Source organism: Rhipicephalus sanguineus, chromosome 4 (genome assembly GCF_013339695.2).
Source record: "Rhipicephalus sanguineus isolate Rsan-2018 chromosome 4, BIME_Rsan_1.4, whole genome shotgun sequence".
In the NCBI taxonomy this organism is placed as follows: Eukaryota; Metazoa; Arthropoda; class Arachnida; order Ixodida; family Ixodidae; genus Rhipicephalus; species Rhipicephalus sanguineus.
In genome coordinates, this window is record NC_051179.1 from 131,251,615 (window position 1) to 131,389,208 (window position 137,594).

The 137,594-nt window shown below is 49.1% G+C and overlaps 1 protein-coding gene, 43 non-coding genes and 1 pseudogene across 44 annotated transcripts; 2 read left to right on the forward strand and 43 right to left on the reverse strand.

Moving 5' to 3' along the window:
• Nucleotides 1-3,816: 3,816 nt before the first annotated feature.
• Trnaa-ugc (transfer RNA alanine (anticodon UGC)) lies at nt 3,817-3,888 on the reverse strand. The gene has a single exon. It is a non-coding gene; the product is annotated as a tRNA-Ala (tRNA).
• Nucleotides 3,889-4,164: 276 nt separating this feature from the next.
• Trnaa-ugc (transfer RNA alanine (anticodon UGC)) lies at nt 4,165-4,236 on the reverse strand. The gene has a single exon. It is a non-coding gene; the product is annotated as a tRNA-Ala (tRNA).
• A 5,418-nt stretch (nt 4,237-9,654) lies between these two features.
• Nucleotides 9,655-9,726, reverse strand: Trnaa-cgc (transfer RNA alanine (anticodon CGC)). The gene has a single exon. It is a non-coding gene; the product is annotated as a tRNA-Ala (tRNA).
• A 276-nt stretch (nt 9,727-10,002) lies between these two features.
• Trnaa-cgc (transfer RNA alanine (anticodon CGC)) lies at nt 10,003-10,074 on the reverse strand. The gene has a single exon. It is a non-coding gene; the product is annotated as a tRNA-Ala (tRNA).
• A 276-nt stretch (nt 10,075-10,350) lies between these two features.
• Nucleotides 10,351-10,422, reverse strand: Trnaa-cgc (transfer RNA alanine (anticodon CGC)). Its single transcript has one exon. It is a non-coding gene; the product is annotated as a tRNA-Ala (tRNA).
• A 276-nt stretch (nt 10,423-10,698) lies between these two features.
• Nucleotides 10,699-10,770, reverse strand: Trnaa-cgc (transfer RNA alanine (anticodon CGC)). Its single transcript has one exon. It is a non-coding gene; the product is annotated as a tRNA-Ala (tRNA).
• A 279-nt stretch (nt 10,771-11,049) lies between these two features.
• Nucleotides 11,050-11,121, reverse strand: Trnaa-cgc (transfer RNA alanine (anticodon CGC)). Its single transcript has one exon. It is a non-coding gene; the product is annotated as a tRNA-Ala (tRNA).
• Nucleotides 11,122-11,397: 276 nt separating this feature from the next.
• On the reverse strand, nt 11,398-11,469 carry Trnaa-cgc (transfer RNA alanine (anticodon CGC)). Its single transcript has one exon. It is a non-coding gene; the product is annotated as a tRNA-Ala (tRNA).
• A 274-nt stretch (nt 11,470-11,743) lies between these two features.
• On the reverse strand, nt 11,744-11,815 carry Trnaa-cgc (transfer RNA alanine (anticodon CGC)). The gene has a single exon. It is a non-coding gene; the product is annotated as a tRNA-Ala (tRNA).
• A 276-nt stretch (nt 11,816-12,091) lies between these two features.
• Trnaa-cgc (transfer RNA alanine (anticodon CGC)) lies at nt 12,092-12,163 on the reverse strand. Its single transcript has one exon. It is a non-coding gene; the product is annotated as a tRNA-Ala (tRNA).
• Nucleotides 12,164-12,439: 276 nt separating this feature from the next.
• Trnaa-cgc (transfer RNA alanine (anticodon CGC)) lies at nt 12,440-12,511 on the reverse strand. Its single transcript has one exon. It is a non-coding gene; the product is annotated as a tRNA-Ala (tRNA).
• Nucleotides 12,512-12,787: 276 nt separating this feature from the next.
• On the reverse strand, nt 12,788-12,859 carry Trnaa-cgc (transfer RNA alanine (anticodon CGC)). Its single transcript has one exon. It is a non-coding gene; the product is annotated as a tRNA-Ala (tRNA).
• Nucleotides 12,860-13,133: 274 nt separating this feature from the next.
• On the reverse strand, nt 13,134-13,205 carry Trnaa-cgc (transfer RNA alanine (anticodon CGC)). The gene has a single exon. It is a non-coding gene; the product is annotated as a tRNA-Ala (tRNA).
• Nucleotides 13,206-13,479: 274 nt separating this feature from the next.
• On the reverse strand, nt 13,480-13,551 carry Trnaa-cgc (transfer RNA alanine (anticodon CGC)). Its single transcript has one exon. It is a non-coding gene; the product is annotated as a tRNA-Ala (tRNA).
• A 274-nt stretch (nt 13,552-13,825) lies between these two features.
• Trnaa-cgc (transfer RNA alanine (anticodon CGC)) lies at nt 13,826-13,897 on the reverse strand. Its single transcript has one exon. It is a non-coding gene; the product is annotated as a tRNA-Ala (tRNA).
• A 274-nt stretch (nt 13,898-14,171) lies between these two features.
• Trnaa-cgc (transfer RNA alanine (anticodon CGC)) lies at nt 14,172-14,243 on the reverse strand. The gene has a single exon. It is a non-coding gene; the product is annotated as a tRNA-Ala (tRNA).
• Nucleotides 14,244-14,517: 274 nt separating this feature from the next.
• Trnaa-cgc (transfer RNA alanine (anticodon CGC)) lies at nt 14,518-14,589 on the reverse strand. Its single transcript has one exon. It is a non-coding gene; the product is annotated as a tRNA-Ala (tRNA).
• Nucleotides 14,590-14,863: 274 nt separating this feature from the next.
• On the reverse strand, nt 14,864-14,935 carry Trnaa-cgc (transfer RNA alanine (anticodon CGC)). The gene has a single exon. It is a non-coding gene; the product is annotated as a tRNA-Ala (tRNA).
• Nucleotides 14,936-15,209: 274 nt separating this feature from the next.
• Trnaa-cgc (transfer RNA alanine (anticodon CGC)) lies at nt 15,210-15,281 on the reverse strand. Its single transcript has one exon. It is a non-coding gene; the product is annotated as a tRNA-Ala (tRNA).
• Nucleotides 15,282-15,555: 274 nt separating this feature from the next.
• On the reverse strand, nt 15,556-15,627 carry Trnaa-cgc (transfer RNA alanine (anticodon CGC)). The gene has a single exon. It is a non-coding gene; the product is annotated as a tRNA-Ala (tRNA).
• Nucleotides 15,628-15,900: 273 nt separating this feature from the next.
• On the reverse strand, nt 15,901-15,972 carry Trnaa-cgc (transfer RNA alanine (anticodon CGC)). Its single transcript has one exon. It is a non-coding gene; the product is annotated as a tRNA-Ala (tRNA).
• Nucleotides 15,973-16,246: 274 nt separating this feature from the next.
• Nucleotides 16,247-16,318, reverse strand: Trnaa-cgc (transfer RNA alanine (anticodon CGC)). Its single transcript has one exon. It is a non-coding gene; the product is annotated as a tRNA-Ala (tRNA).
• Nucleotides 16,319-16,592: 274 nt separating this feature from the next.
• Trnaa-cgc (transfer RNA alanine (anticodon CGC)) lies at nt 16,593-16,664 on the reverse strand. The gene has a single exon. It is a non-coding gene; the product is annotated as a tRNA-Ala (tRNA).
• A 276-nt stretch (nt 16,665-16,940) lies between these two features.
• Trnaa-cgc (transfer RNA alanine (anticodon CGC)) lies at nt 16,941-17,012 on the reverse strand. The gene has a single exon. It is a non-coding gene; the product is annotated as a tRNA-Ala (tRNA).
• Nucleotides 17,013-17,286: 274 nt separating this feature from the next.
• Nucleotides 17,287-17,358, reverse strand: Trnaa-cgc (transfer RNA alanine (anticodon CGC)). The gene has a single exon. It is a non-coding gene; the product is annotated as a tRNA-Ala (tRNA).
• Nucleotides 17,359-17,634: 276 nt separating this feature from the next.
• On the reverse strand, nt 17,635-17,706 carry Trnaa-cgc (transfer RNA alanine (anticodon CGC)). The gene has a single exon. It is a non-coding gene; the product is annotated as a tRNA-Ala (tRNA).
• A 5,605-nt stretch (nt 17,707-23,311) lies between these two features.
• Trnaa-ugc (transfer RNA alanine (anticodon UGC)) lies at nt 23,312-23,383 on the reverse strand. The gene has a single exon. It is a non-coding gene; the product is annotated as a tRNA-Ala (tRNA).
• A 5,274-nt stretch (nt 23,384-28,657) lies between these two features.
• Trnaa-cgc (transfer RNA alanine (anticodon CGC)) lies at nt 28,658-28,729 on the reverse strand. The gene has a single exon. It is a non-coding gene; the product is annotated as a tRNA-Ala (tRNA).
• A 4,970-nt stretch (nt 28,730-33,699) lies between these two features.
• Trnam-cau (transfer RNA methionine (anticodon CAU)) lies at nt 33,700-33,772 on the reverse strand. Its single transcript has one exon. It is a non-coding gene; the product is annotated as a tRNA-Met (tRNA).
• Nucleotides 33,773-33,938: 166 nt separating this feature from the next.
• Nucleotides 33,939-34,011, reverse strand: Trnam-cau (transfer RNA methionine (anticodon CAU)). The gene has a single exon. It is a non-coding gene; the product is annotated as a tRNA-Met (tRNA).
• A 414-nt stretch (nt 34,012-34,425) lies between these two features.
• On the reverse strand, nt 34,426-34,498 carry Trnam-cau (transfer RNA methionine (anticodon CAU)). The gene has a single exon. It is a non-coding gene; the product is annotated as a tRNA-Met (tRNA).
• An 8,156-nt stretch (nt 34,499-42,654) lies between these two features.
• Trnaa-ugc (transfer RNA alanine (anticodon UGC)) lies at nt 42,655-42,726 on the reverse strand. Its single transcript has one exon. It is a non-coding gene; the product is annotated as a tRNA-Ala (tRNA).
• Nucleotides 42,727-42,999: 273 nt separating this feature from the next.
• Trnaa-ugc (transfer RNA alanine (anticodon UGC)) lies at nt 43,000-43,071 on the reverse strand. Its single transcript has one exon. It is a non-coding gene; the product is annotated as a tRNA-Ala (tRNA).
• A 274-nt stretch (nt 43,072-43,345) lies between these two features.
• On the reverse strand, nt 43,346-43,417 carry Trnaa-ugc (transfer RNA alanine (anticodon UGC)). Its single transcript has one exon. It is a non-coding gene; the product is annotated as a tRNA-Ala (tRNA).
• Nucleotides 43,418-43,694: 277 nt separating this feature from the next.
• On the reverse strand, nt 43,695-43,766 carry Trnaa-ugc (transfer RNA alanine (anticodon UGC)). Its single transcript has one exon. It is a non-coding gene; the product is annotated as a tRNA-Ala (tRNA).
• A 5,097-nt stretch (nt 43,767-48,863) lies between these two features.
• On the reverse strand, nt 48,864-48,935 carry Trnaa-ugc (transfer RNA alanine (anticodon UGC)). Its single transcript has one exon. It is a non-coding gene; the product is annotated as a tRNA-Ala (tRNA).
• Nucleotides 48,936-49,211: 276 nt separating this feature from the next.
• Nucleotides 49,212-49,283, reverse strand: Trnaa-cgc (transfer RNA alanine (anticodon CGC)). Its single transcript has one exon. It is a non-coding gene; the product is annotated as a tRNA-Ala (tRNA).
• A 276-nt stretch (nt 49,284-49,559) lies between these two features.
• On the reverse strand, nt 49,560-49,630 carry Trnaa-cgc (transfer RNA alanine (anticodon CGC)). Its single transcript has one exon. It is a non-coding gene; the product is annotated as a tRNA-Ala (tRNA).
• Nucleotides 49,631-54,550: 4,920 nt separating this feature from the next.
• Nucleotides 54,551-54,633, reverse strand: Trnas-uga (transfer RNA serine (anticodon UGA)). The gene has a single exon. It is a non-coding gene; the product is annotated as a tRNA-Ser (tRNA).
• Nucleotides 54,634-54,699: 66 nt separating this feature from the next.
• Nucleotides 54,700-54,782, reverse strand: Trnap-ugg (transfer RNA proline (anticodon UGG)). Its single transcript has one exon. It is a non-coding gene; the product is annotated as a tRNA-Pro (tRNA).
• A 65-nt stretch (nt 54,783-54,847) lies between these two features.
• Nucleotides 54,848-54,928, reverse strand: Trnas-uga (transfer RNA serine (anticodon UGA)). Its single transcript has one exon. It is a non-coding gene; the product is annotated as a tRNA-Ser (tRNA).
• Nucleotides 54,929-54,994: 66 nt separating this feature from the next.
• Nucleotides 54,995-55,076, reverse strand: Trnas-uga (transfer RNA serine (anticodon UGA)). The gene has a single exon. It is a non-coding gene; the product is annotated as a tRNA-Ser (tRNA).
• A 66-nt stretch (nt 55,077-55,142) lies between these two features.
• On the reverse strand, nt 55,143-55,224 carry Trnas-uga (transfer RNA serine (anticodon UGA)). The gene has a single exon. It is a non-coding gene; the product is annotated as a tRNA-Ser (tRNA).
• Nucleotides 55,225-71,179: 15,955 nt separating this feature from the next.
• On the forward strand, nt 71,180-89,023 carry LOC119391600 (neprilysin-11). The gene is made up of 4 exons (XM_037659272.1): nt 71,180-71,566; nt 81,611-81,934; nt 84,492-86,132; nt 88,964-89,023. The coding sequence occupies exons 1-4, from the start codon at nt 71,180-71,182 to the stop codon at nt 89,021-89,023; spliced, it is 2,412 nt and encodes an 803-aa protein (XP_037515200.1).
• A 5,801-nt stretch (nt 89,024-94,824) lies between these two features.
• Nucleotides 94,825-97,830, forward strand: LOC119391601 (uncharacterized protein K02A2.6-like; annotated as a pseudogene).
• The last annotated feature ends 39,764 nt before the right edge of the window (nt 97,831-137,594 follow it).

A 137,594-nucleotide genomic window follows, 5' to 3' on the forward strand; every position in this document is an offset into this window, starting at 1 on the left:
TCGAAGCTACGCAAATAAGAAAGCTGTTTTAACCCAATATATACGAGATAAAACAAAGCCAGATATTATTCTTATCCAGGAGTCGCACGGTCTCGCCAAATTGGCAGGGTACCGTGCAATTGGATACGCCACTGGAGAGACTACTACCCTTACAACCCTAGTCCGCAGAGACCACACTGTTATACAACACGACACTAAAATTAGACACATCGATAACATCCTAATTGAACTCATCCCACATCGCAAAACACATGCTAGCCTCTTCATTCTTAACATATATAGTAATCCTACACACAGAAAACACAGGTTTCGCACACTCTTTAAGCGCGCTCTCAACATCGCCGGTTCCAATTCCATTATAATAGCCGGTGACTTTAATGCACCATACACAGCTTGGGGTTATTCTTATGCTCACCCAAAAGGTCGAGATCTCTGGCTCGACTCCCAAAACGAGGGCTTAACTCTCATCACGGATCCAAGCGTGCCCACCCGGGTAGGCACCAGTTCTAGCAAGGACACTACGCCAGATCTCACATTCGTCAAACATGCACCCACAACGACATGGCGCAACACACTGGAGGATCTAGGTAGCGACCATTACATCATTGATATCCACATGAAGGGAGGCCCTCGCAAACCGGTAGGAAAGCAGCACAAGCTAGTCGACTGGGCTATGTTCCGCAAGTCACGAGAAAATAAGGTCACATCTATCAAGGACATTGTACATTGGACAAACTGCTTAAGACAGGACATTGACCAGGCTGCACAAATAGTACCCCCAGAGGCGCACCTCTAGGAGGTTGATAGCCGACTTCTCCATATGTGGGAAGCCAAACAGTCCCTCCAGAAGAGGTGGAAAACCCAAAAATTAAACAGAAACCTTCGAAAACGTATAGCGCTCCTAAACAGAGAGATCGAAACATACGCCAAGGAATTAAGCCAGCAGCACTGGCATGAAACTTGCAACACCATGGACAATCAAATACGTTTCGGCAAAACATGGCAGCTTCTCCGCCATTTATTAGACCCTGAGAACAACAAAACTGTCCACCGTCAAAATATCCACAAGCTTATCCATGATTACACAGGCACGGAGGAGGAGCTCCTGCGAAAGGTAGCAACCACACACATTTCCCAAGCCCCTCCTCAACTACACCCGGATTACACTGGTCAGACAAATGCAACTCTTGACGAAGAATTTTCCGAAGCAGACATTCTTGCAGTACTACACCGCCTTAACACCAAATCCGCTCCTGGTCTTGATTCCATTACGAACAAGACATTACGTAACCTCGACGATGAATCCATTACTCATCTTACGGATTACATTAACACATGCTGGACCACAGGACGTTTGCCCCCACAATGGAAAGCTGCCGAGATGATTCTTATCCCCAAACCGGGGAAGCCACTAAACATTACCAACCTTAGACCCATCTCTTTAACTTCCTCTTTGGGCAAACTCATGGAACACGCCTTCATAGCCAGACTAACAGGTTACCTTGAGGACAATGACATTCTCCCGTACACTATGTTAGGCTTCCGAAGGCACCTTTCATGCCAGGACACCATGCTCCAACTAAAGCACCAAATCATAGACCCCACGGACCGCTCAACCAAAGCTATACTAGGTTTAGACCTTAAGAAAACATTTGATAACGTTACACACGCTACAATACTCCAACAGGTTAACGCCTTAAATCTGGGAACTCGGACGTATAACTACATTCGCGACTTCCTCACGAACCGACAAGCCGTAGTTATAGTGGGCCCACTTACATCATCTGAGATATCCATAGGAAGCGCGGGAACTCCACAGGGCTCGGTGATATCTCCTATATTATTCAACCTAGCTCTTCTCGGATTGCCCTCACAGCTGTCAATGATTCCCGGGCTTCATCAAAGCATCTATGCCGATGATATTACGCTCTGGATACGTAACGGCAGCGACGGCTCTATAGAAGAACGACTACAAGAAGCGGTAAACGTAGTAGAACGATATCTCCACGGGACAGGGCTCTCTTGTTCGGCGGAGAAGACCGAACTCCTACTATACCGCCCCACACTCAAAGGCAGACCCCGAAAACAGTATAGTCCTACATGCTCATATGCAGACATTACACTGAAAACGGCGGACGGACGTATCGTACCGACAGTCGATAAAATACGGGTTTTGGGACTTCTTATTGAAAGCAAAGGCACAAATGGTGAGACAATCCGTAAATTAGAAGCTAAAGTCGCGCAAACGATGCGACTCATTAAACGAATCACTAACAAACAGTAGGGCATGAAAGAAGGAAGTATTCTTCGGCTTATCCACTCATTCGTGCTCAGCCATATTACCTATGTCGCTGCCTACCGCCGATGGTTCGCGGCAGAAAAAGCCAAACTCAACGGGCTCATTAGACGAGTTTACAAACAGGCGCTAGGGCTTCGGCAGAGTACCAGCACGGAACTCCTCCTTCAACTAGGCTTTCATAACACCCTTGAAGAAATAATTGAAGCGCAACAGATCTCGCAGTACGAGCGCTTGAGCAATACCAAAGCCGGCCGCCACATTCTCGACAGTCTTGGCATTTCTTATCACACACAACACGGTAACAAACACGACATACCACGCGATATCCGTACTAAAGTCATAATACCACCATTGCCAAAGAACATGCATCCTGAACACAACAATGGCAGAAGAATCAGTAGAGCCAGAGCTATGCTCCAAAGTTTCGGCCGCAATGAGGAGGCCGTGTTTGTCGATGCAGCGCGCTATCGAGACGGTCGCCGTTTTGCTGTTGCGGTTGTAGACCATACGCACACATGCATGACCAGTGCTTCGATCAACACAAGGCACGTAGAAACAGCGGAGGAGGTAGCTATCGCGCTGGCCATAGCTCACACCGATGCCCAATATATTATCAGTGACTCACAAACGGCAGTTAGAAATTTTGCAAATGGTAGGATCTCTCCAGTGGCATTGCAAGTCCGTATACTAAAGGCAAAACCCGCTCTGACGAACAAAATGCACACATCCTCTGGTTTCCCGCCCACACACCCGTCGACCGCACGGAGGTCAATCTTAACGAGGTGGCGCACAACGTGGCTCGAGGTCTCACGTTCCGAGCTGCGTCTGCGCTTGACACTACCCAAAGGACTCCCTTGTGAACGAATGGGAGTGGGGGGATAGACTAACCAAATTCAGCGATATTACCCAACACTATAAAATTCAGCGACGGGAATACCCCCCGCCCCACCCCAAACTTAGCCGGGCCAAGTCCGTTCAATGGCGGCAATTACAAACAGGCACATACACTAATCCCGCAATTATGAAGCACATTTACCCTGATTTGTATACAAACAACTCATGCAAGTATTGCACCAATAGGGCCACACTAGCGCATATTCTCTGGGAGTGTCCAGAACTAATTCGCAAAACTAGGGACGCGGCCTCCAATGAGGACCTTCGGGTGCGTTGGCGGGCCGCGCTGCTCAGCTCAAGACTAGACAATCAACTCTGGGCGATCCAGCAGGCGAAGGAAGCTACTGAGAGACACGGTCTCTCGGCCGACTCCTAGGCGGGAACCCAGCCCGGAAACCTGCAGGAACTTATTAAAGTTATTCACTCACTCATTCAATCCAATTATTTGGGCATCGCGGCTTTATGCTCTTTGCCTTATAACGGAAATGCGCCAATTTATTCCTTAACAAAATTGCGACGATGTCTGAACAGAACTGCGATCTTACAGGCGCAGTGCCGTGTCATCGTACCATCATATCGACAGAACACTAGCACAAAATAAAGCAAAAAAAGGACGATCGTCCTGGAGGTGCCGGGGTTTCAACCCGGGACTTCTCACATGCAAAGCGAGCGCTCTACCACTGAGCTACACCCCCGCCACGACAGGTAAGTTTAATACCGCGTTCTTTCCTGCTCATTTGGCTTTATTAATAATAATAAAATATGTAATTGCTTCTCATTCAATCCAATTATTTGTGCATCGCGGCTTTATGCTCTTTGACTTATCACGGAAATGCGCCAATTTATTCCATTAACAAAATGGCGACCATGTCTGAACAGAACTGCGATCTTACACGCGCAGTGCCGAGTCATCGTACCATCATATCGACAGAACACTAGCACAAAATAAAGCAAAAAAAGGACGACCGTCCTGGAGGTGCCGGGGATTGAACCCGGGACTTCTCACATGCAAAGCGAGCGCTCTACCACTGAGCTACACCTTTTTTTTTCTTTATTGCCTGTAATCAGCAGTACATGAGAGCATCAACATAAACAACATATGTACACAACTAAGTGGAATGCTTATCCATTACAAATAAAGAATGAACTGCCACCTGTCAAATCGGAACAGGGGTTGTTTAGAATTCCTTAAGATTGGCCAGGGGTTCTATTCTGGCCAGCCATGGTGGCGGACACTCTTGTGCAGCCATCACATCAAGAAAACGAGTTATTTGTTCTCGAAAATACACATGGACTGGTCTTCTATCGGGATCGCAATATAAGCCGGCCATGCGCGAGCGCCATATACAGTAGAGGCCAGTTACCATTATCTGATCGAAAGGTGTTCCGTCCTCATCTCCTATCGGCAAATATCTGATGCCGTGGGGGTCAAATGGAAATTCTTTCTTTACTGTTCGCTGTAAAATGTCCCAAAAATACACTCCCTCCCAGCAGTGCAAGAATACGTGGTCTATTGTCTCAGGTTGTTTGCATATGATACATTGCGATCCCCATGGCATGTAAAAGCCCCTTTCTTCTAAAAAGGTTGCAACTGAAAGTGTACCTGTGTGCAGTTTGAAAAAGAAACTTTTGATACCTGGCGACATCTGCATTCTTTTGACACGTTTGAGAACATTCTGACCTGGACCTCGACTGTATATCGCCCTGTACAGCGGCGGGGGAAAAAGGCTGTCCAATACATCATTGCGCAGCTTTTTCCTTGTGACCGTAAACAGGTATTCTTTCGAATAACGTACAGCAAGGAAACGAACACTGAATACAATTTCTCGGTAAAAACCGAACACTGCCGCCGGCACACTTTGAGAACATACAATTAATTCTGGCAAAAAATGCGCGAGCCTAACTTTACAGACTGTTTGCAGAAATGGGTCCTCGTTGTCGCGGAAGAATAGGAACCGTCCAACTAGTTGCCTCACAAACAGGTGGGCCAGCCCTAACCCTCCATCTTTCACCCTTCTGAACAAATTGTTGCGACTACATCTCTCCCATCCGGAACCCCACACAAACACGGCAAACACTCTGTGCAATTTCTGCACATTCACCCTATTACAGAAAATGAATTGCATAACATACCATAGCCTAGCAACGAAAAACAAGTTGCAGATAGTAGCCCTGGCAAATACTGAAAAGTGCTTAGCTTTCCAAGCTTCAGCCTTCTCTTTAGCAGTTCTATGCTCGTCCTGCCAGTATTCGTCACTTTGTTTGTAAGCTTGAAGCGGTGCGCCTAAGTACCTTGCTGGCACTGTCGACCACTTGACATTGGAAATATAGCAGGGGTTTCAGGCCATTCCCCATGCCAAATACCGAGGCACTTGCTCCAGTTCACTCTGCTGCCAGTGATTTCACCGAAGTTTTTAACAACATTTATCGTTTGCAAAACACTCTGCTTGTCTTTACAACACACGGCTACGTCATCAGCATAGGCCAGGAGTTTGACTTCTGTCGCTTGCATTGTAAATCCTTGAATACATTTGTTCTCAATCACTGCCAAACATAGACACTCTAGATAAATACAGAACAAAAGTGGGCTGGCTGGGCAGCCCTGACGCACAGAACGTTGTATGCTGATGGGGGCCCCCAGTGACTTGTTAATTATGAGCTTAGTGGTGCCGTTCCGGTACGCCATGGCTATCCCGTCAGCAATTATGGACCCGACGTTTATATGCTCAAGAATGGCTCTTAGAATAATATGAGCAACACAATCAAAGGCCTTCTCCAAATCAAGTTGGAGAATTGCGACTCGCTCCCTCAACGCGTCACAGCATTCCAGAATCGATCTCATTATGTGTATGTTGGTGTTGATGGTACGTCCTTTGATGCCGCATGTTTGGTGCCTGCCTACTATGGTTTTCATTACTGATTGTAACCTGTCTGCGATTATCTTCATGAATATTTTGTAATCGCTGTTCGTAAGCGATATTGGTCTGTACGACGTAACATGTTTCAGTTTCGCAGGCTGATCTGACTTGGGGATGAGCACGGTGTGCGCTTCCCCGAAAGAATAAGGCAGTGCGTTTACTTCATACGCTTTGTTAAACACGTCCGCGAGCAAGGGCGCTAACTCTGACTTAAACTGTTTATAAAAGGCAGCACTTAAGCCATCTGGACCGGGCGACATTCCTATTTTTAAGTTGTCGATTGCTTTTTCAACTTCGTGGACTGATATCGGTGCCTCTAGCCTGTTCTTCGTATCATCGTTGAGTTGCGGCATACGTCCCAAAAAGGCAGATCTAAAAGCGTCTACGTCAACAGTTCTCGATGCATAAAGTTGTTGGAAGTGCTCGAAAAACACATGTGCTATACCGTCACAGTCAGTTATTTCGTGACAATCTATTTCTATTGCGTCTACATGGTTGCGCGCGCATGCGACTTTTCCAGCCCGAGCGCGCGTTTAGTTGGCGCATCATCTGCTGTCAGTGCCTCGGCCCTAGCGCGAATAATCGCTCCCCGATATCGCTCTTCATCGCAGAGCTCCAATTTCGCTTTAATGCTGCGCAAGTCATCTTTGTAAACGCCCGGTTGGCTGCTTTCTAAAGCCGTTAATTTTTCCAATACCGTCCTTAGTTCTTTCTCTTTAGCTCTTTCTTCCTGCCTTATTTTACATGATCGTTCGATGGCGGCTAACTTAACTCGCTGTTTGAAATGTTCCCACCTTTCAGCGATTTGCACCTTGTTGTTATTTTCTACTTCTTTCAAGTGTTCCTGCAAGTTGCTTAGAAAAAGCTCGTCCTTTAACAATTTGGAATTCATTTTCCACATCTCCCACGTGAAGGTGTTGCGTTTTCTTTTGTGTCCGATACATGTCTTTACCAAACAATGATCTGTAAATGAAAGAGGCGTCACTGCGTAGCTGCGGCACAGGGGTATCACGTCTAGAGACACGTACTGTCGGCCGCAAAAGTTTGCGGGATCTGCAGCGCGTGGCGGAGCGACGGAAAACTGCATTGCTGCGTCACCTACCGTGATGCGGCGGGTGTTGAGGCTATCGGCCTCGGCGATTAGCGACGGCACGTTTAGACAACGTGCCGTTGCCGGATCTAATCTCGGAGGCTGCGGGCGATAGCCTCAACACCCGCCGCATCACGGTAGGTGACGCAGCAATGCAGTTTTCCATCGCTCGGCCACGCGCTGCACATCCCGCAAACTTTTGCGGCCGACAGTACATCCTGTCCAGACGAGCGTGACTATTGCCCTGGAAGTGCGTGTATTGAACATCGCGTGTTCCGACTAGGCATTCAGCCACGTCGTCTAAGTCACACTCTGCCAATAATTCATTGAGTGCATGGCAGCTTTTATCATTTGTTCTCCTGCCTGTTCTGTCTCGACCTCTGAGTACACAGTTAAAATCTCCTAAAATAATAACTTTTCTCTGTATGCAGATGTGCGTTTTTAGGGAGGAAAAAAACTGAGTGCGTTCATCACAACTGTTCGGTGCATATACACACAAAACTCGCCACATAACATTACAAACAGTAAAGTCAATGTACACTAGTCTGCCCGAAGGACACGAATAATAATTTTCGATAAATAGCCCGGGCATTTTCCTCATAAATAAAATAACGCCCGCTGATGTTCCTTTAGCGTGGCTCACTACCGCGTAGTACATCGACGTAAACCTTAGCAACATGCCACGGGTCTCCTCCTCCCCTTCGACCTTTGTCTCCTGCACGGCTAAAACATCGAGGTCTTGGTCCACCATCATCCTGTACACTTGACTTTGTTTACGCTTGGCGGCCAGACCTCTCACGTTTAGCGTGCCTAAGCTAAGCGTCGGGTAGGTTGCCATTGCTAGAACGGGACAGAGAAAGAGAGGCCCGGAGCTCGGTGCTCACCACCACATCTAGCCTGTGGCTAGACGTCTCCAGGACCATCCGTTGGTCTGGCGTGGTCCGTGGTCTGTTGTGGCTTGTCGCCGCCCTTTCTATCTCGCGGGATGTTTGGGCGGGGCCTGATGCTGGTCCTTCTCGTCACAGTTGTCTTTGCAGGCGGCCCGTCGGCGTGGCTCTCAGTAGTTTTCTCGTCGGTAGTGTCCAACGGTCTTTTGGAAGAAGCGTGGCCACTTGTATCCATATCGTCGCTGCTCTGGGACGGGTTCCCTCCCTCTGGTCCGTGCGTGGCATCATCGACTAAAGGGCGGTTTTCCCTTTCTTCTGCATGACTCAGTGTCGCCCGGTCTTTCTTTTCGGAGGTTACAGGTTCACCTTCCGCACCTCCCTCTGTCTTCGACGTCTCCGCCACGTCGCTGGCGGTCTCCTGGACCCCAGCCCCCTTGGCGGCGTCCTCGGCTTCAGCAGCATCCATCCTCAACTCCATGTGTATTTCACTCGCTGGTGGCCCCACGGCTGCGGCGTAGGTGCGTACGCACTGGTCTTCAGAGTGCCCAAAGATTCGGCATCGCGAACATCGCGGCACCTTGCACTCGCGCCGGACGTGGCCGTCTCCCTTGCACCGTAGGCACTGCATAGGCCGTCCGGGAGCCACAACAAGGGCCAGTTCACCTGCAACTCGGATTTGGTGCGGCAGGTCGTCGACTTTCAATCCGCTTTTCAGTTTCAAGAGTACCGTCCGTGACGTCGAATCCTTGTCACCGACGCCTCTGACGCGCCAACGTTCTCGCGTCACTTCAATGACTTTGCCGAAGGCTGCCAGCGCTGTCTTTACATCTTCGTCCGCCACCCAATACAGGAGCCAATGAAGGCGGAGACGTACCTGCTGGTCTTGAGGGTCGACGACGAAGCAGCGACGCCCTTTCACGTTGAGCTCCTTGAATGCCAGCAATTTCTTTACCGCGTCGTCGCTCGAAAAGGTGACCGCCCACACGTGGTTGATCTGGTATGCCCCAAGGGCCACGACCTCCGGCAACAATCCAGTCGCGTCGAGCGCGTCGCGGAAATCTTCGACCCTGTAGGGCCTTGCTCGCACGTCGCCATGCAAAAACACAGTGTTCTTTACGACATGTCACTTCGGCAAAGGTGGCAAAATAAACTGATAATTCGCTTCCTCGTTATCATCGATAAGCCTGTTACCGCGGCTTGGTACCGCAAAAGCTGCTCCGTCGGAGCCCATGATTCACCCGTCCGAACAGCTCGGCTGCCGGAAGTAGAATGCCACTGAGCTACACCCCCGCCACGACAGGTAAGTTTAATAACGCGTTATTTCCTGCTCATTTGTCTTTATTAACAATAATAAAATATGTAATTGCTTCTCATTCAATCCAATTATTTGGGCATCGCGGCTTTATGCTCTTTGCCTTATCACGGAAATGCGCCAATTTATTCCATTAACAAAATTGCGACGATGTCTGAACAGAACTGCGATCTTACACGCGCAGTGCCGAGTCATCGTACAATCATATCGACAGAACACTAGCACAAAATAAAGCAAACAAAGGACGATCGTCCTGGAGGTGCCGGGGTTTGAACCCGGGACTTCTCACATGCGAAGCGAGCGCTCTACCACTGAGCTGCACTCCCGCCACGACAGGTAAGTTTAATAACGCGTTATTTCCTGCTCATTTGTCTTTATTAACAATAATAAAATATGTAATTGCTTCTCATTCAATCCAATTATTTGGGCATCGCGGCTTTATGCTCTTTGCCTTATCACGGAAATGCGCCAATTTATTCCATTAACAAAATTGCGACGATGTCTGAACAGAACTGCGATCTTACACGCGCAGTGCCGAGTCATCGTACAATCATATCGACAGAACACTAGCACAAAATAAAGCAAACAAAGGACGATCGTCCTGGAGGTGCCGGGGTTTGAACCCGGGACTTCTCACATGCGAAGCGAGCGCTCTACCACTGAGCTGCACTCCCGCCACGACAGGTAAGTTTAATAACGCGTTCGTTCCTGCTCATTTGTCTTTATTAACAATAATAAAATACGTAATTGCTTCTCATTCAATCCAATTATTTGGGCATCGCGGCTTTATGCTCTTTGCCTTATCACGGAAATGCGCCAATTTATTGCATTAACAAAATGGCGACGATGTCTGAACAGAACTGCGATCTTACACGCGCAGTGCCGAGTCATCGTACAATCATATCGAGAGAACACTAGCACAAAATAAAGCAAACAAAGGACGATCGTCCTGGAGGTGCCGGGGTTTGAACCCGGGACTTCTCACATGCGAAGTGAGCGCTCTTCCACTGAGCTACACCCCCGACACGACAGGTAAGTGTAATAACGCGTTCTTTCCTGCTCATTTGTCTTTACTAATAATAATAAAATATGTAATTGCTTCTCATTCAATCCAATTATTTGGGCATCGCGGCTTTATGCTCTTTGAGTTATCACGGAAATGCGCCAATTTATTCCATTAACAAAATGGCGACGATGTCTGAACAGAACTGCGATCTTACCCGCGCAGTGCCGAGTCATTGTACCATCATATCGACAGAACACTAGCACAAAATAAAGCAAACAAAGGACGATCGTCCTGGAGGTGCCGGGGTTTGAACCCGGGACTTCTCACATGCGAAGCGAGCGCTCTTCCACTGAGCTACACCCCCGCCACGACAGGTAAGTTTAATAACGCGTTCTTTCCTGCTCATTTGTCTTTATTAACAATAATAAAATATGTAATTTTTGCTTCTCATTCAATCCAATTATTTGGGCATCGCGGCTTTATGCTCTTTGAGTTATCACGGAAATGCGCCAATTTATTCCATTAACAAAATGGCGACGATGTCTGAACAGAACTGCGATCTTACCCGCGCAGTGCCGAGTCATTGTACCATCATATCGACAGAACACTAGCACAAAATAAAGCAAACAAAGGACGATCGTCCTGGAGGTGCCGGGGTTTGAACCCGGGACTTCTCACATGCGAAGCGAGCGCTCTTCCACTGAGCTACACCCCCGCCACGACAGGTAAGTTTAATAACGCGTTCTTTCCTGCTCATTTGTCTTTATTAACAATAATAAAATACGTAATTGCTTCTCATTCAATCCAATTATTTGGGCATCGCGGCTTTATGCTCTTTGCCTTATCACGGAAATGCGCCAATTTATTGCATTAACAAAATGGCGACGATGTCTGAACAGAACTGCGATCTTACACGCGCAGTGCCGAGTCATCGTACAATCATATCGACAGAACACTAGCACAAAATAAAGCAAACAAAGGACGATCGTCCTGGAGGTGCCGGGGTTTGAACCCGGGACTTCTCACATGCGAAGCGAGCGCTCTACCACTGAGCTACACCCCCGACACGACAGGTAAGTGTAATAACGCGTTCTTTCCTGCTCATTTGTCTTTACTAATAATAATAAAATATGTAATTGCTTGTCATTCAATCCAATTATTTGGGCATCGCGGCTTTATGCTCTTTGCCTTATCACGGAAATGCGCCAATTTATTCCATTAACAAAATTGCGACGATGTCTGAACAGAACTGCGATCTTACACGCGCAGTGCCGAGTCATCGTACCATCATCGACAAAACACTAGCACAAAATAAAGCAAGAAAAGGACGATCGTCCTGGAAGTGCCGGGGTTTGAACCCGGGAATTCTCACATGCGAAGCGAGCGCTCTACCACTGAGCTACACCCCCGCCACGACAGGTAAGTTTAATAGCGCGTTCTTTCCTTCTCATTTGTCTTTATTAATAATAATAAAATATGTAATTGCTTCTCATTCAATCCAATTATTTGGGCATCGCGGCTTTATGCTCTTTGCCTTATCACGGAAATGCGCCAATTTATTCCATTAACAAAATTGCGACGATGTCTGAACAGAACTGCGATCTTACACGCGCAGTGCCGAGTCATCGTACAATCATATCGACAGAACACTAGCACAAAATAAAGCAAACAAAGGACGATCGTCCTGGAGGTGCCGGGGTTCGAACCCGGGACTTCTCACATGCGAAGCGAGCGCTCTACCACTGAGCTACACCCCCGACACGACAGGTAAGTGTAATAACGCGTTCTTTCCTGCTCATTTGTCTTTACTAATAATAATAAAATATGTAATTGCTTCTCATTCAATCCAATTATTTGGGCATCGCGGCTTTATGCTCTTTGAGTTATCACGGAAATGCGCCAATTTATTCCATTAACAAAATGGCGACGATGTCTGAACAGAACTGCGATCTTACCCGCGCAGTGCCGAGTCATTGTACCATCATATCGACAGAACACTAGCACAAAATAAAGCAAACAAAGGACGATCGTCCTGGAGGTGCCGGGGTTTGAACCCGGGACTTCTCACATGCGAAGCGAGCGCTCTTCCACTGAGCTACACCCCCGACACGACAGGTAAGTGTAATAACGCGTTCTTTCCTGCTCATTTGTCTTTACTAATGATAATAAAATATGTAATTGCTTCTCATTCAATCAAATTATTTGGGCATCGCGGCTTTATGCTCTTTGAGTTATCACGGAAATGCGCCAATTTATTCCATTAACAAAATGGCGACGATGTCTGAACAGAACTGCGATCTTACCCGCGCAGTGCCGAGTCATTGTACCATCATATCGACAGAACACTAGCACAAAATAAAGCAAACAAAGGACGATCGTCCTGGAGGTGCCGGGGTTTGAACCCGGGACTTCTCACATGCGAAGCGAGCGCTCTTCCACTGAGCTACACCCCCGCCACGACAGGTAAGTTTAATAACGCGTTCTTTCCTGCTCATTTGTCTTTATTAACAATAATAAAATACGTAATTGCTTCTCATTCAATCCAATTATTTGGGCATCGCGGCTTTATGCTCTTTGCCTTATCACGGAAATGCGCCAATTTATTGCATTAACAAAATGGCGACGATGTCTGAACAGAACTGCGATCTTACACGCGCAGTGCCGAGTCATCGTACCATCATCGACAAAACACTAGCACAAAATAAAGCAAGAAAAGGACGATCGTCCTGGAAGTGCCGGGATTTGAACCCGGGAATTCTCACATGCGAAGCGAGCGCTCTACCACTGAGCTACACCCCCGACACGACAGGTAAGTGTAATAACGCGTTCTTTCCTGCTCATTTGTCTTTATTAACAATAATAAAATATGTAATTGCTTCTCATTCAATCCAATTATTTGGGCATCGCGGCTTTATGCTCTTTGCCTTATCACGGAAATGCGCCAATTTATTGCATTAACAAAATGGCGACGATGTCTGAACAGAACTGCGATCTTACACACGCAGTGCCGAGTCATCGTACCATCATCGACAAAACACTAGCACAAAATAAAGCAAGAAAAGGACGATCGTCCTGGAAGTGCCGGGGTTTGAACCCGGGAATTCTCACATGCGAAGCGAGCGCTCTACCACTGAGCTACACCCCCGACACGACAGGTGAGTGTAATAACGCGTTCTTTCCTGCTCATTTGTCTTTACTAATAATAATAAAATATGTAATTGCTTCTCATTCAATCCAATTATTTGGGCATCGCGGCTTTATGCTCTTTGCCTTATCACGGAAATGCGCCAATTTATTGCATTAACAAAATGGCGACGATGTCTGAACAGAACTGCGATCTTACACGCGCAGTGCCGAGTCATCGTAGCATCATCGACAAAACACTAGCACAAAATAAAGCAAGAAAAGGACGATCGTCCTGGAAGTGCCGGGGTTTGAACCCGGGAATTCTCACATGCGAAGCGAGCGCTCTACCACTGAGCTACACCCCCGACACGACAGGTAAGTGTAATAACGCGTTCTTTCCTGCTCATTTGTCTTTATTAACAATAATAAAATATGTAATTGCTTCTCATTCAATCCAATTATTTGGGCATCGCGGCTTTATGCTCTTTGCCTTATCACGGAAATGCGCCAATTTATTGCATTAACAAAATGGCGACGATGTCTGAACAGAACTGCGATCTTACACGCGCAGTGCCGAGTCATCGTACCATCATCGACAAAACACTAGCACAAAATAAAGCAAGAAAAGGACGATCGTCCTGGAAGTGCCGGGGTTTGAACCCGGGAATTCTCACATGCGAAAAGAGCGCTCTACCACTGAGCTACACCCCCGACACGACAGGTAAGTGTAATAACGCGTTCTTTCCTGCTCATTTGTCTTTATTAACAATAATAAAATATGTAATTGCTTCTCATTCAATCCAATTATTTGGGCATCGCGGCTTTATGCTCTTTGCCTTATCACGGAAATGCGCCAATTTATTCCATTAACAAAATGGCGACGATGTCTGAACAGAACTGCGATCTTACACGCGCAGTGCCGAGTCATCGTACCATCATCGACAAAACACTAGCACAAAATAAAGCAAGAAAAGGACGATCGTCCTGGAAGTGCCGGGGTTTGAACCCGGGAATTCTCACATGCGAAGCGAGCGCTCTACCACTGAGCTACACCCCCGACACGACAGGTAAGTGTAATAACGCGTTCTTTCCTGCTCATTTGTCTTTACTAATAATAATAAAATATGTAATTGCTTCTCATTCAATCCAATTATTTGGGCATCGCGGCTTTATGCTCTTTGCCTTATCACGGAAATGCGCCAATTTATTCCATTAACAAAATTGCGACGATGTCTGAACAGAACTGCGATCTTACACGCGCAGTGCCGAGTCATCGTACCATCATCGACAAAACACTAGCACAAAATAAAGCAAGAAAAGGACGATCGTCCTGGAAGTGCCGGGGTTTGAACCCGGGAATTCTCACATGCGAAGCGAGCGCTCTACCACTGAGCTACACCCCCGCCACGACAGGTAAGTTTAATAGCGCGTTCTTTCCTTCTCATTTGTCTTTATTAATAATAATAAAATATGTAATTGCTTCTCATTCAATCCAATTATTTGGGCATCGCGGCTTTATGCTCTTTGCCTTATCACGGAAATGCGCCAATTTATTCCATTAACAAAATTGCGACGATGTCTGAACAGAACTGCGATCTTACACGCGCAGTGCCGAGTCATCGTACCATCATCGACAAAACACTAGCACAAAATAAAGCAAGAAAAGGACGATCGTCCTGGAAGTGCCGGGGTTTGAACCCGGGAATTCTCACATGCGAAGCGAGCGCTCTACCACTGAGCTACACCCCCGCCACGACAGGTAAGTTTAATAACGCGTTCTTTCCTGCTCATTTGTCTTTATTAATAATAATAAAATATGTAATTGCTTCTCATTCAATCCAATTATTTGGGCATCGCGGCTTTATGCTCTTTGCCTTATCACGGAAATGCGCCAATTTATTCCATTAACAAAATGGCGACGATGTCTGAACAGAACTGCGATCTTACACGCGCAGTGCCGAGTCATCGTACCATCATCGACAAAACACTAGCACAAAATAAAGCAAGAAAAGGACGATCGTCCTGGAGGTGCCGGGGTTTGAACCCGGGAATTCTCACATGCGAAGCGAGCGCTCTACCACTGAGCTACACCCCCGACACGACAGGTAAGTTTAATAACGCGTTCTTTCCTGCTCATTTGTCTTTATTAATAATAATAAAATATGTAATTGCTTCTCATTCAATCCAATTATTTGGGCATCGCGGCTTTATGCTCTTTGCCTTATCACGGAAATGCGCCAATTTATTGCATTAACAAAATGGCGACGATGTCTGAACAGAACTGCGATCTTACACGCGCAGTGCCGAGTCATCGTACATCATCGACAAAACACTAGCACAAAATAAAGCAAGAAAAGGACGATCGTCCTGGAAGTGCCGGGGTTTGAACCCGGGAATTCTCACATGCGAAGCGAGCGCTCTACCACTGAGCTACACCCCCGACACGACAGGTAAGTGTAATAACGCGTTCTTTCCTGCTCATTTGTCTTTATTAACAATAATAAAATATGTAATTGCTTCTCATTCAATCCAATTATTTGGGCATCGCGGCTTTATGCTCTTTGCCTTATCACGGAAATGCGCCAATTTATTCCATTAACAAAATTGCGACGATGTCTGAACAGAACTGCGATCTTACACGCGCAGTGCCGAGTCATCGTACCATCATCGACAAAACACTAGCACAAAATAAAGCAAGAAAAGGACGATCGTCCTGGAAGTGCCGGGGTTTGAACCCGGGAATTCTCACATGCGAAGCGAGCGCTCTACCACTGAGCTACACCCCCGACACGACAGGTAAGTGTAATAACGCGTTCTTTCCTGCTCATTTGTCTTTATTAACAATAATAAAATATGTAATTGCTTCTCATTCAATCCAATTATTTGGGCATCGCGGCTTTATGCTCTTTGCCTTATCACGGAAATGCGCCAATTTATTCCATTAACAAAATTGCGACGATGTCTGAACAGAACTGCGATCTTACACGCGCAGTGCCGAGTCATCGTACCATCATCGACAAAACACTAGCACAAAATAAAGCAAGAAAAGGACGATCGTCCTGGAAGTGCCGGGGTTTGAACCCGGGACTTCTCACATGCGAAGCGAGCGCTCTACCACTGAGCTACACCCCCGACACGACAGGTAAGTGTAATAACGCGTTCTTTCTTGCTCATTTGTCTTTATTAACAATAATAAAATATGTAATTGCTTCTCATTCAATCCAATTATTTGGGCATCGCGGCTTTATGCTCTTTGCCTTATCACGGAAATGCGCCAATTTATTCCATTAACAAAATGGCGACGATGTCTGAACAGAACTGCGATCTTACACGCGCAGTGCTGAGTCATCGTACCATCATATCGACAAAACACTAGCACAAAATAAAGCAAGAAAAGGACGATCGTCCTGGAAGTGCCGGGGTTTGAACCCGGGAATTCTCACATGCGAAGCGAGCGCTCTACCACTGAGCTACACCCCCGCCACGACAGGTAAGTTTAATAGCGCGTTCTTTCCTTCTCATTTGTCTTTATTAATAATAATAATATATGTAATTGCTTTTCATTCAATCCAATTATTTGGGCATCGCGACTTTATGCTCTTTGCCTTATCACGGAAATGCGCCAATTTATTCCATTAACAAAATTGCGACGATGTCTGAACAGAACTGCGATCTTACACGCGCAGTGCCGAGTCATCGTACCATCATCGACAAAACACTAGCACAAAATAAAGCAAAAAAAGAACGATCGTCCTGGAGGTGCCGGGGTTTGAACCGGGGACTTCTCACATGCGAAGCGAGCGCTCTACCACTGAGCTACACCACCGACACGACAGGTAAGTGTAATAACGCGTTCTTTCCTGCTCATTTGTCTTTACTAATAATAATAAAATATGTAATTGCTTCTCATTCAATCCAATTATTTGGGCATCGCGGCTTTATGCTCTTTGAGTTATCACGGAAATGCGCCAATTTATTCCATTAACAAAATGGCGACGATGTCTGAACAGAACTGCGATCTTACCCGCGCAGTGCCGAGTCATTGTACCATCATATCGACAAAACGCTAGCACAAAATAAAGCAAAAAAAGGACGATCATCCTGGAGGTGCCGGGGTTTGAACCCGGGACTTCTCACATGCGAAGCGAGCGCTCTACCACTGAGCTACACCCCCGACATTTTTTTTTCTTTATTACCTGGCTTTGGTACAAAAACATTACACAGACAACACTGCTTTGAAACTACACTATGTACACTCTACATGAGGTGACAGATATCAACCAGCAACGTGCTGGTAGTTACAAGTGGCTCTAATCTTGAGAGCCAGTCGGGTGGTTCCTGTGCCGCTTTATGAATCTCCAGGAACCAGTGCACACACTCTCTGAAATGAGCTCGGGCAGGCCGCGCATCCTTGTCGAAATGCTGACCTGCCATTCTGGAACGCCACAAAGAGTGAAGGCCCAGGAGCATGATCGCGTCAAATGGTACGCCATCTTCGTTCTTTACTCTCAAAAACCTAATGCCCTATGGGTCCAAAGGAAGATCTTTCTGAATAGCTCTCTGTAGCACATCCCAAAAAATAAACACCCTCCCAACAATGTAAAAAGGCATGATCTATGGTTTCTGGCAGCTTACAAATAATACAATGCGTACCCCAAGGCAGAAAGCATCCCCTTTTCTCCAAAAATGTTTTAACAGGCAATGTTTCGGTATGCAATTTAAAGAAAAAAGTTTTGGTTCCCGGCATCACATGCATTTTCTTAACCCTCTTTAAGACATCGCTATCTGGGCCTCCACTGTACAATAACCGGTACAGGGGCACTGGAAAAACTACATCACACAATGCAAAATAAAGTTCCTTTTGTTTGACATGAGAAAGGTACTCTCGCGAAAACCGTACACAGAGGAATCTTACACTGGACACAATTTCCTTAAAATAACCTCCGATCCCTCCCACACAATCTTCGGTTGACACAACATAATAGGGGAGTGCTCTACCCAGTCGCAATTGACATAGTGTGCGCAGAAACGGATCTGTCACATCCCTAAAAAACAAAAATCGGTTAACTAGCTGGCGCAAGAAAAGGTGGCCCAGTCCGAGCCCCCCGTCTTTTACCCGTCGAAACAAGTTCGTACGACTGCATCGTTCCCATCCAGAAGCCCAGACAAATATAGCAAATATTCCGTGGAACTTCTGCACATTTGTCCGGGAACAATGCAACACCTGCATGACGTACCAGAGCTTGCCGATAAAGAACAGGTTGCAAACGGTGGCTCTGGCAAAGATCGACAAGGCGGCCCCTTTCCACTTCTCCGCTTTCTCCTGTGTTTCTTTAGCCTGCCCTTTCCAATACTGATCGCTGTCGCGATAACAGTCGAGCGGAACGCCCAAGTACTTGCCTGGGGTCGTCACCCAAGGCACGTTAGCAAAGTGGTCCGGCTTCGATGGCCACGATCCATGCCAGAGCCCGAGGCTCTTGGACCAGTTCACGCCACTCCCCGTAGCCTTGCTGAATTCACGCACTGTTTAGACGGCCTGCGCTATACTCTTCCGATCCCTTGTGAAAATAGCAATGTCATCTGCATATGCTAACAGCTTCAGTTCGACTGCTTGCAACTGGAAACCAAGGATGCTATTGTTATTAATTATTTTCATGTACAGAGTTTCTATATAATTACAAAATAACAGAGGGCTTAGGGGGCAACCCTGACGAACCGAACGCTGCACGTTAATGCGGGCCCCCAGACTCTTATTTACAATCAACCTCGTCGTGCAGTTTCGGTACGCCAGGGCCACTCCCTCACATATAACAGAACCAAGGTTAACATGATTTAAAACAGCAAACAAAATTCTGTGATCAACAAAGTCGAAAGCTTTTTCAAGGTCAATCTGTAAAATAGCGACCCGATCATCAGAGTAATCACAGCACTCGAGAATGCTTTGCGCTTTGTGAATATTCAGAACAATGGATCGCCCTTTAATACCACATGTTTGGTGGGGCCCGACGTTGTCCTGTATCGCAGTCTGCAACCTGCGAGCCAATACTTTCATGTAGATTTTGTACTCTACATTTGTTAGGGCTATGGGTCGATATGCTGATACAGATCTTAGTTTATATACATCCTCGGTTTTAGGTACGAGAACGGTATGGGATGACCTGTATGATGGAGGCAACGTATTTAATTTATATGCTTCATTAAATATTACTGTCAGGATAGGGCTAATGTCATGTTTGAATACTTTATAAAACGCGGCAGTGAATCCGTCCGGTCCAGGCTACTTTCCAGGGTTTAGCTTGTCTATGGCATCCTCAATTTCAGTAACTGTTATTTCACGCTCCAAACTCTCTTTTCTTTCGTCGTCCAGACGGGGTAATACGGGCAGAAATTCATCCTTGAAATGTTGAAAGTCGATGTCGTGCATTGCAAACAGCTTCCGATAATGTTCAGTAAATACTCTCGTGATACCCTCTGTGTCCGTTTATACGGTACCGCCCCATTCTATCTCGCGTACGTGGTTCTTTTCGGCACGTGCTTTTTCCAAGCCTAAGGCCCGTTTCGATGGCATTTCGCCTGCAGCGGTGTCCTCTGCCCTTGCCCTCACAAGCGCACCCCGATAACGCTGTTCGTCCAGCTGCTCTATATTTTGTTTTATTTTTCTTATGTCTTCTGTCCATTTGCCGGGGGCTCGGCATTCATGCTTTAGTAGCTTATCAAGAAGCTCTTTCATTTCCGTTTCTTTCTTTCTCTGGTCGTACCGAATGCGCGTTGCCCTGTCAATTGCTTTTAATTTTATAGTTTCTTTACACAGCACCCACTGTTGCCAAATATGGAGACTTTTGCTTGGTTCTAATTTGCCAATTTCCTCGATTACACTTGAATTAAATTCTTCTTCCTCCAGCAGCTTCCTATTTAATTTCCATGTTTCCCACGAGAAAGAGTTGGTTCGCTTATTATTTCCGATAGAGCATTCCACTAAGCAGTTGTCTGAAAACGACACCGGGAGAACAGCATAACTAGTACATGCCGGCAGGATGTCAACGGATACATCAATGCGGTCAAGTCTCGCATAACTAGGCCCTTCGAAACGCGTGTACTTAATCGCACTCGTATATTGAAGACATTCTGCGACATCCTCAAGATCCCAGTTCTCGACACTCTGCATATGGACATCAGTGCTCCTTTCTCTGAAGCCCCGCGTGCTCCTCTTATCGCGTGCGCTGAGTACACAGTTAAAGTCGCCCAACAATATTGTCTGCCTTTCTGCACATAGTTGTTGTTCAAGGCCGTGAAGAAACAGGACCCTTTCTTCTACCTTGTTGGGCGCGTACACACACACGATACGCCACTCGACATTGTTCAAAGAAACATCGAGAGCCACACACCGACCCTTCGGATAGGAAAAATGTCCGCTCACTTGGAGCATCGGCAACTTCTTCACAAAAAGTACGCAGCCAGCCGACGTGCCCAATGCGCGGCTGACTACAACAAAAAACCTAGACGTGAAACGCCGCACCATGCTGCCGGTCTCTTCTTCGCCATCAACTTTCGTTTCCTGCACCGCCAGCACATCTATGTCGCGTTCCGTTAAAAGTCGATAAAGCTGGCTTTGCTTCCTTTTTCCTGCCAGTCCTCTCACATTTATGGTGGCAACTTTTAACGGACATGCAGGAGCCATTTTAACGAAACGAAAAAGAGACCAGCAGCACTGTGCTTACCTCTCACGTCTAGCGCGTGGCTAGACGATGCCATCGCCGGCGGTGCCGTCCGGCGCCGGTACATGAACTTGCCCGACTGGCTCGGCGTTGCCGCCTCGCTTGTCGGACGGGACGTTTGGGCGCGGTCGCAGAGACGACCGCCGTACTTGGGTTGTCCTTGCCGGGGGTTCCTCGATGCCAGGCGCCCTCGGCTGGGTGCCGTCGTTGCTGGTCTGGGGGTGCGGGCGCTTCGACGCCGCGGCGGCATTGGTAGGCGTCCGGACGCCCCCCTTCTCTGCCTGTGGCTCGCTGCGGCTTTTGTGCTCGCCGCAGGTGGTTCCTGGCGAGCTCTCCGTCTCCTTCCCAGCCGTATCGCTCGACCTTTCCAAATCACCCGTCGCCCCTTGGTGCGTCGGTTCGGTAAGCCTGTGGTGGTCGGCTCCAGCAGACGCAGTCAGCGCCTGTTTTTTCGGCTCGTTGCCCTTCGAGGCAGAGAGGCAGACGAGTCCCCTGCCACTTCTTTTTCCTCCCGGCCATCCCATTTCGGGGCCTCACCACCGGAAAGAAACAACGTGTCCTTTGGCCCCGCCCGCTTTCCGGTCTCATCGGTTCCCCTGGCTGCCTCCTCAGCCTCGGCTACGTGCATGAGCTCCTCGTGTTCCTCCGCCCTAGGCAGTCCGGTCGCCGACGCGTAGGTACGGACACAGTCTGCGTCAGCATGTCCTTGGCGCCGGCACTTCGAACACCGAGGCACCCTGCAGTCACGGCGTACGTGCCCCTTTCATGGCAGCGCAGGCACTGCATTGCTCGCCCGGGAACCACCACGAGGGCCAACTCGCCGGCGACACGAACCTGGTGGGGCAGGTCGTCAACCTTGAGACCAGGCTTCAATTTGAGTAGCACGCTCCTCGTGGTTGAGCCCTTTTCTCGCATGCCTTGGACACGCCAACGCTCGCGCGTCACTTCGGTTACGTTCACGAACGCCGCGAAAGCTGTCCGAATGTCTTCGTCTAGCACGCCGTAGAGCAGCCAGTGCAGGCGAAGTTAGACCTTTGGTCTTCGGGGTCGAAAATGACACACCGACGCCCTTACACCTTCAACTCCTTCATGGCGGCGAGTTTCTTTGTGGCTTCTCCGGTGTTCAGGGTGACCGCCCAGATATGGTTAATCTGGTACGCCCCCAGCGCCAGCACGTCGGGGAGCACACCAGCAGTGACAAGGGCGTCTCGGAAGTCTTCGACCCTGTAGGGCCTCTCACGCACGTCTCCGTGCAAGAACAAGGTGTTGTTAACAACACGACCGGTGGGCAAAGTAGGCAGTACAATCTCGTAATCCTTATCGTCGTCGACGGTGATCCTGTTACCGCGGCCGGAACGGGCCGCTATCGCCGCTCCATCGGAGCCGTTCATTGTTCGTCCGTTCGCTGGCGCGGCCGGAAGTAGAATAAGAGCTACACCCCCGACAGACACGCAAGTTTAATAACGCGTTCTTTCCTGCTCATTTGTCTTTATTAATAATAATAAAATATGTAATTGCTTCTCATTCAGTCCAATTATTTGGGCATCGCGGCTTTATCCTCTTTGACTTATCACGGAAATGGGCCAATTTATTCCATTAACAAAATGGCGACGATGTCTGAACAGAACTGCGATCTTACACGCGCAGTGCCGAGTCATCGTACCATCATATCGACAGAACACTAGCACAAAATAAAGCAAAAAAAGGACAATCGTCCTGGAGGTGCCGGGATTTGAACCCGGGAATTCTCACATGCAAAGCGAGCGCTCTACCACTAGCTACACCGCCGCCACGACAGGTAAGTTTAATAACGCGTTCTTTCCTGCTCATTTGTCTTTATTAATAATAATAAAATATGTAATTGCTTCTGATTCAATCCAATTATTTGGGCATCGCGGCTTTATGCTCTTTGCCTTATCACGGAAATGCGCCAACTTATTCCATTAACAAAATTGCGACTATGTCTGAACAGAACTGCGATCTTACACGCGCAGTGCCGAGTCATCGTACAATCATATCGACAGAACACTAGCACAAAATAAAACAAAAAAAGGACGATCGTCCTGGAGGTGCCGGGGTTTGAACCCGGGACTTCTCACATGCAAAGCGAGCGCTCTACCACTGAGCTACACCCCCGCTTTTTTATTACCTGTCTTAGGTACACAACATATAGTACAATCAACACTTGTCATAAAAGGAACCAATGTACAAAGTGCATACGGCGACTTTGTTGTCAACCAGCGTCAGGCTGGTGTCGTCATATTAAAATTCAGGTAAAGTCACCAGCGGCTCTAGTCTTGAGAGCCACTCGGGTGGTTCCGGTGCCGCTTTATGTATTTCTAGAAACCAATGCATGCTCTCTCTGAAATACGCTCGTGCAGGCCGCGCATCTTTGTCAAAGTGGTAGCCTGCCATTCGCGATCTCCACAAAGAGTGGAGGCCCAGGAGCATAATTGCGTCGAACGGAACGCCGTCTTCATTCTTTACGCAGAAAAACCGGATGCCATACGGGTGCAGCGGTAATTCTTTTTTGACTGTTCTCTGTAATACGTCCCAAAAATAAACCCCCTCCCAACAATGTAAAAAGACGTGATCTATGGTTTCCGACGACTTACAGATTAAACAATGCGTACCCCAAGGCAAAAAACATCCCTTTCCCTCCAAAAAAAATTTTAACTGGTAATGTTCCCGAATGCAGTGTAAAGAAAAATGTTTTGGTTCCCGGCTGTACATGCATTTTTTGACCCTCTTTAAAACATTGCTGCCTGGGCCTCCACTGTACAATGATCGGTACAGCGGCACTGGAAAAACAACATCACATAATGCAAAATAAAGTTCTTTCCTTTTGACATGAGAAAGGTACTCTCGTGAAAAGCGTACACTAAGGAATCTTACACTGGGCACAATTTCCTTATAATAACCCCCGATCCCTCCTATACAATCTTCGGTTGACACAACGTATTTGGGGAGTGCTCTACACAGTCGCAATTGACATAGTGTGAGCAGGAACGGATCTGTTACATCCCTAAAAAACAAACCGGTTAACTAGCTGGCGCAAGAAGAGGTGGCCCAGTCGGAGCCCCCCGTCTTTTACGTCTTTTACCCGTCGAAATAGGTTCGTACGACTGCATCGTTCCCATCCAGAAGCCCAGACAAATATCGCAAATATTCTGTGGAACTTCTGCACATTTGTCCGGGAACAATGCAACACCTGCATGACATACCAGAGCTTGCTGATAAAGAACAGGTTGGAAACGGTGGCTCTGGCAAAGATCGATAATGTGGCTCCTTTCCACTTTTCCGCTTTCTCCTGTGTGTCTTTAGCCTGCCCTTTCCAATACTGATCGCTGTCGCGATAGCAGTCGAGTGGAACGCCCAAGTACTTGCCTGGGGTCGTCGCCCAAGGCACGTTAGCAAAGTGGTCTGGCTTAATTGGCCACGATCCATGCCAGAGCCCGAGGCACTTAGACCAGTTAACCCCACTTCCTGTAATTTGGCTGAATTTGCGCACAGTATCGACTGTCTGAATTACGCTGCGTTCGTCTCTTGTATAAATAGCTACAGCGTCTGCATACGCAAGGAGCTTTACTTGGGCTGACAATAACAGAAAACCATTGATTCTACTGTTAGTGCTTATACTCAAGCGCAGTGTTTCAATATAAATGCAAAATAACAAGGGGCTGAGGGGGCAACCCTGACGTACCGAACGTTGCACGCTAATGGGGGCCCCCAGACTCTTATTTACAATCAATCTAGTCGTGCACTTTTCGTACGCCAGGGCAACACCCTCGCAGATAACGGAACCTATGTTGATATGGTTCAAAACGGCAAACAAAATCCTATGGTCCACACAATCAAAAGCTTTTTCAAAATCAATCTGCAGGATGGCAACCCGTTCCAATGAATAATCACAACACTCGAGAATGCTGCGCGCTTTATGAATGTTTGTGACAATAGATCGCCCTTTGATTCCGCATGTTCGATGAGGCCCGACTATTTCCTGAATCACGGTATGTAGTCTTCGAGCTAACACCTTCATGTAGATTTTATACTCGACGCTCGTCAGTGCTATTGGTCTATAGGCTGAAACAAGTTTCTGTTTTTCCGGGTCCTCAGATTTTGGTATGAGTACAGTGTGCGATGACCTATATGACGGAGGAAGTGTATTTAATCTGTACGCTTCATTAAAGATAACCGACAAGATAGGGCTAATTTCATTCTTAAACTCTTTATAAAAGGCGGCGGTAAATCCATCAGGTCCAGGTGATTTGCCGGGGTTTAACTTGTCGATAGCTTCCTCGACTTCGGTTTCTGTTATCGTCCGTTCCAAACTTTCCTTCCTTTCGTCATCCAAGCGGGGCATAGCAGGCAGATACTCGCTTTTGAATTGATCTAAGTAGACGTCATGCAATGCGAATAGCGCCCGATAATGCTCCGTAAAAGCCCTTTTTATGCCGTCTGTGTCTTTTGTTAAGGTACCACCCCATTCTATTCCCTGTATGTGGTTCCTTTCGGCTCGTGCTTTTTCCAAGCCAAGCGCGTGTTTCGTTGGCGCTTCTCCTGCAGCTGTGTCCTCTGCCCTTGCCCTCACAAGCGCACCCCGATAACGCTGCTCATCCAGTTGCTCCATATTTTGCTTTACTTTTCTAATATCTTCGATCCACTTTCCTGGGGCTCGGCATTCCTGCTTGAGTAGCTTATCGAGAAGCGCTTTTAACTCAGCCTCTTTTCTTTTCTTGTCATATCGAATACGCGTAGCCCTATCAATTGCTTTTATTTTTAAAGTTTCTTTACCCAGTTCCCACTGTTGCCAAATGTGCAGGTTTTTGCTGGGGTCTAGTTTGCCAATTTCCTCCCTAACTGTCAAATTAAAAAGTTCGTCTTGGAGAAGCTTATTATTGAGTTTCCATAAATCCCACGAGAAGGATTTACTTCGCTTTGAACATGCTATAGAGCACTGAACAGTGATCAGAAAAAGACACCGGTACTACTTCGTAACTGGTACATTCCGGAAGGATGTCGACAGATACGTAAATACGGTCGAGTCTTGCGTGGCTTGTACCTTCGAATCGAGTGTACTTTACGGCACTCTTACTTTGGAAAGTATCTGCAACATCCTCCAGATCCCAGTTTTCAACAATCCGCGTCAGGGTTTCAGTGCTCCTATCCCTAAATGCACGAGTGCTCGTCTTATCGTGCGCACTGAGGACACAGTTGAAATCACCAAGCATGATTAGCTGCCTTCCTGAACACAGCCGTTCTTCTATGCCTTGAAAAAACAAGGCCCTCTCTTCCATCTTATTGGGCGCGTATACGCAAACAATACGCCATGCGGTGTTGTAAATCGAGCAGTCGAGAAAGACACACCGGCCCGACGCACACGAATAATGGGCGTTCACCTGAAGCCCCGGCAACTTCTTAACAAAAAGTAAGCATCCGGCCGATGTGCCCACTGCATGACTGACTACGACAAAAAATCTAGACGTGAAACGTTGCACCATGCTGCCGGTCTCTTCTTCTCCATCGACTTTCGTTTCCTGGACTGCCAGAACGTCTATCTCTCGTTCTGTTACAAGTCGGTAAAGCTGGCTTTGTTTTTTTTTTGCCTGCCAGTCCTCTAACATTTATCGTCGCGACTTTTAACGGGCAGACAGGCGCCATTTTAACGAAATGAAAAGAGACCAACAGCATGGTGCCTACCTCTCGCGTCCAGCACGTGGCTAGACGATGCCATCGCCGGCGCTACCATCCGGCGCCGGTACGTGGACTTGCCCTACGGGCTCCGCGTTGCTGCAACGCTTCTCGGAAGACCCGTTCGGGCGTGGTCGCAGAGACGACCGCCGTACTTGGGCTGACTTTGCCGGGGGTTCCTCTACGCCGGGCGTCGGCGGTTGGGTTCCGTCGCTGCTGGTCACGGGGAGGGGACGCTTCGACGCGGCGGCGGCATTGATAGGCGTGTGGACGCCACTCTTCTCCGGCTGTGGCTCCTTCGAGGTCTTAAAGTCGCCGACCTTGGCAGCTGGTTGACTGTCCGTAGCCTTCCCAGTCGTCTCGGTTGACCCAGCCGAGTCTACCGTCGCCCGTTGCTGTGCTGGAACGACACCTTTGCCGGTGTGGCCTCCCGACGACGCTGCAGGCAGGACCTGTAATGACGGCTCGTTGCCCGTTGACCGACACGAGTCACCAGCACTTAGTTGGACCCCAGGACAGTCCGCTTTCGGGGCGTCACTGCCGGAAGTCGCCGTCGTATCCTGTGACCCCGCCCGCTTTCCTGCCTCCTCGGTTCCCCTCGCTGCCTCCTCAGCCTCGGCGACGTCCATAAGTTCGTCGTTGTCGTCCGCTCTTGGAATCCCGGTAGCCGACGCGTAGGTACGGACGCAGTCCGCGTCCGCGTGTCCATAGCGCCTGCACTTCGAACAGCGGGGCACCTTGCAGTCTCGGCGAACATGACCCGTGCCGTGGCAACGCAGGCATTGCATCGCCCTCCCGGGCACTACCACGAGGGCCAACTCGCCGGCGACCCTAACCTGGTGTGGCAGGTCGTCCACCTTAAGGCCAGGCTTCAACTTGAGGAGAACGCTTCTAGTGGTTGAGCCCTTGCCCGCATGCCTCGGACGCGCCAACGCTCTCGCGTCACCTCGGTGACGTTCCCGAACACTGCGAAAGCTGTCCGGATATCGTCGTCCTGCACGCCATAGAGCAGCCAATGCAGGCGATGTTTCACCTGCTGGTCTTCAGGGTCGAAAATAACACAGCGGCGCCCTTTCACCTTCAGCTCCTTCAGCGCAGCCACTTTCTTCGTGGCTTCTCCGGTGTTGAGGGTCACCGCCCAGACATGGTTTATCTGGTACGCCCCCAACGCCACAATGTCGGGGAGCACACCAGCTGTGACAAGGGCGTCTCGAAAGTCTTCGACCCTGTAGGGCCTCTCACTAACGTCTCCGTGCAGGAACAACGTGTTGTTAACAACACGACCGGTGGGCAAAGTAGGCAGCACGATTTCGTATTCCTTATCTTCGTCGACGGTGGTCCTGTTACCGCGGCCGGCACGGGCCGCTATCGCCGCTCCATCGGAGCCGTTCATTCTGCGTCCGTTCGCTGGCGCGCCCGGAAGTAGAATGAGCTACACCCCCGCCACGACAGGTAAGTTTAATAACGCGTTCTTTCCTGCTCATTTGGCTTTATATGTAACAATAAAATATGTAATTGCTTCTCAATAAATCCAATTATTTGGGCATCCCGCCTTTATGCTCTCGCCTTATCATGGAAAGGCGCAAATTTATTCTATTAACAAAATGGCCTACGATGAGTGAACAGAATTGCGCAGTAACACGCGCAGTGCCAAGTCATCGTACCATCATATCGACAGAACACTAGCACAAAATAAAGCAAGAAAAAGGACAATCGTCCTGGAGGTGCCGGGATTTGAACCCGGGACTTCTCACATGCGAAGCGAGCGCTCTACCACTGAGCTACACCCCTTTTTTTTCTTTTTTTTTATTCTCAGTTTCAGTACATACAGATTGGTTAACAAAACAATAATATAACAAAGGGTGAACAGTTAAAAACGTTCTCTGGTCTTAGAGAACGTGGTACTAAAAATAGCGCTGAATCAACAACAATTCTACTTTCGGCAACCATTCCGGTACGTTGGGTTGGGACTTCTGCTCTTTCACAAATCTGTGAAGGCTATCCTTAAAGTATTCACTTGCCGATCTTGCTCCAACATCCACATTTCGCACTGCCACACGACATCTCCAGACACTGTGCAGTACAAAGAGCATAATCAAGTCATAGGGTACGCCACCATCACTGTCTATGGCCAAAAACCTGATTCCTTGGGGGTGCAGGGGAAAATCTTTCTTAAGTGTTCTCTGCAGTATATCCCACAGAAACACTGCATCCCAACATTCTAAAAACACGTGATCAATTGTTTCATCTCTTTTACATATTTCACACTGTACGCCCCAGGGTAGGAAAAATCCCCTTTCGGCCATCCATGTCTTCACTGTCAGCGTGCCAGTGTGTAAGCGAAAGAAGAAAGTTTTCACACCTGCTGGCACAGGCATTCTTTTTACACGCTTGAGAACATCTTTTCCCTTTGTTGTACTGTACTGAGTTCTGTATAGTGGCATTGGCAGCACCATTTCACGCAGGTCTCTGTATAACTTTTTCCTACTTACATCACAAAACGAGTAAACAAAAAGCGCGCACGCATAACTACTTCTTTGAGGAAACCGCGAATGCTTCCGTGCATGTGTTCTGTCGAAACAACGTAGTCAGGTAAGGCCTGACGTAATCGCAGCTGGCAAATTGTCTGCAGGAAGGGGTGTTCCACATCCCTTAAGAACACAAAACGATTGAATACTTGGCGCAAGAACAAATGGCTTAAACCAATCCCACCATTACGGACTTGCATAAACAGATTTGTTCTGCTAGCTCGTTCCCACGTGGAGCCCCAAATAAACACTGCGAATATGCGGTGGAGCTTTTGGACATTCATTCTCGAGCAATGAATCACTTGCATGACATACCTCAGTTTACTTATGAAGAATAAGTTACATACTGTAGCTTTAGCGAAGACTGACAGGTTCCATCCGTTCCAGTTATTGGCTTTTTCTCGTAGTTTATCGATCTCATCATGCCAATGTGGTTCACTGTAAATATAATTGCTCAGCGGCACACCCAAATATTTAACGGGAGTGGTAACAAACCTTAATTTGGCGAACGTGTCTGGGGTAGACGGCCATTGACCGTGCCAGAACCCGAGACACTTCCCCCAGTTCACGGCACTTCCACTTGCAATACAAAAGGACTTGACCATTTTAGCAACATGCAGAATGCTGTCGTAGTCTGTACAAAATGTGGCAATATCATCGGCGTAGGCCAACAAACGCACCTCTACTTGTTGTAATTTAAAACCGCGTATCTGTTCGCTCTTTATAATGCACTGGGAAAAAGATTCAACATACAGACCAAAAAGCAATGCTGAAAGAGGGCACCCTTGACGCCGAGATCGTCGCACTGGTATACGCTCACTGACCACTTTATTCACTATTAACTGCGTAGTGCACGACCTGTACGCCATTGCGACTCCATTTCTAATAACCTGGCCTACATTGACATGGTCTAGCACGCACCACAGAACGTCATGGGGAAAGTCTATCTGTAGCATGGCAACTCCCGCTCCTGTCACATCACAGCATTCCAGGATAGAACGGGCGATGCTTGTATTCGTTTTAATCGAACGACCTTTGATGCCACACGTCTGGTGTGGCCCTACTATCTCTGTTATTACAGTTTGCAGTCTTTGAGCTAAAACTTTGATGAAAATTTTATAATCACTATTAGTTAAGCTGATAGGCCGGTAAGCAGCTACGTTACGTAATTTTACGGGATCGTCCGTTTTAGGTACTAGTATCGTGTGCGCTGTAGTGAAGGACGGGGGTAGAGACTTTGTTTCGTAAGCTTCATTATAAATATTTGTCAGAATTGGCGACAGGGCGTTCTTGAAAGCTTTGTAAAACGAAGCACCAAGGCCATCCGGGCACGGCGACTTTCCACAAGTCATGCTCTCTATAGCACAGTTCACCTCGCCAACAGTGATAGGCTGCTCCAAGAGTTCTTTCGTTTCGTTGTCCAGCCGTGCTATCAAGGCAAGGAACTCGCTTTTGAAAAGTTCGATGTCAACCACGCTTCCAGCGAACAATGCACTATAGTACTCCGAAAAAGTTTTAACTATTTCGTTTGTTTCTTTAGTGATTACGCCTTCGCGTTCGATTTCTACTATTTGTTTCTTTTGCGCATGCCACTTTTCCTCACCCAACGCTCTTTTCGTCGGCGTTTCCCCGCTTATCAGCCTCTCAGCTCTTGCTCGAACTAAAGCACCGCGGTATCGCTCCATGTCGATAAATTCTAGCTTGCGTTTTATAGTCTTGATGTCCTCGATGAATTCGCCAGGTCTGCGAGTTTCTTGATTGATAAGCATCTGAAGGTTCGAACGCAGTCTGTTTTCCTGAGCTCTTGCCTCTCTCGCGACGGCGCTGGATCGTTCCAGTGCTTTCATTTTAATCTGATTTTTAAAGAATTCCCACCTTTCCCCCATGAGCAATTTACTTTCCACATTCAGTGTCTTATGTATTGCAATTGCTTCTTTCACAAAGACCTCGTCTTTGAGCAGCTTGCTATTCAATTTCCATAACTCCCATTGAAATTTATTTCGCGTTTCCCCCCGATTAGCAATAGTAAATTTAACCAGGCAATGATCACTGAAACAGACCGGCATAACGTGGTACTGCTGACAAAATGGTAAAATATCCAGAGACACGTATGCTCTGTCTAGTCGGGCATGGCTCGATCCTTGGTAATGAGTTAATTGTACAGCACATGCACCTTCTAAACATTTTCCTACATCTTCAATGCAGAAATCACTCACTATTTCTCGAAGAGCTTTGGTGCTTGCATCATTAAAATTCCTCCTGCTAGTTTTATCTGCTGCAGATAGTACGCAGATGAAGTCGCCGATAATAATGACTAGCTTCTGGCATTCGCAGAATTGGCGAACATGCTCAAAAAAGGAGCGTCTTTCTTCTACATTATTAGGTGCATACACGCAAATAATACGCCACTCCTTATTCTCAAGAAGGAAATCATAAACAATCAAACGCTCGTCACAACAAATTATTACCCGTCTCGATAGGCTCAAGCTACGGCGCAGCAGTAGGCAACAGCCCGCCGATGTTCCTACAGCATGACTAACCACGGTATCATAGACCGACGTGAAACGCCGCACCATGTTCCCGGTCTCTGCTTCACCATCTACTTTACTCTCTTGTATCGCTACAACGTCGAGGTCATTCTCGGTCACCAAACGGTACACCTGACTCTGTTTTCTTTTTGACGCAAGGCCTCGTACGTTAAGAGTCGCGATGCGTAGTGATTTAGCAAGGAAGGTCATTGCGATATGAAAGAGAGGCCGGGAACTTGGTGCTTACCTCAGGAAAAAAGGGCATGCCAGGGCGTTGAGCCATGGCGCCGTTAGCATTACGTCGGCGCAGGTGGCGGTGTTGCCGCCACCGATTTGCTGGTGGACAGATTCGGTCGAGGTCGATAAGAGGGCCGTCGAATGGGGGCCGTCTTACTCGGGGGTTGTCCTTCACCGTCGTCGTTCGTTGTTGCCTCGCCAGTGTCCTCATGAGCCCGCTTGGCTGACGGACTGGAAGTCGAAGCCTCCGAAATGTCTATGTCCGCGGGCTTGTTCCCGTCGTTGTCATCCGGTGTAGCGGAAAGGTCGTTATTTTTGCGGACCTTCGCATCAGCAGCCTCCGTCAGCGGTCGCCACTGCTCGGTAGATGCCTTGCTTTTCTCCGCCGCTTCTACTGAGGTCGACTCAGAAGGTTTAACGGTGGGTGGGGCTTCGCGTCCCACTCCTGCCGCTGTTTCTTCTGCATCCGCTTCGTCCATAAGGTGTTCGAAGTATCCACGCGATTCAGGGAACCGGCGGCGCTTGCGTAACTTTTCGCACATTGGGTTGCCTCATGGCCATAGCGATGGCAAATAGTGCAACGTGGCACCTGGCATTCCCTACGGATGTGTCCAATAGATTTACACCGAAGGCAAAGTGGGGCTCTGCCTGGTACAACAATCAGTGCAAGCTCACCGGCCACCTTGATTTGGTGCGGAAGGTCATCAATCTTGACTCCAGGACCCAACTTCAAGGTCACCATTCGAGTCGTTGAGCCCTTGTCTGCAACGCCATGAGCACGCCAACGTTCTCTAGAAACTTCACTGACCTTCCCGTACGGCAAGAGTGCGGTTCGCACGTCTTCGTCCGACACACCATGAAGCAGCCAGTGAATCTTGAAGCGAACGCCACGGTCATTTGGGTCAATAATAAGGCACTTGCGGTCTTTCACCTTGACGTCCTTTGCGGCGAGCAGCTTCTCCGTAGCGGTGGCATCTTTCAAGGTGATAGCCCAGACGTGATTCATCTGATACGCCCCCAGCGTGACAACGTCAGCGAGCATCCCAAGATGAATCAACGTGTCCCTGAAATCCTCGACTCGATATGGCCTTGCACTTACGTCGGCGTGCATAAAAACAGTGTTCAGCACAATTTTTCCTGTTGGCAGGTTCGGCAGGATAACCTGATAATCTTCAACAGCGTCAAAAGGCCTGTTGCCGCGGCCCGCTGGGGCCGCTGATACCGCTCCGTCGGAGCCCTTCATTCCGCGTCCGTACGCTAGCGTGGCCGGAAGTGGAATGACTGCGCTACCGAGGCGGACGTCTGGCCCGTGGGCGCATACCGTCTCGATCACGGTGGTTAAAAGTAGAATAAATAATAGGGCACATGTTCATTAACGAGGCTTTCACTGAAGCATTAAGAGTGCGGGACAAGAAAGTCACTGGGACATCCTAAAAGGGCATACAAAAAAAAAAGAAACTGCCGCCTTTGCCCCGGGTGAGGATCGAACTCACGACCTTCAGATTATGAGACTGACGCGCTGCCTACTGCGCTACCGAGGCGGACGTCTGGCCCGTGGGCGCATACCGTCTCGATCACGGTGGTTAAAAGTAGAATAAATAATAGGGCACATGCTCATTAACGAGGCACTGAAGCATTAAGAGTGCGGGACAAGAAAGTCACTGGGACATCCTAAAAGGGCATACAAAAAAAAGAAACTGCCGCCTTTGCCCCGGGTGAGGATCGAACTCACGACCTTCAGATTATGAGATTGACGCGCTGCCTACTGCGCTACCGAGGCGGACGTCTGGCCCGTTGGCGCATACCGTCTCGATCACGGTGGTTAAAAGTAGAATAAATAATAGGGTACATGTTCACTAACGAGGCTTTCACTGAAGTATTAAGAGTGCGGGACAAGAAAGTCACTGGGACATCCTAAAAGGGCATACAAAAAAAAAGAAAGTGCCGCCTTTGCCCGGGTGAGGATCGAACTCACGACCTTCAGATTATGAGATTGACGCGCTGCCTACTGCGCTACCGAGGCGGACGTCTGGCCCGTGGGCGCATACCGTCTCGATCACGGTGGTTAAAAGTAGAATAAATAATAGGGTACATGTTCATTAACGAGGCTTTCACTGAAGTATTAAGAGTGCGGGACAAGAAAGTCACTGGGACATCCTAAAAGGGCATACAAAAAAAAAGAAAGTGCCGCCTTTGCCCCGGGTGAGGATCGAACTCACGACCTTCAGATTATGAGACTGACGCGCTGCCTACTGCGCTAACGAGGCTTTTTTTTCGTTTTCTTTTTTTTTCTTTATTGCCTGCATGCATTACAAAGGAATACATATGTATGTGCTAAAACATGTCAACCACACTTTGGCTAACATTACATTATTAAAATCTCTTAAGTTTCACTAAATCGTCGAGAATAGCCACCCAATCGGGTGGTTCACTCTGCGCACGATATATTTCCCGAATATACGCAATACTTTCGATGAAGTTGACTCTCCACGAACGGTCATCCACATCAACATGTCTAAGTGCCCTTCTCGTTTTCCACAGACTGTGGAGGCCAAGGAGCACAAACATATCGTACGGAACTCCCCCCGCATTATCTGTTGGTAAAAAGCGAATTCCCAAATGCGTAATCGGTAGTTCTTTTTTAAGGGTCCGCTGTAAGACGTCCCAGTGGAAGATTGCATCCCAGCAGTCGATGAAAGCATGTTCGATGGTTTCTGGTTTGTTGAAAAGTAAGCAGTTTACAGTCCACGGAACATCTATGCCTTTTTCATCCAGCCATGTTTTTAACGGGTACCGTGTTTGCATGTAGCTTGAAGAAAAACGTTTTTTGAGAAGGTCTAATTGGCATCTTTTAACCCGTTTCAATACATCGTCTCCGTGTCCTCCCCAGTTTACAGATCTGTACAAAGGTATCGGCAACATTGAATCAACTAAATCTCTGTACAGTGTTTTTCTTGTCACAGAACACAAATACTCCATTGAAAAGCGAGTGTATAAAAAACGGAAAGAATCAACCACTTCACGCAAATAGCCAGTGACGCTTCCTTCCGCCATATCTGCGGAAGTTACAAGAAATTGCGGCAGTGCTTTCCTCAATCGAACTTGAATCACTGTGCGCAGAAAATCGTTTGCCTGCTCACACAAAAAAAGAAACCGAGACAAAATTTGTCTGATAAAGCAATGTGACAGACCTAGCCCACCACTGCGGACGGAACGAAATAAATTGGTTCTGCTTGCCATCTCCCAATTTGAAGCGCATATGAATACGGCAAAAACACGGTGCATTTTTTGCACATTTGAACGACAGATAGATAGGACTTGCAAGACGTACCACACTTTCGCCATTAAGAAAATATTACACACGGTAGCGCGTCCAAACATTGATAAATCGCGCCCCTGCCAAGCCTTTGTTTTTTCCCCCATTCTCTCTGCCTCGTCACACCAATACTGCGTGCTGTCCTTATAGTGCTCGAGGGGTACACCCAAGTACTTAGCCGGCGTTGTTGACCATCGGACGTTTGCAAAATGAGCCGGTGTATTGTCCCAGTGACCGTGCCAAATCCCGAGGCTCTTCTCCCAATTTATCTGAGCTCCAGATTGCTCACAATATGTCTTTAAGAGGCTTACAGTTTCAAGAACGTTGTCGCGATCCTCGCAGAAAACAGCGATGTCGTGGCGTATGCCAGTATTTTAACTTCAGCACGTTGTAATTTGAAACCTCGGATGTTTTCATTGCGCATCACTGCTAAGCAAAATGGCTCGAGATATAGCGCGAAAAGCAATGGGCTTAGAGGACACCCTTGTCTGAGGGACCACATCACTGAAAGCTTTGCGCTGAGAGACTTGTTAATTATAATCTGTGTAGTACATTGGTCATAGGCCATTCTCACGCCATCTAAAATTATTTTTCCAACATTCACGTACTCTAAAATAAGAAAAAGAACATCGTGGGACACACGGTCAAAGGCATTCGCCAGGTCAAGCTGCAACAAAGCAACGCGTCCAGCGAAAGCATCGCAACACTCTAGAACACTTCGTGCTACGTGTGTGTTTGTAGCAATCGTGCGACCTTTAATGCCGCAAGTTTGGTGCGGGCCTACTAGTTCAGTTAAGACTGCTTGAAGTCTCTTTGCCAACACCTTCATGAAAATCTTGTAATCGGTATTTGTAAGGCTGATTGGCCTGTAACCACCCACCGATAAGAGCGTCTTGTGGTCATCTGTTTTAGGTATTAAAACCATGTGTGCACTCCTGAAAGACGGCGGCACCCGTTGCTTTTCGTATGCCTCCGCGTATACATGCTGCAATACTTTAGCAAGCCAAGGTGAAAATGCCTTGTAGAAAGCAGCTCCTAATCCATCGGGACCTGGCGACTTGCCTTCAGGAATTTCTTCGATTGCGCGTTCTATTTCCCGCGCGCTTATCGGTTCCTCCAGACTAGCTTTGACCTCGTCATCGACACGTGGCATGAAATTTAAAAACCGTGCTTCATATTCATCTCCCGCATGGATTGGGACCCCGAACAATTGGCGGTAATGTTCTATGAAGGCCTGTTCTATCATATTCTTGTCGGAAGTAACACCATCACGATAAGTAATCTGTCCTATCTCATTTTTTCTCGCATACCGCTTTTCATCAGCAAGAGCGCGTTTGTTCGGCGTTCCGTCAGCCCATAGTCTTTCCGCACGTGCCCTAATAACCGCTGCTCTATATTTTTCTCTGTCAATGGCTTCCATCTCGCTTTTTATTTTTCTAATTTCTTCGCGATACTTTCCCGGCTGCGCACTATCCACTGAAAGAAGGAAATGGAGTTCCTTCTGGAGCTCGTTTTCTTTCATTTTTTCATTATAGCGTCTAGTGGTGCCTATCTCAATCGCAGCCATCTTCACGTGGACCTTAAAGTCTTCCCATGCTTCCGCGTAGTGTAAAAACTTATTTAACAAGTTTCTAATCTGGCTGGTAACATTATTAACAAGCTTGTCATCATCCAGGTGTTTTTCGTTAAACTTCCACATCGCCCAATCAAACCGCAGTTTTTTGGACTTGGTGCCCAGTGTAAACCATACTATGCTATGGTCGCTAAAAGACACCGGCTGTACAACATAGCTATCGCAAAAAGGCACTAGATCTAACGATATATAGGCTCTGTCGTGTCTTGCCTGGCTATCTCGCTGATAGTGCGTAAATCGCGGCTGCAATGTACTGGCCATAAGGCGACCTACATCTTCTAGGTTGTAATCGCTTATTAAAGTGTTTAAAAACACTGCACTCTTGTCACGAGCGGTAGTACGTTTAGCGCGATCTTCTGCATAGCACACACAGTTAAAATCACCCAGACAAATAATCTGTCTGTCGCATTGAAGGTACCGTTCGACATTCGTGAAGAAAACTTCCCTTTCGTTTATGTCATTTGGCGCATACAAACAGATAAGCCTCCATTGTGATCCGCTAAAATGAAAGTCGAGGACTATCAGTCGTCCGTTTTCGTTCACAGTGACGGCCTCTTCACTTATACGAATGCCTCTTCGAACCAAGACAGCGCAGCCACCAGACGTGCCGACAGCGTGAGAGATGCATACGTTGTAATATCTTTTAAAGGGCATTACCATTTTGTTTGTTTGCTCCTCACTTTCAACTTTCGTCTCTTGTATGGCGATAATATCAAGGTCCTTTTCAACGCATAGACGGCTCAGCTGGTACTGCCTCCACCTTGCTGCGAGGCCACGCACATTAATAATAGCAACTCTAATTCCCCTCTCCAAATTCATTGCTGATAATTGAAAGAATTAAACAACACATAATAAATAATCACACGTAGCACCGTTAACTCTACTCATAGTTATGTCAACAAGTGTTCATTACAGCCAGAGCAGCTGGTTTTCTAAACAAGTGCAGTCCACAGCGTACCTTTCTCGAGGAGCCGCTGTCCACGCCATTCCTTCGGTATTGGTTAGCACTCGAGGGCGCGCCCGAGTGCTTTCGCAGGAACAAGTCTCTCAGTCTACTTAGGTGCCGTTTCCGCCGTTCTCTTGTCCGGCGGGATATTCGGCGTGGGCCGTATTGACAACCGGCGCATTCCCGCCGACTTTAGCGGTGGTTCCTCGCTGTTCATTGCGTCGGTCTTCGTGCCGTCGTTCGTTGACTCCTCTCGCGTCCTCTTCCCTATCGAGCCTCCAGCCTTGGTAACGTCTATAGGTTCGCTGCCAGCTGATTCCGAGGTGTCCGGCGCTGTCTTCGTCGCGGTGTCCTTTTTTTGGACGTCGATGGTCGAGTCCTTGTTCACATGTCTTGAAGGTGTTCCTGGCCCACGCGCTGCTCCGGCCGTTTGTCTCTGCGGTTTTGCCGATTCTGTCGTAGAAGCTTTCGCCTCCTTGACGCTTCCGGCTGAGGCTTCCTCAGCTTCCACTTCATCCATAAGAAGTTCAGCGTTTTCGTCTGCGGCCGTTGGCACTGCCACGTTTGCGTACGTCCTCACACACTGCGACTCTTCATGGCCGTGGCGGCGACAACGTGTGCAGCGCGGGACGCGGCAGTCGCGCAGGATGTGTCCTGTGTTGCGGCACCGAAGGCAGAGTGGTGCTCTTCCAGGAATAACTACTAGGGCTTCCTCACCTGCTATGCGTAGCAGATGGGGTACGACATCCGCCCCCAGACCCTTCCTCGGCACCAGGGTGACCAGTCGAGTCGAAGAGCCTTTATCCTGAAGGCCGAGCACACGCCACTTTTCCCTCGCCACGTCGGTGACTCGGCCGTAGGGTGCCAGAGCTTCACGAATGTCATCATCCGGCACGGTATGCAGCATCCAATGTAGCTTCAGGTGCAGTGCTTGATTGCCGGGGTCAATGACGATGCACCACCTGCCCTTCACATTCACTTCTTTCGCCCGTAACAATTCTTTCACTGCGTCACAGCTTTTGAACGTTACGGCCCAAACGTGACTCATTCGATACGCCCCCAGGGCAACCACGTCCGTCAGCAATTTCATGCTTGACAGCATACCACGGAAATGTTCCACCCTGTATGGCCTTGCACGTACATCGGCGTGTAAAAATAACGTATTAATAACGAGTCGCCCTGTCGGTAGCTGAGGCAGAAGTACCTGGTAATCCGGATCCTCGTTGGCAAAAAACCTTGAACCGCGGCCCTGCTGGGCCGCTGAAGCCGCTCCTACGGAGCTCATGTCAGACACGTCCGCGCCCTACGGGGGCCGGAAGTAGAATCCTCTACTGCGCTACCGAGGCGGACGTCTGGCCCGTGGGCACATACCGTCTCGATCACGGTGGTTAAAAGTAGAATAAATAAAACGGCTGTTTGGCCTAGTTGGAAATGGTTCATCATTTAAGAAGCGCAAAATGACACGGGGACGAAGCATAAACACACAGAGGACAAGCGCTTTGCCTGTGTGTGTCTATGCTTCGTGCCCGTGTCATTTTGCGCTTCTTTTTTTTCTTTCTTCATTCAGAACGAGGTGCATCGTGTACACACACAAAAAAAAACAGGTGTAGTTTGACAAGAAGTATTTAACAATGCATTTAAACCGCCAATCACACTTTGTTTGGCATAAATTGTTTAAAAGCGCTTTAGTGCTACAAGTTCACTCAGGACAGGGAGCCATTCCGGCTGTTCTTCTCGTGCATTGTATGCATCTCTTATGTAGCTATACATTCAATGAAGTATTCTTTGACAGAACGGGCATTCGCGTCAACATGCCGAAATGCTATGCATGATTTCCAAGTAGCGTGCATACTTAACAGCATAAACATGTCGTACGGTATGCCACTGTCACTGTGAACCGGTAGGAAACGGATTCCATGGGGTGTCAAAGGTAAGTCTTTTTTTGAAGTTCGTTGTAGGATGTCCGAATGAAACGTAGCATCCAAACAGTCCAAAAAATGTGATCGACACTCTCTGGTTTGCGGCATAGGAGACAATTAACAGACCACGGAACAAATAAGCCCCTTTCGTGCAGCCATGGTTTTACGGGAAGTGTACCAGTGTGTAGCTGAAAAAAAGGTCTTTGCTGATGGCCGTACCACCAATCTTTTAACCCTTTTAATAACGTCTTTTCCCTGGCCTTTTTCATACAACGCACGATACATCGGCACAGGCAGCATTACATGGATAAGGTCTTTATATAATTGTCTTTTTGTGACCACACCAAGGTACTGCAAAGAAAAACGTACTTTTAGTATGTTAAAAGCCGAAACAGCTGGTCGATTCCACGAAAGATCAAAAAACGGTGTATATTTGATGTTTCCGATTTTTCTGATAATTTTGTATGTTGTGCACATATGAGTGCACAGCACGAAATCGCAGTTCGTTTTCAAATAAAAAATTTTTTCATCACAGGAAAATTCGACAAGTGTCGCCGGTTGACGGCGACCATTTTACGAAGAGTGCGTTTTCGTAAATTCGCAATCATGCTGGCAGCTACTCAAGCTATATATTACAAATATCTTTCTTTTTGGCGGAAGTAGAAGTAAAGAGAAAATAGCTGGTATGATTTCATGGAATTCTGAGCAAATTACGTATTTTAAAAATTCACGAAAAACGCTGCGTTTTTGAAAATCAGTCCAATTTGGGACGCTATGGCTACTTCTGTGAACATCTTAGCTTGTTCATATTTGCAGTGAAAATAGGCCTTTATGTGAATAATGAACCTCTGCATTTGTATTTCTCTAATAATTTTCAAAGTAGTAAATTTTCATGCTCGAAACACCAAAAAGTGAAAAGTGCTCCTCGATTCAAAAATCTATAATAAAAAACACCCAATCTCAATTTTGTTCAAAGTCCCCCAAAACGTTCTCAAAGGACTGCAGAATGATATTATGAAAAAACATGTTGCATCATTTTTATTAGGACAAAAGCAGAAAATGTCAAACATTGTGTTTCCAGAGCGTGGTGGCTACTGCGTGAAGAACATCTCTAGAAACAAGAAAATACAGTAACACGTCTTTTTTCTTCTCTGAGCTTCGCTAAACAACAGTAATGATCTATTGTCGGAAAGTGGGAACTGTTTTGTAAAGAAAAAAAAAGATCGTTCCAATTGCGTCCTCATTGCTGACATCTTCAAGCGTTCGCTTTGCGCTTGTCCCCGCTCTTGTGACGTCCATCTCTTCAGGTTGTCCAGTCGACGACCCAATACCTTGCTCATTTTCGTTGTCGCTTTGGTCCCGCGGTATAGAGCTCACGCTGTTGGTCTGTTGACCCGTTTGTTCAGCCTGAGCCGCTTCGCTTCCTTCGTCCTTCGGGCCCTTAGAAAGGGGCGTGAACACGGGACCCCGATTTCTGCTTTCCGCTGCTTCTTCTGCATCAACTTGGTCCATTATGTGCTCCGTGAGATGGTCGCCAGCCACAGGCCCGGCCACACTGGCGTATGTTTGGGCACACTCGCTGTCTTCGCGACCATAGCGTCTGCACCGACTACACCGGGGTATGCGACAGTCCCGGCGTATATATCCCGTTCGTCGACATCGTAAGCAAAGCGGTGCCCGTCCTGGCACAACCAAAAGCGTTGTTATACCGCCCACTCGGAGCTGGTGTGGTAGGTCTTCGACTGTCAAGCCCGCTTTTAATTGCAGGGTGACAGTCCTGGTCGAGGTTCCTTTATCGGCGATACCTTGGACGCGCCAACGTTCCTTTGATACTTCTGTCACTCTTCCATAATTTGCGAGCGCGGTGCGCACATCTTCATCCGGTACATTATGCAAAAGCCAATAAAGCTTTAGCCGGACATCCTGCTTGTTCGGGTCGATAACGAGGCAGCGCCTTTCCTTTATCTTTACGTCACCAAGTGCTAGCATCTTTTTCATGGCTTGCGCTGTACTGAAAGTCACGGCCCAGACGTGGTTCATCTGGAAAGCGCCTAAGGCGAGTACCTCAGGCAACATACCCAGACTAACCGAAGTGTCACGGACGTCTTCAACACGATACGGCCTTGCCTTAATATCTCCGTGTAGAAAAACAGTATTCATAACACACGCACCTGTAGGCAACTGCGGCAAAACGACTTCGTAATCCTGTTCATCTTCGGCGACAATCCTGTTTCCGCGACCCATCTGGGCCGCTGTATCCGCCCCTACGGAGCGCATGATGCACACGTCCGTACACAGCAGTGGCCGGAAGTCGTCCCACTGAGCTACACCCCCGCCACGACAGGTAAGTTTAATACCGCGTTCTTTCCTGCTCATTTGTCTTTAATAATAATAATAAAATATGTATTTGCTTCTCATTCAATCCAATTATTTGGGCATCGCAGCTTTATACTCTTTGCCTTATCACGGAAATGCGCCAATTTATTCCATTAACAAAATGGCGACGATGTCTGAATAGAACTGCGATCTTACACGTGCAGTGCCGAGTCATCGTACCATTATATCGACAGAACACTAGCACAAAATAAAGCAAAAAAGGACGATCGTCCTAGAGGTGCCGGGTTTTGAACCCGGGACTTCTCACATGCAAAGCGAGCGCTCCACCACTGAGCTACACCCCCGCCACGACAGGTAAGTTTAATAACGCGTTCTTTCCTGTTCATTTGTCTTTATTAATAATAAAATATGTAATTGCTTCTCATTCAATCCAATTATTTGGGCATCGCGGCTTTATGCTCTTTGCCTTATCACGGAAATGCGCCAATTTATTTCATTAACAAAATTGCGACGATGTCTGAACAGAACTGCGATCTTACACGCGCAGTGCCGAGTCATCGTACCATCATATCGACAGAACGCTAGCACGAAATAAAGCAAACAAAGGACGACGGTCCTGGAGGTGCCGGGGTTTGAACCCGGGACTTCTCACACGCAAAGCGAGCGCTCTACCACTGAGCTACACCCCCGCCACGACAGGTAAGTTTAATACCGCGTTCTTTCCGGCTCATTTGGCTTTAGTAATAATAATAAAATATCAAATTGCTTCTCATTAAATCTAATTATTTGGGCATCGCGGCTTTATGCTCTTTGACTTATCACGGAAATGCGCCAATTTATTCCATTAACAAAATGGCGACGATGTCTGAACAGAACTGCGATCTTACCGCGCACTGCCGAGTCATCGTACCATCATATCGACAGAACACTAGCACAAAATAAAGCAAAAAAAGACGATCGTCCTGGAGGTGCCGGGGTTTGAACCCGGGACTTCTCACATGCAAAGCGAGCGCTCTACCACTGAGCTACACTCCCGACACGCCAGGTAAGTTTAATAACGCGTTCTTTCCTGCTCATTTGTCTTTATTAATAATAATAAAATATGTATTTGCTTCTCATTCAATCCAATTATTTGGGCATCGCGGCTTTATGCTCTTTGCCTTATCACGGAAATGCGCCAATTTATTCCATTAACAAAATGGCGACGATGCCTGAACAGAACTGCGAACTTACACGCGCAGTGCCGAGTCATCGTACCATCATATCGACAGAACACTAGTCACAAAATAAAGCAAAAAAAGGACGATCGTCCTGGAGGTGCCGGGGTTTGAACCCGGGACTTCTCACATGCAAAGCGAGCGCTCTACCACTGAGCTACACCACCCTTTTTTTTTATTGGCAGTTTCAGTACATACAGATTGGTTAACAATACAATAATATAACAAAGGGTGAACAGTTAAAAACGTTCTCTGGTCTTAGAGAACGTGGTACTAAAAATAGCGCTGAATCAACAATTCTACTTTCGGCAACCATTCCGGTACGTTGGGTTGAGACTTCTGCTCTTTCACAAATCTGTGAAGGCTATCCTTAAGTATTCACTTGCCGATCTTAGCTCCAACATCCACATTTCGCACTGCCACACGACATCTCCAGACACTGTGCAGTACAAAGAGCATAATCAAGTCATAGGGTACGCCACCATCACTGTCTATGGCCAAAAACCTGATTCCTTGGGGGTGCAGGGAAAATCTTTCTTAAGTGTTCTCTGCAGTATATCCCACAGAAACACTGCATCCCAACATTCTAAAAAACACGTGATCAATTGTTTCATCTCTTTTACATATTTCACACTGTACGCCCCAGGGTAGGAAAAATCCCCTTTCGGTCATCCATGTCTTCACTGTCAGCGCGCCAGTGTGTAAGCGAAAGAAGAAAGTTTTCACACCTGCTGGCACAGGCATTCTTTTTACACGCTTGAGAACATCTTTTCCCTTTGTTGTACTGCACTGAGTTCTGTACAGTGGCATAGGCAGCACCATTTCACGCAGGTCTCTGTATAACTGTTTCCTACTTACATCACTTAAATAGCTCAACGAAAAACGAGTAAACAAAAAGCGCGCAGACATAACTACTTCTTTGAGGAAACCGCGAATGCTTCCGTGCACGTGTTCTGTCGAAACAACGAAGCCAGGTAAGGCCTGACCTAATCGCAGCTGGCACAATGTCCGCAGGAAGGGGTGTTCCACATCCTTTAAGAACATAAAACGATTGACTACTTGGCGCAAGTACAAATGACTTAAACCAATCCCACCATTACGGACTCGCGTAAACAGATTTGTTCGGCTAGCTCGTTCCCACGTGGAGCCCCAAATAAACACTGCGAATATGCGGTGGAGCTTTTGGACATTCATTCTCGAACAACGAATCACTTGCACGACATACCACAGTTTACTTATGAAGAATAAGTTACATACTGTAGCTTTAGCGAAGACTGACAGGTTCCATCCGTTCCAGTTATTGGCTTTTTCTCGTAGTTTATCGATCTCATCATGCCAATGTGGTTCACTGTCAATATAATTGCTCAGCGGCACACCCAAATACTTAACGGGAGTGGTAACAAACCTTAAGTTGGCGAACGTGTCTGGGGTAGACGGCCATTGACCGTGCCAGAACCCGAGACACTTCCCCCAGTTCACGGCACTTCCACTTGCAATACAAAAGGACTTGACCATTTTAGCAACATGCAGAATGCTGTCCTGGTCTGTACAAAATGTGGCAATATCATCGGCGTAGGCCAACAAACGCACCTCTACTTGTTGTAATTTAAAACCGCGTATCTGTTCGCTCTTTATAATGCACTGGCAAAAAGATTCAACATACAGACCAAAAAGCAATGCTGAAAGAGGGCACCCTTGACGCAGAGATCGTCGCACTGGCATACGCTCACTGACCACTTTATTCACTATTAACTGCGTAGTGCACGACCTGTACGCCATTGCGACTCCATTTCTAATAACATGGCCTACATTGACATGGTCTAGCACGCACAACAGAACGTCATGGGGAACCCTATCAAAAGCTTTTTCGAAGTCTATCTCTAGCATGGCAACTCCCGCTCCTGTCACATCACAGCATTCCAGGATAGAACGGGCGATGCTTGTATTCGTTTTAATCGAACGACCTCTGATGCCACACGCCTGGTGTGGCCCTACTATCTCTGTTATTACAGTTTGCAGTCTTTGAGCTAAAACTTACATGAAAATTTTATAATCACTATTAGTTAAGCTGATAGGCCGGTAAGCAGCTACGTTTCGTAATTTTACGGGATCGTCCGTTTTAGGTACTAGTATCGTGTGCGCTGTAGTGAAGGACGGGGGTAGATACTTTGTTTCGTAAGCTTCATTATAAATATTGGTCAGAATTGGCGACAGGGCGTTCTTGAAAGCTTTGTAAAACGAAGCACCAAGGCCATCCGGGCCCGGCGACTTTCCACAAGTCATGCTCTCTATAGCACAGTTCACCTCGCCAACAGTGATAGGCTGCTCCAAGAGTTCTTTCGTTTCGTTGTCCAGCCGTGCTATCAAGGCAAGGAACTCGCTTTTGAAAAGTTCGATGTCAACCACGCTTCTAGCGAACAATGCACTATAGTACTCCGAAAAAGTTTTAACTATTTCGTTTGTTTCTTTAGTGATTACGCCTTCGCGTTCAATTTCTACTATTTGTTTCTTTTGCGCATGCCACTTTTCCGCACCCAACGCTCTTTTCGTCGGCGTTTCCCCGCTTATCAGCCTCTCAGCTCTTGCTCGAACTAAAGCACCGCGGTATCGCTAGATGTCGATAAATTCTAGCTTGCGTTTTATAGGCTTGATGTCCTCGATGAATTCGCCAGGTCTGCGAGTTTCTTGATTGATAAGCATCTGAAGGTTCGAACGCAGTCTGTTTTCCTGAGCTCTTGCCTCTCTAGCGACGGCGCTGGATCGTTCCAGTGCATTCATTTTAATCTGATTTTTAAAGAATTCCCACCTTTCCCCCATGAGCAATTTACTTTCCACATTCAGTGTCTTAAGTATTGCAATTGCTTCTTTCACAAAGACCTCGTCTTTGAGCAGCTTGCTATTCAATTTCCATAACTCCCATTGAAATTTATTTCGCGTTTCCGCCCGATTAGCAATAGTAAATTTAACCAGGCAATGATCACTGAAACAGACCGGCATAACGTGGTACTGCTGACAAAATGGTAAAATATCCAGAGACACCTACGCTCTGTCTAGTCGGGCATGGCTCGATCCTTGGTAATGAGTTAATTGTACAGCACGTGCACCTTCTAAACATTTTCCTACATCTTCAATGCAGAAATCACTCACTATTTCTCGAAGAGCTTTGGTGCTTGCATCATTAAAATTCCTCCTGCTAGTTTTATCTGCTGCAGATAGTACGCAGAAGTCGCCGATAATAATGACTAGCTTCTGGCATTCGCAGAATTGGCGAACATGCTCAAAAAAGGAGCGTCTTTCTTCTACATTATTGGGTGCATACACGCAAATAATACGCCACTCCTTATTCTCAAGAAGGAAATCATAAACAATCAAACGCTCGTCACAACAAATTATTACCCGTCTCGATAGGCTCAAGCTACGGCGCAGCAGTAGGCAACAGCCCGCCGATGTTCCTACAGCATGACTAACCACGGTATCATAGACCGACGTGAAACGCCGCACCATGTTCCCAGTCTCTGCTTCACCATCTACTTTAGTCTCTTGTATCGCTACAACGTCGAGGTCATTCTCGGTCACCAAACGGTACACCTGACTCTGTTTTCTTTTTGACGCAAGGCCTCGTACGTTAAGAGTCGCGATGCGTAGTGATTTAGCAAGGAAGATCATTGCGATATGAAAGAGAGGCTGGGAACTTGGTGCTTACCTCAGGAAAAAAGGGCATGCCAGGGCGTTGAGCCATGGCGCCGTTAGCATTACGTCGGCGCAGGTGGCGGTGTTGCCGCCACCGATTTGCTGGTGGACAGATTCGGTCGAGGTCGATAAGGGGGCCGTCGAATGGGGGCCGTCTTACTCGGGGGTTGTCCTTCACCGTCGTCGTTCGTTGTTGCCTCGCCAGTGTCCTCATGATCCCGCTTGGCTGACGGACTGGAAGTCGAAGCCTCCGAAATGTCCATGTCCGCGGGCTTGTTCCCGTCGTTGTCATCCGGTGTAGCGCAAAGGTCCTTATTTTTGCGGACCTTCGCATCAGCAGCCTCCGTCAGCGGTGGCCACTGCTCGGTAGATGCCTTGCTTTTCTCCGCCGCTTCTACCGAGGTCGACTCAGAAGGTTTAACGGTGGGTGGAACTTCGCGTCCCACTCCTGCCGCTGTTTCTTCTGCATCCGCTTCGTCCATAAGGTGTTCTGAAGTATCCACGCCTCTCAGGGAACCGGCGGCGCTTGCGTAGCTTTTCGCACATTGGGTTGCCTCATGGCCATAGCGATGGCAAATAGTGCAACGTGGCACCTGACATTCCCTACGGATGTGTCCACTAGATTTACACCGAAGGCAAAGTGAGGCTCTGCCTGGTACAACAATCAGTGCAAGCTCACCGGCCACCTTGATTTGGTGCGGAAGGTCATCAATCTTGACTCCAGGACCCAACTTCAAGGTCACCATTCGAGTCGTTGAGCCCTTGTCTGCGACGCCTTGAGCACGCCAACGTTCTCTAGAAACTTCACTAACCTTCCCGTACGGCAAGAGTGCGGTTCGCACCTCTTCGTCCGACACACCATGAAGCAGCCAGTGAATCTTGAAGCGAACGCCACGGTCATTTGGGTCAATAATAAGGCACTTGCGGTCTTTCACCTTGACGTCCTTTGCGGCGAGCAGCTTCTCCGTAGCGGTGGCATCTTTCAAGGTGATAGCCCAGACGTGATTCATCTGATACGCCCCCAGCGTGACAACGTCGGCGAGCATCCCCAGATGAATCAACGTGTCCCTCAAATCCTCGACTCGATATGGCCTTGCACTTACGTCTGCGTGCATAAAAACAGTGTTCAGCACAATTTTTCCTCTTGGCAGGTTCGGCAGGATAACCTGATAATCTTCAACAGCGTCAAAAGGCCTGTTGCCGCGGCCCGCTGGGGCCGCTGATACCGCTCCGTCGGAGCCCTTCATTCCGCGTCCGTACGCTAGCGTGGCCGGAAGTGGAATGCTGAGCTACACCCCCGACAGACACGTAAGTTTAATAACGCGTTCTTTCCTGCTCATTTGTGTTTATAATTAATAATAAAATATGTAATTGCTTCTCATTCAATCCAATTATTTGGGCATCGCGGCTTTATGCTCTTTGACTTATCACGGAAGTGCGCCAATTTATTCCATTAACAAAATGGCTACGATGTCTGAACAGAACTGCGATCTTACACGCGCAGTGCCGAGTGATCGTACCATCATATCGACAGAACGCTAGCACAAAATAAAGCAAAAAAAGGATGATCGTCCTGGAGGTGCCGGGATTTGAACCCGGGACTTCTCACATGCAAAGCGAGCGCTCTACCACTGAGCTACACCCCCGCCACGACAGGTAAGTTTAATAACGCGTTCTTTCCTGCTCATTTGTGTTTATAATTAATAATAAAATATGTAATTGCATCTCATTCAATGCAATTATTTGGGCATCGCGGCTTTATGCTCTTTGACTTATCACGGAAGTGCGCCAATTGATTCCATTAACAAAATGGCTACGATGTCTGAGCAGAACTGCGATCTTACACGCGCAGTGCCGAGTGATCGTACCATCATATCGTCAGAACGCTAGCACAAAATAAAGCAAAAAAAGGATGATCGTCCTGGAGGTGCCGCGATTTGAACCCGGGACTTCTCACATGCGAAGCGAGCGCTCTACCACTGAGCTACACCCCCGCCACGACAGGTAAGTTTAATAACGCGTTCTTTCCTGCTCATTTGTCTTTACTAATACTAATATAATATGTAATTGCTTCTAATTCAATCCAATTATTTGGGCATCGCGGCTTTATGCTCTTTGATTTATCACGGAAATGCGTCAATTTATTCCATTAACAAAATGGCGACGATGTCTGAACAGAACTGCGATCTTACACGCGCAGTGCCGAGTCATCGTACCACCATATCGACAGAACGCAAGCACAAAATAAAGCAAAAAAAGGATGATCGTCCTGGAGGTGCGGGGTTTGAACCCGGGACTTCTCACATGCGAAGCGAGCGCTCTACCACTGAGCTACACCCCCGACTTTTTTTTTTAATTTATTGCCTGGCTTGGACATTGTACAGAGCAATCATTGCACACACATAATACAATAAAAAAGAACAAGCATTGCCATCAGTCCCATTTGGACTGATGTTGTCCTCTTAAAAATACTTAAGGGTGGCCAGAGGTTCAAACCTTGACAACCATTCTGGCTCGATCTCCTGTATTTTGTTACACTCAATGAATGCAGACATGCTTTGCCTGAAATAAATTACTGCTGGTTTTGCATCCGTGTCGAAGTGGTATCCGGCCATTCGCGCACGCCATATACAGTGGAGACCGGTCAACATCACTACATCAAATGGGACCCCCTCATCATTCGTTACTGCGAGATACCTTATCCCGTGTGGATCCAGTGGAAAATCTTTCTTTATTGTCCTCTGCAAAATGTCCCAAAAATGTACCCCTTCCCAACAATGCAAAAAAACATGGTCTATTGTTTCTGGTTTCTTACATATCAAGCAGTGTGACCCCCATGGTGTAAAAAAGCCCCGTTCCTCTGTGAAAGTCTTTACTGATAGTGTTCCTGTGTGTAACTTGAAGAAAAATGTTTTCACCCCTGTAGGTACCTGCATGTTTCTCACCCGCTTCAGTACATTTTGTCCCGGTCTTCCACTGTATATGGCCCTGTACAATGGTACTGGCAAAACCATATCACATACATCTTTGTACAATTCTTTTCTTCTAACACTTCCTAGATAATCCAACGAAAAGCGAACAGATAAAAAAACGTACACTGTCTACCACTTCCTTGAGATAGCCACGCAACGTCACGGGCCGGCTATCCGTAGTAACAACAAGATCTGGTAAGGCACTGCCTAACCTGAGCTGGCATACGGTACGCAAAAACGGATCCCTGACGTCACGGAAAAACAAAAATCTATTTACTAATTGTCTCACAAATAGGTGCGCCAAACCGAGACCCCCGTCCTTCACGCGCCTGAACAAATTGGTCCGTCTGCACCTTTCCCATTCCGAGCCCCATATAAAAACTGCGAACACTCTGTGCAGCCTTTGCACGTTGATCCTTGAACAATGTAGCACCTGCATCACATACCACAGTTTAGTGATAAAAAACATGTTGCACACTGTAGCCCTAGCAAAAACAGACAGGTTCATGCCTTTCCACCTGTCTGCTTTTTCCTTCGTCTCTTTTGTTTGACGCGACCAATACTCCTCGCTGCCGTTATAACATTCCAGGGGAACACCGAGGTACCTTGTCGGTGTTTCCGTCCAGTGCACATTCGCAAAATGGTCCGGCTTTGAAGGCCACCTTCCGTGCCAAAGCCCAAGAGATTTCCCCCAGTTTACGCGGCTCCCTGTGACGCTACAAAAATGTTTCACAACACTTATCGTTTCCTCTACACTTTCTTTGTTCGTAAAACACACCGCAATGTTATCTGCATATGCCAGCAGCTTAACTTCCACTGCCGCCAAGCTGAAGCCACGTATTTTTTCGTTTTCAGTTATCGCTAAGCACATCGCTTCGATGTAAATGCAAAACAAAAGTGGACTGAGGGGGCAGCCTTGACGCACAGAACGCATTACGTGAATGGGGGCCCCCAAAGACTTGTTAACAATTAAACGTGTTGTGCAGTTCTGGTACGCCATGGCCACTCCCTCCTTGATGATGGAACCAACATTAATATGATCTAAGATGACAAACAAAATATCATGCGCAACACAATCAAAAGCTTTCTCCAGGTCTATCTGGAGCACAGCAACGCCAAGTAAATCGTCGTCACAACACTCTAGCACACACCGCATCTTGTGAATGTTTGAGCTAATAGTTCTGCCTTTGATTCCACAAGTTTGGTGCTCTCCAACAATTTCTTTAATGACACCTTGAAGTCGCGCTGCCAGAACCTTCATAAAAATCTTGTAGTCGACATTGGTCAGCGATATGGGCCTATACGATGTCACCAGTTTAAGGTTTTCCCCTTCGTCCGTTTTAGGAATTAATATCGTATGCGCTTTGCTAAAGGAGGGCGGCAGAGTTTTCCGTTCGTACGCCTCATTGAACAGCTCAGCTAACCCCGGGGACAGTTCTGTTCTAAACGTCTTATACCACGCAGCGGTTAGGCCATCGGGTCCCGGTGACTTTCCGGGGCTCAGATGACCAATCGCGCGTTCCACTTCGCCTTCCGTTATTCTGCCTTCTAAAAGCTTTTTTGTGTCGTCACTAAGCCGCGGCAAGCGCTTAAGAAACTCTTCTTTAAAACCATGTACATTCGCTTTTCGAACTGCAAAAAGTGACTGATAATGCGCAAAAAAGGCCCGTTCGATGGTTTCATTGTCGCTCGCGAGAGTCCCGTTGCAATAGACCTTATCGATGTGGTTCCGGCGTCCTTGCGCTTTTTCGAGACCAAGCGCCCTTTTTGTGGGCGTCTCACCCGCGGCAAGATCATTTGCTCGAGCGCGAACCCAGGCGCCTCGATAACGCTCTCTGTCATGCAGTTCTAATTTTTCCTTGACACTGCGCACCTCGTCTTTACAAGTCCCAGGCTCCCGACTTTCTAGGGCTATCAGCTGCTGCAGTGTTTTCTTAAGACTTCTTTCTTTTATTTGCGCTTCGAATTTTAGCGTGCTCGATCTGTCTAGCGCTTTCATTTTCACCTTCTGCTTTAAACACTCCCATTTCTCTGCTACTGTTTCCGTTTTTTCCATAAGCACTTCATTAATGGTCTCGTGCACTGCTTCTAAAAATGGTTCATCTTTTAATAACAATGCGTTCAGTTTCCATAAATCCCAGCTGAAAGCCTTACGCTGTTTCTTCATGCCTATGCGACACACAACCAAACAGTGATCTGAAAACGACACTGGCTCAACCGAAAAATCGTGACACATAGGCAATATATCTAGGGATAGGTATATGCGGTCTAAACGCGCATGGCTATTGCCTTGAAATCGCGTGTAGATCACTTCGCGATTTGCTGCGACACATTCATACACGTCTTCCAAGTTATTTTCGTTTATTAATTTGCCTAGCACGTCACTGCTTTTGTCACGAACGCCAGTGCTATTGACTCTATCGCGAGCCCTTAAAACACAGTTAAAATCCCCTAACAAAACCACCCTCTTATCACACTTTGTCCACTGAAACAGGTTAGAAAAAAACTGAGCACGCTCTTCTACACTATTCGGTGCGTATACGCATATAACTCTGAATTCAGTGGCACCATAAACAAAGTCACAATAAACAATTCTGCCCGACTGGCATGAAAAAACACTTTGCACAAGAAGGCTTTGCTATTTTTTCACAAAAAGAACACAACCCGCGGACGTTCCTATCGCGTGGCTTACGACCGCGTAATATCGGTCAGTGAAACGGCGCACCATGCTCCCGGTCTCCTCCTCTCCGTCTACCTTGGTTTCCTGGACGGCTAGGACGTCTATGTCTTGGTCTGTGAGCAACCGCAAGAGCTGACTTTGCCTACGCCTAGCCGCCAACCCTCTGACGTTAAGCGTAGCTATGCTGAATGGCGGAGTCAATGCCATGGTGACTTATTCGCTAAAGGAGTAGGCCCGGAGCATGGTGCTTACCTTTCACGACCAGCCCTCGGCTAGCCGCCTCCAGGACCATCCTGCTTCCCGGCGCTGTTTTCTTTTGCCTTGTCCGCCAGTCTCCTGTCGGTAGGGACTTTCGGCTTAGGTTTGAGACTAAGCCGCCTCCCTTGCGGCGCCTTCGCAGGCGCCTCCTGGCTGTTGGTGGACGACGCCCCGTCCTGCTCTCCCGAGTCGTCGAGTGGACGCTTTAGCGTGGCGCTGGTCACGCACATCTCGTCCTCGCTGTCCGCCGCCGTCTCTCCCTGACCCTCCGTTGTGTCGGCTGTCCCCACTGGAACCACGTCCGTCTCGACCCGCTCAGGCTCGACCGCTGACGGGGCGCTGGCCGGTGTAGTCGAATGCTGAAGAGTCTCCGGAACCTCGGGTGTGACTGCCGGCGCCACCCCTCCAGTAGTCACAGGGACCACTGGGCTTCCGACCCCTTTGGCGGCGTCCTCTGCCTCGGCCGCGTCCATGACGTGCTCAGCCATCGCCTCGTTCTTCGCTGGCCCCATTGCACTGGTGTACGTTCGAACGCAATCGGCCTCGACGTGTCCGAAGCGTTTGCAGCGTGAGCAACGGGGGATCTTGCACTCTCGGCGGACGTGCCCTGTGCCTTGGCAGCGCAAGCATTGCATCGGCCGACCGGGCACAACCAGCAAGGCCAGTTCTCCATCGATCCTGATCTGGTGCGGAAGGTCTTCGACCTTGACGCCGCTTTTCAGCTTCAGGAAGGGCTGTTCTTGTGGTCGAACACTTGTCGGCCATGCCCGGGACACGCCACCGCTCACGGCTCACCTCCACGACCTTGCCGAAAGCCGACAGCGCCGTCCGTACTTCTTCGTCGCTCACCCCGTGAAGCAGCCAGTGAATTCGTAGCCGCACCTGCTGGTCCTGTGGGTCGACGACGACGCAGCGCCGCCCCTTCACCTGCAGCTCCTTCAAGGCGAGCAGGCGTTTCGTGGGAGCGGCATCATAGAATGTCACCGCCCACAAGTGGTTAACCTGGTACGCACCGAGGCTTACCACATCCGGCAGCAGGCCCGTTGGCGTCAATGCGTCCCTGAAATCTTCGACCTTGTATGGCCTCGCTCGTACATCACCGTGTAAAAACACGGTGTTGATAACAAGTCGTCCTTTTGGCAATTGCGGCAAAATAAACTGGTATTCGCTATCCCCGTTCCTGTTTCCGCGGCTAAGATTGGCCGCTGTCGCCGCTCCGCTGGAGCCCATGATCCTGCGATCCGTTCAGCACGGCTGCCGGAAGCAGAATGACTCGGCCACGTCTGCGACGGCGACCACTATCCTGTTTCGCTTCCACTTCGGTCGCTTATGTCGAGAGAAGCAAGAAAAACGCAGTCGGTAGGATTCGAACCTACGCGGGCAGAACCCAATTGGTTTTCAAGACCATCGCCTTAACCACTCGGCCACGACTGCGACGACGACCACTTATCCTGTTTCGCTGCCAATTCCGTCGCTTATGTCGAGAAGAGCAAGAAAAAACGCAGTCGGTAGGATTCGAACCTACGCGGGCAGAACCCAATGGTTTTCCAAGACCATCGCCTTAACCACTCGGCCACGTCTGCGACGGCGACCACTTATCCTGTTTCGCTTCCAGTTCGGTCGCTTATTCGAGAGAAGCAAGAAAAATCGCAGTCGGTAGGATTCGAACCTACGTGGCAGAACCCAATGGTTTTCAAGACAATCGCCTTAACCACTCGGCCACGACTGCGACGACGACCACTTATCCTGTTTCGCTGCCAATTCCGTCGCTTATGTCGAGAAGAGCAAGAAAAAACGCAGTCGGTAGGATTCGAACCTACGCGGGCAGAACCCAATGGTTTTCAAGACAATCGCCTTAACCACTCGGCCACGACTGCGACGACGACCACTTGTCCTGTTTCGCTGCCAATTCCGTCGCTTATGTCGAGAAGAGCAAGAAATAACGCAGTCGGTAGGATTCGAACCTACGCGGGCAGAACCCAATGGTTTTCAAGACCATTGCCTTAACCACTCGGCCGCGACTGCGACGACGACCGCTTTTCCCGTTTCGCTGCCAATTCCGTCGCTTATGTCGAGAAGAGCAAGTGTACGCCCAAATTTTGATGTTTTTGTTGATGCCAAAAACTGCAGTTTGTGTTTACAGTTCTCACAATAATTTGAACACAAAAATGAAACGTGAAGCATATATAAATTCCCTTCACTCAATGCTGAGTGTGCTTAAAGGGGTACTGACACAAAATTTCGCGGCCGAGATAGCCTGCTGGATCGATTCCCGTGTACGTGCGCGTACCATCTGCAAAATATCGACAGCGAATAAAGCTTGGAAGGTATTTTATATGAATTTTGAAGTTCGCGAGCGCGATCCAGCATTATAGGCCGCACCTGGTGCATTGACACCCTCGGAGGTGACCCGAGGTGACCCCCCTACTTCCCCTACGTAACCGTTGCAGCCGGTACAAGTTATGATGACGTCGTAGCCACCATTTATGTTTTGACGCGCTTCCCGATGAATCGCTCCTCGCCAGCGGGTCAAACCTGAAGTGATTCGTCACGTCGAAAATTCCTTCTATCCCCGCCGCAAGAAAATCATCGCCATCAGACGACGATGAGCCCGACGACGACAGACCGCGCGGAAATGCGTCACTGTTCTGTGTGCTCACGTGACCGAGCGTTTCACTCGCTAGGTGGTGATAGTTGCACCCGGCGGCTTGTCGTTTTTGGAGCTCTGTCAAACCGAAACTCAGGCTGTGTCGGTAATGAGGACCTTGTAATTAATTATCTGTCGCGCGGTGCAGCAAACGATGTGCCGTGTTATGACTAACAGGCCCCCAGCAACACATTGCAGCAAAAAAACGCGGGGCGAAAATTTTTGTGTCAGGACTCCTTTAACAACGGCAAAAGTGATTCTTAACAGCATAATGCATGTTTACATATGTGACAATCAGGGGCGTAGCCAGAAATATTTTTCGGGGGGGGGGGGGGGTTCAACCCTACTTTATGTATGTTTGTGCGTGCGTTTCTATGTGTGCGTGTATATATACGCAAGCAAAATTGAAAAATTTCGGGGGGTTTGAACCCCGCCCCCTCCCATGGCTACGCCCCTGGTGACAATAGCAATGCCATAAAAGTGAAAGCAGAGGATAAGTGGCCCTTTACACGTGTGTGTGACATCTTTTATTACAAAGTGCACATCGTACAAATAAAGTAACACTCAATTTCTTCGGCATGACTGTTCAACCATAAAGAAAAAACACGGACTGCAGAGAAGAAGACGCTTTCAACTAAACTTCTTGTGCGACTGAATCGGTTTATATATTGACGCAGAATAGGCTACGCATGCGTGTAGATGGTTCTACATTGATGCAATATAGATGACACATGCGTATACGTTGAATAAAACAACAGTTAAGAGTTGCAAGATTCCGCCGCCAAGAAGACGAAAGTTCTTTATTCATGACAGCCGGTAAAACTGGGTGATAAGTGCGTTAGTTTAGCTTCAGTGGCTCTCACCGACAAAAAAGCTTTTCTTGGAGGCAGCGCCTTTCAACACTTAACTGTCGTTTTATTCAATGTACATGCATGTGCCGTCTGTATTGCATCAATATATAGGCCTCGTGCGCTGCTGTATTCAAATCGGACATGCAACGCCCCTGCGGCTGCTGCTGGAAAAATGTCCCTGTTCCCTCCGCACAGCCATAGAGTAATATAAAAAAGGTTAAGAGAGGACACTCCCGTAGGCTCCTGCGGCTGATTTGGGTTCGCAGCGCACCAAACGGAAGTGGGGAATCCTAACAGCCCCCTCAGAGATGAGAAATCGCAAAAAGAAAATTAAAAATGCCGATCTCAGAGGCCATTATTTAGCTTAATGCAAAGCAATTCACGAGCATCATACACGAAACGTGAAGCACAAAGAAGCTTTCGGCGCTAAAACACAAAGTGCGTCAAATGTCAACTTAAAGCTGTAGAGACAAATACATTGCAAAGTAATGAAGGGAAAAAAGAACCTAATGAAGGCGTTCTTACCAAGCAGCCGCCAAGCAGAGTGACTTCGCGGCAGACAATCCCAGCGAATTCCACGGAGCAGATAGAGCCAATTTTATATGCGTCGCCGCGTCGTCTTGCCAGTCTTGCCATGGTCTTGCCGACAAACCTGACCATATATATATATGGTCATGACAGCTACCAATCGATGATTTCGAACGGTCCAATCGCAGACGATAAAGACGGATTAAGAGCCGCACTGCGAGCCAGCGGAAGCCACTGCCACAGCCACATAGTCTGACAAAGACAAGTAGATGTATCGTGAACCAGAAAAAGGTACTGCAGTAGATAACTAGTACGCGCGTTTTCATGGAAACAAGGAGTGACGTGCTGCCGTCTAACGGCTGGCGGGAAGTTGCGTAGCTCCGCCGCTTATAGGCTCGTGTGTCCACTCTTGTCATTTTCTGTTACTCTATGGCACAGCCGCGTTTGGCCGCAGCAGGTTGGCAATGGCCCTTAGCAGCGCATGCGTGTGTGCGCGGCGAAAAAAGTCGACTTCTATCTGCTCTTGCGAGTGCGCATGTCACAACAGCTAAATGAACACGGCCGGGAAACTGCCGAAGGTGCACTTTTATTGTTTTCAAATCATATGTCAGAACGTGAGAACGTATACGTCAGGACGGTCTAACCTCGTAAAACGAGGCATCGCCTGACCCCTTCTTTGAAAAGCATTAGCTCGCTGAGGTGATCGTCGGATGACAAGTAGTTTTCTACGCGAAGTACAAAGGCTGCAGCAAGCCTGCTTTCAATGTACATTTCTGACTTTATGGCTATTATCCACCATGAGACAGAACAGTAACGATGACAAGAACAATAGAAATCATGTCAGGTTGAAGAAGACTACAGGGAAAATAGGAACAAAGCTCGCAATAAACTTTCCACTGTTTGTCGCAGAGTGAACCAATAGTATTCTAATGCATTTACATGTGAAAAGAAACGTCACGCGAAGACAACGGGTGCCGTTGTCTATAAGGTGCCGTTTTCATGTGGGCGCTGTTACATTGGGTAAACAGGCCATTGTGCTAGTGATCGCCTGCGTGATCATACCTACTCGCTTAGGTGCTCAGATGCAAGGCGTATGGGCATATCATTGCAAAAAAAAAAGCGATTGCGAACCTTTGTCAGTAAATTCAGGATCACAGAGTCAGCCTACCCAGGCGTGCTTATTACACAAGGTTGACTTTTCACAGCACGGATAGACCAAGCAGCTCTAGCGCGTCACACGTATGGTCCACCCATGCAGCATGCACAAACCGGAATCAACCGAATTTGGTGTTGCTTGACGGTTTAGCCTTGTTCAGTGTTCGTAATACGATGATGCAAAGGCCTTTCGGCCATCTATATATTACAATAAATAATTTCTGGGCTTATGCGTGCCATATGGTTTTAAGAAGCCGTAGTGGAGGACTGCGGAATAATTTTGACCACCTGGGTGTTTTCGACGTGCACCTAAATACAGGTGGTGTTTTTTTTTTAGGCAATACAGATTTTTTCATAAAAATTCTATGGCATCTTCACACACGAACTCTAAGTCGAGGCGGAAATACTTTGCCGGCCTTAAAGTATATTGAAATTAATAATTAAGAAAAGTTCATAATTAACTTTTAAATTAATAACTTGAGGACAGTTGTTTATATGGAAAAGTTGTAGCACGTGAAGTTTTATGGCATACCCATTCTTTAAAAACCACGAAAAACATGTAATTTCATATATCATTATTCGAGATTGAAGGCAACCATGTTCTTCTTTTAAGTTGCTTCAGTATGCTATACGTTTATTTCTTTTACTTGTTCATTTTTAGCAGCGAAACTGTTCAGCCAATCGTTCCTTGTCAGTCGATCGCAGAAAACTGTCATCGTCTTAACGAGTATGTGCCACTGTGCGGCTACCTGAGAACGAGTACGCAGAGAGAGAAGGAATGAGAGAAACAAACAGAGAGACGGAAAGAAAGATATAAAGAAAGAGAAAGAGAAAAGTTCTGGCTGAAAAAAAATTCTTCACGAGGCTGGATTAGAACCCGCGTACCATCGATCCGAAGACACGCGCCCTAACCACTCGGCTATCCAGGCGCGCTAGTAGAGCGTGGAATAGCCATGTATACCATAGTGTGGCCAGTAAGGGGGTGGGAAAGGAAGTGAGAGTGAGAAGGAGAGATGTGATGGTGATGAGGACGGAAAGGAGAAGGGGAGGGAGTAAAGCTGAGCACAGAATGAAAGAGAAAAATAGAAAAGCAGAAAGAAAAGAAGAGACAGAGGAACGCCAATGAAAGAGAGAGAAAGAAGAGAGAGAGAAAAGATGGAAAGGAGGAGGAAGCAAGCATCGCGCGGTTGGTGACCAGATACCGCACCACCTGGCCAAGCCGCGCATACGCAGTAGCTAAGCCACGTTCACCGACGGATACATCGCGCGCAGCCTCCACTTTACCTACTCCCGAGGAGGAAGCCGCCCATCTCGAAGCTAGACGTACGTGTCGGTCGACGGGGAGTACGAGCGGCGACGGGTCCGTGCTTCGCTGTGCCAAGCTTTTCTGGACTTAGTGCAAACTGCCCGCATTTTTTTTTTATATTGGGCAACCACTTTTTTTTCGTCTTTTTTTTTCGCTGCGGAACTTAAAGAAATGGAGTAGACGAGGTGATATAAACCTCAACCTCTCCACAGCAACCATGTTAAAACAGAAGAGAAATTGAAGGCCCCGATCCAGGCGATATCGAAACTGAGCGCCCCGGGCGCGCAGGAAATGCCGCCTGTGTGTTACGTCAGACCGGAACTTCCCTTGACGAACGTTGAAAAAAGGCGCGTCGCAGTGCAATCTGGTCTGGAAAAAGGGCAAGTCTGGACTATATGCAAGTGGGCCGCTTATTCATTGCGTGTGATGTTTCGTGCTTATCCGATTCTTTCGCGCTGCTCCCAAGAGAACGGCAATTTCCGCTTGTTTTTTGTTTTTTTCACTGCACAGCGTAGAACTACGGGGCAGCCGCTGTGCAGGCGCTTCTTCTTGCAGGAAAGCAAGCGGAAGAGTCCTTTGTGCTTATTTAGAGCTTAAGAAAGAAACAAGTAAGTACTACATAACAAACGCAAAGGATAAGCGGCGCAGTTGTGTTTTGAGAAGACTTGCCGTTTTAAATGCGAAGCATTTCTTAGCGAACCTCTGGCACTTTGAGCGTTTCTATCTACGTATCTATCTATGTATCTATCTAGCCGCCTACGTCTGGGTGCTCTCATGATCGCCTCCTTAACTTGGTGTAGACCAAAATTGGCATGGGAGGGTAAGATGATTTGACGAATATGATTGCCGGGCCATGGCATGAATAACGTTAAAATCCTGCCGCGTACGTCGTCAAACCCTTTCCACTAGACACGTGTGGCACATACCCGTTTACCACGGGCCGCGGTGTACGGGTATGCGCCACAGGTGATTGACAGTTTATCTCTACCAAGGAACGGCGACAACAGACATTGGTAACTTAAATGCTAGAGCGTTAAGGAAAACCAACATCGGCAGCGTTGACTCAACAAATGGGAAGAATGAAAATTATGATCCCAGCAGGAATCGAACCCAAGCATTCTGCGTGGCAATCTGGTATTCTACCACAGAGCCACGCCAGGTCTATAAACTCGTTTGGAAAAACAGCCTACGCAGGCGTAATGTCGGTGCAACGTCAATTGTGGTTGTGGTGCTGGCTATCTAAGTTTACAAGAAAGCAATAAACACTACATGATACTCCTACGATGTGTACTCCTACGATACAGGCGTCATATCAGATTAACGTCTGTAGTTCCAGTGTTGGCTCCACATTTATAGCAGTCTAATAAACATTACGTTTGTATTCCTATGATTCAGCAAGCTATATTGAAGCATTGCTCGACCCCGAAGGAATATATTATTGAAAGTTACATATGATATTCACATCACCGCACCGTAAAATGCACTTCGTCCACCAGAGCGACGCAGTGTCCTCTTCATTTCTTACGAGGCTGCATGGGCGATGGCCTCATGCTGACCGAGGATGATGCCAGATTGATTGACAGCCGCTTTGTAGACTAGGCTACGTAGGCCACATACGCCCAGGTAGCCTACGAATACGACAAACACCAGCCACTGATGTTGGTCTGCGTAGCACTATCCAGGCCTACCAGCCTCGACGGCCTATACCTCACCAACGCGAAGGGTGGCTTTAGGTTCCGACTTGTCGCCGACTCTGCTGACAGACAATTTGTCGACGAAATGACCGAGGCATACACGAATTCCAACAGCTCTACTATACCACATACTTCACTACACGTAGACCACTCGTCATCACGATCACGACCGGATCCTATAACAAGTCATGACCAGCTGCTGGTGCTCACTGATCTCGGTGATAATGCCCTTGTTCAAGAACTGTCAAGAGCTTCTTGCACACATGCAGACGGGTTCGTGAAACGTGCATGCGTTCTCGGGACACTTATAAGCACTACATATCAGCTTACCGCTTCTGGTGTTGTTAATACCCACGTTGCCATTGGCAGCGTTACCCAACCGTAAACAACTGGTATATAACCAAAAAACGGCAGGAAGTGGAAGATGGAAGCTGCGATGAAAAAATCCGTAAACAGGGGGTGGGTGCTCGAGCCAACGTTTCGACAAGTGGACTTGTCTTCTTCAAGGCAGGAACTGAAAAGTTAGGGTGTAGTCCGTCCCGAGCAAGCATAATGTCAGGGTCCTGATGAATTTCCGCGTGATGGATGACATCAACGTTTTTGTGGGCGTGTTCAATGTCCAGAAGAAATTCGTTACCTTTACGTGATCCTCGTGCATGAGCTAGGAGTGTGCGTGATTGTGCAATGAGAGATCGGTGTTTGTTTGCGATCCTAGGCAGAATTGTTGTGAGGGTGAGTTTTGCGTCTGGTCCGTTGTTCTGCAAATCGTTTACCAGAGTCTTCAGGGCCTCCACAGTGACGTCGCCGTTGTTGTGTGTACAGTCGTTAGTGCCACAGTGAATGATGAAATGCGTTATGTTCTGTGGTGCAGCGGCGACAAAATCTTGAATGTCATGTGTCGTGGCTCCGCTTTTATATCTAATGTATGGTGCATGTTTCCCTTGTGGCAAGTGGTGGTGCATGTACTTCTACTGACTGTCTCCAATTAAAGCTATGTGCGCTAAGGAAAGTAGAGGACACTCACCATGTTTCGTCATCTTCCGTCAAAGGAAAACCAAAAAACGGCAGGAAGTGGAAGATGGAAGCTGCGATGAAAAAATCCGTAAACAGGGGGTGGGTGCTCGAGCCAACGTTTCGACAAGTGGACTTGTCTTCTTCAAGGCTGGAACTTCCAGCCTTGTCTTCTTCCAGCCTTGAAGAAGACAAGTCCACTTGTCGAAACGTTGGCTCGAGCACCCACCCCCTGTTTACGGATTTTTGCATGGTATATAACCAGTTGTTTACGGTCATATATAACACATATGCCGCATATATAACACATATGCGGCTCTTCAACATATATATGTGTGCGTATAAAATTTATACAAATCTTTAGCATCATTTTGTAACGTGTCGCTCAGTAAAAAAGTTACGCCACAGTCACCTACTCGCCGCATGCTTCGCATAACATCGACTCCCACGGTACGTGGGATCTGCCGAATTTTTTTTCTGACCAGATTCTGCTGCGATGTGCCTTTTTTCAAAGCTCGTAACGGGAAGTTCCGATCTGTCGTAACACAGAGGCGGCATTTCCTACGCACCCGGAGCGCCCAGTTTCGACATCGCCTCGATCGGGGCCTTGAACTTCTATAAATAATATCTCAAATTACGTGTGTTTTCAGGAATTTCAGAAAACTGGGTATGCCATAAATTGTCCCGTCCTATAACTTTTACGTATAAACATCTGCCGTCAAGTTCATAATTAAAAAGTTAATAAAAGAGTTTTTGTTCATCGTTTCAATACAACTTGAGGTGCGGCAATGTATTTCCGCCTCAGCGTAGAGTTTGTGCCCGAAGATGACAGGTGCCTTACTGTCATAGCCTTTTTACAACAAAATATGTATTGTCTGGAAACAAAAAACACTCTGTATAGGTTTGTACAGCAGAACGTACCGTCCCAAAATTTAAGTGCGCAGCGCTGGCCGTAGTACAACTTTTGTTACAGCATTGCTCTGCTCTACAGAGCACAAAATTATTTTTCACGGGTCATAATAAAGGTATCGTCAAAAAATACATAATTCGTTTTCTCGCGGATGAACTTGCTCTTGAAAAGTGCTGATAAATAAAAGATGAAGTTTTATACGTGCGATTTGCCTTGTTGTAGTTAAAAAATTGATCTCGCAATAATGGCAATACATTAGAATATAACTAAATTCCTCCTTTTGAGGCTAACGGTAAGCTAGGGAAGTGTTAAGCGAAATGAGATAGGTAATCGGTTCTAAAGACGTGCCGTCAATGGTGGAGAGGGGGAAAGGACACTTGATCAATTACACGGCCTCCAACGTTCACGTCACGTTCTTAGCAGCCTCTGTTCGCACCGCCCCCCCCCCCTTTCACTTTATGCGACATAGACTGACGCAAGCAGAGTGCCTTCTGTCAAGTCATCAAGGCCGCATTCGCCTCATTGGCAGGGGTATTTAACAGCTATACTGGAACGCTTGCGTCGTGTAGTGGTGTCAAAATATTATGCATTGGCGCGTGTTCCCATCCCACGAAGGACACCACGCATACAGGAGACTATTGGACAAAGTTCCCACTGACCTTGTCAAAACCTACTTTACGGACTTCAAACCTATGCTATTAATATTGTCTACACCTGTGACATAGAAATACAAAGTTAATGAAGTGGGTGCACGAATTCTTGATCAGTGTATACAACTAACGCTGTGCGTGCGTGCGTGCGTGCGTGCGCGTGGTGTGGGTGTGTGTGTGGTGTGTGTGTGCGTGGCGTGCGTGCGTGTGGTGTGTGTGTGTGTGTGTGTGTGTGTGTGTGTGTTTCATTATGCAACTACCATATTCTTCTGAGACGTCCAGAAATGAGTGAGCGTCCTTATATCAGCCACCAACCGACTTCGCTGTGGTGGGGTGTGCGAAGCTAAGCTGCAGTTATAGCACGCATGGCGCACATTTGCGTTACGAACGCGGAAGAACTACACCTGTGTAATCGGTGTCTTGAACAGTGACGTCATTCTGGTCGTCTGCTTGTGCTCATCGGTGCTTCGATTTCGGTTTCCCCACTGAATTTAGTTGAACTTCATTACGCTACAATAATCAGAGGCCGTTTTTTCTATATATCTCAAAGCTGCGATGGGTTCTTCGCATGAAGAACTTCAATTCTCCCATTTGACATAACCACCTAACACCACTAATTACGAAGTTAATTAATTTAACTTTCTTCATTACTGTCCCAAAATATGTCTTTAAACATCTTAAGACACCTGCCGCTACAGAAAAAAGCAATTGTGAAGGCAGCGAGCTAATATCGCATATTCCTGATTTTTTAGGACTGTCGGACACATTTCTTGAAACACCCTCTATTTTCATCGCAAAAAAACGTCTTCTAGGATGTGCCTTTCTTCAGTTTGGACTCTTTCGGTTGCTCGCCTTCGGGTGCAGCAGCGCATATGGTTGATTTTGTGCGTTGGTCAGATATAGCTGAATGTTTTCAACTCTCGTCCGTATTGAAAAAATTGGGGAGGGGCGAATCATGTAATAAAGGTTGTTTCAGCTCCGCTAACGTGAAACCTGTGGAGGGGCGAGGCATGCAGGGTGTGGCGGTGTTTCGTACAGCAAAATCACTGCTAATGGGTAATGAGAGACCGAAGAAGATTAGACCTCAGAGAACCGCAGTACGCTCTTAGTTAACGTGTACGCTACGACGAATCTTTATTCTTCAACTACACACAAGAGAAATTTCCAACTGGCACTACATTGCAGGTCAAGATCCCGTGCCTATATATACGGGGTGGCCGGTGAACGGTTGAGCAGCGCGAGCAGTCAGTTTTTTTTTTCAATCAAGAAAGTTGCTAGCAGACGCTGCCTGCGTCGGCGTTGTCTCTCGCGGGCGAGGGCGCGTTCTCGTTTCTTGCGAACTGGTAGTTCAGCGTTAATCGCAGGAAGAGCGTTTCCATAGTCAACGCGAACCATTCGCTCTCTCTCTCGCCACACGGCGAACGCTGAGGTGGTGGCGCCCTGTCTTGCGCTCAAGCAAATTGACCTTCCAAAGAGCAGACGACGATGCACGATGCACGCCGACAAGCCGCGACCCTTAGGTGCTTCGCCCCTAAAAAATCACAGTTTCACCGCAAGGGTGAAGCAATGAATGCAATAGCAACAAATTGTAATGTTATACGAAGTAAGGCTAGCAGCTAACTCTTTTGGATCCGACCTCGCGTAACACTACAAAAGGCTGGTGTAAAGCATGCGGCCGCTCCAGGGATAGAAACGGTTTTCGTGCAGTTTGTTCGCGTTGAGAGCATTTGCCGTAGAAGGGTATACGAGCCGTGGGCTGATGCCTGCCGAGGTAGCGTGCCCGCCAGCAATCGCGATCGCGCCCTTATGATCAAAGTTTACAGTTGCTGCTCGAGCGACACAGCCCTCTCCCCCCCGCCGGCGTCTTTTCATGTTCCTTTAAGACGGGTGGGGTTTTCTTCTCTGCTTGAGGAGCAATCCACGGCAGGCCTCGCACGCGGTTTGATGTTATCGCATGCGCCCTCCGTGCGACGGAGATGGGCCGGCTCGTTTCATCTCTGCTTCAACCGCGTTCGTCAACAGCGCCCGCGCGCTTTTAGTCGCGGGTAGAACATAGAATGCGCGGGGCGATATTATCGATTTAGACTTTATACGGAACATGATGGCGACGGCGACGACAAAGACCTATAGCAACAGCGCCGAGCGAGCGTGCTCGGGCTCGGAGTCCACGTTCGCATCGTGTAGTGTTTACTGTGCGGGCGCCGAGTGCGGCCTGTGAACTCGAGTTACAGCGGCCGGGTGTTGCAAACATAGCGGCCGGGCCGAAGCTACGTCAGTCGCCCCGTCGCTGCTGCCTCGTTCGCCTCGCAACGCTTTTGCTTAAATATATGAGTTCTTATTGTAGACGTGCCTTTGTTTCTCTTTACTTGTGAATACGCAATATCATCACGCAACAACGCCCGGACGTCTACCAATTGGTGACCACGGACTATCGAAATTTTTACAATCATTTTCCTGGCTGCGACAACGATGGAAACCACCGGCGACTCCAGACAAGCATCCCCCGACCCTGCAGCGACGCAAGCAGTATCCGCTGCTTCTTTTCGGCTTCCGCAATTCTGGCCTGCTGATCCGTCTCTCTGGCTGGTGCAAGTAAACAGCCAGTTTGTCACGGCCCGGGTAACGGCTCAGACATCAAAATTGCACCACGTGGTGTCTGCGCTTCCACCGGAGATCGCCAGCGAAATCAGAGACCTCATTCTCGCCCCACCGGAGACGAAACCCTACGAGGAGCTGTCGGCCGAGCTTCTGAAGCGCACTTCGTCTTCAGAGAGGCAGCGTCTCCAACAGCTGCTTTCTGCTGAAGAACTGGGCGACCGTAAGCCTTCACAGCTTTTGCGCCGTCTTCAGCAGCTTCTTGGTGACAAGGCCACCTCGTTCTATCAGGACCTGCTACGAGAGCTCTTCCTGCAGCGCCTGCCTTCCACCGTCCGCAAGGCGCTCGCCGCTGCAGCGGACTTGTCGCTGGAAAAGCTCGCGCAGCTTCCCGACTCCGTGATTGAATTCGACTCCCCAACTGTCAGCGATCGCGGCCACTTCCACAAGTGAGGCATCTCGCCCTTCGCCACCAGACCTGCAAGCCCTACGCGACGACTTTCGCAGCCAGATCGAACAGCTATCCGCTCAGATAGCTACCCTGTCTGCGCGCTCTCGATCCTCGTCACGCCGCCGCTCCTCTTCCCGCCGGCGCTCCTCATCACAGTCTCCGCATCCCGGGGAGTGTTGGTATCACCGGACTTTCGGTGCAGCCGCCCGAAAGTGCTCATCTCGCTTAGAGGTGTGCACGGGCTCCGGGTAGCCTGAAATCCCGAGCCCGACCCGGCCCGCGGGCCGGGCTCGGGCGGGCCGACGTATTTTCACCTAGGGCCCGGGCCGGGCTCGGACTACTTCGAGTTTTATCGGGCCGGGCTCGGGCCCGGCGCAAAGCCCGACTCAAGCCCGAAATATAGAGAAGGAGCGGGAATTGTTTTCCAGCATGCATACAGCGCCTTTTCCGCGACCGCCCTTTACCGCTTTTCCTTTCCATTCGCTACTTTAAACAAAAGGGGAGCAGGTAAAGCACTGCCTCTGTTGCACTCCGACAAACAGAGAAGTAACACCACCTGTGCTAGTAACGGCACCACGCGACTGTTCCGTGTTAGATTTAAGGCCAAATCTCATATGAGAGAAAATGCACGCGACAGCGACGAGCGACCCGACGTAGATCGCCTTCGTGCATGCTGATGCTTACATGGGCATACCCCATACACGTGACGGCTTTGGCGAGTGAAATCCATTGTTGCTGGCATGAGGCCGTCTACTTGTATAGCAAAAGTGCCGCGAACAGTCTCTATTAGGGACTGTTCGTCGTGGGTCTTTGATATGCTCAATAAAATGCCAAATTACCGGAAAACGAAGTTTTGTTTTCGCAGCGAGCCTTCGAAAAGCCGGGCCGGGCCGGGCCCGGGATTGTGTTTTCGTACGTCGGGCCGGGCCGGGCGGGCTCGCAGACCTTTGCCGTCGGGCTCGGGCGGGCCTTCGACAAAGTCAGCGGGCCCGGGCCGGGCTCGGGCTCGGAAATACGGCCCGTGCACAGCTCTAATCTCTCTGCACTTTCTCGGGAAACGCTCCGACTCGCCACTAGAAGCGGCGAGTGGTGGTGGTCCAGCAAGCAGCCGCTTGTTCTCCGTTTTGGACAAGGCCTCTGGGCTCCATTTCCTCGTGGACACGGGAGCCGAAGTTAGCGTTGTTCCACCCTCAGCCGCATTTCCGAAGAATCGCCGATCTGCACTTACGCTGCAAGCCGCCAACAAGACCACCATCATGACTTACGGTGAGCGCGCGCTCACGCTGAACATTGGACTCCGTCGCGTTTTCCGTTGGGTATTCCTCGTAGTGGACGTGTCTTGCCCAATTCTCGGAGCGGACTTCCTTCGTCATTTCGACCTGCTCGCGTGGACATCTCCCGCAAGCGCCTTGTCGATGCTAATACACACCTAACGGTGCAAGGTATAGCGTTACCAACCGACATTACCGCAGTTATCAACAAGCCACCTTCGTCAGTGTACGAACAGTTACTCGACGACTTTCCAAGCTTGCTTCGCCCTTCCAATTTTCGGCGCCTTGTCAAGCACGATGTTACCCACCACATTATTATCTCAGGGCCACCTGTCCATGGTCGTTCACGACGCCTCGCACCAGATCGACTCAAGGTTGCCCGAGCTGAATTGAATCACATGCTCGAGCTTGGCATTGTGCAACCGTCATCAAGTCCTTGGGCTTCTCCGCTGCACATGGTGCCCAAGAAGTCCCCAGGTGACTGGCGACCCTGCGGCGACTGCGGCGCTTTGAACAACGCCCACCGTTCCTGATCGCTACCCACTGCCTGACATCGCGGACTTCACAGCACCACTGCATGGAGCAACCATCTTTTCGAAGATTGACCTGGTCAAGGCGTATCATCAGATACCTGTCGAACCCTCGGACATTCCCAAGACTGTTGTCATAACACCTTTCGGCCTTTTTGAATATTTGCGGATGCCCTTCGTGCTCCGTAACGCCGCTCAAAAATTCCAGCGGTTTGTAGACACAGTACCCGAAGCCTGCCGTTCTGCTTTGCGTACATCGATGATTCTCCTCATCTTTAGCCACAACGCAGACGAACACCTTTCCCATCTTTGACAGCTCTTCGAACGCCTTGCCGAGTACGGCCTCATCGTCAACAAAACCAAGTGTACGTTCGGCGTGCCTGAACTTGACATTCTCGGACACCACGTTGATTGTCATGGAATGCGGCCACACCCTTCCAAAGTGTAAGTTGTTCGAGACTTCCCAAAGCCAACTTCTTTGCGTGAACTGCGCGAGTTCCTGGACTGATAAATTTCTAACGGCGTTCATTCCTCGCTGTGCTGACCTGATTAGACCCCTTGCCACCTGCTTCAGGGTAAGAAGAAGAAGTGTACTCCCATTACATGGTCTGATAATGCATCAAGCTCACAAGTGACATTTAGTGAGATAATCTACCCAAACGCACTCAAACACACAACAGTAATAGAATATGACGACATATTTCCAAAAAATGCTAAGTTATTGTCCATTAGATATTTAAATGGGTTGTTGGAAGACCACCTTAAAAACATACGGATAAATTCAGTAATAGCCACAGATGCTTCTGTTACTGATGGGAAGGCAGGGGTGGGAATTTATTCATCAGCACTAAATTGGTCATTTTTCCCTTCGTTTGCCCGACTTCACAACAATATTCCAGGCAGAATTAATCGCAATTATTCTTGCTTTGCGGAAACTCCCAGCACATATCTCTTCAGCAGTTATATTAACGGATTCCTTGTCTGTGTGTACGGCATTAACAGTGCCACAGCCGTCGAGCTGCCTAACAAACTTTACTCATATATGCCCAATCACGTACGGCACGTCCGGTTGGGTTGGGTACCAGGCCACACTGGACTGATATTAAATGAAGCGGCGGACAGTCTGGCGGCAGCATCCCTTAAAGGACCGGTCATAAATGTTCTGAGGCCGTCTTCTAATAACACGATCGCACGATTCCGAAATTTTTGTCTGCAAGAGGAACGTAAGTCTTCTGTCCTAAACAATACATATTTTCAGCACCTTAGGTTTTCGTGGAATAGCACATCGTGTAGTACAAGGCAATTGGAAGTAACGTTAACTAGACTGCGATGCAGAATACCGGTCACTAAATTTTTACCTACACAGGCCTCGTTTCGTTCCTTCCCCTAACTGTAATTATTGTAATCAAGCAGAAACAATAGAGCACTACTTCACAGAATGTCGAAGATACCAAAACATAAGGCAAAGATTTCTAAAACCTCCTTTTCAAAAACTTGGCCTTGAGCTTTCCACATCGGCGTTACTCTCCCTGGGGGCGTCGGCACTAGGGAAATGCAACAGGGGCATATATGATGCCATATTCATTTATATTAAAGAAACAAAGAGACTGCCATGTTAATATTATAAGTAGAAATATATAATTTCATTCCCTTACTTAAATTTCTGTAATTGCTTATTTATTTAATTCTATAATTTAACAATCCTCTAATTAACATTTCATTAAAAAACAGGAAAAAGATCAAAATTGCCCGAACATTTTTTTTTCTTTACTATAAATTATCTTTTTCGCATATTCATTTTATTTTATTTTTTCACAAAGTCTACTGCAGCACGCTTCGTGGCCGATCCCCGTAGTGGATTGAGCTATTCCCCTAAGGAACCAACCAACCAACCATTCCTTTGAAGCAGTGAAGACACAGCTCGCAGACGCCACCCTGCTTGTTCACCCAACACCAGACGCTCCACGCTGCCTTATGACCGACGCGTCGAATGTGGCAGTTGGAGCCGCCCGGACGTCTACAGACCCATTGAGAGCGTCCTATAATTGCTATCGCAATAAAAGCAGACTTAATACGATCTTCGTTTGTCAGTATCTATTGAAACACTCTCTATATAGTAATTCAACGCGGCAATGTCCCCTTTTTTCATTTACTTATTTGTTAATTTACGATTACTATTTCTTTAATCTGTTCTGGAATTATTTTTATGTCTTCGTCCCCTGATTTAACATCCAACTATTAACCAGTCTGTCGTAGTGGGTCCCAACATCTTTGGGCCTGCGTAATCGACCAATCCAGCCAACCGCCTATTCGAGACTCTCACAAGACGCAGCCGCATATAGCGCCCTCCTTCCAAGGTTTCCTCGCACATCCCAGCTGCAATGAGAGTTGCTTCGGACAGCAGCATCTCGGAAGAAGGTCCTACGGACTCGACGAGCGCTGCAACGCCAGCGAGCGGTCAGTGTCCGCGGCTACCCGCGCCCTTGGACGAAGAGACTGCTGCTTCGCGGGGCCCGCGTAGCTCTTCGCCTCCGACAGCGGTGTCGCCGAACAGGCGCCGTTTGCTCCAAGCACGCATCGCTATGGACGACCGCCAGAACTTATCTCCGCAAGAAGCTGACGCGTCGCCGGATGAAGAACCGAGGCACAGCAGCATACACCTGCCATCGCGGCACCAGCGCGAGCCGCCTAGAAGGCGCACCTTCGTGGAGAACGTCACTTTCCGGGGCCAAGAGACGCTGCTGAGCAGGAACGCCTCGCTAGAGAGCGTCAGGGGGCTCGCGGTCCTAGCTACCGACAAAAGGGGACGTTTCCATGACACACGCTGCAGCTCTCCGCGCGCTTCGGGACGGATACGCGCGGTGTGTTTTACACTCGCCGTCGTGCAGGGAACGGCGCCGGCACTGCGGCCGCTTCGGGATCCCGAAGACGCACGCCCGTGGCCGCGAACCGCATCGCTTCGTACCTGGACGCACGTCGCGGTCCAGCCGCAGACACGTAAGCTTTATTTTTTCCATCGGGCCTAAAGATTGTATGTTTAAAACCATTAGCGCACCCAGGATTTCTCTCAGGGGGGGGGGTCTGAGAAGACTACAGGAATGCGTGGGTGGGGGCAGGCGGCAGTGCATATTACGCCTTTCGTTGTTTTATGCTGGAGGAATGCAACGACAAATAAACTATGAGATTACCATTATAATAGAATACTAATGGAAATCATAGTAATCAATAATATCATAATAATAGTATCGAATAATAATAAGAATAATAATAATAATAATAATAATATAATAATAATAATAAATAATAACAATAGATATAATATAATAATATCAAATGTGATATGATGATGATGATGATCTTTCAGCGTTTTGACAGGCAAGATCTTGAAAAACTGGAGAGGGCCAAGAAACAGTTCAGTGAAGCAGTGCACGTAGAAAATAAACGGCAAATTGAATAAACCAACGCTAGTAATATAGTTCCAACAAAGATGTCTGGAAATACTTGTTATTGCAAATTTTTCAGCTCAGGTATTGATAAGGGTGCTGACGTGCCGGCCGGCTGGCGGTCGCGCAATGTTACTTTAAAAAATTATTATATGAGTAGCGCAAACAAATGGGACGCAAAAAAGGCACACGAGGACACGGCGGCGCCGTGTGCCTTTCTTGTGTCCCAGTTATTTGCGTCTATGTGCCTGATTACCACAGTAATCAGGAAATGTCACACAAGCAAGCCCCATTGGCAATTTTAGCAGTTAAAAACTTTGCAACTGAGAATCTTGTGCATAATGCGAGCAGACATCCTATATTATACTTCTTCCAGCCTCGCCAAACTATAAATCTGAAAGTGCATCGTAAATATTGATATAAACTTTGCGGCATTGATTACAAACAGTATGTGCAGCTCAATGCAGCACACAGATAGCACAATTATCAGCTCACGGACCTAAACTGCATTGTAGCCAAGCTTACCGATTGCCATGTCATTCGGTGCACAGGTTCGGCGACTGAAGTATCCTCAGTGATAAGTGACTGGTGGATGACGCATCTGAAGGCGATAAGTGCTGAGTCATCGCTTCCTTTCTGGCCGTAATCGGGTATTCCGGTGTTCTTGCTGGTCCTCTTGAATTCGAACACGGAATCTTTGTCGGGAAGTAGGTGAGGATCGTGTTCAACTGGCGTTTGTGGTAGCGTGGTGTGGTAGCTCACTGTCGACGCAGACTCGCGCAGCAGACACAGAAGCCAGTTCTAGCTAAAACGCATGGAGGGGCTTTAGTTCTAGCAAGCGAACTGCACATCGAACTTCGTAGCTTCCGTCCGATGTACCACATACAAAAAGAAGTAGTAAAAATAGAGAGGTCGAGAGTTGTCTACTGGAAAAAAAAAAAGAAAGGAAACGTGGCACCCCATATACCTCTCGCACTTTCCAAACACCTTTTTTCTTGTCGAACGAGCCGCGTACGAGGTCGCCTTTCTTCTCGCCGCTCCAATGCACCTCGTGCGTCCGCTGTCAACAAAGTTAAGAAAAATGCACGACCACCCTGCTGGCGACACCCTTTGCCTGCAGAAAACGCACGCTCCGAAGAAAACAGAAAACACTTGTTTCGAAGCCGCCCGACGCCCTCTTATCGGTGGAACTTTGAGCGAGCATTGTCCCTACTTCGAGGGAGGGATGAAGAGCGTTTTTTTTTTCTTGTTCGGCTGGTATGAAAGGGTGAGTCAGGCGGCGGCGGTGATCTTCGGCAAAGAACAGAGGAGTGCGAGGGATTGACCGGCGGGAATGAGTTGAAGAGTAAAAGGGGGCGGGGAGCTCCTTTGGAGTGGCCGGACTGTGCGAGGCTGTACGCAGACATCTTTTTCTTTTTTCTTGCGATCTGCGCAGGGAAAAAGCGACGGTGCTACGTGTAGGTTGCCTTGAGCGTGGTTCACAAATGGGGTCGTTTGAATCTGCCATCATTCATTCCGGTAATTGGCTTCAGCTGCGAGAAATGGCGACGTCTTTCCTGTCTTTCTCAGTTCCGCTGGTGCAGCTGGCGTCGCAGCCAGTACAGTAGTTTTGTTGAAGATGTCTTGGGTACGCTCTTCCAGTGGCCAGTCTTGGAGAAGGCAGACAACGCGCTATTGTGTTCGTAATGCTGAAAACATTTTCACGAGCCGCCCGTTCCCGTCGTCGGCTGCGGGCCACACGCTCGAAGGGGTCGGGCGTCAAAAAGACCTTTTTTTTCCCTTCTTTTTTCGGCAGCCTAGTACGCCGGCGGCTTTTCGAACATGTGGCTTCGTTTTGAAGTCGCGCGCCGTCCGCGGAAACGGGCGATGGTTTCGCTGGGGCCAGGGATAGCGGAGAGTGATGTATTTCTGTCGTGATGTTGATTGGGGGAGGCCTGTTGCTGGATTTCTCAGCTTGCGTCGTTCAGGGGCGGATCCAGGCGCTTGCTTTGGGGGGGGCGGTTGGTTGTTGGGGGGGGGGGGGAGAGGAGGGAGGGGGGCGTTGCCCAACTTTAAAACTTCACGTTAGTAACCAAATGCTCATTATTTTTGTTCTCAGTTGCATTGCTCAGTGCCATTTCATTATCTAAAATTTCGCATATTTCCGCTAAACATTGGGGAACACGTATCAGTGTTGTTGGTAAGAGGAGGGTGAAAGAGGGAAGGCAGGCCACCTGCTCGATAAATGAGTATTCCCACAACGGCGAGCTTAGTATTCCTTGAACGTAGTTTCGGAGTAAGCCTCCCTTTGTTACCCCGCCCCCTCCTCCCCATTGCCTTTTTTCTGGCCGGTCGTGTTGCCAGAAAATGCCCTTTCTATCTCCGCAGCCTAGGACGGTCAAACGGAGCTTTTCGGAGTCGCGCTCGATTATACCCCGCGCACGTGCTCTCGGAGGCTTGCTCGGTACTTCGGCGAATATAATTCACAGCACCACTGCCTGCCTTCCTTCTTTTTTTTTTTGGACCAGCCGCTGAAGGTTGACTAAAAGGTAACTTGTTCTGCACGCTTTGTGGGACCACGGCCGGGCTAGACTGCACGTGCGCGCTCAAGCGCGCACGTGCAGTCTAGCCCGGCCGGTGGTGGGACGAAAGATGCCAGTTTGAATGACACAGAACAGACCTCCTGTCTCTGAGAAAAAGATGGGAGAATTTGAAGACCCCTCGCTTTGCTGAAGAGCTGATGGCCCTGGGAGTGGGGAGGAAACTTTAGCTCGCTTCCATAAAGGCAGCAGTTGCTTTAGCAAAATAGTTGAGGCTTGTGCTCGTCGGTGCCTATTTGAAAGATGCAGGACGCAGAAGAATCTTTTCTAGAAAGCCTGTTTCGCTCTTAACAAAAGCGCTGGGCTGTGTGAGGGGTGCTTCCCTAGTCTCGGATTGGGATGGACACAGCGACCACCTGAAAAAATTCTACGTTCTGAAAAATGGGCCTTCGGTGAGGTGAAAAGCGGGGGGGGGGGTTGGGTTGGCTTATAGCTTTGGGGGGGGCGATCGCCCAATCGCCCCCCCCCCCCGGGATCCGCCACTGGCGTCGTTGTGTTTTTGGAAGCGAAATGCTTTCCGAATAAAAGAGTTTGGGTAGCCATTCTTGGCGAGTTTCCTGAATATATCGTGTTTTTCTGTTTTTCTTTCTTTCAAGTTCTGAGCTGCAGTGCGTTCCGGCTCTTCGCATTAATATCTTTACCACTGATGTATGCGGATTTTCGGGAGGTATGAAGTGAACAGAAAATATCGACTTGTGTAGGTGTGTTCGCACAGTTTATTTTCAAGTTACAAGAGCATCCAAAAACGACAGGGAGTCTTCTGTTTCAAGGGTGAACTGAATACTGGTTCGATAAGTTTAGATGAGAGAATAATTGTGACTTATGATCTCTTGACGCTCGAATGACAGTCGTTGAGACGTATCTGTGAAAGATTTTTGACTGCGGCTGCAATGGATTAAGAGCATTGTTCCTCGATGAGTTTCATTGTTATATTTGCCATGGCGACAGACATGGGCACAGGGTTCCAAACAGTGAAACGTTTATGAGAAAGTTTGCATATTTAGCAAACAATGCATTGTGACAAGGCAAGAAAAAGAAGATTCGCACAATATGTCTCTGGAAGGGGCCGAGTGCTTCAAATGCTTTTATCTTTTTTTTTCGTTTTGGGGAATCAATAGTTACCTTGATTCGGTCCTGCCAATTTGAATTACGTTAGACGCCGTTTGCACGTAAAAAGTGAAGCTAATTGGTAAGACCGTAAATATAAAGGGCATTTTAGCGGTGACACGTGGCTATATACTTTAGAGCTTGTCGTCGAATGAGTGCCTTCATTCTCATTTTGTGTTTTGTAGAGCCCATCTATGATGAAAAAAGAATGTTTGTCGGCAAGGAGAGTGTATACATTATTGACTATTTAAAGGAAAACAAAGGTGCTCCATGACGGACATAATTCGTGTTCATTATAATATGAAGGATTTAAGAAAAATTAACGAGAACGCCACCTTCATCGCAACAGGAAATGTTCATCACGCTTTTTTTTTTGTTCATCACGCTTAAGCGAGTTTCGTTTCCATAGCGAGTAAGGCCATGGAATATACATTAAAGCGCTTGTTATTTCTGTAAAATGAGTTTTATGTCGTAGAATTTGAAAAAAGTTGCACATTCAAGGCAAAACCAACATAGATTTATTGCGCAACTTCGTCATCGTGCCATTAGTGTCACTAAATCAAGCCATGTGAGGCCGACAATTTCATGGTATTTAGGCACTTGATATCTTAATCTCTAATTGCATTAGAAGCGTCCGAGTGAACCTGGTATAATTTGCATGTGTGCAGGTAAGTGCATTAGATTTGCCCATGTGAACCGGATAATAATGTTATAAACGGCCAACAGTGCGAACTCTTGTTCTGGACAAACATGTATGTAGCACTGCGTACACAGCTGGCTGAGCTGCTATACACAATACTTTTTGATGTCACATGCACTGTGCACCGATGTCTGTGGCCAAGTCACGCGGCGCATTATCATCGTACACTGCCCCTTTTAGACTTCCTCTGAGAATCTAATAAATGAAAAAAAAAACAATAGCTTGTTTCGAAGATTCCGAAATATCTCCTTGCTCTATTGCAGTAATCAGATGGGGCAAGAAAAGAAGAGGGGTCAAACTGACGACCCGTGAAAGCATCTTTTCTTTCGTCCAAAGCTGCTTCACTGGAAGTGAACGCAGAGCCACAGAGCACGCGGTTTGCGCTCTCTCAGTTTACGAGTAGATGAGTGAATACAACACATTTCTGGAGTAAATGAGAGAAAATCGACCTCAGACTACCTCTTGAATTGAAACGACAATGTCAACAAGGGCCTTGAACGTGTACGTTGGATTCTCGGTGACAATGACCGTGAAGCAATTACAAGGTGTGTGTGTGTGGGGGGGGGGGGTGTCAGGTCGGCCTCAGGGGGGGGAGTTACAACCCCCAACCCCCCCCCCCCCCCGTCGGTGCGCCACTGGTTTAAACTGTAGAGCGCCACAAGAGGAGGAGTCAAGTCGGAGTCATTTTGTTGGTCAGTTGTGGTGCATTCAGATGACGGACCGAATGCGGATTTGTCGTGGACGTGGACGGCTAATCCACGGATGATCCGCCTTCAGGCACATCCACGTCGACTTAATATTTGCCTTTAGTGTCCATTTAAATTGAGTGTTCAAACACGGGCCGTGACCGGAGACAACCACTTTCGGCGACAGCGCCACTTGCCTGCCGTAGGATCCCGCATGTGCAATTATTAAAGCGACTTACCCGCTATTGTTCAACCCGCCAAACAGCGCGCATTGAAAGAGATAGATATCTCTCAATGGTGATCGTCTTAGAAAACGGCCCCAGAAATACACGGGAGCAAGTGCCAGCAAGTAATGAACTGAGGTCGACTGCGATGACAACCGTACGACTCGAGCCGAAAAAAGGTGTACTAGTTTTATCCGTCCGCGAGCCACGCGGACGAGGTGCGGACGAGAAGAATCGCTGATGTGAGCTCACGTGACGCGCCGTCCCGCCTTTCCAAGTCCGCATTCGGTCCGTCGTCTGAGTGCACCAGGCCGCTTCTTTCGGGCAGGCTTAATTTTAAAACAAAGAATAGACTCACCCAAATTTCACTCTTAGCTGGGGCTGTTTCCCTCTTACTCCTAACTGGGGCTGTGCAAAATTGATCCGGAGTCCACCTCGAATAGCGTGCCTCAAAATCATATCGTTCTTGTGGCCCGTAAAACACCAGCAATTTATTGACAGTGGCTTCCCTGACAGACACGTCATCTGTACTAAGCCAAACCCAACTATATCGAACCCGGTTAAATCGAATGATCCTTTATGTCAAACTATTTTCAAACACCGCAATGCTTTGACGTCAGTGCATAGGAATATCTGCGGCTACATCGAACAAATATAGCCGGAACACTTCATACGCCGAACATCGGGCAGCGCGAAACGCCCCAAGAAGTTGGCTTTCCCTACAAGAAGTCGTTTTTTTCTCGCAGAAGGGTGCTTTTCCGCATGCATTTGGGAGAGCGAGCAGTGCGATTAGGAGGGCGCCGCGCGGAGCGAGTGGAAACCACCGCTTGCCATCACGCGCTTTCTCTCACGATTCCTCGTCGTCGCGCCCGTCGGCCCGTCATTCGTGGTCAACGCGTTCGCTTCTCGAAAAAAACAAAATACGATTTGAGCCTATTTTTCGCGCTGATACCCACCGCTGAGTGACAAATTGAACAGGAGGCAGGCCGTCGCCTGGAGACAGCTCCAGACGAACATCTCCCCTAACCCACTCCATCTAAAACGAATCTTCCCAGACAAGCATCAGGACGACACGTGTAAATTGTGCAAGGAAGGGCCAGCAGCACCCATACCCATGTTGTAAGAGTGCAATGTAATTATCGGAAGGATGACAGCTACTCCGGAAACCCTGTCGTCAATGTGGGCCGCTGCTCTGAGCAGCTCAGACCCCCGGCATCCAGACAGGGGCAGTTCAGCAAGCCCGCGAGGCAGGACCTTTACGTTGTTACGTCCGGCGCCTGCGCCGAAGGTGAAGCGGCGTTGTCTGTTCTTGGAATGCGCCGAAAGGCTGCTTGCCCGCTGACAGTCGTTCAAGCACGTGCGTTGTCCTCCAGAGCCTGTGTGTGAGGCGCCATGCGGCCCGACACATCAAGGTGATACCAGACGACCGTAATTGTTTCCGGTTGCCACATCATCCTTCAAGAGAGAACGAACGGCGCCAGCATAGATGACGTCGATGACGACCCATTCCCGCTGAGCGAGCGGTGAGGTACTTCAGGATGGCAGACCCTTTCAAGAGCCCGATGGACGCACGTATGCCCTGCGGCCCTTCACGTTTCAAAGAAAGACCCCCTTTGTGCCACAAGTGGAGAGTGCGGTCGTTACGCCCCCGTCAAAGACGTTAACCTGGGCGGGTGTTGGCGGCACCCTTGGAAGTGGCGTGTGTTATATGATTGGACTGTCCAACTTGGAGCAATTTCCCCTTCTAAGGATCTGGGGAAAGGAGACCGTTTATAATGAGCGAACGAGCTCACTATCGACACGAGATTTTCGTCGTGTAACGCATGTAAATAAACCACTGTTAAGTTTGCCTTCAGTCTCCGCATCTGCCTCTGCATCTTCCTCTCGAGGTTCCGGTGCCTGCGAAGCAGTGCTGGGCAATGTCGAAGATACATGTATCTTAGATGCTATCTTAGATACTCTTTGGGTGTCTTGTGTCTGTATCGCGATACGTCTCGCAAGACGTGTATCTGTATCTGTATTTCCGATACATGAAATAATGTACCTTGTATCTTAAGGTTCAAGATACTGCTGTCGCAACACCACTTCGCGAAACAATAATCGCAGGCTGAGCTCCGCTTCACAAGCTGGTACGAGTGCCACTAAGCCACCTGGATAAAACCAAGGACAAAGACATAATTTCATCTTTCTCCAGAGCCCTCGAATGAGGGCAGGCGATGAGGTCAGTGCGTACTCATTGGTGGAGCAGAGTCACGTGGCAGCGCTCAAGCAGTCTCGAAAGAAACAAGCGCGCGAACATCTACGCCCAGCTAGTGTAGCTTTTGTTTTCCTCGATTTTTAACATGAGTTTTATGCTGGGGTCCACCAAGACTTCAGTGACGTATTTCCGTCACGGATATGACGTTGATAAAATGGACGCTAACGGATGAGAAAGAAAAAAAACTAGAACAAAAAGTAAAGTTCCGCCCGACGCTTTACCGACTTCGCAACTGAGGCACATGCACGACACTCTACAAACACGCCTTAGATTTCTCGCGCATTCTCTCTCTTGCACAGTGCTCTCTGTTGGTGGGGCTAGTGAGGCGGGGCGGTGCCGCCGTCAAAATTCGCAATGAGTGGTGAGAGCTGAATAGAACCTTATGTGAAATGTGACGAAGATTCACACACTGTTAAAAAAATACTCGCTGTTCTTCCACGGGCGGCAGCTTCTAAAACGCGCAGTTAAGAGACACTTAAAAGGGAGTAGAGACATATTTGCATAAGTGGTTGGCTGACTATTACGTGCATCCGACGATGCCAGTCAGCGTCGACGAAACTAAGTTCGGGTTTATGGAATACACGAACGTATGTAAATCGACACACAAAGCAAATGTAGAAACCACTGCCCAAAACTACATCTTGTCTGAGGAAAAAAAAAGTAGCTGTTTGGAAAGTGATGCAGATATACGACTGTCATACGGCAACAGGAGAGGTAGCCTAGTGGCTCTGACATCGCACTACTGAGCTAGGAGCCGTGAATTCAATACTGGAGCTCTACGGTCGTTATTTTATGAAATGAAAATGCAAAAGCTCTTATGTACTTTGAAATTGTGGCCCACATAGCAGACAGTGAGTAGTAAATGCTATGTAACGGTGTTATAATACGTAGAACCTTCATATTCAAATTATTTATTAACTGTCGTATAATACCAAAACATGTGTACGTATTAGAGACAGCACAACATAATAGAATCGTAATGTCGTGTTGTCACTGAATAAATATATTTCCCCCCTAAATTGTAAGTGCATGCGTTGCCGCATCGTCGAATGGAAAAAATATTATATTTGTGCTGTAACCCTCGTCTGCGCCTGTCGTTTGGTCGTATACCGTTTGTCTCAGTGAAAATAACACGTTGGCAAATCTGCCACAAATGCTGGAACTTTCTCTGGTCCCCTCCTTTGCCGTTGATTTTGTATTCAAACATTGGTTTAACGTCAGATGGGTGAGAGTCGCTTGGAAATCGACATCTGCACTCACTGCAGCAGAGACCCCTAAGAAATTAAATTGGGGGGTTTCGATGACGTGCCAAATCCACGATATGTTTACCAGGTAGTGGAAGCACGCCGTAGTGGGACTCCGGTGTGCTTTCGTTTTTTTGTGTGTTTTTCTTTTTCCATGTCGTCGACATCGAAATGCGACCGCAATGGCTGGGAAGGGAACCTGCACCCTCGAGCGTGTAGCAGCGTCTTACCTAGGCCAGTAAGTCACCACGGCTGGTGATGACATTGTTTTAAAACTAGTCCCAAGAGCATGTGCCTTGTGAAATTACTGGCTTCGTTTTCATATTGCACTATGCGTGCTAGAACAGTTGGAAAGTTTATCAGTAAAACCTTCATAAATAGTTAGACATATATTTTACGGTGTTAGTATAATGTCTGCCTCTTCATGTGATGAGGATTTGTGAATTAGTTTACTATATGTCACAGACAATATGCAAAAAAAGTTAACGGTAAATAAGCCTTGCATGCAGTACGTGGGTGTCGTTTATGTGTGATACCTGATTTCCATTCGCTTCAATGGTTTTATCAAGCAGACGTCCTCACCAAGCATGCTGTCGTGGATGCCAGCTGTCATCCGCGTGGAGAAGCGTGCGATCCCCAAGCTCACACTGTGCTCGGCGGTCTTCCTGTGCGTGATCGTGGTCGCGGCCTTCGTGCTGGTGCTGGCGCGCAAGATGCCCTCTCGAAGGGAGCACGTCTGCTCCACGGAACACTGTCTAGAGCACGCGCGCCGCCTCTTGAGCTCGCTGAACGCGTCGGTCGACCCATGCCACGACTTCTACGCGTACGTCTGCGGCGGCGGAGACGACCACGCCGTCGGCCCCAACGATGTGCTGGACCGCTTCTACGGCTCGGAGGTCAGAGCAGTCTTGTTTCTCAATACACGTCGCCGCAACACGATGCTGCAACTTTTCCTCTGTGGGCCGCTAGAAGGGTGCGCACAACGCAAGCAGAGACGACAGAAGCACAATCTGCAAACACGACGACACGTGCGGCCATAGGCGTGCGCAGGGTTCCCCATTAGGGGGGGGGGGGGGGCGTCTCCGCCTGTTGGTCGACTCCGAAAGGAAACAACGTCCGCAGAGAATACAAAAATGAAATTAAGCGATGACAGCCTTCTCACAACGGCCTGCCATTGGTCGCCGTCCTTCCCGGGGTAAAGGCGGGAAGTAAACAGTTCTTGGAATGCATCATCAGGAGTCCTCAGCCACCATTATCGTCAAAAACATGCGTGGTCATAACTCTGCGCATTAATCAATGGCATGACAGGCCCGACTGAGTACAGGTATGTAACGGAATTGCCGCCACCCCCCCCCCCCTTGCGCACGCCTGTGCGTGTGGCTGTGTGGTCATATATCTGTTTATTTCGTGCATTCGTTGTTTGCGTTTTTATAGCGGTAGCTGTGCCTCACAGCAAGTGCCAGCCAGGCCACGAACAAGTTCTTCCGAGTCTTGTCTTCGATAAGCGTGGTGTGACGTACAGGGAAGGAGCAAAAAAAAATGAATTCTGGATATTTACGTGCAGGAATCCCGATGTGGTTATGAGGCGCGCCGTAGTGGTGGACTCCGGGATAATCTTGACCACCGATGGTTCTTTAACGTGTACCTAAGTTTAAGTGCACGAGTGTTCTTGCGTGCACCCCAATGGAGAAATCGTAGAAATACGGCCGCCACGGCCACGAATCGAACTCGTGCCGTCGAGCTTCGCAGCCCGAAAGATGGGTCGAAATAAGAGCAAGTGAGTGGATGGTCGTGAATAAAAAATGGGAGTGAATGTCGGTGACCAAGTGAACACGAGGGACCAGTACTGAGTGGACGCGAGCAGTAGGAAATAAAGTGCGGGCACTGCACTTTTTATTAGCGGTCATTCACATGTAAATGAGCTTGAGTAGAAGTGATGACTTGTGAGGGAATACACCTTTACGTGTGAGGTGGTTAACACAACTTGTTTGCTCAGAAATCAGTGCACCCAACTCCATCAGAACTTCCTTCCCTGTTCCTAGAAGCAGCATTCTGGTTGATGTACTTGTACATATGATAAATCGTGTTTCGCAATAATGAATCCAGGCAGAGCACGAAGATGAGACACCCCTTCAGGTTGGTGCTAACAACGTACCACGGGTTTCGTCTATACGTAAAAGGCTTTCCTTGTTGTTGCTGTTGTTTTTAGCCTGGTGCTTGATAGCTGGAACACCGTGTGCATTCGTTGCCGTTCATATCATATGCAAACATGCCTCTTTCCACAACACGTGTACACAAAACAGTGTAACAGCAGCAAAATCAAGGAGAGCGAACGTCATGCACAGAAAATCTTGTACAATTTCCGTTCAGCCAGCTTTCGTTCCATTCTTTCTTCTCTATTAATTTTTTAGCGGCGCATCTCCAGCTGCCACACTGCGCGCTCCGCATTGTCTGAAGAAGCGAACTCGCACGCCATGGGCAGGGACGTTCCAATCAGCGCTTGCGCGTGTGAATTTGACCAGATTCGTTTAGATGGTTTGTCTCGCTCGACGCTGAGCATTCACTAGAAAAAGGGCGAGCAGTTTTTTATTTCAAATTTCGGCTGTTTCCGCAGTTCCCCATGCAACTGAGTCATTTCATACTTTGCAGACGCAACACCAACTGCCTGATCTACGCGTTTGCAGTGCTCAAAACTCAAACCGAACGCACTAGGCGGCAACTTTCTTTTTGCTCCCCCTCGCACCATTTTACTCCATTGAATTAGTGTTTATATTTTCATCTACATACAATATAAACTCTGATAGGTGGATTAGCCATGTCAAGGCCATGGTTTCATCAAAGTGGCTCAGTGACAAAGTGACAAAGTTACCATCGCATACGTCGAGCGACTTCATGTATTCGTCCCGGTTAGATATTATACACATATATGGACGGAGATGCAAGAAAATACATCCGGTCTGGTAATGTATACTGTTGCTTCAGCTATTGTTCAAGCATGCGCCGTGGACCGGCAGTAATTCTTTTGGTCGCATTTATTCCAACTATTTTCACTGATTGGTGACAGAAAAATGTGATATTAACATTCCATTATTGCATACACCGTGACAAAGTTACCATCGCATTGAAATGAAATTAGCTTGATTTTTCTATTGATCGGTACATATTGATGTACTGAAGTGCATGCTACTGTAGATTCGTCCCGACGGTTCAGCGGGCTTGCTGCTGTGGAGCAACTCCAACGGAGGTATTCAAGAATGCCCGTACATATTAAGGCATCAGCGCGCGATAAATACCGTAGGGTGTTCACACTTCTAATTACCGTATGTCTGCCAAGGCCTGTCCTTTGCACACTGTAGGGCACGAGTTGCGCCTTCGTTATTTTTGTGGTCGTTTAGCGCGCATACGTAGTAACACGTTTCCTCTCTTATGCCGATAACTAAACGCTTTACGCAGGTGTTACACGTGCTGCTCCGGCCAGGGCTGGAGGGGAACTACACACCGACGACCACCTTGAAGGCGCTCACCGCCCTCGAGAAATGTGCCGATAGGTCGGGTGCCAACGAAGCCATCGGCGACTTCGCGCAGTTCATGGCGGACCGCGGAATCTCTTGGCCAGCGCAGGCCCTCCAAGAAGACCGCCGCGTGGGACTGCTGGAGTTACTTGACGTTCTGTTTGACCTCTCCATAAATTGGAGAGTCGCGTTGTGGTTCGACGTGAGCGCCGCATACTCGGACATTGACGGTTCCTTCGTCGTCAGCGTCAGCGAGGTGGGAGCCCTCACATGGCACCGTATGCGGCAGCTGTCTACGCTGGATGACAACGCGTACGCTGCCTTGGCTCGCAACATGTCGTCGCTGTTGACCAACGGCTCGCTCTCGCTAGGCGACGATGACCTAGCCGAGCTGCGTCGCGACGAAACTGCCATTCGCAGCGCTATCCTGTCTCTTGACCCTGCTGAGCAGCACGACCGCCTAGTGCCACTTCACAGGGTCGGCGATGTGACGAGAGTAATTTCGTCAGCCGAATGGATGGCGCTGCTGAAGAAGCACCTCAACGCGGACTTCAATGTATGCTCGCACACAGAAGTGTTACTGTCGAACGAACTGTACCTCGCGAGGATGTTCGCGTTGTTGGGCAACCTCGGAGGGGACAGAGCGCTAAACGTAACCGGTTGGACCTTCGCTTACGTGTACGCGTGGACCGCCACCCCGGCGTTCGACGATTTCCCAAGCATGGGCTCAGAAGGCATGAGGATGTACTCCCTCTGCTTCTTGAACGTGCAGGAGTGGTTCGGCCTCGCCCACTTGGCCGCTTCGTTCTCGCACGAGTTCACGACGCACGAGCGCCACGAGATAACCGGCATTCTGAACTGGACGTCATTTGCGCTCGCGGACGCCATCGCCAACTCCCGCAGTGTGTCAAATTCCACCAAGAGCATGGCTGCGGCCAAGATCCAGACAACCGCGGGGCGACACTTCTGGCCTCCGGAGCCGTTCTTCCACCAAGACACGCTGGACATCATGTACGACAGCTTTCCGGCGCAACAGAGCACATTTTTCGCGATCTGGATCAAGTCGCGGATGGCACTGAGGAAGTCTCTGACCAACCGTTACTACGGAAGTCTCATGACCGCGCGTTACCGCTGGTCCCTCAGCGACGTTCTCTACGTTTACAGCTTCAACTGGATGCGCATCAGCCTGGGGGCTTTTTACCCGCCGTCTTACTTGAAGGACGGCTCGAGCGCTATGGCGTACAGCGGTCTGGGATTCCAGCTGGCCAGAGCGCTGGTGAAAATCGCGGACGAGCACGGTAGACGGCTAGATTACATTGGGCGCGAGAACGACTGGTGGGAAATGGTGCAGAATTGTACGTGGGACCTCGCTCAGTCGGAGCACGAGAAACGTGGGGTGGCCGACTTGTTCGCGCTTGAACTGGCACTGGAGGCGTTCAAGAGGAGCTCGAGGAGCAACTACCAGCCGGTCAAGATCCGTGGACTCGAGAGGCTCTCGGAGGCGCAGACCTTCTTCATGAGCTACTGCAGCAGCTTCTGCGACAATCCGGATGGCGCGAGACTATGTGGCCTGGCGGCGAACGTCAGTGATTTCGCAAGTGCTTTTTCTTGTCAGAAACAAGAGAGGGACACCTGTCTATTCGTCTAAACTTGTACAAAGACAATTTGTCTATGTCGCGAACACTTACTCTAATAGGGTTACCTACGTGATGGGGCAAATAAATGTGTATGTGCCCTTCTTTCTTTTGTAGTCTGCTACCTCGACATTTTCTGCTGAGTCGTATTTACTAGGACGAAAACTTGAACAGAAAAACGATCTGAATAGGCTAGAGCGCTAAACTTGAACTGACGGATTTCATTGAGTAAACATTCAAATAAGAAGCTACCGTATGCGCAAACCAATGCGCAAGGAGATAAGCAATACGAATGCGCCACAAAGGAGAAACGGAATGCGCAAAGTGACAAGCGATATAACCACACAGAAAGCAATTACGTATCGTCGAATACCAGCTTATATTTAAGGTAAAAAACATCGTTTTGTGCGAGTACCGCGAATGGTGCTCTGACGCATTCATCAACAGCTTTTAAAACTAAAAGTGCTTCAAAAGATGATTTAGCTGCGATCAACTGATTTTGTCTCGTGTATGTACTGCGCGAGCGGAGATAACGCGCAGCTAAAAAGTGCGAGGTCCTGAATGGAGCAACGCGCAGTACTGACATTTTCCACATGTTTTCAAACGAACAAGAGACGAGGAGGATTTAGCGACCATTGGGTAGAAAACAAAGGATAGGAACTAGAAAAACCACTCTCGCCCTCGAAGTCGGGCAGTTTTGGGACCATTTGAGGAACTATAAAAACTGCGTTCGAAGAGATGTTCTACAAAATGCACAGTACCACATCACCAAAATCGCATGCAATATTTACCACGTATTTCTAAAGCCCACGACTATCCATTGAGCTTTGATGCATTGTAATTAGTTCGCGAATAAATCCCGGTGGCACCTGAATAGGAAGGTATGCAAAGACGCCCGTTTGCTGACGGTGGAGGCTCATCGGCAGCGATTTACCAGTTATATATGTTTCACTCAATGCTCGCATTTCTACAGAGGTCACGCTCAGTTGCGTAGCCAGGGGGGGGGGGGCACACCGGGCTTGTGCCCCACCCCGAAATTTTTTTCTGCCATGGGATACACAGCACAAAATGACACTCGGCCCCACTTACCTCCCCGGACCCCACGCCGGATCAGAGGCGTGGGCCCCCCCCCCCCCACCTCCGAAAAATATTTCTGCCTACGCCACTCGTCACACTGAAGAGACATTGTAGTGCGCTCAGTGTTGCGCGATAATGTATGTATTCCACCGATTCACCAATGCAGCTGCCTGATTATATGCCCACTGGTACAGTATAATGCAGTGTTCTTGCCACTTTAAGCCTGCAGAGAGGCATTTATGAAGTATGTCTCGCAAACCACACGACGACAAAAATTATGTTGCTCTTTAAAATGTTCTACGGCAGAATTTTTTCACTGTGTTGATAAAAATGTATTTTTGGGGTGGAACTGAGTGAGTGAGAGAGAGAGAATAAACAATGCTTAGTAGGACTGACAATCCGGCTAGTTGGTAAGGATTCGTATTTACGAAACGTCGCCACGAAGTAAGACAAAAACACGAAGGAGCACACGAAACACAAGCGCCGAAAGCGCATTTTGTCTTACTTTGTGCGCCGTTTCGTAATTAAGAGAGAATAAGCATGTATTCACAGAGTGGCGGGTTACTGAAAGTGGGAGGCCCCTTATATCCAGAATCCTCTGGCCTGGACCACCCTCCGGGCCCGGGCGACTAGTTGGCGCTGGTCGTCAATGTCGGGCCTTAGAGATCTCTGCCTAAAGACCACACTTCGGTGAGGAGGCTTTGGTTGGGAGGCCCCTTATATCCAGAATCATCTGGCCTTGACCACCCTCCGGGCCCGGGCGACTAGTTGGCGCTGGTCGTGAATGTCGGGCTTAGAGATCTCTGCCTAAAGAACACAGTTCGGTGAGGAGGCTCTGGTCTGCGTTTGTTGCTGCGGATTGTAGCACTGCGATACTTTCTTTGCATTGCAGTTGAAGTTGTGGTGCCAGGGTGTCTGGTACGTTGCAGTGAGGACACGTGTAGCTGTGTAACGTTCGTTTGATATGGGGCTATAGGATGACGCGAGTGAGCGTATTGCTCTGAAGTCGCCTGTAGTCGGCGCCTTCGTCTCTTGTTAGTTTTGGATGTGCGGGATTGTATAGCCTGCGTTCAAGCCGATAGTGTTGCAGCAGTGCGTGGTAAGTTAGTGGCATGGATTCTGTTTCCTTCTCTGGTGTTGTTGTGTGGGACGTGCCTCGGATCTGGTGCGGGTAGGCCCGGTTGACGCTATCGCATGCCTCGGTGTGTGTCGCTTCAATCCTCTCAAGGCCCATGGGACCCGGAGCCCACACGATGTAGTATCTTTCGGGCAAAGCTATATAGGTACTAAACCTGAATGAGTTTCATATATTTTGTCGGCATATGATCAACGAAACTTAGGATTTAAAACAAATAAAGCTAGTGAAGACGAACTTCCAACGCTCTTACGGGCTGGCGGGATCTCCAATAATCGTCAACTCATTACGGTCTCCTCAGAGCGAAATAACAGTGTCGGCTAGTAAAAAGTACTTCATGTATTTGTCACGTGCCGGCCGTCCCCCCCTTGATCATGTACATTACGACCCTTCGTATCGACCCATTCAAGAATAATATCATAGATGTGTGTCACATTGCCTCCTGACTCACATCTGTTGGCGAAAATTGTCTGTGTAAGACGCTGCGGCTGGCGCGGAAACTTATTCCTGGAGCGAAATAAAAGATCTATGGCGACCATCCGCCGCACCTTCGTCTCTCTCCCCAAGAGTCAAGTGCCCATCACCACGGTGTACCTGCGTTCTCTTGGCAATTTAAAGGACCCCTGACACCAAAATTGAAACCTCAAGATGTCTTTGTTGTTTGATTGTCCTGTATACGTCGGCACTTCCGAACGATTATTAGTGTCTGACGTTGCCTTTAAGATATCTTAATTTGGTTTTAAGGTAAGCGTGAGTGCTCATCCGAGTTGGCAGAACCTCGCGATACCGCCACTGGTATGTCGTAGACCAAGGCCCCGCGTGACGTTCCACGAGTAAAGCTAGTATTGTGGACGTCAGGGAAGATTTGCGGGGCCCGCACAATACCACGACTGGCACTCGGCGAGAACTATTGTTCGTCAACCCTCACGCTGTGTTCTCGGGCTGCTCTCAACGTAGTTCTGGCTGCTTAGGCCAGAAATGCTTTTTTTTTCTAGTGGGGGGGGGGGGGGGGGGGCATGCACTTAACAATACCGAAGCACCCGCATCGTTTCATTCTTTGCCGCGCACGGGGCCCCGATTTGAAAACTGCGCTTTCAACGACACCAAAGCTTGAGTGCACGTGATCTTAGGCGCTCCCCCGCTGTGGGGCGCTGGTTTCTTGTGGTATTTAAAGTACTGTACTGAGACCCCATTTTGTAACGCCATCTGAACGCGCACCGCGAAAACTACTCGTGGCTCAAGGTCATCGGCGAACACAATCTGCCCGCGCCCTCTCCTCAAGCGGAGAGGCGAGTGCCAGCACCTAACTTATTCTTACACCGTGCTATTCGCACACCCCTACACATAAGTCTTGTGGATCTTACGAACTTTGTTGAAGTGCTTTATTATATTGTACTTCGCATTTCGTTTTGTATTTCACTTCATTTTGTATTGTATTTTATTGCACTTGGCATTTTGTGTTGTATTTCATTGCATTTTGTATTGCGTTTTTTATTGTACTTGGCGTTCATTCTGTATGGCATTGCAGCCAGCTCATTTATAATTAGCGTGTGTATGTGAAGAAGTGAATATTGGCCTCGAGGCCCACCACTGGAAACGCCGGCGCCACCGTCGGCGTGACGTGCTTGGCAGGATCACGTGGTCTCAGCGGCCGCGTCGGCTGCTTGTGGCGCACTGCCGCGTGCTTTGAAAACGAGTTTCAAGTCCCGCATGCGCTGCTGTCTGTTCAAATTCGGAAGTTTTCTGTCATTTTCTACTCAATTGAAACCATTGTAATAGAGTGGCTGCCTCCGAAGGCGACGAACATGGGGCTCTACCGCTCGGTGCCGCAGTGCCGCGCTTACGCAAAGGAGCCCAGTGTCAGCCTGCACTGGTAACCGCGGGACAAGAAACAGCGTGGAGCATGGGTTGTAAAGCTAAGAACCGGCAAGTAGCCATCCGCTACGAGTCTTGTGTGCAACAAGCACTTCCGCGACGAACACTTTTGTTACTGCGTCGGGCCTGCGATGTTCGGTGAGTAGCAGACAGCGCGCACTGAGACGATGGCTCGCGCGCGCTTCCCGCCGGCAAATGATGCTTATCTGCCACAGGGTGGTAAAAGCGCTACCTTTTACCACTTGCGATGCCATCTCAGAACCCTCCAATGCGACCTCTTGATCGTCGGCCCCGTGCTCAGCATCCACAAAATCTCGAATCGGTGAAGCTTTGGTCTATGAATTTGTTGATGACAGAGAGCGCTGGAATGCAAACGGAACGATAATTAAGGAGCATTAAAAAAAGGAGTCGCATTTGCTCACGTTTTGTGTGAGCACCAAACGAAACGAATGCGCGGAATAAAGAAACATAAGCAGCGGCATTTGCCCGCTGAGAAGACCGATCAATACGCAGTGCGAGACAACTTGTCAAATGACATTGAAACGTACCCGAATTTAGACCAAAAAAGAAAAAAAAAAACACTGAATCGTCGGGACGGCAGATCACAAAGTTGCCATGCGCACCGAAGCCGCAGTTGTAAGGAAATTGTTTTTGAACTGCTCTGATAGCGTCCGCGCAACAGTAGTTGTTTGTTTACTCACAAATTCTCATATTTTGCGGCCTAAAGTTCACAGCGCGGTGCCAAAATGCGCTCGTAGCAAAAGCGAAACCATCAGTACGAACATACATGCAGACGCTCATACATGCAGAGGCACCGTCAGTCGTCGCGAACCCGTGCGATCGCTGGCTTGGGGCTTCTTTCTGTTATGCTCCGTTTGGTTATACAGGCAGTCTGCATTAACGAGATATTTCACACAGTTTGCACTCAGCGAGTGACTACCTTTCACGCAAGAAGCCGGTTCAGGGGTCTCCAACGCGGTGACCGCGTGCAGCGGGGGCTCAGTTTTCTGCAGAGAGACAACGACTGTAGACTATCTTGTGCTTTCTGTTCGTCGAAAATTATTCCTTTGACAGGAAAGAACATATTTCTTTTCGAAAGTACCTGCAGAAATGTCCCGGAGGGCTTCCGCGAGGTGATTTTGTAGAGCGCCGACAGCAAAATCTATGGGGCGCGCGCCGGCGGCATCCTGCCTAGCACGCAATCGAGGCGCGTCCGATAGAGGGCGACTCCGTAACTCCTCGAGGCCAATATTCGAAAGAAAATGTGCAGTAACCTTTGTTCTTATTTTGATCGACCACAGTTGACGAGCAAGCGGTCTTAAATGGCTGGGTAACAGTGTGGAGCGAATCACAGTTTCCTAATGATGCAGTAATAATAATATCTGGGGCTTTACGTCTCAAAACCACGACATGATTGAGGGACGCCGTAGTGGAGGACTTCGGAGATTTTGACTATCTGGTGCTCTTTAAACGCGCAATGACATCGCACAGTACACGGGCCTCTACCATTTCGCCTCCATCGAAATGCGACAGGCGCGGCCGGGAGCCCGGGATGGAAACCGCGACCTCCGGTTCAGCACCCGAGCACAGTAACCGCCACGCCACCGCGGCGGACCTGATGATACACTAGAGGGAAATCTGGTGCTAGGGTCTATGGGCTTCAGCCACAGAGTTCTACTATTATACGAGTTGCCAAAATCCAAACACGCCATTGGCCGAAATCATAGGGTTTTCTAATTGTCCCATCAACGGTTGACCAAAAATAAACTAATAAATAAAATGCTCGTAACAACACGAGCATTGGGTGGTGTTGAGCAGCTTGCGAGAAGCGTACGCAGAGCGGCGTCACACGATCTTGTGTTTTGTATCACAAGCTCCCAGATGAGAGGCGAGATGGCTGTGTGAGCATGTGCGTTGTGTGCGATTTTGTCACGTCTTCAATAATGTGTGTGTGTGATTTCACCCACGATTCACGTGAAGTGCTGTGGTGTGTGTTGGGCTGTGTGTGAGGTGCGTCTTGTGAGGCTCTGTCTGCTGTCCCCGTTGGTAAGTGTGCAGCTTACCGTGCCGGCGAGGGGGTAGGCCTAACAAACTGACCCATCGGTACAAGCTACTTCACGGGGCAGATAAAAGATGGCGCTAGCAGCGTGCCTTCGAGGTGCGCGGAAGCGGGATATTTTAGCACTAAAGGTGACCAAGAACCGCAGCATGGGCAGAACGCGAGCCAAACGAAGCCAGTCCGCTGAAGCCAGTAACAAGAGAGACAGCTGGGTGGCGTGTACAAGCTGCGATGTGTGGATCGACATCGAGGTCACGCCTTTTGAATCTGTAGCGGAGGCAAGCGCGACAGCGCATTATGACTGCAAGCACTGCGTCCGGCTGAACGTCCTGCTAGAGGAGTCCGCGCAGTTGCTGCGGCAGCATAAAGAGGAGTGTGTCTTGCAGCTAGAGAATACAGAGACAAGGGTGAACGACGCTCTTTCTCAGCTGGGTCGGGAGACCCGCATGCGCAAGGAACCCCAGGCGCGGGTTTCTCAGCTGCAGACACAGCTTGATGACCAGAAGAGCGCGACGGAGGGGTCCCAGACCGAAAAGCTAGAAGAGTCGCATCATGCTGCAACAGACAACGGGATGTCACGTTTGCCCCAGAAGGAAGACAGGAAACCTCGCGCACATGACAAAGAGCCTGACAAAGCTTCCCGGAGCTGCCATGACAAGGCAGCTCCGGGAAGCTGCTCAGGGACACACGAACCGAGAAGGGAAGAGCGCAGCCAACTGGATGACGAATGTGCCTCGGAGGCCCTGGAGTGGAGGCCCACCTTGGGAAACAAAAGGCGTCAGGAGCTAGGCAAAAGCTCGAGAGAAATGGGATCCTCCAACAAAGAGGAGTTCAAACAACACGAGCGCTTCAGAGAGGCGCCGAACAAAAGTCGGTGTACTTTCCTATACGGAGACAGGAATGCCTTCAGAATGAGGCACACCACTCTACGCACTGTGAAATGGAACAGACTTGTTCAGTACCGCACATGAAAGGATGCCACCCTCCAGAAGGTGATGGCTGAAATGGATGCTGCGGTGGACATTTGGAGCTCACCAGAGGCAGTTGTGGCCGTACATTGCGGAAGCAGCGATATCGTGGACAATGATGCCTCCCCAGATATTCCAATACAGGTGTTCAAGTCCAGGATGCAGACGTGGCAGGCGAGAGCCAATAAGCATCGCTTCATTGTGTACGGTGTTCTTGAACCGGAACATTGTAACAACGTAATGCAGCGAAAATGCAAGCTGTGGAACGAGAAGCTCAGGAAAGTCTGCGACGAACAGGGCCAACAGGTGGAGATTGTAAGCACCACGCGAGCACCGACAGCTGAGGTACACAGCTTGATATATCGTTGATTCTCAGATGTAGATGCGAGAAGCATGCCGACCACACGTGCCTTCACCCCTCGTCACGGCGCATGCTCCGGCCTTCTGGCCAGGGTATAAAAGCAGTCTCTTGAATAAACATTCAGTCTTGTTCCTGCCATGAAGTGTCTTTCCTCGCACCTACGTACGATATTACAGTGGCGACGAAGATGGGATTGTTGATCGCACTTCGATTCTGACACCAGAGTAATGGGATCTCGACCCCCGGCCTTCGACGACGCTGTGAGTAGCTGGAGTACGTATCGTGTACGCTTGGAAGCCGACTTTGAGGGCAACGAGATTACCGACACAACTAAACGCCGTGCCCTACTGGTTTCGTCATTGAGCGACAGTGTCGTCCGGATTTTGCAAGGGCGCCACCCGGGGGTCCCCATCAACTCTTTGACGTATGATGACGTTGTCAAATGCCTGGAAGACCATTTCAACCCTCAAACAAACGAAATAGCCTCAAGCTATACCTTCTTCACGCGAAGGCAAGAAGAGCAAGAAAGCGTTCGGGACTACATTGCTGAGTTGAGAAGACTTGCCGTAAATTGTAATTTCGGAACGACACTGGACCGTATGTTGCGGGACCGAATCGTTTGCGGGATTCGGGACGATGAAGCGCGCCGGTGCTTGCTGGGCCGCAAGAAGTTGACTCGTGAAGAAGCCGAAGAATTTGTCTTAGCTTCTGAAAAAGCGAACGAAGACTCTCGTGGGATGCAAGCTCCATACGCACTAAGTGCAGGCGGTGGCGTCAACATGGTACAGAAACAGCAGCAAGGAAAGAAGTGCAGGAGAAACGACCTACCGCGAAGTCCTAGTCTCTCATGCGACAGATGCAAAGGGCCGCATACCACGGCGTCGTGTCGACATCGCAGTTCCATCTGCCATCAATGTGGCAACAGAGGACATCTTGCTAGAGCCTGCAAAAGATCCCACGCTCCGACGTCGGGAACGTTCGCCGTCGACGGAACAGAATGCGAACATGAAGAAGAGATTTTGTATGCTCTAGTCGCACACAGTTCGGCCAATAAGCGCTTAGTGCAGCCAATTGAGCACACCTTAATGTGGGAAGGCCGTCGGCTGCGAATGATTGTCGACACGGGATCACCAGCAAGTGTAATTCCCAAGAGCGTGTACAAGAAACACTGCAAGTGGTGGCCGGCTTTGCAGAAAACTCCCATACGCCTTTCATGTTTCCTGGGACCGTTACCGGTCTGGGGCAAGGTGGAAATGAAGGTACAGCTTGGTCCAGTAACGGTGAGCAGTTCTCTGATAGTGGTGGACCATCAAGGGCCCCTGCTGTGTGGAAGAGACACAATAGAAGAATTTCGCAAAGCTGGCGTCTTCCTTTTGGAGAGAGGCATGTCGTCTATAGTGAATGTTGTGCACGTCGACAGTAAGCTCACCGCACTTCTTGACGAATTTTCCGACTGCTTTGAGGACCTCGGATGCTGTAAGGGACCACCGGTGAAACTATACCTCAAGGAAGGCGCCCAACCTCGATTTCTGAAGGCTCGGACAGTTCCGTACGCCATGAGAGCGCAAGTATCCGCCGAAATCGACCGACTGGTGGAAGTGGGAGTTCTGTCCCCAGTGAGCGTGGCTGAATGGGCAACGCCAGTAGTGCCAGTGGTAAAGAAAAACGGAGACATCCGGCTGTGTGGAGACTTTAAGCTGACGGTCAATCCAGCGACAAGAACAGAACAGTACCCGCTTCCGAAAATCGAAGACATCTTTGCAACGCTAGCGGGGGGCGAGGTGTTTAGCACGCTCGACTTACGGAACGCATACAACCAACTTCCCCTGGATGATGATGCCAAAAAGATAGCGGTGCTGAATACGCACAAGGGCCTCTTCTGCTACAACCGCTTGGCTTTTGGTATCGCCTCGGCGCCTGCGCTGTTTCAGCGGCGCATAGAAGCGGTACTACAGGGGTTACCCGGGGTGAAAGTTTACCTGGACGACATTATTGTAGCGGAAAAATCGCAGAATACCACGCTACTACGCCAAGTGTTGGAACGACTGCGGGCGAATGGACTCACGCTGAACAAAGAGAAGTGTCGTTTCCGGGAAAAAGAAGTGGTATTTCTTGGGCACCGAATCGACGCAAGAGGCCTTCACCCCCTGCAGGACAACTTGGAAGCCGTGCTGGCGGCGCCGCCACCGACCTCGGTAAGCCAGCTTAAATCATTCTTAGGACTGGCGACGTATTACTCGAAGTTTCTACCAAATTTGTCAACCACTTTGGCTCCGTTACACCACCTGTTGTCAAAAGCGGTACCCTGGTGTTGGGGGAACGCACAGGTGACAGCATTCCAAGAAACCAAGCGCGCCATGAGCAACGCAAACTTTCTTGTGCATTATGATCCTCAGAAACCCCTGCGGCTGGAGTGTGATGCGTCGGCGGAAGGAATAGGCGCAGTTTTGTCTCACCGCATTAAAGGGGTGGATCATCCTATCGCTTTCCGCTCCAGAACTCTTACGTCGGCAGAACGTAACTATTCACAATTAGAAAAGGAGGCACTAGCGCTGGTTTTTGGCGTTGTCAAATTCCGAGATTATTTGTTCGGCAATAAGTTCACTCTGGTGACCGATCACAAGCCTTTGACTGGCTTGTTGAGTCCAGACAAACCCATCCCGCAGATGGCAGCGGCACGAATTCAACGTTGGGCGCTGCTCTTAGCAGCATATCAATATGATTTGGAATACAGAAGAGGGGAGCTGAATGCCGACGCTCTGAGCCGCTTGCCGTTGCCTGTCCGCGATGATGGCAGCGAAAAAGAACTTGCCGATTATGTCCTGCATGCGCAGGCACTGGATGACTTTGTTTTGCCTGCGCAGAATGTGTCTGATCACACCAGCAAAGACTGCACACTTCAGCAAGTAAAGACTTGGATCCTGCAAGGCTGGCCCAAGCGCCTGGGGGCAGACGAACAACAGTATCAACCATATTTTGCACGGAGGCAGGAATTGACCGTGAGCAAGGGGATACTGTATTGGGGTCACCGTGTGGTTCTTCCTAAAGCTGCTCGAAATTTTGTTTTGAAAGAGCTGCATGACACGCATGCTGGCATCACAGCAATGAAGAACCTCGCGCGCTCGATTTTCTGGTACCCAGGGCTAGACACTGATATTGAGATGCTTGCGAAACGGTGTCCCCAGTGCGTGCAGTGTTTGCCCATGCCCCCTGTGCAGGTTCCAGTAAACTGGCCGAAGACCAACGCACGTTGGTACCGCCTACACATGGATTTTGCTGGTCCCGTGGAAGGACATATGATCTTCGTTCTTGTCGACGCCGAGACTAAGTGGATAGAGGCAGTGCCAATGAAGACAGCCACGGCGGCAACGACAGTGGATGTACTCAGGGGCATTTTCGCACGCTTTGGCCTACCAAGAACTGTTGTGTCGGACAACGGTCCGCAATTCACCAGCGCAGAGACAGCACGGTTCTTCCGGGAAAATGGTGTGCGCCACGCAACGACTGCCCCATATTACCCGCAATCCAACGGGTTGGCAGAACGGGCAGTACGCACCATCAAGGAGGGCCTGAAAAAAAAATCGGGTGGGAACGCTGCAAAGTCGACTTTCCAAATTTTGTTACGTTACAGGACCACGCCGACCCAAGAAGAGCAATCGCCCGCAGAAAGACTTCTGGGATTCCAGCCACGGACCCGCCTAAGCAACTTCTTTGCAAAGGAAAAAGGGGCGAAGGAGGCTACCGTCAACGGAGTTCCAAGCCCAGAAAAAAAAGAGTATGCACCAGGAATGCAGGTTTGGAGTCGACAATATGGTCAGCCAGGTCAAAGGTGGCTTCCAGGAACCGTGACAACAGTCGAAGGCAAACAACTGTCAACACGCCAAGGGGGATGCAGCGTAGGCACCTGGATCAAGTACGAGCCCGCGCCTCATCGACGCCGGTTAAGGAAGAACCCTTCGAGACACACGTGACCCTGGAGCACTCATCTCCGGAAGGGCCCCTCTCTTCCGCCGGCGACCAGACAACTAGCAGCGACGCCCTGCAAGCCGGTCAGTCCTTGCCGGGCGAGCCAGCGTCTGGAGGTGGCATCGAGCCGGCAGTTTCAGGGCCAACAGAACCAATCCAACTCAGACGCTCCACCCGTGCCCGCAAGCCCCCGGATAGGTTCTAGCTCAGGGGGGAGGAAGTGATATATCGTTGATCCTCAGATGTAGATGCGAGAAGCATGCCGACCACACGTGCCTTCACCCCTCGTCACGGCGCATGCTCCTGCCCTCTGGCCAGGGTATAAAAGCAGCCTCTTGAATAAACATTCAGTCTTGTTCCTGCCATGAACTGTCTTTCCTCGCACCTACGTACGATATTACACACAGCTTGCTCTACAAAGTCGGCGCTGCTGAGGAGCTGGGCACACGCCTGGGACACAGGCTTTGTGTTTTTTAGGACTCCAGCCAGCTGAACCTACAGTACGACCGGATCGGACCCCCTGGCACCGCTTATGACAGCCCTCGGACAGGCGATGCTGCAGATGGCACGAAAACAGGACCAGGTGAAGCGAAGAAAGCCCCCTCGTAATTAATTCCAGTCAGGAGTAAAACATGCACACCGTCGCCGCCGCCACCGTGGCCTACGTGTAAGGGAAACCAACGTGGGTCTTCTCAATGTATATGGCGCAAGAAAGCCGAGCAAGTGGGAAGTGCTATATGCGATGCTAGACAGTGAAAGAATGGAACTTTATGCGCTAACAAAGACGCGCCTTCGTGGGCTGGAGGAACCCCCAGTCTATCTAAACTGGTAATGGTCAGGCTGCAACCGCGAAGGGAATACACGCGAAGGTGGGGGAATAGGTATCCTGTGGCGATCCGGAGCGACGTGGGAAAGATTGACCTGCCCATGGACTGAACACATGTGGCTCCGTGGTAGCATCCTAGGGATTCCCGTTATAGTAGGTGTGGTTTACCTCGCAGTGACCAATGGACAGCATGATGGAAATGCTCGAATTATGGAATGTGTGTCAATGGATGTACAACGAGGGGCAGCTGACAGAGAAGTTCTACTCATGGGCGACTTCAATGGTCATCTGAAGGCACTATATGGGTTCCAGGATTTTAACGGAGACCTGGTGGACCTGACAGCACGTGAAATAAACTTGGAAATAACCAACCTTTGCTCTGACTGCGAGGGTGAATTCACATTGTGTGCTAGGAACATCCATTCATGCATCGACAGTGTACTTAGTCACCAAAGCTGTCCCGCCACGTTACATCAATCACAATAGACGATGAGGGGAAGTTCAATGTAGGAAGTGATCATAACCGAATTAAATTGACCTTCTCGACTTCCACATGGCGCCAAAAACGGACAGACTGTCGTGAGCTGGCCGCACGCTACCTACCGGAAGGGATATATGATGACATCGCTTAAGAGTTTTAAGACAGGCTCATGAATCTGGAGTCGCCTTCCTATGACCAGTATCTAGAAGCTCTGACGCAGATAAAGGAAGCACATGAAGTATGCGTTAACCCCCGTGGAAGGGTGCGTCGGAAGCCATGGTGGGACAGGAGGTCCAAGTGGCACATAGTGCCCGACGGGAGGCGAATCGCCTACGCAGAAACGCGGTAAGGACACTCCTTTCACATGAATGGGCAGAGCTCTGGCAGAGGTACCTGTACTGCAAAAGAGCTATGCAAGCAATAGTGCACCGCAAGATTGCGGAGCACAATGGCAAGCAGCTGAAAGCCTTAACTGAAGACAGGCGAAACGGTTCCCGGCGGTTTTGGACATATATGTGTCATCGCTTGACAGGAGGGCAGCCATGCCGCGGATTCGGAATGAGGAGACGGATTTGGCTGTCTGTGATCTCTCGGAACCACTTACACAACATATGCATCGTCTGTACCAACCCACACACTCAGCGTGCGTGTCCGGAGAGGAGAATGAAGCAGAAATCCACTGCCCCAAAGATGAGATCATGAAATGGCAAGTGACACGAAGAGCGGTGGACAGTGCAATCGCACACATATATACACACACGGCCAAAGGACTCGATGGCATACCCACCGGTGTTGTAAAACATTTGGGGGATGCTGCCCGAGATCACCTTCCCGACATATTATCTGGCATCGTGGCGGGTGACACAGTCCCTACAGCCTGGCGAGCAGAAGGGTGTGCCTGGTGAGAAACAAAGGTGGAGATGCTGGGCTTCTACGAGACCACAGGCCTTTGACTGTAAGAGGCGTCCTATACAGTGTCATGGCACAGGTATTGAAGGCCTGGAATCCTGTATGAGTGGTTAGGCAGAAAACAACAACGTGCTCACAGACTTGCAGAACGGGTTCCGAGCTGACCGACGCCTGTAATACAATCTCTTCGTGCTGATGCAAACCATAGCAGTGGCTCGCAAGGAGTCCAGAAACCTGTATGGTTGCTTTGTTGACGTAGCTAAGGCATATGACAGTGTCCCACATGAATCCCTATTCCAGAGGATGGCGGACGTCGGAATGTCAGAGGTGTGGGTTGGCCTAATGCGACGGCTGTACAAAAATAATTCATTTATAGCGTGCTTTGACGGAGCCCAGTCCAGACCAGTAATGGTAACACGGGGACTTAAGCAGGGTTGCCCTCTCTCACCCCTGCTATACATGATTTATGTTTCTGGACTGGAACATGTGCTCCTAGCATCCGGTATCGGCTTCTCATTCACCCACTTGTACGATGCAATCTCCGTGACTTGGATGCTGCCAGGTTTAGTTTATGCTGACGACCTGGTCCTGCTAGCCGAAAGCACAACGGACCTGCAACAACTGGTCACCCTCGCTGCGACCCATCTGTACCACCTGGACCCGGCCTTCAATGCAACGAAGTCTGCTGCGTTACAGTTGTCAGGCTCCCGTCCTACTGCCGACATATACCTGCCAGGAGGAGATCAGATACAGTGGGCCACTGAATATCGGTATTTCCGGATGGTATTGAGCACCTCCAGAGACTTGTTGGGGGTGCATGAAGAAAATCTGCGCAAGACTTCGCAGAGAGCAGCAAACGTGCTGCGCCCGAAAAGCCTATGGGGATGCAACCGTTTCCTCCTCATCCGAGACTTATGGAAGGCTATTCACGTCCCAGGCCTCACATTTGCCAGTGCCATACTGTGCCTCACTGGGAAAACCAGGCAATGGCTGGAGCGTGGCCAACGGGAGGTGCGCCGTATGGCCCTTGGATGCCACGGGCATAGGCGTGCGCAGTGTTCCCCGGCAGGGGGGCGAATGTTCATCGCAGCGCCCCCCCCCCCTACTAAGTCAATGTACGAGGGGCAGATTTTGCGCCCCCCCCCCCTTAGGTGACTAGGGGGGGTCAATGTATGTGGCAGGTTTTGCGCCCCCATCTTAGGTGACTAGGGGGGGGCGGCCGTCCCCCCTGCCCACCCTGTGCACACGCATATGGTGAACAAAGCTCTTTTCATCTGTTGTACTCTTATTGTGGTGGAAACTTATTTCTCCGTTCTCGTGATTTCGTTCCGATCTTATCAGGTACCTACAATTCAACAACGTAAAAGAAACGAACTAAGCTTAGAAAAGCGAGGCATAGTAATGAAGTGACAAAGTTAGACATTTTTGCAGTTGCTTTTTACTTTAGGACTAACGCAAGTGTCTGTCGTAATCTTAACGAAGGAAGGGGAATTGTTCGAGGGGTTCTTTTGTTTGTTAGACACTACTAATGAAATCAACAGATAATGAAGCCAAGGAAAGAATAGGAAACATTATTCGTTGCTTTTTCAACAGCAGTGCAATGATTTCGCCCTAACTTCAAAAAAATCAAAATTGCTATCTCGACAGGCATCAGCGGACGGCTCGTATACGCTTCTACATGCTGCGCTCTCGACGCGAAGATACTGTGCGAAATGCCCTTTCCTACCTGGAGTTTCTGGTATAGCAACATTTTGTAGAGTTACGCGAGACTGGATCTAGAAGAGTTAGCTGCCAGCCTTACTTCATTTGTTGCTATCCCACTCAGTGCATTGCCCTTGCGGTGAAACTGGGATTTTTATTCATCTCTTGTCATCGTTCTACGTGAACAGAAAAAAACCAGCATGTCTTCTTACTTTAACATCATAAAGCACTGCGCTGCATCGGATAGGTCCGTGTGATATGACGTGTGTAGATCAAAGCTTTGGGGAAGTCCAGGGACTGGTGCTGCCAGTTACAAAGCGAACATGTGATTCTGCCGCTTTTCGCACGCACTCGCAGCCGACCTCAACGTACCGCAGCAAGATGCCATTTTAAGCATCTATAAATGAAAATGTGCGCACTTTGTACTAGTTGCGCAAGACGGGAACCAATAGCGGAGCTAGTGTTTGACCTAGCTTCTTCTAGGTTTTTGCTAGTAATACCAAGCTTTAGCTAGAGGTGCACAGTTTTTGCTAGTAGTACTAGGATATGGCTGGACTTGGATATTCTATTCTTCCCAGGTTTAGCTCGATTCCCCACACTAAGCACTTGTTACGTGGTTCTGAAGGGAAAATGTCACGTCACTAGCAGTTACATGATGTGAGTTTAGTCACGTGAGAGAGAAAGTACAACTTCATTAGAGTCCAGTGCAGACGCTGAGGTTGCCTCGCACCACCCGGCGCATTTTCAAACAGAAAGCAGCCGTTTTCACTTTGTATTCCGTTCCTGCTCTTTGGAAGGTGGGGACACTTGCAAGGAGCGTCTCCCCCCCCCCCCCCCCCCCAGCTTTAGCGCAAGCTGTACACGGTCGAAAACATGTTAAAGGGGTACTGACACAAAATTTCGCGGCCGGTTGGTTAGCTCGTTTGGTTAGCTTGGTTAGCTCGTTTGGTCAGCTCGCTGTAAGAGAGGCGGTGATCCCTGCACTCTGAAACCTCAGCATCTTCTAGCCTTGTGGCTGCACGGTTGGCAAGTCCTCGAGCAGCATTGTGGGCAGATCCGTTGAGGTTCGCGGGAGCACCGTTGATTTCTCCCATGTGAGCAGGAAACCAGATGATCGTGTGTGGTTGGATTACTTTTCCCTTGAGAATTGCCAGAGCCTGTCTGGAAATAACTCCTTTGGCAAATGCTCGGACGGGTGCCCTAGAATCGCTATGTATCCTCGATCTATTGGGTCTAAAAATGTCAGTGCGATGGCTACTTGCCCAGTAATTTCTGATTCTGTGGTGTAGGTGGAGGACGAGTTGACGAGTTCACCTTCGCCGTTCACAAGTACTACTCGTTTATTGGAAATGAAAGCCGCGTCGACAAACGAGCATTCTTCAACGTGATTTTTAGCTTTTTCTAGCAGGGCTTTGGCTCTGGCTTGCCTTCTGCTCATATTATGAATGGGGTGAGCATTCCTTGGAACAGGTATAACTGTTATATTCTCCCTCAGATAGTTGGGAATATCTTTATGGATGTTATCTATCGCTGTAATTGGTACACCAATCCATGTGAGGATGAGGAGCCTGTAATTAATTATCTGTCGCGCGCTGCAGCAAACGATGTGCCATGTTATGACTAACAGGTCCCCAGCAACACATTGCAGCCAAAAAACGCGAGGCAAAATTTTTTGTGTCAGTACCCCTTTAAGGGACAAGATCACCAATGTTACAGCGGAAGACCGGAAGAACAATATTAGGCACGTAATGGACCTTGAAGCAAAGCCCAGACTTGACAAGTCTGAAAGCGATTACATTCAGCCCATCGTTATACAACTGGGTGTATGATAAACTAAAGAGAGCGACTCCAGCTCCGGGCTATCCGGCATTGAGCCACACCTAGAGGACTAACGGCTTTTACAGCGAAAGCTGTTATGAAATCACAACAAGGGCCGTTTTTGGCACCCTAGTTGCCCGCCGCCGCCGCCTGTGTACGTAACCACTATCGCACGAAATAAGAAAAAATCTAAATAAGAAAAAATATCCGGGATGAAACCAGGTTCGAACCTGGGCCCTCTGCGTAGGAGGCCCAGTATTCTAACTCAGAGCCATGAAGGTGCCTGAACCTGCTTTGCAGAAAGACCCTATACAGGTTTCATGTCGAGAAGGAACCACATTTACATATGTAATGTAGTGTGATAGAAGAGAAAAAAAATCCGGCAGATCCCACGCACTGTGGGAATCGATGTAATGCGAAGCAGCCAGCAAAGAGCTGCATCCATCGCCTTGTTTGTCTTTGAGCCAAATGAAATCATTCATGTCATGGCATCTATTTCAACATATATCGCGTGTTTGCCATACACGCATGGATACACAATCAGGTATATACCATGCCAATGAAACATACATATATTGCGGTATATACAATGCTTGACCTGTTATTTATGTTCATCACACACTGGTGTCATGCCATACCAATTTTGGTATATATCCAGTTAACAAAACGACTGGAAGCGCACAATGCCAGTGTCATGCAAATCATACCGTACATGAAAATGCATATCATGGGTTTCAAGTTACCACCTGTCACTTATGTTCTTCATGCAGTCACATCGCGCAATACCAGTTTTGGTGTATATCAAGCTAGCGAAACGCCCGTGAATGCACCATGAGCGTGGCATGAATATCATGTCGTACATGACTTGATTGCCATGATTTTCATGTTACTACCTCTCATTTACGTTCGTCATACAGTCGCGTCGCGCAATACCAATTTTCGCGTATATCAATCCAGCGAAACGGCCGCGAGTGCGCCATGAGCGTGGCATGTAAACCATGTCGTACATGACATGCGTGTCATGATTTTCATGTTACCCCGTGTCAGTTTTGTTCTTCATAGAGAAATGTCTCGTCATAGCAGTTTTCGTATGTATCCATTCATTTAAACGGCCGCGAGCGCCCCGAGACCATGTCATGTAAATCATGCTGCACATGACATGCGTGTCATGATTACGAGTTAAGACCTGTCATTATGTGCGTCATGAACACTTGTCACGCCATACCAATTTTGGTATGCATAAAATTAACGGAACGGCCGCAAGAGCCCCAAGGCCGTGGAATGTAAATCATAGTGTTCATGACATGCATGTCATGATTTTCATGTTATGACCTGTCATTTATGTTCCTAATAAGGTCATGTTATGCCACACCAACACCAACTTTGGTATACATCCGATTAACGAAACGGCCAGGAGAGCACAAAGTGGTAGGCGGCTAGATAGATAGATAGATAGATAGATAGATAGATAGATAGATAGATAGATAGATAGATAGATAGATAGATAGATAGATAGATAGATAGATAGATAGATAGATAGATAGATAGATAGATAGATAGATAGATACGCAAAAAGTCGCAGAAGTTCGCTAAGAAATGCTTCGCATTTAAAACAACAACGCGTCACACAACGCCATTTATGTACCCAGGGGTCACACAATACAAATTGCGTAACGAGGGGGTTGTTGAATGCTTCCAACCCATTACAAAGGGCTCTGCCTTAATTCTGCATCGTCATCATCCGTCGCATCAACAAAGTGCACATAATGCCTTACAGATGGTACCTCGCTTCTCCGCAGAATAACGAATAATGTCGTGGTGGGCGCTTCCCAACTTCACAAATATTATGATTTGTGGGCGTAGTGGGTACGTTGCTAGTGTACTTGCCCCAAGAGTGTTTATAACGGGCTCCAGAGATGCCGCTCGCCCAGCTTTCGCTGTGACTCTGCTGCGCTTTCCGCGCATGCAGGCCTGGCGTTTTTTATGAATGAGAACATACCCAGCTTTCAGGGACACTGGATGATCAGCGCTTCTAGCGACCACTGCTGGAAGCTCTCCCGGAAGGGTCACAACGTTTCGTAACGGATTGTCCTTGAACTGAAAATTATTACCTGAAGTTAGAAATTAGTTGGGGGAGGGGGGGTATATTGCCAGCCTTCTGTCAGCCGCCACGTACGCGCAAAACATAGGTTTTTAGTACCTTTTACCCACTTTGGGGCGTAGCGCTTTATATTATGCGTTTTATATATGATCAGTTTTACGAAACTAAATAAACCCTTAACATGGATACGAAAGGTGCTTGGTTGGTTGGTTTGTTCCTAGAGGAATCGTTCAACCCACCACGGGGGATCGGCCACGAATCGTGAGACAGTAGGATTTGCGAAGCAAAAAAAAAGGATAATCCTTGGATTCGCGCGAACTTTTTTCCTCCTCCTCCTTCTTCCTCTTAACTTTCGCTTTTGATACAAAGCTTTGGGGAACTAGCTAGCTGTATGCCGTATTTCCTATACTGATGCACTTCACTCAGAGTGCTCGGCATGGTTCTGCGTTCTCACTGGCACGACGTATCTCTGCATGCGGTCGGAGTCGTGGTGGGCATGCCGGGCAGGAAGGGCCTTCGAAGCTGCCCAAGCTGAGCCCTGCTGTAGGTGGTCGTAGAGCCGGCCGCCTGGCATCCGAAGTGACTACTCCGGTACCAGCTGCACGTCGTCGTCGTCCCAAGACCAGGACCGAGACCTTGGCAACCACCGCCGCCCCGGGATCTCTGGACACCACGGTAGCTCAGCGGGACACGTCTTCTCCCGCTGCTCCCTCTAGTGGTGGTGTGGCTTCCTCGTCTGGCATCCTTTCGGTGACCACGATGACGAATGCAGCCCCTTCGCCATCATCGCTTAGTTCCGAGGAGGACGAAGTCGAAAGCATGCGCTGGCTCGCGGCCGACCGCGAAGACCAGTCGGATCTCGCGTCTGACGGCGGTGCGCGCGGCACTTCGGCGTTGGACGGGCCGTTCAACTCGACCATGGTGGAAGGGGGCGTGCCCATCCATCAGGTGCCAAGTCCTAGCATGACGTCCACGGGAGGCCCGTCGACCAGGACCCTGGTGCCCGACACCGAAGACGAGCCTCTGGCCGATGTGCCGCAACCCATGGCGTCCCCACCCCCTCCACCGGAGTCCTCGCCAACTGTGGTAACCCCGCCTTGTCCTCCGAGAGTGTACAGGCATATGCAACTGCGCGAGATGCGGCGTGTGCTGTACAGCTGGCAGCTGCCACCGCCTTGAACCGCTTGTAAAGCAGTAAAGTGTTCTTCCGCGCAGTTGTGCTGTTATATGTTTTATTAATGGATGCGGTGTTAATCACGGTACCTTAAATGTTTTTATTATGTTATTGTTGTTGTTCTCATTAACCTACTGATGCGGTATAGTAGTAATGAATTAACGTATTCACAGTACGTAGTTAATGCAGCTAATTTCACTACAGACATTGCTTTTATGAGCGAACTGTATAGAGCTCCTATGTTTTTTCTGGTACGTTGTTAACCCCGTGTCCTTTTATTGTTTTTATGCTTTATGTAATATTTTATTCGTGCCGATGCTGAAATGTTAGTATACTTGTAGTAATGAATTATTTTCGCTACGTAATTACGGCAGCGCATTAATTGCATTCATGTAAATGTTTCGGTGTTCTCGATGCATTTTTTTCCTAGCATTTGACTACGTTGTTTATCGTTGTGTTTTGTTTGTTTTCTGTGCCACCACTGCCATCCCGTAATATATTTGCTTGAACAAGCGCCCCTATGCTTCGTGCCTTGTTATCTTCATGCGAAACTCGACGTGGTCGCGTTTTGTCCACGGCTACCTCGACGTCACGTGTGAAAACTAACATAAACGTTTATTAAAAACGTTCGATGGAGTTGGTTTTTCTTTGTGTATATTTACCAGATGGGTTCCGCTCTATATGGTACCCTGAGCCACCAAGTTGCCTACGAGTCTCCCATTCATTATTCCCGGAACTCCAAAATTAACTTCTTGTGCAAGCATTTGGTCAAGTTGAACCAAAGCCATATTATGGAATGTATGATGTTGCTGTGGATGGCTCATTAGTAAAGTGGTGAAGGGATTGGCGTGTATGTGAATAATAAGCTTGGGGGAGCTAATATAGCGGGGACGAAAAAAATAAGTTACAAAAGGAAATTAAACGACTCAATAAACTAAAACTAGAAATTGAGAAGTCGTAAACTGTACGTATACTACATGCATATGTCTCAAATTATATGCATCAGTACATCGCCAAACGAAAACGCGTGCAGATGCGTGCATATTTCGCATTAGGTGGCATCGTAATCGGGTGTAATATTTTATTTATTTATTTATTTAATATACCTGAAAGGCTCCCCAACGGAGGGCTTTACATGAGGGTGTGGGCAAACAATGTAGGGTTAATAAAACAATAATTCTATGGCATTTCTAAAGTTATCCGTGTTGGATTGATGGTGGGCTGTGGTGCAAGCAGGGGGTAGGTAGACGGCCTTGTGGTGACTTGTGCGGGCTGAAGTGCGATGGGCTGATTGGATGGGAGAGTTATAATGAAACGTATGATACATTCTGTGATACAATGATAGTCTAGAAATCTTACGGCGTAGTTCAAGGTTAGGTAGACCTGCTTTTCTTTTAAGGTTAGTAACACTGGTATGATATGAGTAATCTGAGTAGATGAATTTAACTGCGCGGTTTTGAACTACTTCGATGGACTTACATAGTTTAATTTGAGGTGGGTCCCAAATGGCGGATGCGTACTTTAGTTTTGGGCGAATGAGTGTTTTGTAAGCTAGTAATTTGACTGATCGAGGGTCAAGATGTAAGTTACGACGAAAGTAACCGAGAGCTTTGTTAGCATTGTTAACTATTTTACTTACGTGAGAAGCCCAGTTTAGATTCTGTGAGATGTTAACACCAAGATATTTAACGGAACATGGGGAAGAAACTAGGGAGCCATTTTTATTGTAGTTCGCGGCAGGAAAGTTATGGCGTCTGTGAAATGAAAGAAGTGCAGTTTTATTAGTATTTAGGACCATGAGCCATTTGCGACACCACTCGTCGAGTTTTAGTAGGTCATGCTGGAGAGTAATTGTATCTCAAACGTTAGTAATAGGTCGGTAGATTACACAGTCGTCAGCAAAGAGGCGGATGTTAGACGAAATATTATCGGGTAAGTCATTGATATAAATTAAAAAGAGGAGGGGGGCTAGAACTGTACCTTGAGGCACACCGGAGATTACGTTAGAAAGGGATGAGGGCGTGTCGTTAGCTTCTACAAATTGCTGACGGTTAGTGAGGAAGTCCTGAATCCAATTGTAGACATGTTGGTTAAGGTTTAATTGAAAGAGCTTTAGTAGTAGGCGGTTGTGGGGAACTTTGTCAAAGGCTTTCTCAAAGACAATAAAAAGGGCGTCAACTGGTATGTTAAAGGGGCCCTGCAACACCTTTCTGAGTTATATTGGAATAATCTCATTATTGACGTATGACTCTTCACGAGTCATATGCCGCAAAAATTTTTCGAATCCGTCAAGTCTAAGTGGTGTTACCAAATTATAGAAATCACGTTCCGCAGCTTTCTCCCTCTGCTCAACGTCGCCAGCGTACGGAAAGATGCGGGAGGGCGGAGGTGCGAGGACGTGTCCAAGAGTTACGTCAGCGCCGGCGGCATTTTTTTCTTCATTTTTTTCTCTCTGGCGTCTCGGCGCAACCACGTGGTCTGTGGCGCCACTTCCGGTCGTCTTGCGCGGTCCTCGTCGAGCGGAGCCTATCGCACCGTGTATCGCGCGTGCTTGAAAACTGCGAGTCGGTTTGGTAATGTTGGGTGTGCACCTCGAACTGCCGTAGTGTTTTCATCGCTCTGCCAACCATGGACGCAAACTTGCGTGCGCGTTTGGAACGAATGACAGCTGAGATGGGTTTCGACCCACACTCCGATACACCGCCTCGTCGCACTGCACGCGCTTGAATCGTATTCAACACGGCAAAGCTGTGTGCACCCTTCTCCCAGTGGCGGTACTGGATTGACAGCATTTAAGCCGGTGGGTGGGCACTTTGATGCTGTTTGCTCTTCGAATGCGGGCGCACAGCGAGTGCGGGCTGACAACAAAGAACTAAAGACTAGAAGAAAGGATCGTGGGGCATCGGGCCGCGCGGACCCATCCCCCGGCTGTCTGCAGCTACCGTGAAAATGCGAGTCTGCTTGGTTGCTGTGTCGCGGTTTCTCGGGAACATGAGACTACGGGGAGGATACGCCGAGGTACGGCTCGATGACATACTGAACAGACAGCGAACGGGACTCTCGCCATACAGCGAACACAGGTATCCTAAACTAGCCGGCGCCAGCATTGTTATCGGAGAAATGCTGCACCCCTGCCTCGGTCGGTCGTGAGAACGTGCCGACGATGCAGTTTCCAGCTGACGAGGCAACACTCGAACGGCTGCCACTCTCAACGGCAACCGGAGATGGTCAAAAGCACAGAAATATTCACGATTTCGGCACTGCGCATGGTGAAGAAAACGCAACCACGCAACTACGAGCAGACGAGCTGTCGGTGAGACCGAAGTGCTAATATTAATGTTTGTTCGGTATTTTTAACGGCATAACACAATATAAACATACATATTAACTACTTATTGAACTCAAAATTAACAACGAAGGTAATAACGAGGGTGTTATCGTGATTATAACATCAGCCAATGGTTGAACTGCCGACAATCGCGTCATATTTTGCGGACTAATACATCATTTGTCGAGAGAAGAGGGAACGATTTTCAGCTGACTGAGAATTTATTGTAAATTCCAGGCCGCGCGCTTCGCTATAATATTTGGCTCGCGTGTTCTCGAGAGCCTCGACTACCGATTGGCAGCGCTTTTTGACCATACTCAAAAAGTGTTGCAGGGCCCCTTTAAGGTCTACGCTAGCGCTTAGGTCATGGATGAATAGTGCAAGCTGAGTATCGCATGAAAGTCCCTTTTGGAATCCATGTTGGTTAGGATGAAAAAATTTAACTGAGGTAAGGAACTTAGCAATTTGCGAATGAATTATATGTTCCATTATTTTTGAACAGATGCTGGTTAGGGAAATGGGCCTGTAACTAGATGAACCTGGCTTTGGAACCGGAACGATCTTACCCACTTTCCAGTCGTGAGGAACGGTGCCGGATGAGAGTGATTGCTGAAAAATATGAGAAAGAATAACACTGGTAATTTCTTTGGTGTTTTTCTGCACCTTAGCATTGATACCATCGATGCCGCAGGATGATATAAGTTTTAACGATTCGATGACTTTCTGGGTGCCCTGAGTTGAAAAAATGACGTCTGGCATGGTGGGGTAGTTGCGGGGGGAGACATCAGGGAGGTTTTCAATGGGTTCTCTGGTAAAAACGGAAGAAAAGGTAAGGTTTAGTGCTTCTGCTACTGGGTTATTCGGGATAGGTTGTCCTGTATGATCCATTATTGATATGCATCTGTTTTCGTTCTGTGGTTTAATCACTCTCCGGAATTGTCAATCATTCATTTTATATTTAAAAAAAGCTCATTCATTTTAGATTTAAACATTAACCAATTTTCTGAGACAGATCGCTTGTTAAAACCTTTAACTAAAAACTGCCAAAATTTCGTTAGTTCTTTATTGAAGTTATCGTAATCGCCCTTATCGTATAGGGTAAGTATTTTTGCGTGTTTTTTCTGCGCGGTTCAGCCTACATTGGAAGGTGCCATGAATGACCTTATGGTCGCTGATTTCGTCGAGGTATGAAAGCGGGGTAATTCTATCGGGATGGGTTGTTAATACTAGATCAAGTATATTGGCTGAATGTTTAGATTGCCTCGTTGCTGCATTAACAATTTGAGTTAAAGCAAACGTTAAACACGTATCGACGAAGTTGCTTTCAATGTTTTGTTTCGATGTGAGGAGCACGAGGTCAGACCAATCTATGTTCGGAAAATTGAAGTCACCAAATAAGACAACTGGGGCATTAGGAAACCGAGTTTTTAGTGATTGTAGCGCGTCATGAAACATATGTATAAATGTGCTGTCGGAATCAGGTGGACGATAGCGTGCACCTAAGACTACGTGGGGTTCAACGGCTTTACAGCACACAAGCACCATTTCGAGTGAGGTAGGTACATCGATACGGCTGCAGCTAAGATCACGGTGAGTAGCAATGAGCACGCCACCACCACGCCGGCCATCTCGGTCGGTACGAAAGATACTGAAATCTGGGTAAGAAGGAAATATTTCACCGTTATTGATAGACGAGTTTAGCCACGTTTCGGTTAGCACTATAACGTTAGAATCTGAAGAGTCGATTAAACTGGATAAGATATCTCGCTTTGGCAGTACGCTCCTGATGTTAGTACAAAGAAACTCGAAATTGTCCTTGGGATCGTAAGGGCAACCACTAGTTAACTGCTACGGGGCGCCAAGAACGACCTGTTGACCAACCGGGTCATACACGTAGGTGTTCTTCCCCGCTACGAGTTTGTTGTGACGAAGGCTGCTGGAAAAAATTTGCGTTTTTTTTTTAACTCGACCAGTTTTTTACGAGCTAGGCGTGTAGCTGGTGAAAAATCTTGCGCAACATTAACCTTGGGGTGCTTGTTATCTTGGCTAGTGGTCAGTATCTTTTCTTTATCTTTGAAATGGGTGAATTTTACCAGAATTGGTCTAGTTTTATTCGGCGAAAAGGTACCGAGTCTGTGTGCGCGCTCAATGTCTTTTGGAGCAATAATTAATTTGAGGTGCTCGCTTGAAAACCTGATAATTTTTTCCTCGGATTTTGCCCAACTTAAGTTATTTCGCCGCGCTCTGTCTTCAGCGTCATCTGTGCGTGCAGTTAGCTGCTCAATCTGATGCGCGTTTGCCTCCGCAAGTGCATGCACACTCTTTACGTCGGAAGGGGAGTGCCAATCGTCAGCGATTGGCACTCCCCTTCAATTTTCGTAAGTCTCTCTTGTATGTCTTTCAGCATTTTGTCGCTGTCAGCCTGTTGATCTCGAATACCTTTAATTTCGCTGAGTAGTGTTGATTGGCCGGTTTTTAGTTCACGCAAGGCTGCTAACACATCAGAGTGGTCGTCGCCGGCAGAAGCACGAGTGGCAGGCCCTGGGTTTAGTTCGACATCGCCAGACAGTATCAGGAGACTCTGAATGATATTCACACAGTTGCAAAGAATAGCAAACGCTGCATGTGGGCCCGGCAGCACTAAAAGACCACGGTAACGTGTGGGTTTAGTGAATAATGAAAAGCGATTTGTTACCTGCGCAAAGAATAGCGGCGTGTGGTGCGTTGGTGTAATCGCGATCGTGCCGCCGGACCCACTCGGTCCGGGTCCGGCGGCACGATCGAAAGCCTCAAATGCCTGAGGCTTTCGATCAAGCCTTTCGATCAAGGCGAAAGCCTCAAATGCCTGAGCGAAAATTAACCGTCGGTGGCGTCAACACGAGTGATGCAAAAGTCCTCACGTGATGACGTCACTTATCGACAAAATTCGTGGCATCATCATGACGTCACATGACATCATCACATGGCATCGTTGCTTTGCCAAAGGTGGGGCGATCACAGAGGCAAGGCAAAGCAAAGCCAGGTGAAGTGCAGAAAGGTTGCAATGCCTCCGATCCTAGAGGTAACGCAACACTACGTTAGGTGCAGAAAGCTTTCACTGGGTGGTGGGGAAGGATCAATACATTTAAAACCACTGGAACGGGAAAAATACCGCGACCGTCCTGCCCGCCGCCATATTTGGTCCAGCGCTGCCGAAGCTGCGGTGGTGCGGTGTTGATTTCACGCGGAGTAACATGCGTTACTCCGCGTGAAATCTATCTATCTATCTATCTATCTATCTATCTATCTATCTATCTATCTATCTATCTATCTATCTATCTATCTATCTATCTATCTATCTATCTATCTATCTAGCCGCCCACGACTATGTGCTCTCCTAGCCGTTTCGTTAATGGGATGTATACTAAATTTGGTATGGCACAACATGACTGTATGACGAATATAAACTACAGGTGGTAACATGAAAATAATGACATGTAAGCCATGCACGGCATGATTTACATGCCACGATCATGGTGCGCTTGCGGCCACTTCGCTAGCTTGATACACACCAAAATTGATATGGCGTGAGAAGAGTGTATGACGAACATAAGTTACTGGTCATAACGTGCAAATCATGGCAGGCATACCACGTAAAACATGATTTACATGACATGGTCTCGGGGTGCTCGCGGTCGTTTAATGAAATGCATATATACCAAAATTGATATGATGAGATATTTCTGTATGACGAACGTTAGTGACAGGTGGTAACATGAAAATCATGACTGGCATGTCATGTACAGCATCACTTACTTGCCACGCTCATGGTGCGCTCACGGCCGGTTCGGTAGTTTGATATACAAGAAAATTGGTATAGCGCTATGTGACTGCACGACGAACATGAATGGCAGGTGGTAACGTGAAAATCATGACATGTACGGCATGCTTCACGTTACACTGTCTTTGTGCGCTTCCGGCCGTTTTGTTGACTGGATGTATACCAAATTTGGTATGGCATGACATGGGTGCGTGACGAACATAAATTACAGGTCATGCGTTGTATATACCAGATTCTACATGCATGCATGCGTGACAAACATGCGATAAATAGTAAACTAGGTGTCATGACATGAATGACTTCATCTGCCTCAAAGACGAACAAGGCGATATATGCAGCTCTTTGCTGGCTGCTTCGCATTAGATTGATTCCCACAATGCGCAGGATCTGCCGGATTGACACAAAAGGCACAATTATACAGTCACGTCACGCACTACCAATCTTGGTGCATATCAAGCCAGCAAACCGGCCGCGAGTGCACCGTGAGCATGGCAAGTAAATGATGCCATACATGACATGCGTGCCATTATTTTAATGGTACACACTGCTATTTACGTTCGTCATACAGTCACGTCACGCAATACCAATCTGTAGCAGTCAGTTTTCATGGCGCACTGATCGTTATATGTGAGCCCAAAGGCGTTGATTTTACGCCAAACATAATGAAGAGCTGCCCGGCAATGTTATTGTGCATGAACCTTCTGCGGCAACCACGCGAAACAAGCTGCACTATGCAGCGGACATGTAAACATTCCCCGAAACAACATTTGAGAATTCTCAATGAAACCTTTGCCTCACAAAGGCGGGTATCAGTCGTGGGAACAAATTTTTCGCGCCGTATTCTGTGCAGCCACACAGCCCGTCGCTTGGCATCCTTTTTCCCGCTGGGAATAGCAAAGAGGGCTTTGCCCGTTTCCCGCCGGTTGCTGCACCCAAAAGCGCAGCACCCAGGCCTTCTTCGATGCCTCGACAGGCTTGCGATGAAGTGTCAAAACGATACGGGATGTCGTAATGTTCCTGCACGCTTTTCTCAGGCTATAAAAACAATCACCCTCCAAAGCACCGTGCGTCGGCGGCCTGGAGAAACTAGCGAGGCCAGCGAGCTGACCTTTTATGTGGCGAAGCCGCCGAAAGGGCGCGGCGGCGAAGAGAAAACGAACGCGGTACTTTTCCCGTTCCAGTGGCTTTAAATACATTGAGTGAGAAGAAAAAAACGCCAGGCCTGGGCGGAAAGCGCAGCACAGTCACAGCGAAAGCTGGAACAGCGGCATTTCTAGAGCCCGTTGTAAACTCTCTTGTGGCTACTAATACAAGTACACTAGCTGAAAAATAGAGGCACTGAAAAATAGAGGCACTGAAACACAGGCACACAGGCACTGAAAAATAGAGGAGGCGTTGCCCTGAGACACGTTGCCGAATTCGCTGCGGCCTTCCGCTACCCCCTGGGTTCGTTTATTAATCCGCACGAGAAGTGCAAACTCGACGAAATCAGTACCACCATGCGCCAGCCTTAACGTGACATTCGTTATGTTGCATCCAGATTACTGTAGTGTGGGACTCATGTTTGGGCGAGTTCAAGACATACATTGAAGTTTTTTAAAATAGTACGACAATGTACAAACAGTGTAATGTAAATGTAACGACAATGTAAATATACTATATCCGCCGCGCATCTTTCGTGCGCGCAGTTTAAAAGACTCGAAATCATAGCATACTTGTATCTCCAAGCAGGCACGTAGCCAGGATTTTTTTTTCGGGGGGGGGGGGGGCCCAAGGCCTAATTGTTCGAAAGTCTTTCCATGCCAAAAATAAAACAAAAGTTGCCCGGGAATATAGAAGGCCGGACGAATTTCGGGGGGGGGGGGGGGGGGGGGAGACAGGCTGGAGACTGGAGACAGGCCTACGTGCCTGTCTCCAAGGCTCCAACCTTAGGTATTTGTGGAGGAAAATGTAATATCAAGTGCTGCTTGACGAAATGTTGCCCTGTGACACTGTCGCGAGAATTAGCTTTGGTACTTACGATCACAGCGCGTGCGCGATTTGTGCGGATGTTTTTAAAGTCCTTATACATGAGCGGTGTAAAAGAGCGTGGTCATGCAGGGTAATCACGTGACAAGTCAGGTACCTGTACTTTGAAGTATGCGTCTAAATCTCTCTTAGCGACGTTTCCGCACCTACTCTCTTCACAATTTCATGTTTACGCACCGCGTAAACATTTGACCGGGATGAATTCGTCTTAAACTCTGCGTTTTCCAACATACATCCGAGCTATCTGTTGCACATTACACAGGACCTTCTTTGATCGATTGTATAAGGGGCTGGACGACGGACGCATGTCATATTTGGAGCATTGCTTGCTTACCTTATGTACAGACGAACATTGTTTTGTCTTATGCCTTCTGTGCATGGGAGCACTGTGTTTTCTGAATGAAGTGGCGGGCTGCTGTCAACTCCACGACGGATTATGTTGTTTTCGATGCCGTGGTAGACATCGCTGGAATTTTCTGACGTCACTCGGACACCTGACATACCGCGACTTTGAATCAACGTGGAGATTTGAATAGAAATAGAGGGAGCATAGCAAATACGAATAGCCGTGCATTTCATTTCTGTTGTATACGACCGACATGTTTGCCTCCGTGTGCTTGTATAACGAAATAAAGACAGACAAACAAACAACTTTATTGTGGTCCTGAGAGGCAAGGCAGTGGGCCAACTAGGTAGGCCCCCACCCAGCCGTTGGCTAGTCCCATGTCGGAACAGAGAGGCCATGCCTCTCCGCTCTTTCACGAGCCCTCTGGACAGCCTGAAGCTGGACGTCTTGTCTGGGGTCTGTGATTGCCGTCGTCCAGTCTTCTTCTCTTTTAAAATCCTGTAACGCAGGGCACTGCCAGAGCATGTGACTCAGGGGGTCAAATTCACCACAATCTGGGCAAAGTGAATCAATATCCGAATGAAGCATGCTCAGAAAGCCCCTAGAGGGATAAGACCCCGTCTGCAGCATGCGGAGCGTGCTTGCTTGTGATCTGTGGAGCTTATAATGGGGAAAGGGAAAAGTCTGTCGCTCTCCTCTGTAATGAGATGTTATCTCGTGAAAAGTAACGAGAGGATCACTTTGGACGAGCTCTCCCGAACTCACCCGAGAGGCCACCCCGTCGCGGCTTGTGAAACCTCGCGCACGGTCGTGGGCTATCTCGTTTGGGTTCAAGTGACCCGGCAGTACGTCTGGTCCCATGTGAGCGGGAAACCAGACTATGTGGTGAATAGTGTCTGAGGTAGGTGTGCTGCGGAGAATTCTGGCTGCCTCTGTGGCTATCAATCCCGATGCGAACGCCCTAACGGCTGCTCGGGAGTCGGTGTACACCGTTGTGCGTTTCGTGTCCAGTAATGCCAGCGCTACAGCAGCCTGTTCTGCTACATCGACCAAGGAGGTCTTCACCGAAGCTGCCGAGAGGAGTTCTTCCCTGTCACTGACGACTGCCACGGAAAACTTGTTGCCGCTGGCGTGGCGCGCCGCGTCAACAAATGTCTCCGTTCCGGAGAGGCGCTTTATGAAAGCCCTAGCCCTCGCCAACCTACGACCTTTATTGTGTTGGGGATGTACGTTTCGTGGAAGTGGGTCTATAATAAAGGAATTCCTCGTTAGATAATCAAGTTGCGTAGTTTCTCCTTGATTGAAGATAGGACGGAGGCCTGCCGCATCGAGCAGTTGCCTTCCTGTTTCGAAACTTGATAACCGAATTATTTGTGCTGACCTTTGGGCTTCAAGTAATTCCGAAGTGGTATTGTGCACTCCCAACTTCATGAGGTTTTCTGTGCTAGTCGTGATTTTTCCTTTTCTGTTTTGGTCCAATTGAGAGCCGCAACTATGTAAATTATATGGCTCATGAGGAAAGCGTGGTGAGCCCTAAGGAGGATATCCTCGCCTATGCCGCCCTTCTTGTTGGACACCCGCATAATTAATCTCAGAATATTCTCAGTTTTTGTGGTGAGATGGGCTATAGTTTTTGCGTTGCATCCCTTAGAGTCTAATAAAAGCCCCAGAACGTTCATAGAATCGACTCTAGGAATTGTGCGACCATCCTTGGTGCAAACGCCAATGGGCACCTGATCGAGTGGGGTGAGACCCCTAGCACCTCGTCTAGCCTGTCTGTACAGCAGGAGTTCCGACTTTTCCGGCGAAAGCTCCAGTCCCGTACCTTCCAGAAATGACTCTGTAACGTCCAGAGCCTCCTGCAGAGCTTGTTCAACCGCCGCCTCCGATCCTCCGGGACACCAGATGGTAATGTCGTCAGCATATAAAGCGTGTTCGACATTAGGAATTGTTGAAAGGCTTTCCGACAGCTTGCGCATGGCTATGTTGAATAGAAGGGGGGAGATAACTGCTCCTTGGGGAGTACCCCGTCGTCCGAGTTTGAAAGGCTCTGAGATTGATTGTCCCAATTTTACTGCCGCCGTCCGGCTCTCGAGAAAGGATTCAACGAAAGGGAAGAATTTAACTCCCAAGTTCAAAGCCGATATCTCCTTAAGAATATAGTCGTGTTTCACGGTATCGAAGGCTTTAGAGAGGTCCAGTGGTAGGACCCTTTTTACATCTTTGCTTGGAAAGTCAATTATCTGTGTTTTGAGCAGGAGCATGACATCTTGCGTAGAAAGGGAGGGCCTGAAACCTATTATATTATATGGGAATAGGTCATTTCTCTCGATGTAGCGCGAGATCCTGTTGTACACTGCATGTTCTGCTACTTTGCTAAGGCAAGAAGTAAAAGAGATCGGGCGGAGGTGATCCAAGCTGGGTGATTTACCTGGCTTGGGGATTAGGACCACTGTGGCCCTCTTCCAACTTTCCGGTACGACGCCCTCCTCCCATACCCTGTTTATCGCCGTCACTAAGGCCTGGATGGCTTTATCATCCAAATTTCTTAAGACCCGATTTGTAACTCCGTCAGGTCCTGGAGCAGACCTTCCTTTTAGTCTATGGAGCACTTCCCTGATCTCAGCTTCCGAGAAGTGAGCGTCCAACTCTGGGGAAGGCACGCCCTCATACCGGTGGGGGACAGAAGTTGAGTTTTGGCTAAGTGGAAGGTACTTGTTGGCAAGTATCCGAAATTGGGAAGCTTCTGAGATGCCTGCCATTTTCTGCTTATTAATAAGTCGGTCTATGGCTAGTTTTAGATTGCCTTTGGACTGTCCATCGTCTAGGAGTTGTTTGAACAGGGTCCATTTGCCTCCTTTGCGCATTTTCCCGTCCGCAGCCGAGCAGGCGTCCCTCCACTGTTGTTTATGGGGTTCGGAGCAGTGCTCCTCAATGTGCCGATTGAGCTCCGCAATCTTTTTCCGTAGTCTGCAATTAAGCCTTTGTTTTTTCCATCTCTATGAGAGAGCGTTTGGCGTCCAAGAGGTGCGCTAACCTTGCATCCATCCCCGGGGCATCAAATTCTGTGACTATTCCTTTGGTGGCCTTCTCGACATCCTTCTGGATTTGTACAAAAAGTTCACTGAAGGTGTCGTGTACTGACTCATCTTCACCTCTGATTTGCCTGAAAAGGTCCCAGTCTGTATATTTACAGGTTCTCAGGGATGGTGCTCTTATTTCCATCCGGAGTTCTATGATGCTGTGGTCGCTTCCCAAGTTCTCCTGTAAGTTGGACCACTGGACCACCGCATTTCAAGTGAAGCTGAGATCAGGCACCGTGTCTCTCGCGACTGAGTTTCCCAGCCGCGTGGGAAAACGCAGGTCGGAGATAAGCGTTAGGTTTAAGTCTATACTGGCGGCAACAAGATTGGCCCCTTTCTTTGTCCTCGTAACATAACCCCAAGACGGGTGGGGAGCGTTGAAATTTCCAGCCACTATTAAAGGGTGCGATCTGGCGCCAGTTGCGACCTAAAGAAAGCGTTTTTTAAATACATATATATACTGCAATATTATGCAACATATTAGCAGCGTGGTCCTCGTTTAAGTGCTCCGAAGAGAAACGGGGAAACTTCACGGGTTTCTTCACAAAAGCAACGTTATTGCAACGATTTTCAAATCGAACAGTCAATCGAACGATCTCGGCCAGAGCAAAATGCTTTTCACTAAAGGTAAGATTCAAAATGCGATAATGCATCGTGTGTCACACTTTTATCGGGCAGCTTATTCCATGCCACTATCGTACGAGGATAAAAAGCGACTTGAAGCCAGGGTTGCCAATGGTGGCTACTTTTCGCCAAATTGGCGAATTTGAGAGGCCCGTGGCGACCTAAAATTATGAATGGCGACATGGCGAATTTTTGGCGATTCCCCGCAGGGGCGTCTGTGGAAGCAGGCGTTTGGTGTGTAGCGACACCACGGACCCGAGCTAACGGGGGGGTTTCGACCCCCTCCCACGCCTAGCCGTGCGTGGCTTTGCCGTGTCCGGGGAAAGGGGATCCTGGGGGTTGAGCCGACGCCGGGTGATTGGACCTTTAAGGCCCCCCTATTGCAAAAACCAGCGTCGTTCCAGTACCCCCAGCGTGATACCAGTACGTTTTTTGGCACTGGGTCGCACTGGGAACACTGGTATACGCTCGGATTCACTGGGACTCCAGTGAACGCACTGGGAAAGAGCTGGGTGGCACTGGTATCGGCACTGGCTTTGCCGCTGTGACGCTGGCGCTCACTGGGAAGCGCTGGAGACGCTGGAATTCTCACTGGCGTGTGCTGGCACATACTGGAGCCTGTACTGTTTCTGCCAGTGCCGCGCCCTGCTTTCAGTATTGTGCGCGGCGGAATGCTTTGGTATGATTCAATATCGAATGTTTGATTCGATGGTACCGCCAGATGCTATCCTAACGGGTCCCAAACATGTGTCACAAATTCTAGCGGCAGAGAAAGACGATGAGATGCGCACTATTTTCATGATATACGCGATAAGTGAAATCACGGTCAATTTTAATGTTTCCCTGTCGAATGTGGAGAAAAATATGTTAATAACCAAGAGCATCCAACGCTGATCATTTTTCTTTCTAGCATGCTTTTTTTTATTCATGCAGTGCCAATAGCGTCGTTAATTTTTGCGGAGCAGATAGCAGCAATGAATACACATTTCATGCATGCCGCGCATATATATCAGTTTTGCATCCGTGATGTGTTGCGGTAATGACTTCATATTGTAACGTTTATAAGTCTCGAGGCGTTGGTCTGAACATACAGAGCAAATCGTTACATCGCCGTGCAGTTGGCAAGAAGTAAATGAGCTCTGGCTTCGCGACCCCTCCCAACGGAGGCCAGAAAAACAGCCGTCGTTCGATATCGCCACACCGGAAACGCATCTCGGGCAATTCTTGCACTTCCACTTACTTCACCTATACGTTAGGTAACAGTTAAAAAGGTTCCGAGGCCGAAATGCAGAAACTTCAACCATCGCAACTCATCTGCGCCGAGATCGGTCCTACTCAGTGCGGCTCCCAGCGAGCGTTAGGCCTAGCGTACCGGCCGAGTCCGTGTACATGCCACCGGCGCTTCTTAGTTTAAGCACACGCAGTTCCAACGTGTAAGAATTACTGTAAAGTATAGTCTGGACATCCGTTAATTTAAAATAACCGTTTTTTCTTGTGTACGGTGTCCGCACAAGGAGCGATGACCATCGATGCGACTCGCTTTCAGCAACGAACGCAGGCTCACCGAAAGCAGCCGGCCGCACTCGCCGGTACTTCTCTCACTCATACGTCAAAACATATACGTGTCAACTGGTACGCGTTAGTGAACTAATACACCGGCATCTTTTTTCAACAAATTGCATTTGTTTTTGCTGAGCGGTTTTATAGTTTTAGTGATCGATAGAACTGCAAATCAGAATACAGGCACGCCCGCTCCGCAATAATATTGTCGCTCGCGCGAGAAAACTACCCCGTATGAATTCATGTAGGCGCGTGTTTATCGAACGAGTCATCGTAAAGCTTCTGTACATGTTCATCAGTAGCAAGGGCGAGAAACGGCTATTAAAAATCGACAGTAACAGCCGTCAAACTGTACCCTGTTCCTCGGTCCAGTTGATATTTTTCGGAGTTAAGACGGGAATTCTTAAAGACACTTAGCACTCTTCCCATTTTGGGCATTTCATTCGTTGCCGCCAACCCTTTGTGTGTATCTAATAAAGAAGCAAGCTTGATTTTGAAAGGAAGATCGCGTCTTGCGTGAATACGCGACATCAAAATATGAAAGGAAACGCTCTCTTGCTGTATTGACTAGCCCTTTTACGGAAGCGCCGACAGGTTTCAGCGTGGCGCAGTGGCAGTGTACTCGCTTGGAGATTGAGAGGTGGCGAGTTCGAATCCTCGTGGTGGATGTTTTTTTTTTTTTTTTCAAACGACTTTTTTTCTTTTTTTTTTATTGCACTAACGCTTTCTTTATAACATTCTTTACTAATATATTTATGTAGGGGACGTATGCACCGCCGTTTTAACGCTGTAGAGCCGTTTTGCGCTTGAGTACCCAGCGCCTCCCAGTAAAACGCTGCTCCAGCGGCCCAGTATCCAGCGCGACGCTGGGCCCATAATCAGGCATAGCACTGGACGCTGGTACCCAGTGGCGCTGGGTTTTGCAATAGGGCCCCCGGCAGAGGCAACACACCCCTTTGGCCCCGGCTTCACGTAGACGGCACCCCTGGGCTGACCCACCCAGGGGAATTCGGCAGTCGCCTTTTCCTGTCTCTCTCTCCCCTCATCTTCGTCTTTCCTTCTCACTTTTAATCTTTCCTGTCCTCTTTTCACTTCCATTTACTTCCGTTTTTCTTGGCGGCGAGGGTTAACCTTGTGTATGTGCCCTCTCTTGGGCGCATTATATTTGGTTATAGTAGCTGTGTACAGCTGGCGTAGGCACGCTTCATATCAATATAAGTGCTGTCGCGTCCCCATGTTGGGCTCCATAGTGGGCGGCTGGCATGGCTGCCGAAACTATACTTAATATATGGCCTCAACCTCATTTCCTCGACTGAATTATCGTCCTCTCACAAAGAGAGGTCGCACCGAAGAGACTTTGAATGCCTTGCTCAAACCCAAAGAAATTTTTCCACGCTTCCACGTAATACACTGCGAAACACTCGACAAGAACGCAAGGACCATCTCTCCTTTTGTTGTATCGAAATGCCTCACCAATACACTCGGTCAAGGCTATAAGGCTACAAGAATGGCTAGTGGGGATCTTTTGCTAGATGTTCAAAGTAAGACCCAGTATGAAAATCTTTCAAAACTTGCCTCTTTTGGAAGCACCCCTGTCTCTATTACACCACACCGATCCCTCAACAGTTCCCGAGGTGTAGTATCTGACCAAGACCTGCTCGACTTGACTGAGAGTGAGCTCCTTGAGGGCTGGAATGAACATCATGTAACACACGTACAGCGAATTAAAATCAGACGTGACGACAAAGAAATCCCGACAAAACACCTGATTATTACATTTTCGACAAGCACCCTACCAGAATATCTCGAAACAGGCTACCTGAAGCTAAAGGTCAGACCTTATATACCCAACCCGCGGCGTTGCTTTAAGTGCCAACGTTTCGGTCACGGCTCTCAGAGCTGCCGCGGCCGTCAAACATGTGCCAAGTGCAGTTCACACGATCACCCTGCAGACGACTATGTGGAAACTCCCCTTTGTGCAAACTGCGAAGGTGCTCACCCAGCATACTCTCGTAGCTGTCCTTCATGGAAAAAAGAGAAAGAAATAATTACACTCATCATCATCATCATCATCATCAGCCTGTCTACGCCCACTGCAGGGCAAAGGCCTCTCCCATGTTCCGCCAATCAACCCGGTCCTGTGCTTTCTGTTGCCACGTTATACCTGCAAACTTCTTAATCTCATCTACCCACCTAATTTTCTGTCTTCCCCTCACGCGTTTGCCCTCTCTTGGAATCCAGTCAGTTACCCTTAATGACCACCGGTTATCCTGCCGACGTGCTACGTGGCCGGCCCACATCCATTTCTTCTTCTTAATTTCAACTATGATATCCTTAACCCCCGTTTGTTCCCTGACCCACTCTGCTCTCTTCCTGTCTCTTAAGGTTACACCTATCATTTTCCTTTCCATCGCTCGCTGCGTCGTCCTCAATTTAAGTTGAACCCTCTTTGTAAGTCTCCAGGTTTCTGCTCCGTAGGTAAGTACCGGTAAGATGCAGCTGTTATATACCTCCTCTTGAGAGATAGTGGTAGACTACTATTCATGATTTGATAATGCTTGCCAAATGAGCCCCATCCCATCCTTATTCTTCTAGTTATTTCACTCTCATGGTTTGGCTCCGCGGTTACTACCTGTCCTAAGTAGACGTACTCCTTTACAACTTCCAGCGTCTCGCCACCTATCGCGAAGCGCTGTTCTCTGCCAAGATTGTTCCACATTACTTTAGTTTTATGCATATTAATTTTCAGACCTATTCTTCTACTTTCCGTATCCAGTTCAGTAATCATGAGCTGTAATTCGTCTCCCGCGTTACTCATCAATGCAATGTCATCAGCGAATCGCAGGTTACTGAGATACTCTCCATTAACTCTTATCCCTAATTCTTCCCAATCTAGGGCCCTGAAAACCTCCTGTAAACACGCGGTGAATAGCATTGGAGAGATCGTGTCTCCCTGTCGTACGCCCTTCTTTATTGGGATTCTGTCGCTTTCTTTATGAAGGACTATAGTGGCTGTGGATGCGCTGTAGATTTCTTCCATTATGTTTATATAGGCTTCGTCGATGCCCTGATTCCGCAGTGCTTCCATGACTGCTGATGTCTCCACCGAATCAAATGCCTTCTCGTAATCTATGAATGCCATGTATAGGGGTTGGTTGTATTCCGCGCATTTCTCTATCACCTGATTGATAGTATGAATATTGCCACGCCCACTTCTTGTCTGTTTTGATGTATTCGGGTTTGACCGGCAGGGACGGTTATCAACGCTCGACGCTGTCCGCGAAGCATTGTTCGAGAAGCTTCGCGTCTGTAGTAGATCGTTCTGTTAAGATTGCGCACCGCACGCGAATGTTCCAGCTTTGTCTAGAGATAACGCCGCCACCAGCGATATTGCTGGAAAGTTCGATAGCGCCTGTATAAAAGCTCGCGCGATTGACCGCTTGTCAGTTGATCGACGGACGACGCCCTGTTCGCCGCTATCATTGTACAGCGTGTATTGCTGTAGTTCTAGTTTTCATTTTCCCGGCCACAAGTTCGGCCAAATAAACAGTTTCATTCTGCAAACGCCGACTGCTTTCTTCGTCGACGTCACGACCACGTGACATCTGGTGGAGGTGCTGCTCGTTCATGTTCCGGACGCCCCCGACAAGCCTTGAACCCAGCCCACGTCGCGAAGAAGACACCGACACCATCAGCGGCAGTCGAGCCAGCCGCAGACTGGAAGGACTACCCCCACAATACGGACCCCTACCGGACAAGACCAGGATCACAACGAAGAAGACAACAGCCACAATGACAACCGCTGTGGCGCCTAGAACGGTCGTGATGCATCAACCGAGGGAGCCGCCGACATTCCGCGGATCACCATGCGAGGATCCAGAAAGCTGGCTGGAGGCATACGACCGAGTCTCCACGTTCAACAACTGGGACTGCGACGAGAAGCTACGCCATGTCTACTTCGCCCTTCAAGATGGCGCAAGGACCTGGTTCGAGAATCGAGAGTCCACGCTAACATCATGGGACCTCTTCCGCACCGGATTTCTCAACACCTTCACGAGCGTCATCCGGAAAGAAAGGGCTGAAACCCTTCTCGAGACCCGTGTACAGCTCCCCAATGAAAACGTCGGACTGTACACCGAAGAAATGACTCGACTATTCCGCCATGCCGATCCAGCCATGTCCGAAGAAAAGAAAGTTCGCTTCCTGATGCGGGGAGTGAAGGAAGAACTCTTCGCCGGACTTGTGCGCAACCCGCCGAAGACGGTCTCGGAATTCCTTTCAGAGGCCACCACAATCGAAAAGGCACTAGAAATCCGCACTAGGCAGTACAACCGCCGCATTCCTACGACGACCTACGGGGAGGTTCAGGCGCTGCAGTCTGATGACCTGCGTGACACCATCAGAGCGATTGTGCGGGAAGAACTGCGCAAGCTTTTACCATTACCACAGCCTGAAGTTGCCTCGATCGCTGATATCGTCCGAGAGGAAATACAGCAGTCTCTGGGCACCCCCGAGTCAGCGCAGCCACAGCTGCAAGCAGTGAGCTATGCCGCTGCAGCACGACGCAACGCCCCCCCTCCTCGCCCACGTCAAGACGCCGCGCCACCCCAGCAGTTCCGCCGCCAGGCGCCACCGCCGCCGCCACCAACGTCATACCGCCCGCCAGCCGGCCAGCTATACACGCCGAGAAAGACCGACGTTTGGCGCACCCCCGACCACCGCCCACTCTGCTACCATTGCGGGGAAGCTGGCCACACTTACCGCCGCTGCCAGTACCGACAGATGGGACTGCGTGGGTTCGCCATCGACGCGCCGCGTCCACAGCGAGGGGAAAGACCACGGGACATCGCCGACTACCTCGCGGGAACGCAATGGACGCCCCGACAACCTTCCCGTTCGCCGTCGCCAGGCCGCTACGTCTCCCCCCAACGCCGACCATACTCTGGCCCAACGCGAGGCCGGTCACCCAGCCCGTATCCGGAAAACTAAGGGCAGCAACCGATGGAGGTGCGGTTGCTGAACGACGAAATACCGAAGATCCTCCGCCGCCGACGACAACGCCGCAACGACATCTAAAGAACACGCCGCAAGCCGAACGAAGCCCTGACGTCGAAACTTCACGGCCCGAAGAAGACCTGACGACACAACGTCGAAGCAGCGGGACAAACCGACGTAGCCGTGATCCGACGCCGCGACCAAATCGAAACGGTAGGCGACGAACGAGTGACCTCGACGTTCTCATCGACGGCCACAACGTCACCGCTCTCGTCGATACTGGAGCCGACTATTCTGTCATCAGTGGACCATTCGCGACGAAGCTGAAGAAAGTCAAGACCGCCTGGGAAGGCCCCGAAATCCGCACAGCGGGAGGTCACTTAGTAACTCCGGCAGGAATCTGCACAGCGAGGGTCTCCATCAACAACCGGATTTATCCCGCAAGCTTCGTAGTCCTTCAGCATTGCTCCCGAGATGTCATCCTTGGTATGGACTTCTTAGGGCTTCATGGTGCAGTCATCGACCTCAGATCGAAGTCGATAACACTATCTACAGAAAAAGCATTACCGCGGTACACGCCGCCAGGGAAGCATGCCTTGAATGTGCTGGAAGACCAAGTCACCATTCCCCCTCGCTCCAGCGTCATCATTTCCGTCGGCTCTCAGGAAGTAACAGACCTGGAAGGCGTCATTGAAGGCGACCAGCACCAGTTGATTAACCGCGAGATTTGCGTCGCAAGAGGAATAGCAGAGTTGCGGGGAGGCAAAGCAACAGTGATGCTCACAAATTTTAGCAACGAGTATAAGCACGTAAACAAAGGCACGACAGTCGCCTACATCGAAGAAATCACGGCTACGTCGATGGCTTTCGCCATCGCCGATTCTCCCGAGCCAACACCGACGAACCAAGCGTCTCAACCAGTTTTCGACGTTAATCCTAGCATTCCGAAGCATAAACAAGAACAGCTCAAAACCCTGCTCTTGAAATACAGGGACTGCTTTTCGTCATCGTCAAGAATCCGCCAGACCCCAGTCGCAAAACATCGCATCATAACAGAGGAAAATGCCAGGCCACTCCGGCAGAGCCCGTACAGAGTTTCAACGCGAGAACGCGAATCCATAAAGAAACAAGTCGACGAAATGCTACGCGACGACATCATCCAGCCGTCGAAGAGTCCATGGGCGTCACCCGTGGTATTAGTGAAGAAGAAAGACGGAACCCTACGCTTCTGCGTCGATTATCGCCGCCTGAACAAAATCACGAAGAAGGACGTCTACCCTCTCCCACGGATAGACGACACCCTGGATCGACTCTACAACGCGAGGTACTTTTCGTCGATGGACCTCAAGACCGGCTATTGGCAAATCGAAGTCGACGAGAGAGACCGAGAGAAGACTGCCTTTATAACACCAGACGGCCTCTTCGAGTTCAAGGTTATGCCCTTTGGTCTTTGCTCGGCACCTGCGACGTTCCAGCGCGTCATGGACACCGTGCTGGCTGGATTGAAGTGGCAGACTTGCCTTGTGTACTTGGACGACGTCATTGTGTTTGCCTCAAGCTTCGACGAACACCTCCGGCGCCTTGACACTGTACTACAAGCAATCAAGACTTCTGGCCTCACCTTGAAGCCTGAAAAGTGCCGCTTTGCATACGAGGAGCTGCTGTTTTTGGGTCACGTGATCAGCAAGGGTGGTGTTCGCCCAGACCCGCGGAAAACAGCTGCCATCGCTGCCTTCCCGCCCCCCACCGACACGAAAGCCGTGCGCCGTTTTCCTCGGCTTGTGCGCCTACTACAGGCGCTTTGTCAAGGAATTTTCACGAATCGCCGAACCGCTAACTCACCTCACGAAGACCGACGTGCCATTCAAGTGGGAAACGGCGCAAATCGAAGCATTTGAAGAACTTAAACGACGCCTTCAGATGCCTCCGATACTAGCACATTTCGACGAATACGCCGATACGGAAATCCACACCGACGCAAGCAGCGTAGGACTCGGCGCCGTCCTTGTGCAGAAGACTGACGGGCAGGAAAGGGTCATCAGTTATGCTAGCCGGTCGCTATCAAAGGCAGAAACGAACTATTCCACAACAGAAAAGGAGTGCCTAGCGATCATCTGGGCTGCATCCAAGTTTCGCCCCTACCTCTACGGCAGGCCCTTCAAAGTTGTGAGCGACCACCACGCATTGTGTTGGCTAGCTAACTTGAAGGACCCTTCAGGTCGCCTCGCACGGTGGAGCCTACGACTTCAAGAATTCGACATTACCGTCGTTTACAAGTCCGGAAGGAAACACTCCGACGCTGACTGCCTGTCTCGCGCCCCCGTCGACCCACCGCCGCAGGACGACAAGGAGGACGACTCCTTCTTGGGAATCATAAGTGCCGACGACTTCGCCGAACGACAGCGAACGGATCCAGAACTCAGGGGCCTTGTGGAATACCTCGAGGGCAGGACCGCCGTTGTTCCGAAGGTATTCACGCGGGGACTGGCGTCATTTTTCTTGCGCAACGGTGTTCTCCTAAAGAAGAACTTCTCACCGCTTCGAGCCGATTGCCTTCTCGTGGTACCCTCGACATTGCGGCCAGAGGTCCTCCAGGCTCTGCACGACGACCCGACGGCTGGACACCTGGGTGTTTCTCGCACGCTAGCAAGAATACAGGAGAAGTACTACTGGCCGCGCCTTTCCGCCGACGTCACTCGTTACGTGAAGACCTGCCGGGACTGTCAGCGACGCAAGACACCGCCCACTAGGCCAGCCGGACTTCTGCAGCCTATCGAGCCACCTCGACGGCCGTTCCAGCAAATCGGGATGGACTTACTGGGGCCGTTCCCGACGTCCAATACCGGAAACAAATGGATCGTCGTAGCTACCGACTACCTCACCCGCTACGCCGAGACGAGGGCCCTGCCTAGAGGCAGTGCCGCCGAGGTAGCGAAGTTCTTCGTTGAGAACATTGTCCTGCGTCATGGCGCCCCAGAAGTGCTCATCACCGACAGAGGTACGGTGTTTACTGCTGACCTAACTCAGGCAATACTGAGATACAGCCAAACAAGTCACCGCCGGACCACAGCGTACCACCCACAGACAAATGGCCTGACCGAGCGGCTAAACAAGACCATCGCCGACATGTTGGCCATGTATGTCGACGTCGAACACAAGACGTGGGATGCCATCCTTCCGTATGTGACCTTCGCATACAACACGGCCGTCCAAGAAACGACGCAGATGACGCCGTACAAGTTGGTCTACGGAAGGAGCCCGGCGACGACGCTCGACGCCATGCTACCCAACGTCACTGACGAAGAAAACCTCGATGCCGCCGCTTACTTACAACGTGCCGAAGAAGCTCGACAGCTCGCCCGCTTGCGCATCAAGACCCAGCAGCACACCGACAGCCGTCGCTACAATCTTCGACGACGCTTCGCGGAATACCAGCCCGGCGACCGTGTTTGGGTCTGGACGCCAATACGCCGACGTGGGCTTAGCGAAAAACTCCTTCGGCGATACTTCGGGCCATACAAGGTTCTTCGACGCCTCGGCGCTCTTGACTACGAGGTGATCCCGGACGGCATTACGAACTCCCAGCGACGCCGCGCACGACCTGAAGTCGTCCATGTCGTGCGCCTTAAGCCGTTTTTTGCGCGTTAGCGAACCTGGGGACTCTATTTTTCTTCCTTTGTTATTGTAATTTATTTGTGTCTGCACTTGTTTTTTTCTCTTCTATGTTCTTTCACAAGCATCGGGACGATGCTTTTTCAGAGGGGGGCAATGCCACGCCCACTTCTTGTCTGTTTTGATGTATTCGGGTTTGACCGGCAGGGACGGTTATCAACGCTCGACGCTGTCCGCGAAGCATTGTTCGAGAAGCTTCGCGTCTGTAGTAGATCGTTCTGTTAAGATTGCGCACCGCACGCGAATGTTCCAGCTTTGTCTAGAGATAACGCCGCCACCAGCGATATTGCTGGAAAGTTCGATAGCGCCTGTATAAAAGCTCGCGCGATTGACCGCTTGTCAGTTGATCGACGGACGACGCCCTGTTCGCCGCTATCATTGTACAGCGTGTATTGCTGTAGTTCTAGTTTTCATTTTCCCGGCCACAAGTTCGGCCAAATAAACAGTTTCATTCTGCAAACGCCGACTGCTTTCTTCGTCGACGTCACGACCACGTGACAATATGGTCTATTGTTGAGAAGCCTGTACGAAATCCTGCCTGATCCCTTGGTTGATTAAACTCTAATGTCGTATTAATTCTGTTAGCAATTACTTTTGTGAATAGCTTGTAGACAACGGACAGTAAGCTGATGGGCCTGTAATTTTTCAGGTCCTTGACGTCCCCTTTCTTATGGATCAAGATGATGTTGGCATTCTTCCAAGATTCTGGTATCCTCCCTGTCGAGAGACACTTCGTATACAGGGTGGCCAGTTTCTCTAACATAATCTCTCCACCGTCTTTCAACAGGTCTGATGTTACCTGATCCTCACCAGCGGCTTTGCCTCTTTGCATTCCCTTTAGGGCTTTCTTTACTTCTCCTGTTAATACTGGTGGATGTCAGATTCCTCTGGGATATTACTGCTTCTTACGTTATCATCCTGACTGTCTCGGCTGCTGTACAGATCTCTGTAGAACTCTTCCGCTACCATCAACTATTCTATCCATATTGGTTGTGACCTTGCCATCCTTGTCCCTTAATGCATACATCTGATTTTGCCTATGCACAGTTTTGTCTTCGTAGCTTTGAGGCTTCTTCCGTTCTTTAGGGCATGCTCAATTCTCTCCATATTATACTTTCTTATGTCGGCTACTTTAAGCCTATTGATCAACTTCGAAAGTCCGCCAGCTCTATTTTGTCTGTGCATTTGAGGCTTTCATGGCTTGACGTTTCTTAATGAGGTTTTTCGTCTCTTGGGATAGCTTACCAGTGTCCTGTCTAACGACTGTACCCCCGACTTCCACTGCACACTCCTTAATGATACTAGTCAGATTATCATTCATTGCGTCAACGCTAAGGTCGGTTTCCTCGGTTAAAGCCGCGTACCTATTCTGAAGGTGAAACTCTGAATTCCTGTACTTTCCCTCGCAGAGCTAGTTCATTAATCGGCTTCTTGCGTATCAGTTTCTGCCGTTCCTTCCTCACGTCTAGTTGAATTCTAGATCTTACCATTCTATGGTCACTGCATCCGGATCTTGTTAACTACTTCCACATCCTGTATAATGCCCGGGTGGTCGCACATTATGAAGTCTATTTCATTTTTAGTTTCGCCATTAGGACTCCTCCACGTCCACTTACGAGTAGTCCGTTTTCTGTAGAAGGTATTCAAGATCCGTAAATTATTGCGTTCTGCGAACTCTACTAGTAACTCCCCTCTGGCATTTCTGGAGCCGATGCCATATTCCCCAACTGCATGATCTCCAGCCTGCTTCTTGCCTACTTTTGCATTAAAGTCGCCCATCAGTACAGTACACTGTGTCTTTACCTTACTCAGTGCTGATTCTACGTCTTCGTAGAAGCGTTCAACCAGTTTCAATTACACTCAAGGTAACTGAAAATATCTCGTTTAAGGAGGCGCGCAAACGCCTTTCCTTCGCACAGGGTTCTACATTCGCGGACGTGGCACGCAAGGGGGCAGTGCCACAAAGGTTCGCGGCGGCCGCACGTACCACGCATAGTGGACGGGCGGTAGCGCCATCCGCCCCCTCAGCAGAAGCAGCCCGGGCTGCTCCGCAACCAACGGGCATGTAGGCCTCCGGATCTGCAGGCCCAGGGCCTTCTGTTCAGGCAGAAAGCCCCAAAACTCTGACACCGTGCGCGTTATCCGCGAGCGGGCATCCAGCGTCTCTGCCGAGGCGATGGATACAACGGCAAGTCCAACGGCGTCTCAAGCGCCGAAGGAACGGCGCAGCTCGTTGGAGCGCGCCAAAAAAAGGAAAAACCCGCATCACAGGGCCTGAAAAGGGCTCTGTGACTTAAGGCAATAGTTCTTCCAGTACACACAGCACTAACTTACACTCAAAATGGAGACACAAATTCTACAATGGAACGTCAGAGGCCTACTAAGAAACCTCGACGATATCCAAGAGCTGCTACATGACCACTCACCAAAAGTGCTGTGTGTACAAGAAACACACCTAAAATCCAAGAACACTGTAGCGAAGCTTCGTAGTCGGTAATGGGTCGTCCTCTCGAGCGCCTTCTAGTGGGTCGCCTCCTCTCTGAGAGCACGCCCCCTCGTGCAGAGAGTCGGCCCCGCTTTGACTGTCGTCGTCGCCGAGTGCCCGCTAATAAACGTCTTGACAATTTGGTGGAGAGTGCTGTGCCCTTTCAACAACTACGGTCCCATTCGATGCCCTTGGAGCTTCGATCCCGTACCGTGCCTGCTACCATGACTCAAGACGCCACCCAGCAAACGCCTCCTCTTGCACCGACGCCATGTCCAGGTGTCCCCCGCATCCGCGACCCTCCTGTCTTCACCGGCGCGGATGGCACCGACGTCGAGGACTGGCTCTGCGATCTACGAGCGTGTGAGCGTCCCAATAAATGGGACGAGGCAGGCAAACTGAGCAACCTCGTTTTCTACCTCGCGGGTGTTGCCGGCCTATGGTACAATAACCCACGCATCCGATTTCGCTACGTGGTCGGCTTTCAAGACCGCCATCCTCGGCGTGTTGGCCGCACCTGCCGTTCGCAAGCTGTAAGCCGAACAGCGTTACGTGAAACGAGCCCAGCAGGCCGGCGAGTCTTTCACGAGCTACATTGAAGACGTGCTCGACTTGTGCAAGAAAGCCAATGCGACAATGTCTGAGTCCGACAAGATCCGGAACGTTATGAAAGGCATCGACGACGATGCCTCACCATGCTGCTCGCCAAAACCCTCGCACTGTGGCAGAGGTCATCACACTGTGCCAAAGCTACGAGGAGCTGCGCCGGCAGCGGCTGATGACGCGTCGACCTCCATCACGCGACGCCGATCTCGCTGGCTTGTCGGCCACGTCGGACCACTCCGTCCTTACCTCGCTGAGATCAAGTCCTTCGTGCGCGAGGAAATTGCCCGCCAGTTTTTCTCTACTGGCCTTCGCTCACCCGCAGCACGTTGAACAGCCGTCGACACACACTGCTGCCTCCCCTACGCCGGGCAATCAAGCAGGAAATCGCGGAGGTCATGCCGGAATACCACCAGCCCCCTCCGGCGCCTGCGCCTCTCAGTTACGCGCAAGTTGTAGCCAGGCCGCCCCCAGCGCTCCCTGTGGTGCCCACGGTAACTTACGCCGAGCCGTCGCCAGCCTCAGGCCTTCGAAGCGAGTGTGCCGGCTGCGTACGCCGACGTCATCCATACGCCCCGACTGCAGACCACCATGCAGTCATATCAGCCGCCACCCCCGTCCCTCGCGTCCTGCGACATGGATAGGACCCTAGCCCGGCCAGCCGATGGCGCACTGCCGACAACCGCCCAATCTGCTTTGCGTGCGGTTGCGCCGGTCACGTCGCCCGCTATTGCAACCGCATGCAGCCGCCTCGAGTCGGATCAAACCGTCACCAACCAGTCCAGCCGCCCGTATTACGACCCGCCGCCGCCTATGTCAACGACGTCACGCCCAACTTCGTCTACCCGCCGTTCACCGTCCCCACGACGCCGATCACTGTCGCCGATGCGGCCTCGTCCGGTCGCACGAGACCAGGAAAACTAGTCGTCGCAGTCCAAGAGGCAAGGGCTGCGACGCTATCGAACTGCCAAAGCCCTCAGCAAAGCCCATCAAACGTAGTAGACGTGTTTGTAGATGGTGTGCGCACGTCGGCCCTTGTAGACACTGGAGCTGCCGTATCCGTTATGGACGCTAAATTTAGCCGACTACTACGAAAAGTGACGACGCAACTTTCTGGGCTCTCCCTCCGTACAGCCAGCGCCCAAAGTATTCACCCGACAGCGGTGTGCACAGCCCGTGTCATGATTCAGGACGCTCTGTACGCCGTCGAATTCATCATAATTTGTTCATGCTCCCACGACGTCATCCTGGGATGGGATTTTCTCACACGGCACGACGCCGTAATTCGGTGCGCACCAGCTGAAATAGAGCTCTCACCATTCCCAGATTTGACGCCGGCGGACAGCCTACCGGCTGCGACCAAGGTACTCGTCGAAGACGACAGCACAGTTCCTGCAAACCCGTCAACGGCTGTGTCAGTGTATTGCACCGGTCTCGCTGACACCGTTGCACTCCTTCTCCCTCGGACCGCGTTTTCAATAGGAAAGGCTTGCTGGTGCCATTTGCGACCGTGCAAGTCACCCAGGGCGACACCGATATTTTTGTTACGAACCCATCCCCGTACATTGTTACGTTGGTGCGAGGGGAATGTCTCGGTAGAGCGGAAGCCCTCGAAGACGCACAAGTTATGGACGCACCGGGTGACACGCACTGCGCCAGCTCCCGTCCGCTCAGCGCTGTTTCGACAACTGATTCGTCACCCGCTGATGTATTTGGTTCCTCGATTGCTGACCACCTTACATCGGTCGAGCGTTCCCAGCTTCTATGCCTGTTGGAAGAATTTCGTTCTTCGTTCGATGTCGCGCAAACTTCTCTCGGCCGCACGTCTGCTGTCACGCATCACATCGACACTGGCACCCAACCACCACTGCGGCAACGTCCATATCGCGTATCGCCAGCAGAGCGTCGTGTAATTAACGAGCAAGTCGAAGACATGCTTCGCCGCGATGTTATTCGACCCTCCAACAGCCCGTGGGCTTCTCCTGTCGTTCTCGTTGCGAAGAAGGACGGCTCTGTGCGGTTCTGTGTGGACTACCGACGACTCAATAAGATCACCCGTAAGGACGTTTATCCCCTACCTCGAATAGACGACGCCATCGACAGCCTGCAAGGAGCAGAATTTTTTTCATCGCTCGATTTGCGCTCAGGGTACTGGCAAGTCCCCATGGCTGATGACGCTCGACCGAAGACAGCGTTTGTCACACCCGACGGCTTGTACGAATTTAACGTCATGCCGTTTGGGCTGTGCAATGCGCCCGCGACCTTTGAGCGCATGATGGATACCGTTCTGCGCAACTTGAAATGGCACACGTGTCTGTGCTACCTCGACGACGTCGTCGTTTTTGCCCCGGACTTCTCCACGCATCTTCTACGCCTGCGGCATGTTTTGACGCGTTTGAGCGAGGCCGGGCTACAACTGAATCTAAAGAAGTGCCGATTTGCAGCACGGCAGCTGACGATACTAGGATACGTCGTGTCCAAGGACGGAATTCTCCCTGATCCAGCCAAGCTTCGGGCCGTGACAGAGTTCCCCCAAACCTACGTCCGTCAAGGAACTGCGCAGTTTTGTAGGATTATGCTCCTACTTTCGGCGCTTTATCCGAAACTTCGCGACTATCATATCGCCGCTGACGAAGCTCCTTGGAGGTAACGGACCCCTAAGTTCGTGGTCGTCCGAGTGTGACGACGCGTTCGCAAAGCTCCGTCGTCTGTTGACGTCTCCTCCCATACTACGCCACTACGATCCTACGGCCCCAACGGAGGTACACACGGATGCCAGCGGTGTAGGCCTCGGCGCTGTCCTTGCGCAGCGCAAACCAGGGTTCCCCGAGTATTCGTGGCATACGCAAGCCGTACGCTTACCAGAGCCGAGACCAATTACACGGTCACAGAAAAAGAGTGCCTGGCGATCATCTGGCCCTTACAAAGTTCCGACCTTATTTGTATGGTCGCCCATTTGATGTCGTCACCGACCATCATGCACTGTGCTGGCTGTCGTCCCTGAAGGATCCCTCAGGCCGTCTCGCCCGCTGGGCACTTCGCCTGCAAGACTACGACATCCGCGTGCTGTACCGCAACGGACGCCAGCATGCTGACGCCGACGCCCTCTCGCGCTCTCCCTTGCCTGACGACGATGCCCCCTGCTCACTATCTCACATAGCTCTTGCTTCAATCGACGTTCGCACCATCGCTACCGAACAGCGCAAGGATAAATGGATCACCTCGCTGATCGACTTGCTCACTGATCCGTCGCAACACCATCCACTCGCGCGTTGCGTCGTCAAGCCCACCATTTCGCCATTCGCGACGACCTACTGCACCGACGCAATTACGACGCCGACGGCCGCCAGTGGCTACTAGTGATACCCCGCAGTCTGCGTTCTGAATATGCGAGCCTTCCACTCTGACCCGCAATGCGCGCACTCTGGGGTATCCAAACTTACCACCGCATTCGACAACGATACTTCTGGCGAGGGATGTACCGCTACGTGCAGAAGTTCGTTCGCTCCTGCCTCGATTGCCAACGCCGAAAACCTGCAACGCACGTGTCGCCAGCAGTCTACAACCCTTACCTTGCCCTAACCGTCCGTTTGGGCGCGTAGGCATCGATTTGTATGGACCACTCCCTCTGACTTCGGCTGGTAACCGCTGGGCCATCGTCGCTGTTGACCATCTAACGCGATACGCCGAAACCGCCGCCCTCCCAGCGGCTACAGCGCGCGATGTTGCATCCTTCCTACTTCACCGATTCATACTGCGTCACGGACCACCCCAAGAGCTTCTCAGCGATCGAGGCCGTGTCTTCTTGTCGGAAGTCGTGGAAGCCATTCTCAAAGAGTGCAACGTTGTTCACCCCAAACTACTGCTTACCACCCGCACGAATGGCCTCACCGAACGCTTTAACCGCACCGCTCGGCGACATGCTCTCGATGTACGTCGCCGCCGACCACACAAATTGGGATGCCATTCTGCCCTTCGTCACGTACGCCTACAATACCGCCTCTCAGAGCACTACTGGTTTTCACCATTTTTCTTATTGTACGGCAGGCACCCGTCGCACACAATCGACACCATCCTTCCCTACAAGCCAGATCAGTCTGAATGTGCACCTATTTCGGACACAGCCAGGCTTGCTGAAGAATGTCGCGAGCTTGCGAAGACCTTTACAACGCACGAACAAGAGCGGCAGATGAGCATTCGCGGTGGAACCACCACTTCTGAGTCCACGTTCCTCCCTGGAGCGCTCGTGTGGCTCTCGGTCCCGACCACTGCAACTGGCCTCTCTTCAAAACTACTGCCCAAATACGAAGGCCCCTACCGTGTCGTGGAACGCACATCCCGGTCAACTACCTGATCGAACCCGTCGAACCTTCTTCGGACATGCGCCGTCGAGGGCGCGACATTGTCAATGTGGA

What these genes read in the sequence shown, in the direction of transcription:
- LOC119391600 (XM_037659272.1), top strand. Translation starts at nt 71,180, where the DNA reads ATGAGAGTTGCTTCGGACAGCAGCATCTCGGAAGAAGGTCCTACGGAC. An exon ending in ACCGCTTCTACGGCTCGGAG is followed by an intron (nt 81,935 to 84,491) that starts GTCAGAGCAGTC and finishes CGCTTTACGCAG; the next exon opens with GTGTTACACGTGCTGCTCCG. An exon ending in TATGTGGCCTGGCGGCGAAC is followed by an intron (nt 86,133 to 88,963) that starts GTCAGTGATTTC and finishes TCTCTCCCCAAG; the next exon opens with AGTCAAGTGCCCATCACCAC.